This window comes from Ornithorhynchus anatinus, chromosome 6 (genome assembly GCF_004115215.2).
Source record: "Ornithorhynchus anatinus isolate Pmale09 chromosome 6, mOrnAna1.pri.v4, whole genome shotgun sequence".
In the NCBI taxonomy this organism is placed as follows: domain Eukaryota; kingdom Metazoa; phylum Chordata; class Mammalia; order Monotremata; family Ornithorhynchidae; genus Ornithorhynchus; species Ornithorhynchus anatinus.
In genome coordinates, this window is record NC_041733.1 from 43,888,158 (window position 1) to 44,003,098 (window position 114,941).

Genomic DNA, 114,941 nt, shown 5'->3' on the forward strand with positions numbered 1-114,941 from the left:
GACGGTAAGCTCGTCGTGGACAGGGAATATGTCCATCAACTCTGATACACTGCTAAATTGTACTGTGTGCTCTGCACACAGTAAGCGCTCAATAAGTATGACTGACTGAATGAATGGCGTAGCTCGGTAATAATGATCACAAGGGGATTTATGAAGCGCTGACTCTGTGCCGAGCCCTGTTCGAACCGCTGAGGTAGATACAGTGCAATCAGGTCGAACACGGTCCGAGTCTAAACAGGAAGGAGAACAAGTAGTTAATTCCCATTTTACAGCTGAGGCAGTGACTCACCCAAGGTCATGCGGCAGGTCCTCTGACTCCCAGGCCCGGGACCTTTCCATTGAGCCACACCACTTCCACCCTGCTCAAGAGTTTGCAAGGGTCAGGGCAGGAATTAACTGAACTTTCGGCGTTTGGGTCGTTTCATTCACTTGGAAGACCCATCCAGCAGCATGGGGAGGTCTTAGCTCACGCCAGGAGCCTTAGACTCTAAGTTCATTACGGACAGGGAACGTGTCTACTTATTCTGTTGCATTGGACTCCCCCAAGCGCTTAGGACAAGGCTCCGCACACAATAAATGTTCAATAAATACCACTGATCGATGGGGTTCCAGTTAGATCTGTTTCTCTACAAGGCCTTTCCCAGTGAAGGCGCAGGAACCACAGCTCTCCCAGCTGTGCCCCGACTGTAGCAAAGACAAACATCAATCAATCGATGGTATTTATTGAGCGTTCGCTATGTGCAGAGCGCTGTGCTAAGCGCTTGAGGGATTACAACAGAATTAGCAGATACATTCCCTGCACATAGCGAGCTTACAGTTTAGAGGGGGAGACCGACATAGATACGAATAAACGAGCAATTGATAATATCTAATTTAAAGATATGTACCTAAGTGCTGTGGGGATGGGGGTGGTGCGAATTTCAAATGAATTTCAAATTTCAAATCTTTTCCGGGATCACAGCTCCGAGTGCGTAGATGGCGCAGAAGGGAGACGGAGCCGGGGAAAAGAGGGTTTCATCGGGGAAGGTCTCTTGGAGGAGATGTGACCAGAATAGTAATAGTATGGTATTTATTAAGCACTTACTTTGTGCAGTGCACTGTACTAAGCGCTGGGAGATAATACACAGGTGGGAATTAGATATGGCCCCTGTCCTTCGGGAGGCTCAAAATCTAAAGCAACCACAATTTTAGACACTCAAGGAGGGGTCTTCAGCTTTTGGAATCACAGGGGGATGACAGTCCCTGGCAGTCTACAGGTGGGGAGTCTCCCAAGTCCCAGCTCCACTGCTTGCGTGCCAGGTGACCTCGGGCAAGTCGCTTGACTTCTCTGTGCCTCAGTTTCCTCATCTATACAATGGCGATTCCATACTTGTCCTCCCTCCCCCTCGTCTCGGAGCCCCAAGGGCAGGGGAGGCTGTGTCCGATCTGATCATCCTGTACCCAGGCCGGGGCTTTACAAGTGGCACAGTTGTTCACACACTCTGGCAACGCACTCATTCAACTGTATCTATTGAGCGCTTACTGTGTGCAGAACACTGTACTAAGCGTTCGACTCAGTCTCCTACTGGCCTGAGCTACAACAGAAGTCATCGGGAAGCAAATCCAAAACCTCTTATTCCCAGCCCGGACTTTAAAGTGATCGACCGGCTTCCGTTCGTTTAAAGAGGTCATCAAATTACCTCCAGAGAATATCTGAATCGGAAGAAAACCAGGCGGAGACTCCTCTGTATTCTAAGAGAGGCTTGATTTCTTTTCATCTGCCACGTCCCTTCTGCCAATTAATCAATAAGATTGAAAAGACTCATGGCTTCGGTATGACCCCCTTCTCCCCCGGTTGGGTTAAAAATAGCGATATTTCTGCTGAAATCGACATCTGAAATGCAGCTGACAGAGTAGAAATAGCTGCCCCTCCCACTCTCTCTCTGACCCAGATGAAGCTGCCATTAATATTTACTGAGCACCCGCTGTGGGCAGAGCGTGGTCCGGTGGATGGTGAGTTAGTAATAAAAATAGTGATCACTGTGACGTTTGTTAAGTGTTGTGTGCCAGGCACCGGGGAAGATACAGAAGATACAGAGAAGCGCATGGCGTGGTGGATAAGAAGTGGTGGTGGGAATCAGAAGGTCGTGGGTTCTAATCCTGGCTCCGCCACCTGTCTGCTGGGTGGCGTTGGGCAAGTCACTTCTCTTTGCCTCAGTTACCTCATCTGGAAAATGGGGATTAAGACCGTGAGCCCTATGCGGGTCAGGGACTGTGTGCAACCATTCATTCAACTGTATTTAATGAGCGCTTACTGTTTGCGGGGCACTGTATTAAGCGCTTGGAGAGTACAACACAACAATAAACCGGGACACTGCCTGCCCACAACAAGCCCACAACCAGATTTGCTGGTATCCGCCCCAGCGCTCAGTGCGGTGTCTGGCAGAGTAAGCACACTATAAATATCATTATTATTATTATTATTATTAATAATGATGGCACTTGTTAAGCGCTTACTAAGCACGAAGCACTGTTCTAAGCACTGGGCGGATACAAGGTGATCAGGTTGTCCCACGTGGGGCTCGCAGTCTTCATCCCCATTTTACAGGTGAGGTAACTGAGGCCCAGAGAAGTGAAGTGGCTTGCCCAAAGTCACACAGCCGACTAGTGGCGGAACCGGGATTTGAACCCATGACCTCTGACTCCCTAGCCCGGGCTCCTTCCACTGAGCCACGCTGCTTCTCTATTATTACAGTTAGATCAGGCACGATCCCTGCCCCACATGGGGCTCCCAGCCCACGGGTTCACTGAAGACACTGAGAAGCAAAGTGACTTGTCCAAGGTCACACGGCCGGCAAGAGACAGCTGGGGTTAGAACCCAAGGCTTTCCATTCCCAGCCCTGGGCCTGTGTGACTGTGGGCAAGTCACTTCACTTCTCTGTGCCTCAGTTACCTCATCTGGAAAATGGGGATTAAGACCGTGAGGCTCACGTGGGACAACCTGATGACCCTGTGTCTACCCCAGCGCTTAGAACTGTGCTCTGCACATAGTAAGCGCTTAACAAATACCAACCTTATCATCATCATTATTATTATACTGCTTCTCAGCAGCCCCCACCCAACAGGACCCATTCTTGCACCAGATAAAGGCATTGGTAGGAATGAGAGAGCCTCTGGGTTTTTCTTAGATGACTCACGATGGAGTGTAAGACTAAAAACAAAAGAAGGGCCCAGGTGAGTCAAATGGCCACCCGCGTGCTTCTTGTCTTTCGCCGGGGGAGGTCGGAACCGGTTTCGAAGAAGGACACGGGCCTCGACTTTCGACCATACGCGACCTTTATTTGCAAGAGGTGGGGTCATTTTTTTACGCAGCATGCCGCCATTTTTCTCTTCCAACCTCAACCTACTAAGTTTCCTTATAAATCTGTAGCAAAAGTGCACTTTTTAATAGGTTGTATTTATAGTATATATCTTTCAACAATTTCTCTCCCCGACCAGGTATCTCGTTGGCAGAAACGTTCCCGGCCCGGTATGCGCAATCCACATCGAGGGCACCCGATGGGATGTCCCTGGAACGCGAGCTTCGGGTGTTTTGGCTTTGTCTTTTCAGACTCAGTGTTCTCTTTGCTGCGGGCAGAAAGGAGGGATACACGGAGGCGATCGGTGCCACCTCACGGGCTCCGCAAGGGCGTGGGAGCCGAGGCAGGAGAGTTGCTACCGAGGGTCTCGTTCTCCGGGGGTGACTGATCTGTGGCGGGTGGGGAGAGAATGACCCTAACAGACTCTGGAAACAAACGTGTTGTGCATGATCGAGTCACAGGAAACAGTGGTCTGCGCTGTGTAATTTCTTTTTCTTTCATCCTTCAGACGGAAAAGGGGGCCGGTCTGAGGACGGAACCGTGGGTCTATTTCTGCTTGAGAAAACAGGAGAGGATCGACGGCATGTGGAACGGAAGAACGGGTCTGGGGGTTCAGCCTCCCTAAAGTACTGCAAGAGGAAGGAGGAGACGACCCACTGTCTTCATAAGGGCACTGGGATTCTAGGGATCCCCTGCAGACCGGAGAATTGCATAAGTTAACGTGTCTGCGGGGACGGGCACCAACGGGTAACGGGGCGGCCTGTGACGAGAACGAGAGGAGCCCGTTAGCTAATGAGGCGAGGCGAGCCAAGGGAAAAAAATGACTCCCTTCAAAACCCAGCTCTGAGCCACTGGCTCTAAGCGCCGGCCCACCGAGAGAAGAATCTGGATCGTTTCATAGAGGTTTTCGGGGAATTCCCTTCCTGTTCTTGGTTTGTTCTCAAACCAGCTCCATCCAGTCCTCAACAGACCAAACTACTTTCTTCCGCTCACCACTGGTGAGCCGGGCCCTTGGGAGTAGGGGTGGCTCCCCGAACACTTGCAGGACAGTGTAGGATGTCCAACTAGAATGTCACAGGGGGAAGGTTAGAAGGTTCTGCATTCTGCACTCGTATTTCTCCTCCTCCTCCTCCTCCTCCTCCTCCAAAGATGCTGGTTCCTCCCAAGACGTGGACGAAAACTATCTGGATCTATTTGAGAAAAAGACCCTCAGCTCATTTACCTTGGCAAACGGGGTGGTCTGGGTGTGATGATCGGGTCAAGCTTCCCGAGGGGCGTTTTGCGTGTCCCCGTGACCCAGCAGTGGACTCTCTACCCCCCTAGCCGATCGCCAGACGGGCATTTTTTAGAAACACATCCGTTGCTGCGCCCGACTGGATCTGCAGGCCGGTATCTCTGACTCACGCTTTTTGCTAAAAATAAAAATATCAGTACAATAGACTAAGTTGCATATGAAAAAAAATGTTACAACTTCCAGGAGGGAAAGGGACGTGACAATAAAAATGAATATCAAAAGAGTGGCGTTTTAGTGTTATTTAAGTCTGAGGAGATTCTGGAGAATTTATAATTCTGCACGGAATGATTTTGATCTTAAAAAAAAAATTACAGGCTTGACATTTCCAATGTGTCTTAGAATTATACTGCTTCTCATGCCTTAGTCACCAAAAATATCCAGCAACTGGCTGCTACTCATATCTTAAAATATGTCTTCGGCTGACAAAGAATATTGAAATCATTCTGCCAAAATACAGAAGAGCCAGGGGAAAAAAACCACAGAACGCCTTGGGAAGATCTCAGATGGTGAAGGAGATTGTTCCGGGCCGCTCAGAGAAACCTTTCCTTTTGGAATACGAAGCTGGGTTTCAAGTAGAAAGGGAGGAGGATTCCGGAGGGGAGCAGGTGGCGAACAAACAAACCGGGAAGAAGAGAGGAGCAGACACATTCATCTCGCTATGGCGGGTGTCAATCTGAGCTTGGCTGGAGAGGAAACCTCTTCCTCCTCCCGCCGGGTGGCCCGGGGAAGACCGTCCTTGGCCGACGGTTCTCAACGTCCTGACGGGATGCCACCTCGATCCCTCTTTCTTCTTCTTTTGTCGACGGTGTCTTAGGGGCCGGGAGGAGGGTGGGACGGAGAGAGTTAGACGAGGGCTTTGCTTTCCTTTTTAAATTAGAGTTAATCGGTTCCATTTCAGTCCCTTGACTGGTAAAAGAGGATATACCCGGATTCTGAGTTTTTGGAAATGTCTGATGTTAGTCCGTAAAACTCTTCGATCGCTTGGGCATCGATTTTCTGCAATCCAACAGAAGAGAGTTAGGGTCTCTGGAAGGCTGCCTCTCCCCCACCACACCGAACCGCCTCTCCTCGCCCGCTCAGAGGCCGGGGCGGCTGAAACTGTGGGCATCCCTCTGGACACCGCCCCTCTCCCCACTCGCATGAGGAAACGCTGGCAAACTCAGCCCTGGCCCAACGGTTGGATGGCCACCCAACCAGTGGTCCCTGGGAAATCTCCTCAGACTGGGAGCGCTCCGAGAAGGACAGGGACCGTGTCCGACCTGGTTATCGTGCATCTACCCCATTTCTTAGGACAGTGTCTGGCACATAGTAAGTGCTTAACAAATACCACTATCATCATCATCATCATCATCATCATCATCATCATCAAGTGCCGCTTTCACGGCGGCTCGGCGCCTGCCAATCGGTGCAGTTTCAATCCCCGAAAGGTGCTTGCTTGAGTGTTTTGAAACTGCAGAGCCCTTGCCCGGGATTCAGCGTGGTTTGGAGAGAGTCTTTCTCTTTTTCCGTTTGGATTTCAATTTCAGGCAGGAGGGGCGTACCTTCCTTCCTTACGTCTAATCGGGAGTGGGAATACGGAGATGACAGTGTGCATCGTGACTCCTCCTGGAGTGAAGGTTTCCTCCGGAGGGAAAGGAGCAAAAGGTGGTTGTGGAGAAGCTAAGGGGAACCGGGTGAAATTTCTTGGCTGACAGACAGAGGCTCGGTAGCCAAAGGGTAGATTCAGTGACTTTTGAGAAAATTACACGGGAGAGAAATCCAAGTTGGCCAATCTCTCAGAAACCTTAGGACTCAAGCTAAGACTTGGGAATCGACCTAAACCCATCCTCAGCACTTACGCATAGGAGTTTATCAATCAGTGACGGCATTTACTGAGCGATTACTGGGTGCAGAGCACTGAACTAAGCGCTTGGGAGAGTCCAATACAATACGGTTGGTAGACACGATCCCTGCCCGCTAGGAGTTTACTCGATTTGTACCTTCAGTTACTTATTATAAAGATCCTTAGGTCTGTCTTTCCCATTAGAGAGGAGAGGAAACACATGGGCAAGTCACTTAACTTCTCTGTGCCTCAGTTCCCTCATCTGTAAAATGGGGATTAAGACCGTGAGCCCCACCTGGGACAACCTGATTCCCCTATGTCTACCCCAGCGCTTAGAACAGTGCTCGGCAAATAGTAAGCGCTTAACAAATACCAACATTATTATTATTACATTATTTCTTTATTTTGTACTTTTCCAGGGCTTGATCCAGGACACTGGACTTAGTGGACCATCAGCAAGCACTTTCAGTTCCCGAGGTGCTCCCACTTGATACGAGGCGGGGGGAACCTTGATACGATGAGTTTACGGAGAAGGAGGGTGGCCTAGTGGAGAAAACAAGGGCCTGGGAGTCAGAAGGACCTGGGTTCTAATCCAGCTCTGCCACTTGTCTGCTCTGCCACCTTGGTCACTTTACTTCTCCGTACCTCAGTTACCTCATCTGCAAAATGGGGATTAAGCCCGTGAGTCCCATGTGAGACTAGGGCTGAGTCCAACCTCCCTAGCTTCTAAGCAGCGTGGCTCAGTGGAAAGAGCACGGGCTTTGGAGTCAGGGCTCATGAGTTCGAATCCCAGCTCTGCCACTTGTCGGCTGTGTGACTGTGGGCAAGTCACTTAACTTCTCTGTGCCTCAGTTCCCTCATCTGTAAAATGGGGATTAAGACTGTGAGCCCCACGTGGGACAACCTGATTCCCCCGTGTCTACCCCAGCGCTTAGAACAGTGCTCGGCACATAGTGAGCGCTTAACAAATACCAACGTTATTATTATTATTATTAGCTCAGCAATTAGTAAGCCCTTTACGGATTCCATTAAAAAAACCCCCCAAACTCCCCCTCTAGACTGGGCAGGGAATGTGTCTACCAACTCCATTATACCGCACCCTCCCAAGCGCTTGACACAGTGCTCCGCATCCAGTAAGGCACTGAAGGAATATCATCGAATGACTGATTAAATGCCCGAAACCTCACTTATAAGCCTCACAGGAAACCTCACAGCATCCCTGTGTTCGCCACCCGGCCTTCTGCCGGATTAGCGATTCCGGCGTTGACTGGAGTTCCAAAGGGAGAGATGGCTGATCCTCGGTTTCTGGGTGGAGGGAGCCTGCGGCACGAGGCTCTGTCGGAGTGAAAAGTGGCTTGCGCGGAGCCATTCACACGCTCTCGTCTCTGCCGGTCGGCTTCCTGCTGGGGCTCGGCGTGCAACGGGCAAGGCGGGGGCCGGGGAAACAGCCCACTGCCCGGGACGGTTCTGTTCGTACACCGCCAGGGAAAAAGCAGCACGGCCTAGGGCGTGGCCAGCAGCGTGGCACAGTGGATGGAGCACAGGCCTGGGAGTCGGAAGGTCACGGGTCCTAATCCCAGCTCCGCCACTTGCCTGCTGTGCGACCTTGGGCAAGTCACTTCGCTTCTCTGAGCCTCGCTCAGCTCGTCGGTAAAATGAGGATTGAGGCTGAGCGCCCCACGTGGGGCGAGGACTGTGTCCGACTTGATTTGCCTGCATCCACCCCAGCACTCAGTAGAGTGCCTGGCACAGAGTAAGCGCTTAACGAAGACCGCAGTTATTATCATCGTCGTCAGTGGGAAGTGTGCGGGCCTGGAAGTCGGACGGCCCGGGTTCTAATCCCGGCTCCGTCGCTTCCCTGCTGTTCGCTTCTGGCAAGTCACTTCACTTCTCGGTGCCTCACCTACCTCATCTATAAAATGGGAATTAAATCCTACTCCCCCCCGACTTAGACCGTGACTCCCATGCGGGCCAGTGACTGTCTGACCAGCATATCCTGTATCTCCCCCAGCGCTTAGTACAGTGCCTGGCACACAGTATGTGCTTAAGTCAATCAGTCGATCGCATTTATTGAGCTCGTACTCTATGCAAAGCACTTTGCTAAGCATCTGGGAGACTACGGAACAGTATAACAGATCCATTCTCTGCCCACAATGAGCTTACGGTCTACAGGGGAAGACAGACATTAAGAACATTAACTAACAAGCATCATTTTTAAGAAATGTAAAATTTAGGCCGCGGCATAGGCTGTGCTTTATCAACCGAACCCGGGCAGGCAGTTAGTGGCCTTTGTGGCTACTGCCAACTTGCCGTCCAAGTTAGCACCTCATTTTCAGGCTCTGCACACAGTAAGTGCTAAATGGATACCACTGATTAATGGGTGCTTCCATCAGAAACCTTCATCCGGGATGCAGCCCCAGCAGGCAGAGAACCCAGGTCTCCGAACTCCCAGGGAAATGAATGCTTTTTCCACTGGACCAGCCTCGCCACAAAATCGGCAGGGTCTCTCCCCTCAAGATTTGCCTGTATCCACCCCGGTGCTTGCTACAGTGCCTGGCACACAGTCAGTGCTTAACAAATACCGTCATCGTTATTATTATTCAGTGCCCCCTTAGGCCACCGTGGGGAGGTTCGGCCCCGGCCGGGGTGGGATCTTGGGGGAGGAGCCGAAAAAAAACCTAAATAATCCTCCCTCCAGTTTTCAGGGATCCTGCCCTGGCGGGAATGTCTCCCGGGCCGCCTCCAGCCCGTGTGGGATAACAGGTGTTCTCCGGCTCCACGCTGGACCCATCGCTCTCTGAGTCGACATACCCCATGAGGTTTCATTATACGACCGTGTCGGCTCTGAAAACATCTTCCGCTCTTTGATTGAAATGCCAGATGAACTCCCACTGCAATCAAGGCTCTTTCTCTCCCCGGCCAGAATTGTGACGCTCACCCAGGAGTGCCCCCGAAGGCTCACATAATCGCCCTCGCCAAGGTCTTTAGGAATATCTGTGGCCTGACCGCCCGGCCGGCCCTGCCTTGCCATCTGGGGCCCCGGAAAAAATCAGAGATGGCAAAGACCCCACTGAGGCAGCCGGAACGCTCTCTAAGTGGCTCAAGAAGCAGTGTGGCTTAGTGGATAGAGCACGGGTCTGGGAGTCAGGAGGTCCTGGGTTCTAATCCCGGATCCGCCGCGTTTCTGCTTTACGACCGTGGGCAAGTCACTTCACTTCTCTGGGCCTCAGTCACCTTCTCTGTAAAATGGGCATCATTGTTATTATTATGGCATTTGTTAAGCGCTTACTAGGTGCCAGGCATTGCTGACTGCTCCCCCCGTGTCCCGTCTCTGGCCTGGAACGCCCTCCCTCCTCATATCCAACAGGCAATGACTCTCCCCACCTCCAGAGCCTTATTGAAGGTACATCTCCTCCAAGAGTCCTTCCCTAACTAGGCCCTCATTTCTTCTTCTGCCACTCCCTTCTGCATTACCCTTGCATGTGAATTTGCACCCTTTATTCACCCCTCTCTCAGCTCTCCAGCACTTATATCCAGATCCATAATTCAGTTATTTATAGTACTGTTTCCCCCGCTAGACTGTAAACTCATCATGGGCAGGGAAAGTGTCTACCGGTTGTTATACTGAACTCTCCCAAGCGCTAGCAGCATGGTGTAGTGGGTAGAGCCTGGGCCTGTGAGTCAGAAGGTCATGAGTTCTAATCTGACTCCACCACCTCTCTGCTGTGTGACCTTGGGGAAGTCACTTCACTCCTCTGTACCGCAGTTACCTCACCTGTAAAATGGGGATTGAGACTTGAGTCCCACGTGGGACAGGGACGGTGTGCCACCCGATTTGCTCATATCCACCCCGGCGCTTAGAACAGTGACTGGCCCATAGAAAGCACTTTAAAAAATACCATTATTATTACTCCGCACGCAATAAACAGTCAATAAATATGACTGATTGACTGACAGAGGGAAGAGGGGACCATTCAGGATTCCTCTCTTGACGGGGTGGGGGAAGGTAACATCCTTGCATTCCTCATCCCCCGGGAGGGAGTGAAATCTTGCCTCCAGGAGCACTGCAGGAGCATCCGAGAGGCGGGAGGGACATACTGGGAAAGCTGTGGCCTTCTCACCCCGGACAGTTTGGCCCCAAGCAGCGAGAGATGCCCGGAGCTTGACCCCTTCAATGGTGACTGACCCCCACATTGCAGTTCTCACAATTCTGTTGGTTGAATTTCGATCTGCCTTCACCTTGGATCGGACTACATTCTCAGTATTCTCTGTGTCTGCCCTCCCCTGCTTAGACCGCCGGCTCCTGGTGAGGCAGGGACTGGATTTTGATGTATTTGAATGAAATCCCCCGTGTTTAGGACATCGTAAGAACTGGATCAATCTAAATCGTGAAAGCGGTTGGGTTGTCTGGACCCTGTGTTCATTCCTCTGCTGGCCTTTTGACTCTTTGAGACCATCACTGAGGTGGTATAAACACCATCTGGCCCTGCTTCTTGACAAGAACTTCAATCCTTGACCTACCTCATCATGGTCAAGCGGTCCGTACGGTGGGGAACCTGTGTGGTGTTGTCAGAAGGAAAGCGCGGAAGGTTCTTGCGCTGGACCATTTAATGATAATAATATTAAAAATAATAATAATTGCAGTATTGGTTAGGTGCTTAGCGTGGCTCAGTGGAAAGAGCCTGGGCTTCGGAGTCAGAGGTCACGGGTTCGACTCCCGGCTCTGCCACTTGTCAGCTGTGTGACTGTGGGCGAGTCACTTCACTTCTCTGTGCCTCAGTTACCTCTTCTGTAAAATGGGGATTAACTGGGAACCTCACGTTGGACAACCTGATTACCCTGTATCTACCCCAGCGCTTAGAACAGTGCTCTGCACAGAGTAAGCGCTTAACAAACACCAACATTATTATTATACCGTACTATTATTACACTGTACTAACCACTGGGGTAGACCCAAGCAAATCAGGTAGGACGCGGTCTCTGTCCCACATCGGGCTCAGAGTCTTTATCCCCATTTTACAGATGACGTAACCGAGGCCCCAAGAAGTGAAGTAACTCAACCAAGGCCACAACAGAAGAGAAGTGGCGGAGCCGGGATCAGAACCCATGACCTTCTGACTCCCAGGCCCGCGCTCTATCCACTGTGCCATTCTGCTTCTCCAATCTGTTCCCTCCCAGTGCTCTGAGTCACACCCTTCCAGACTCCTTCCAACCAGAGCCCAGATCTGCCGCGGCAAAAGCACGAAGCACTCGAGGCCGCCCCAGGCATCGTCCTCTTAATTAGCAGCTAAGTCTGGAGCCCGAAAAGTTTGGTTGGAGTGAGCGATGGTAAGGGAGAGGCCAGAAGGCAAGGGGAGAGCCTGACCCGAGAGGTACCGCCTTGACGACGTGGTCTGGCAGGTGAAGAGGAAATCTGCCTTCGATCCAGTCTCAACGCGGCCCGAGACTTCCAGTGTAAACGGTGAAATGCCAACCAGCGGCTGTTGCCCTGGCCACTTTCTTCTTCGCTTTCTCTCTGCCTCCGGGGACAGCTTTGAGTGAGGAATTCTGCCAAAGGGTGGGCTGCCATCTCTGAAAACGGCACTGTTGGGTTGGGCCCAAGGGCTCGGAGTGGATGGCATGATGCCGCTCTTCTTGTTAGAGCCGCCACCACTCTACCTCGCCTTGGAATCATGCCACTCTGACCCTGACTTGGTGGGAAAGGGTGCCAACATCCGGAGGAATAGGAAGAAACCAACAGCCTGTCCACGGATTAGCCACTTAAGGTGACCACAGATATTTCAACTGCCACCGCCGGCTGGCATTGGGGCTTTGTAAAGCCCCTCTCCAGGCCTACTGGTTCTTTCTAATTTTTTTTTTTTTTTTTTTAAAGTCCAGCTCTGGGTCGGCCCTCATAGGGATTGTCTCTATCTGTTGCCGAACTGTACTTCCCAAGCGCTTAGTTCAGTGCTCTGCCCACAGTAAGCGCTCAAACGTTCGGGATACGTGTGAAAAAAAATTAAAACAGAGAGCGGTCGGCGTGTGTTGCTTTCTCCTGGTGGGTTTCAGCTAACAGAATACACGTTGGCCATTTATATCGGAATTTAACAGAGCACGTGAGCTTTAGCAGGACACGTTCACGGAAGTGCTTCACGTTCCGGCTCAAGAAGGCTCTGGGCCAGTGGCCTGAAAGAAATCTTGCGACCGCTCACGCCCCTGGATTTATTCCCTCCCGGCTCTCACCTTGCGTGTACCGCCAGGCAAATCAGGCAGGACTTGGACAGACCCCGTGCCCTATCCCGGGGAAACGGCCCATACCGCCTTGCGGGGGCTCGAGCCACCTACCTCTACGATGTCGTCATCGAACAGCAACCAGAACCCATGGCTCTTGACGATGGTGATATAATGGCCCCGGTTTGGCCCGCTGTGGAGAAGATATGGCATATTAAACATCTCTCGTTTGAGTGCCGAACACTTACGTGAGTTCCGATTTGTGAGAGAACTGCTACTCTGGTTTTGGGGATTGCTTCAGTGTGAGATCATCCGGTCCAGCCCCCTGCTTCAAGGCAGGCCAGTGACCAAACCGGTCAGGACCGATGCGGGGCGAGGGGTGGGGGGGGGGGGTGGGGGGTCAGTCTTTTCTCAGAGACTTGTCCCGACAGAGATAACCCAACTTTCCTTGCTCATCTGCTCCGGTGCTGAACCGCCCTATCAACCCATCCAAGTTTTTTGTTCCCGCCATTCAAACCGTTTCTTAAATGTGAAGACACCTATTAAAAGCATTCCTCCTCCTTCTCCTCTCCAGGCAAAACCACCATCGCTCCTCTAGCCTCTCCTCAGAGGACCTATCTCTTTGACCGATTCCATCACTCTTCTGGGAACAATCCTCGAGTCCTTTAAAAATGACCAAAATGGACCCGGGATGCTAATAAGAATCCGACCGGCGCAGAGTAGAGCACTCATTACTTGGGGCAGTACTTGGCACACAGCAAGAAATACCACATTTTTAAAAATAATAATAATAATAATAATTAGTAGCAGTCGGGGGTACGTTCTGGTGCTGCATTTAGGACAGTGCTCTGCACACAGTAAGTGCTCGATAAATACGATCGAACGAATGCATTAAGTAGTAATGACAAGTAGCAATTGGGTAATTGCTACTGCTCCGTCGACAGGGACTGGGGACTCTTCTTAAGTTAAATTCCTACTGCAATCGTCCTACCGGGTCTATGAACTTGATTTACTATGGGCAAGTCACTTACGTTCTCCGTGCCTCAGTTACCTCATCTGGAAAATGGAGATTAAGCCTGTGAGCCTCACGTGGGACGACCTGATTACCCCGTATCTCCCCCAGCGCTTAGAACAGTGCTCTGCACGTAGTAAGCGCTTAACAAATCCCAACATTATTATTATTATTTGCGCGTGGATGGAGTCCTGCCGAGTGCTTTCGAAAAGTCCAGAACCAACCTACAACCACTTAAGGATAAACAGCTCCAGGAACTTATCGGCTCTTCATTTGGCCCGTTTGAAAATGAGATTCCACGACCTCGATACTAGTGGCCTTTCTGACACTGGGAAGACTCACAGCAGAGAGAGAGGCATGGGCAATCTTTTTATTTATTTATGGTATCCGTTGAGCGCTTACTATGTGCCAGGCGGTGTCCTAAGCACTGGGGTAGATACAAGTTGATCGAGGTGGACACTGTCCCTGGTCCACATAGGGCTCACATTTCACGGATGAGGTAACTGAGGCACAGAGAAGTGAAATGACTTGCCAAGGTCATACAGCAGACGCACTGCAGAGCCGGGATTAGAACCTGGGTCCTTCTGGCTCCCAGAACCTTACTCTTTCCACTAGGCCACGCTGCTTCCCGCGGTATCACAAGGGTCTGCTGTCAAAGGCCAAGCTCTTTGTGGGCAGGAACTGTGTCTTCAGACTGTTGAACCGTGCTCTCCCAAGTGCTCCGTACAGTGCTCCGCACTCGCTAAGTGCTCGATAAATACCACCGACGGATCGACTGATATCATGGCAGGGGAGAAGAGGAAAATCTCGGGGGGGGGGGGGACGGGGACACAGGAAACCAGAGGGCAGGACTCCAATCTACACGACATCTGAGCCCCCGCAAGAGGTTCCTTTCTCTTCCCAGCCCGTACGGCACCGCGAGATACGCAGCCGGTCGAGTCCTCCAGCCGGAAATCCCGTCCGCTCTCCGAAGGGCTGACTCTCTCCGGTCAATAAGCAACGAGCTTTTAATTGCTTTCACTCATTTGCCGATTAACAGAGACCTCAGCCTTTCCCTCCGGAGACGGTGCCGGCCGGAGACGGAGCGAGGGAGACGTTACCTGCCGCAGTGAACGACCACGGCCACGAGGTCATACATTCGGTCGGGGTTGGTGGCATCTCCGGACGTGTTAAAGAGCCGCAGCTCCAGAGGAAAAACCACGCGGTAGGAGAGTTTGGTATATCGGTGCAATTGGTCCATGTACTTGAACCTTTTTAAGTGCAGAGCTAGAATCATGGGCAACTTCTTCACTCTCATTCTAGGACACGGGAAGAGAAGAGAAAATCACATTAGGTGGGGCGGCGGGGGTGTTTATTTTCGTTTAAAACGGTATCTCTTAAGCGCTTCCTCGGTGCCAGGCACCGTACTAAGCGCTGGGGTAGATACGAGCTAATCGGGTCGGATACAGTCCATGCTCCACGTGAAGCTCACGGTCTTAATCCCCCTTTTAGAGATAAAGGAACGGAGGCACAGAGAAGTGAAATGCCTTGCCCAAGGTCACACAGCAGACGAGTGGCAGGGATGAGAACTCAAGTCCTCTGACTCCCAGGCCCTTGCTCTTTCCACTAGGCCACCCTGCTTCTCTTGGTTGGAAGGAGGCGGGAGGACGTTTTAGTTCAAATTCCTAGGTGAGCTCAACTCTCTTTTCCGTCCTGGGGTCGTCTCGCTAGGCTTTCAGGCTTTCGCGCAGAAATCTCAAAGAAAACCGATCTTTTGGGCAGAGAGGGTCACCAGAAGAGAACGCTTTCCAGCCCCTGAAGGGCACAAAGGTGTAAAACAGTGCACAAGACAAGGCGGGGCGGCGAAATGCAGTACTGTCTGATTCCACGAGACCTCCTCCCCTTCAGAGTCGAGGCGGAGGCAGACGGCGGAAGTGAGACCTGTCCGGAAGCCCGGCTGACCCCGCGCTACTGATCAGCTGGGCGACCCCCCTGAGGAGCCCAGTCTGGGAAGAGTTAATGTGCCTGGCCTAGAAAAACAGAAGGGAGCTGAGGGGGGGGGGCGGCGGACAGCCACTTCCCCTCAGAGCGGTGTGGCCTAATGGAGAGAGCACGGTCCTGGGAGTCAGAAGGACCTGGGTTTTAAGCCCAGCTCTGCCACTTGCCTGCTGGGTGAGCCTGGGCAAGTCACTTCACTTCTCCGGGCCTCATTTACCTCATCTGTAAAACGGAAATTAAGACCGTGAGCCCCATGTGGGACAGGGACTGCGTCCGAACCAATTTGCTTGTATCTATCTTAATACAGGGTCTGGCACGTAGTAAGCACGTACAAAATACGATTAAAATAAAACCCACCCCAGCCCTTAGTACGGGACCTGGCCCATAGTAAGCGCTTAACGAACACCACAATCACAGCCCTGTGCTCTGCCCAAAGTAAGCGCTTCAGATTCCCCATCCCTACTATGCCCTCCGACTACCGTGCTCTTGTTTGTCTCCCTCTAGACTGTAAGCCGTGAGGCCCACGTGGGACAACCTGGTCACCTTGTGCCCCCCCCAAGTGCACAGAACAGTGTTTGGCACACCGTAAGCGCTTAACGAATACCATGATTATTAGGAGAAGCAGCGTGGCTTAGTGGCAAGAGCACGGGCTGGGAAGTCAGGGGTCATGGGGTTCTAATCCCGACTCTGCCACTTATCAGCTGTGTGATTTGGGGCAAGTTCACTTCTCTGTGCCTCGGTTACCTCGTCTGGAAAATGCGGACGAAGACTGTGAGCCCCACGTGGGACAACCTGATCTCCTTGTATCGACCCCAGCGCTTAGAACCGTGCTTTGCACATAGTAAGCGCTTAACCAATACCATAATTATTTATTATTAAGCTCCCCGTGGGCAGGGAACATGTCTTTCAACCGTTGTGCTGTACTCTCCCAAGCGCTTAGTACAGCGCTCTGCACACAGTAAGCACTCAGTGACTACGACCAATGGGTTGCTTCTGCTGTCCATTTTACTTTGTGAGAGGTACGGTGTTGACCCTCTCGGTTTCCCTTACCTTCAAGACACTTTAACCAAACAATCAAAAACCAAACGTTCGGCCCTCGGCGAGATGGCATTTTACCTGCTTCACAGTGGATAATCTCAGCCAGCGTTTAAGAGTAACAGTTTCGTAACGGTCCTGACCCTTCCTGAAGAAGAAGCCTAAAAGTGTTTCTGCACGCCCAGCTTCTGGTCAGGTGGGCAGGAGTGGGGATTTCCACCGAAGGGCACTGAGCAAGGGCCAGAGATGAAGATACGCCCGGGAATCTTCAGGTTTCCGGCCCACTCGAGCCACCGCGCTGAGCCTTTTTGACGTCTGGGTGAGAAGGGGACCCTCCCTACGCTCGTCCGGGAGGGAGAAAGATGGATCCCTGCCTCGCGTCTCTCTCTCTCTCTCCCCTCCCATTCTCCCGGCAGACGGCACTGCCCCCTCTGAGCCCAAACTCACCTCTTCTGTGCTTCCTGTTTACTGCGACACTGCTCACAGTAGTATTTATATTCGCTGCATAGAGTTTCAGTGTTACTGAACCCCCTGTGGGAATCAGAGCGAGAGCAATACAAATCACCAACGAGGCTGGGGCCCAGAGGAAAAGGCCAAACCGCCGAGTCGGCGGCCGGCGGCCTCTCTGATCATGGTGAGATGGGCAATTTTCCCCTCCTGGCCCCTAGAGCTCCACCCTTGGGAGGGTGGGCACTGCTATCTGTTTATAATCGTCATCGTTAGGCACTCAGTAAGCTCCGTGGGAGTCAGTAAAGCCGAGGGAGTCAGCAGGAGACGTCACGCGGCGGACGGACTGGCCAGAGAGGGGCGGGCAGAGCCACCCAAACAGAGGTTCCGTTTGACGCAAAGGCCAGTTTGGCCTTGAGAAAAATGGCTAGGAGGCCGCGAGGCCGCAAATACCTTTCCCGAAGAATAGGGCTCATTAAATGATTAGTGAACGCCAATTACGCATTTACCGAACGGGCAGGTTTCCGGATAGCGTGGTCATTCTGGAGGCGGCCAATTTTGCCACGACCTGTAACCCAGGCTCTCGGGCGGAGAGGTATGTTGGGGGCATTCACCACAGCACAGCTCTAACTGGGTACGTGGGATGTTAGTGGGGGGCGGGAGGGGGAAGAGAGGAGAGGGAGGAAGAATCGCGAATGAGTTTTCCGTTACCTCAAGCAGTGTGTGATGGAAGTATTCTGTTCCACGTCGACAGAGAGATCCAGAAAGTCCTCGTCTTTGCTACTCACCTTGAGGGGCAAGACACACGCACGGAGAAAAAGGTTTTAACAATATAGTTTCACCTCAGATAGGTTTATAACCTCTTTTAGGTTCTGATAGACTTCGGTTTTCCTCTCAAGGAAGAGGCTTCAGAAATTCCAATCGATTAAAAAAAAAAAATAATATCTGGAGCGCCTGGTTTGCCGAACACCAGCAGTCAACCGATCAATCAATCAGTGGAGTTTACTGAGAGCTTACTGTACTGAGCGCTTGGGAGCTCAAATCACAAACCAGGAGAAAGGATGAATGGGAAAGAGACGTGGGGTCATCTAGGCCGGGCAACACTGTTCCTTGGCCGTTCATTCATTCAATCAATCGTATTTATTGAGCGCTTACTGTGTGCAGAGCACTGTACTGAACGGTTGGAAAGTACAGTTCAGCCATGAAGAGGGACAATCCCTGCCCACAACGGGCTGTTGGTTTGGCAGCCACAAAGAGGCGTCACGCACTATGGTTCTCAGTGAGTCTGCGTACGGCTTTAGCTTTCCTCGACTTAAAAAGGAAAAGCCGCAAACCGCGAGACCGTAAGCTCCCTGAGGACTGACCAACTCGACTGCCTTGTACTCTCCCTAGTGCTTAGTAAAGAAGCCCTCTGCACATATTTAACTCTCAACAAATACCACTGATTGACTGATTGAGAGGACTTTTCCCCTTAAAAACTCTCAAAAAAGCACTCTCAATTGTGAGCAAGGCAGACCCAGAACACAACCATAAGGTTAACATCTTTAGATCTCTTTAACATGTACGCAGGGGTTTGCAGGAATAAAAACATGCATCTAAAGCGGGCTTGCTTATTCGCTGACTCTAAGACGTACACCGAAAGCGGTTTCACCGGTTTGCTACGTACGGATTCACAGTTAAGACATCTGGTCTCATTGGTTAGTGTTCCCTGGAAGATTTCGTGGACCCAGGTCGATTCTGTCTTGTCACTCTCCTCGCACTCGATGCTCCCGTTCTGGAGTCTGCCGTTCTGTTTCTCTTGCTTTTTCTCTTCTTGCAATAGGTCGGCGATAGTGTTCAATAGGTAGTTTAGGAATTCGTGTGCGTCTTGCTGCATATAATTATCAAACAACTCTGAAAGTGAAACATGAGAATCGGCGTCAGGTGGCCGGTAGGGAACTAAGCGCTGCAGGAATTTCACCACACGGAAGGCTGTGCTTCTAGAGTAACTGGTTTTTTAGTTTCCTTGAACCGTAAAGGGGGAAAAAAATCCCTTCACCAGCCTGTAGATGGGGTGAACGGATGGCTGGAAAACCTGGAAGTTTTGGATTTTGTTCTTAGAGGTCGTAAATCCCGGAGTTCACTTTGACTTGGGAAAGCAATGAATGTTGAAGTCGGCATTCTATAATCTCTCAAAGCCTTTAATCGTGACAAAATCTGGACTCCCCCTGAAAAACTCCGAGAGTTTCTAATGACTGTGGGCGTTGAGCGCCTACTCTGTGCCAAGCATTGTACTAAAGCTTCGGGGGAGATAGAATAATAATGATTATGGCATTTGTTAAGCGCTTACTATCTAAGCGCTGGGGTGGATGCAAGGTGATCGGGTTGTCCCACGTGGGGCTCACGGCCTTAATCCCCGTTTTACAGAGGAGGTAACCGAGGCACAGAGAGGTTAGGGGACTTGCCCAAAGTCACACAGCCGGCAAGCGTCTGAACCGGGATTTGAACCCACGGCCTCTGACTCTCGAGCCCGGGCTCTTTCCGCTGAGCCACGCTGCTCCTCTGTAAGATCATCAGATCGGTCCAGTCCCTGTCCCACATGGGGCTCGCAGTCTAAGTAGGAGGGAAAATAGGTATTTAGGCCCCATTTTACAGATGGCAAAACCGAAGCACAGAGAGGTTAAAGGTGACTTGCCCAAGGCCACACAGCAGGCAAGTGGCAGAGGCAGAATTAGAACCCTGGTCCTCGGACTCCCTCGGGCCCGGGCTCTCTCTCCGCTGGACCATTCTGCTTCCCTAAAAGGGACATTTCAAGTGTTTTTCACGCAGCCACAGTATAGGAAAATAAACTCTTCGAGCAGCCTAGGCTTTTTGGCTATCGTGGGTCTGTCCGGTTCAGATTCCTGGAGCTACGGGGTTGATTACCATTTTCTTTCCTCAGTCGGGAGATAAACTTTTTGGGTGGTATGACACCCACTTTCTTCTTCTGAGTGGCAATGTTGTTGAAGAGGTCAGAGAGGCACGTGAGAAGGCTCTCCTTCTTCCGAGGCTGGACCTTGTACGCCAAAACTTTTTCCCGAAACGGACGACAAAAATAAAGTGCCTGTAGGACTGAATTGCAGTAGCAGGTATTCCCGAACTAGTTAAAATGCACGGTGAGAGAGAGAGAGAGAGAGAGAGAGAGAGAGAGAGAGAGAGAGGAAGGAAAAAATTAACTTTTGAACTAGAAAGGTCGTTGTTCATTTGCATAGAACAGAGCAGACTTATTCTGCATCTCTTGGCAGAGAAGATCACATTTCCCAAACACTTCCTCATTCATTTTCACCAGTCCTGGGAAAAGAATTGTATTGTATTCTCCCTAGTGCTTAGTACAGTGCTTTGCACCGGTAAGCGCTCAATAAATACAACTGAATGAAAGAATGAAAATGCAGATTCAGGGCTGCCAAGTGATATCTTGACGAGGTCCCGGTGGTCATCGGTTGCGTCTGGCCAAGGGGCAGGGAATGTGCCTGTTGTATTGTACTCTCCCAAGGGCTCAATATAGTGCTCTGCACACAGTAAGTGCTCAATAAATATGACTGACTGACTACGGTTTGCTGCATTTACCATCACTTCAGAGGTTTAAGTCATCTAACTTCTCTGTGCCTCAGTTCCCCCTCCTGCAAAACGGCAATTCAATATCTGGTCTCCTTCTTACTTAGACCCTGAGCCCCATGTGGGACCTAATTATCTCATACTGAACCCAATGCTTAGCACATAGTGAACGTTTAACAGATATCACAATTATTATTATTATTATTATCAGCACAGGGCCAGAGTGTTTCTTCCTGACGGCATAAAAATTCTAAACGTTTGAGAGGTCGCGGGAGTGAGCCTGTGTTCTCGGCCGGAGCACCAGGGTCTCCTCCTGCGTACTGCTGCGGGAATTCTTTGCCGCGTTGTCCCAAGACGCTGACACCGGATGGGAGCCTGGCCCTCGGAAATGACTCTGAAGACTCTGTGTTCACATAGCGTCCCTCCGAACGCACTCTCGACCTCTCTCCGAAAAACAAGCCCCACACCTAAAGGGGCAGTTGCCTCACACCCGTCCTAGCCGGACGTCGGGGGTCTCGAGGAGACGCTATCCGGAGCCGAGACTTTTCCCAGACTGTTCCGTGGGGGAAGAAAAAGAATTTGATTGTTGCTAAATCCAAGACTTTGCACAAATTAAGCGGGAGACTTGATCTTTCCCGTTGACTTCCTTTCCACTGTTTGTACTAAAGCCTTCAACCTACTCTTCATGATTGATTTATTTAATTCTATTACTGAGGACACAGGACAACGCTGTTTTTAAGTCTGTTATTATTTGAGTGCTGACCCACGAAAATACATCCCCTTTTCTTCCTTCCACTCTGTAATTCATTTTAATGTCTGTTTTCCCCACTAGGTTGCAAACTCCTTGAGGGCAGGGATCGTGCTAACTCTATCGTACCGCTACCGAGCGCTTCATCGATCAATGGTATTTAATGGAGCGAATACTGTGTGCCGTGCACTGTACTAAGCGCTCGGGAGAGGACATGACGACAAAGTTGGTAGACTTGTTCTCTGCCCACAACGAGCTTATTAGTCTGCCAAAGGGAGGTGTTTGATAAACACTGTCGGTAGGTGAGCCTTGTGTAGGTCAGGCACTATGTCCCATATGGCTGACCTTCACCTAGCCCAGTGCTTGGCACATAGTAAGCACTTAAAAGTACCACGATCGTTATTATTATTACTACTATTATTATCGTTATAGAACTGTTTTGTTGGATACTCTCCAGCATTCTGTGATTTTTTTTTCTAGAAACAGAATGACTGTGAAAATAAATCAGTGGTGGAATGATCACTGCTTAAAATGGTGCTCAGAGGCGGTTATAAGAATTGGCTATAATTATTCTAACAATTGCAGGTTAACAGACGATTTGCTGATGGCAAGAGCGAATATGAAATTCATTTCGAGGCTTAAAAAGTCAACTCCCTCATCCTAAAATCAATTTGAGTATTGTGCACACTGAAACTAGAATTCCTCATTCACTTTTACACCGGTTGGCTACCGTCAACGGTAGTAAAAACCAGGCCACTCGAACAATCCTCCTTTGCCACCTTACATCTGGGACCGGAAGGTGTATGTGGCGTGAGAAACGCCGGTCCTTTTAAATGGAAAACTGTATTCAGGGGAACATTTAAAAATGTCAAAGCATTTTGAAAAAAATGTGGGAAATCTTTGGGAAAGCTGCCCTCTCTCACCAAAAGATCAGTGAATCAGAGTTTGCGTCCACATAATGCCTTTCATATATGCACTTTAGAAACAGCCCCCAGGTTCTTATGGCTGTCACGGCCTTCCGGTACTCTCTGCATCTGACAGGAGGGAAACCGGAATCCAGGTCAAGGACTTACCTGAAATGATATGACAAAGCCACAGACCAAACTGGAATTGAACCCGATCACGCTTCAGACTCAAGCAAACCGCCCACTCAAACCTCTCTGCTCACTTCTCTTCTCCAACTCAGTAGGTCACTGATTAAATCTAGGGCGAGTGTGGAGGCATTTTTCCCTACAAAATCAAGTGGCCTGTTCAAAAGATGATTAGGTCTGAGCAAAGAGTTCCAATTTATTTTACACTCCCTTTGCCACTGAAAAGATGACAGGTTGCCTTTGATAATTTGTAGGTGTTTGGAAGCTAAACTCCCTGAGAAAAATTGGCCTGTGAACAGCGGAGACTGCAACGGATTTTTACGTCCTCAATTACTTGGTATCTAATGGGCTTACCCGAAACTTTGCTAAACTCGGCTGTGGACCTTTTAAACACTGCCCATCGAGCATTCCAAATACAGGACTGAGGCACGGTTAGAGCTTATCGGAGTTTGGGAGGAATTTCAAATGAGAAGAGGGCGCTATCGATTCCGGATTCAATAAGGCAAACGTACAAACCGGAAACTTCACTTTTTCCTTCTTTGGGAAAACTGTGGATTCATACCCAGATGCCACAGCACGAGCGCCTTCTTAAAAGCCACCGTTAACAGAGAGATGAAGGTTAAGAAGGTTCCGGTCAGTGTCAAATTCTTCCCTCCCTGGGGTTTAATCAGCATCCTGGATAACGCTATCCAAAACGAAACCCAGCTCTAACGGTTTTCTACATCAAGCGATGGTATCTATTGAGCGCTTTCTCTGTGCAGGGCACTGTACTGAGCGCTTAGGAGAGGTCGGTGCAACAGACTAGGCAGGCGGGTTCCCGGCCCACCACGAGCTTCCGATCTACACCCAGGTCTCTCTCGCTTTTCCCTGAAGTTCGATCTGAGCAAAGGCAATCAATCAATCAGTGGTACTTACTGAGGGCCTACAGGAGGCAGAACGCAGTACTGAGGGTTGGAGAGAGTCCAACGGAGGTAGAAGTCATGATCCCTGCCCTCAGTGAGCTTACAGTCTAGCAGGGGAGACAAACGTAAAACAGTCGGGTTGGAGGAGGAGGATTGGAAGGATGGATGTGCGGATGAATAAGGCAGAGACGGGGATGGATTAAGGCCCAGTGACCAAGTTCAGGTACATCTCTTCCTTGGGCTCCTTGTAGAAGGCAGTCAGTCAATCGTATTTACTGAGCGCTTACTGTGTGCAGAAAACTGTACTAAGCGCTTGGGAGAGTACAATACGAAAATATAGAGACGCAGCGTAGCTTGGTCGATAGAGCACGGGCCTGCGAGTCAGAGCGACCTGGGTTCTAATCCCAGCTCTGCCACGTGTCTGCTGTGTGACCTCGGGCGAGTAGCTTAACCTCTCTGGGCCTCAATGATCTCATCTGTAAAATGGGGATTAAGAGTGTGAGCCCCACGTGGAACAAGGACTGTGTCCAACCTGACTGACACGTACCTACCCCAGTGCTTAGGACAGTGCTTGGCACATAGTAAGCGCTGAACAAGTACCACAGTATAACAGACACATTCCCTGCTCCCAACGAGCTTATGGTCTAGAGGGGCGAGAGCAATAATAATTAATAATAACTGCGCTATCTGTTCACCGCTTAGCATGGCGTAGTGGACAGAGCACAGGCCTGAGGGTCAGAAGGTCATGGGTTCTCATCCCGGTTCCGCCACCTGTCTGCTGTGTGACCTTGGACAGGTCACTTCGCTGCTCTGTGCCTCAGTTACCTCATCTGGAAAATGGGGATTATGACTGTGAGCCCCATCTGGGGCAGGGACTGTGTCCAACCCGATTTGCCTGGATCCACCCAAGCGCTTAGTACAGTGCCTAGCACATAGGAAATGCTTAACGAATACCACAATTATTACTACTGATAATAAATACCACTGCTATTACCCAGAAGCCGTGCCTCCATCATCCGCAGTTGCTGAGCAGAACTGCCGCCTGCCAGGTGGGCTGGCATTGTTTGGTGGAGGCTTGACTTGCCCGAACCCAAGAGGGCCCTCAGCAGCCGAACGGGGCCCGGGGCAGGCATGATCTGAAAATTGGGGCTGGCAGGCTGGCTGGGGGCTCACACAGACTTGACTCCGCATCAGTCAGTCAGTCAATCAATCCTTCAAACATACCCCATCCTAAAAAAAAACCTCCCTTGACCCCCACAGCCCCCTCCAGTTACCGCCCCATCTCCCTCCTACCTTGCCTCTCCAAACTCCTCGAGTGAGTCGTCTCCACTCGCTGCCTCCAATTCCACTCCTCCAACTCCTTCCTGGACCCCCTCTAATCTGGCTTCCGCTCCCCGCGCTCCACCGAAACCGCCCTCTCGAAGGTCACCAATGATCTCCTTCTCGCCAAATCCAACGGCTCCTACTCCATCCTAATCCTCCTCGACCTCTCAGCTGCCTCTGACACTGGGGACCATCCCCTTCTCCTCAACACGTTATCCAACCTTGGCTTCACCGACTCCATCCTCTCCTGGTTCTCCTCTTATCTCTCTGGCCGTTCATTCTCAGTCTCCTTCACGGGCTCCTCCTCCCCTTCCCATCCACTGATTGTAGGGGTTCCTCAAGGGTCGGGTTCTTGGTCGCCTTCTATTCTCCATCTACACTCACGCTCTTGAACTCATTCGCTCCCCCGGCTTCAACTACCATCTCTAGGTGGACGACACCCAAATCTCCATCTCCTCCCCGGTTCTCTCTCCATATCTCCAGGCTCCCATGTCCTCCCGCCTTCAGGACACCTCTACTTGGATGTCCTCCCGCCACTTCAAATTTAACATGTCCCAGTCAGAGCTCCTTATTTTCCCTCCCAAACCCCGTCCTCTCCCAATTTCCCTTCACTGTAGATGGCACAACCATCCTTTCCATCCCACAAGCCCGCAACCTTGGTGTCATCCTTTACTCCGCTCTCTCATACCGCCCACATATTCAACCCGTCACCAAATCCTGTCGGTCTCACCTTCCCGACGTCACCAAGATCCGCCCTCTCCTCTCCGTCCAAACCGCTACCCCGTTAGTACAGTTCTCTCATCCTATCCCGACCGGATGACTTCATCAGCCTCCTTTCTGACCTCCCAACCTCCCGTCTCTCCCCGCTTCGGTCCACACAACTCCACTGCCCCACAGCACTTATGTATATACGCTTATATCTGCAATTCTACTTATTTATAGCGATGCCTTTTTACTTGTATTGATGTCTGCCTCCCCCATTCTAGACCGTGAGCCCGTTGTAGGCAGGGATTGTCTCCCTTTATTTGCTGAATTGTACTTTCCAAGCGCTTAGTACAGTGCTCTGCACACAGTAAGCACTCAATAAATACAACTGAATGAATGAATGAATCAACCAACCATACTTACTGAGCTTTCGTTGTGTGTGGAGCGCTGTACTAAACGTTTGGGAGAGTATAATATAACAGACACATTCCTTGCCCACAGTGCGCTTACAGACTAGAGGAGGAGACAGATATTAATAGAAAGAAATAAATTACAGATATGGACAAAAGTGGTGTGGGGCTCGGAGGGGGGATGAATAGAAGGAGCAAGTCAGGGCCACGCAGAAGGGAGCCGAAGAGACGGAAAAGAGGGTTTAATCAGGGAAGGCCTCTTGGAGGAGATGTGCCCTCAATTAAGCTTTGAAGGGGGGAGAGTAACCGTCTGTCGGATATGAGGAGGGAGGGCACTCCAGGCCAGAGGCAGCAACGTAGGCATCAGCGCAGCACAAGGTCTTGATGTCTGTTGGTGGCTAGCTGGGAAATCTGCAAGTTTCATTCATTCATTCATTCATTCAATAGTATTTATTGAATTTGATTGGGACATGTGAAATTGAATAGTATTTATTTGAAGTTTCCTCCAAAGGCCTAGCAGAGCCAGGCTTGTGCCCTGTCTGCCTGAGGGTGACTCGGCCGTGCTCCTCCTGAACCCACAGCTGGACCCTCCGCGCTCTCCGAAAGACAAAAACGATAGTCATTTTGACATCTGTTAAGCGCTGAGGTAGACGCGCGTTCACCAGGTTGGACACCTGTCCCACATGGAGCTCATCCGCCGGAGGAGGGAGAAAAGGTCTTGAATCCCCATGAAAATGAGGCCCAGAGGAGTTATGTGACTTGCCCGAGGTTCATAGTTTGATCATAGTTTGATCCTCATTTCAAAACCCCTCCATGCCTGAGCCTGGGCAGAAAGAACCTGGGCTCCGAAGGGGAGACCTGAAAGGTCCCCAAAAGAAATACTGAGTGTCTGGCTCTCTGCCTGCATCCCTGAAAACCCTAGGTGGCTCAAACAGTGCAGCTGAGTGATATAAATTCCAGCAGCAGGTCCCCCGGCCAAGCCTGAGTGGAATGTTTCCCACCTCTACGTATGTTTCGTCTCTGGACTGTACGCTTGTGCTGGGTGGGGGGGGGGGGGGGGGGGCGTGTCTACCAACTCAATATTGTACGCTCCCAAGTGCTTAGTACAGTGGTCTACCCAAAGTAAACGCTCAGTAAATATGATCGACTGATTTATTGATTGATTGTTGCCTGGACAGAAAGTTGGGTCTGCTAGAAATGGGATTGTTCCCACCCTCGGGTCAGAAGAGAAAAACAAAGCCCGCCCCATTAGAAAGCACAAAATCCACAGGTGATCCTCACCTAGTCAATCAATTGAGAGGTTACTGTGTACTAAGCACCTGGGAGAGTACCATAGCACTGGGAGAGGTGTTCCTAGGGTGAAGGGACTCTCAATCTAGTGAAATGACAACAACATTAATAATAGAGTAACTGAGAAGCAACGTGGCCTGGTGGATAGAGCATGGGCCTGGAAGTGAGAAGGACCTGGGTTCTAATTCTGGCTCAGCCACTTGTTTGTTGTGTGATTCTGGGCAAATTACTTCACTTCTCTGAATCTCAGTTACCTCATCGGGGATTACAGACTGTGAGCCCCATGTGGGACTGAGACTCTATCCAACTTGATTCCCTTGTACCTTCCGCAGCGCTCAGAACAGTGCCTGGCACAGAGTAAACGCTTAGCAAATACCACAAAAATAATAATGGTAATATTAATAATTGTAAGGACTTACTACGTGCCAAGCACTGAAATAAACCCTGAAGTAGGCATCGGATATCGAATAATCAGATAATCAGTCCCTGTCCCACAGAGGCCTCACAATCTAAGAGGTTCAGTCACCTCTCCCAAATATCCAGAAGGGGAAACTCAGGGCTTGGATAACCCACAAACCGGATGACCGGGTCCTCGAACAACTGAGGATTTACTTTATCCTGCCAGAAGTAAATGGATGTTGCTCCCATCCTCTGGCTCCCATCCCGACCTCACGTCTCTGAATCTAAATCCAGATGTCTCTTCGGGGATACTCCTTTCCATGGTTCATCCTCCGTCTTCCACCTCTATCTCCCAGAACTACCTATTCCCGTGCTTCCTCCGAGCCATCCCGTTGAGGTAGCGAGCGGCCCTTCGCTCAAGATGTGGAGTTCCAGGCCTGAAGCTAGATCGCGTCCCAGTGCGTTTCCGCCTTCTGGGAGTTAAGAAGGATCGATCAGTAGCATGGCTTAGTGGACAGAACACGGGCCTGGGAGTCAGAAGGACCTGGGGTCTAAGCGCGACTCCGCCATTTGTCGGCTGTGTGATCTCGGGCAAGTCACTTCACTTCTCTGTGCCTCAGTTACCTCATCTCTAAAATGGGGATTAAGACTGTGAGCCCCATATGGGGTAGGAACTGCGTCCATCCGATTAACCTGTAACTACCCCAGCACTCAGAACAGCGGTCGGCACATAGTCGGTGCTTAACAAGAACCATAATTATTATTATTACTGACCACCTACTGTGTGCCAAGCACTGGACTTGGGAGAGGACAAATGAGTTTAAAGATACGATCTCTGCTTTCGTGGAACTTACGCTTCGGTGGGGAAGAGCGACAGTGAAAATTACAGAGATCGGGAAGATGAAAATGGAAAGTTAGACATGTGCATAAGAAAGTGCTTAACTGGTAGGGTATAGAGTTGATCTGAACAGAAGTGTTACGGTTGCAAATCCTCAAGGGTCGAGGAGGTAGTTGGGAGAACAAAAACCGATTGAGGAAAACCTCCCGGAAGAGTTGGATTTCAGAAGGGCTTTGAAGATGAGGAGAGCCAGAGTCCGGCAGATTCGAAGGGGGAGGGGGCTTCCTGGTGGGTGGTGGGGTACAAGCGGGGGGCAGAAGTGAGAGAGAGGACCAGGAACAGTGAACAGCCTCGCTTGAGAGAAACAAAGAGTGCAAGCTGGGGTGCAGTGGGAGGAGAGAGTGGATAGGTAAGAAGGAAATATTGATTGACTGGGGATTAATCCCCAGTAGAAAGGATGCTCTGACTAAAGCAATGTAATACATCACTGACTCTCTACACCCTCTGAACTCTCAGATGGAAGAGTCAGGAAGAGTTTCCAAGGAGAGTATTCCAAACTGGATTCTTTGGCAGGAATTGAGATCCCCAAAGCCGTTGCAATAGGAAACGGATGGATCCACTCCGCAGATATACCATTTCGGTCCTTGTAAGTGTTGCAAGTGGGTGGAAAAAGGGTCTGGCTATTTTTAGTAACCCATAGTCTTTTCTCCCTGCTATTCACTGCTCCGCTATTTATAGGCCGATAGGACATGCCTTCCATTTTTCCCATTACTGCTGTAAACCTCAGAAGCTCAAAAACAACTAACATAACACTTGAGGAAGATGATTCAGTAGTCTTACATTGTTTGGTGTCTGAGAACACAATATTCTATGGAAAAAATAAAAATCAATTAAGTCTAATTCAGTTCTCGACGTGCTGCTCGGGGCAAACAATGTTTGAGTAATCACGTTAGGCCCCTGGAAATTGAATAAGTGTGCTTCATCCCAGAAGTCCATTTTCCCAATCCACTGCCAAAAATCTGCTTCATCAGCTTACAGGACGGAGAGAGATGGGAGGCGCGGGTGGCCGGGGGGCGTGGAGGGGAAGGGGTGCCACTTCCTACGGGTTCTGTGGCTCAAGCACATCTCCCCACCCCGCCGTGGGCTAAAGGCTGCTAACGATGAGCCTCGGCCGCACTGGCAGAAACCAGAGGATGCAGGACATAAATTAAACCTTAACCTGCATCTCCCCAGGGCTTAGAACAGTGCTTGAATATAAGCACTAAGCACAGGAAGCATTTAAATACAGTAATAAGGATATTAAAATCCAAGTCTCCGTTTGTTGTCTTCTGTAGATTCAATGACAAAGTGAGAGACGTCATCCATTTGGTACAAATGAGGGATAAGCAGCCTCTCAAGCTTTGGGAAAGGGGACTACATCTCAGAGACTAAACAGGAGTCCTGTCTAAAAGGCAGCAAAGGCTAATTATTTTTATGTTCCAAGGGGCCCATTTTCTCCACATCCTGGATTCCCCAGGAAGATAAAGTTCTGTGGACCTATTTCAAACTTCTGAAAAGGATTCTATGGTCTCACACCCAACACCGAGATCTGATTTATTTTTTAAATGGCATTTGTTAGGCTCTTATTTATGCCAAGCACTGTACTAAGCGTTGGGGTAGATACAAGATAATCAGGTTGGACATGGCCCCTGTCCCAAATGGAGCTCAAAGACTAAGTTAAGAGTGAGTAGAATTCTACAACCATTTTACCCCACTTGGACTCCACACCCAACTATCTTCTCCGGACACACATCGATGGCTTCACAAATCGATGCCCTCGACACCACCCTCCCCCGCTGACCTCAACTCCCTGGCTCTTCTGTCCCTCCACCATTAAGCTCTGCTCCTCCTCCCCTCCCTCTGCTCTACCCCCCTCCCTGTCCCACGGCACTTGTGTATATATGTAAATATTATTCTATTTATTTTTATTAATGATGGGTATAGATCTGTAATTCTATTTATTTATATTGATGTTATCGATGCCTGTCTACTTGTTTCGTTGTCTGCCTCCCCGCTTCTAGACGTGAGCCCGTTGTCGGGTAAGGACTGTCTCTGTTGCCGAACTGTACTTTCCAAGCGCTTAGTACAGTGCTCTGCACACAGTAAGCGCTCAATAAATACGACTGAATGAATGAATATCAACCCACAATCCTGGATCACCTCCACAGTACGCTTCGTCCCCTCCTGGGCCTGAGCTGTGGGGCGCTAAAGGCGGAAATCCAGACATCTCTCTTACCTTGCTCACCTTAAATTCATTCTCATCTGCTTCAATTAAGCCTTCTCCCCTGGCTGATAACAGTAAGTCTCCTTCCAAATTCACTTCCACACCCAGCCCCCACCAGCTCTTCCACATATTTAGCTCCCTTCTCCAACCTCCTGTTTCCTCAATCCCATAATTCTTTCCCCTAATGACATGGCCACATACTTCAACAAAATCGAAACCGTCGGGCATGATCTCCCCAAAATCTCCTCTCCTTTCCAATCTCCCCCGCCCTCCACCCTCTTCAATTCTCCCTATATTCCCTGGAGAACCTCAAGATGAGATCTCTCGCCTCCTCTCTAAATCTACCCCCTCCACCTCTGCTTCTGATCCCATCCCTTCGTAACTTTTTAAAGCACTCTCCCCCTCCCTTCTCCCCTTCTTGACTGCCACCTTCAACTGGTCACTTTCCAACAGCTTCTTGCCCACTGCCTTCAAACGTGCCTTTTTTGAAAAAAGCACTCCCTTGACCCCATGGCTTCCTCCAACTATCGTTCCATCTCCCTCCTACCATTTCTCTCTAAACTTCTTGAGAAAGTCTACACCTACTGTGTCCGCTTCCTCACCTCCGATTCTCTCCTATATCCCCTCCAATCTGGCTTCCGCCCCCTTCGATACAAGACACCGCTCTCTCTAAAACAACCAATGACTTTCTTCTCACCAAATCTAATGGCCTCTAGTCTATCCTTATCCTTCTAGACCGCTCAGCTGCCCTCAACACTAGACCACCCCTTCTCCTTGAAGCTTCACCCCAACTTGGCTTCCCTGACACTTCCCTTTCCTGGTTCTCCTCCCATCTCTCTGACCACTCCGCAGTTTCTTTTGCTGGCTCCTCCTCTGCCTCCCACCCTCTGACAGCGGAGGTCCCTCAAGGCTCAGTTCTAGGTTCCCTTTAATTCTCCCCCGGATAACTAATTTGCTCCCTTGGCTTCAAATACCACATCTATGCAGATGATCCCCAAATCTACATCTCCAGCCCTGAACTCTCTTCTTACTTGCAATCTCACATTTCCTCCTGCCTTCAGAACTTCTCCACCTGGATGTCCCAAACTAAACTTGTCCAAAACAGAACACCTTATCTTCCCATCCGAACCTTGTCCTCCCCTTGTCTTTCCCCTCACTGTAGACAATACCAAATCCAGATCCTCCAAATCTCACAAGCCCATAACCTTGGCATTGTCCTAGACTGATCCTCTCTCATTCCATCCGCACGTTCAATCTGTCACCAAATCCTGCCAGTTCAACCTTCATAACATCACTAAAATCCTCCCTTTCCTCTCCATCCAAATGGCTACTACACGGATCCAAGCACTTAGCCTATCCCCATCTTGACTTCTGCATCTGCCTCCTCGCTGACCTTCCTGCTTCCTGCCTCTCCCCACTCCAGTCCTCACTTCACTCTGACGCGCCGATCATTTTTCCAAAAAAGTTCAGTTCGTGTCTCCTGACTCATCCAGAACCTCCGGTGGCTCCCATCCACCTCTGCATCTCGTCTACCTCGCTGTCGACCCCTCGCGCGCATCCCGTCTCTGGCCTGGAACGCCCTCCCTCCTCAGATCAGACATTTGCTCTCCCCTCCTTCATAGCTTTATTGAAGGCCCATCTCCTCCAAGAAGCCTTCCCCAACTAAGCCCTCCTCTCCTCTTCTCCCACTCCCTTCTACGTCGCCCTGACTAGCTCCCATTTTCTTCCTCCCTCCCAGCCCCACGGCACTTATGCATATATCTGTACTTATTTATTTATATTAATGTCTGTCTCCCCCTCTAGACTGTGAGCCGGTTGTGGACAGGGAATGCGTCTGTTTATCGTTATAGCGTACTCTCCCAAGAGCTTAGTACAGTGCTTTGCACACAATAAGCGCTCAAAAAATACTACTGAAAGAAAAGGAAGCATCAAATGGAAACTCCTCGCCGTCGGCTTCAAAGTACCCAGTCAGCTTGCCCCGTCGTGCCTCATCTCACTGCTCTCCTACTAAAGCCCAGCCCAAACACTCTGTTCCTTTAGTGCCAGCCTACTCACTGTGCCCTGAGCTCGTCTATCTCACCGCTGCCCCTTTCCCACCCCCTCCCCCTAGCCTGGAACTCCCTCTCCCTCCATATCCGCCGGACCAACCTCTCCCCACCTTCAAGGCGTTACTGAGGTCACACCTCCTCCGGGAAGTCTTCCCCAATTAAGCCCGATTTTCCCCAGTTTGCTTCCGGTTTGCGTCGTCTTATGCACTTAGATCTGTAACTTTGGGCATTTGACATCTGCCCCCACCTCCAAACCCAGAGAATTTATGTACTTAACTCTAAGTTGTTAGAAACTACGTATTTATTTATGCCTCCCCCTCTAGACTGTAAACTCTTTAAGGGCAGGGAACACGTCTGCTACTTCTGTTGTACCGTACTCTTCCAAACGCTTAGTATCCTGTTCTGCACATAGTAAACACTCAAATACCATTGATTGATGGATTAGATTGACTCTCCATTTCACAAATGAGGAAACTGAGGCCCAGGGAAGTTAAGTGACTTGCCCAAGGTCATATTTCATTAGGTTGAAATGCAAACACTGTGGATAATTAGAGGCTTGCAGTGGTGTGAAAAGATGTCAGATGAACCTGGACATATGCTCTAGGGTGACGTATTTGGAAGACTCCCATCATCTGGAATTTTCCCTTAAATAAATCACAGTCGTCATGGCTGTTTTAGATTACACTGTAATACAACCGACATAACTCCAAGAGGTAATTCTCAATTAATCAGGGGCTGATGATTCACTATGTCTTTTCTCCTTCCTCTTGATGCCATTTCCCTGCTCATCTGAACCTCAGCCAGAGTATGGGCAGGAGAAAGAAACGGGGGTGAATTTAACAATGCTGTCGCCTGCTAACAGATCCTGTACGGGGAAACCGAAAGCCAGAGTGAGGTTCTTTGATTACATGGCTAGACCGATGATCCTTTCTCTCCCCCTTATACCACAGACCATTAGAAACCAACTCTCCCGCCATTTTCCGGGTGCAGACTGACATGCAGCAGAGTGAGACTGGAAGACCGGGAGAGAGAACGAATTGCCTGCCACTTTAGAGTGCAAAGTCACTGTGGGCAGGGAAAGTGCCTACCAGCTCTGTTATATTATACTCTCCCGAGCGCACAGTGGAAAGTGCTCAATATATACCAATGATGGATCAAACACTCCTGCTGCCGGGGAGCTCTGGTTAACTACAAAGGTGACCAGTGAGTTGAAACAATAGATGCCCTCAGAACTTCCACATTCCTGAGGGATTTGAGGCAATTACGGGATTTCTGAAACGGCGGACTGGGGGAGAGGACCATCCAACGTGTCCGCCGCTAAGTTCTTACAGAGAGCTGCGGGTCATCGTGTACATCGTGACGCTCTAATCGCCATCCAAGTGACCGCCTTCTCCACATCAAGATGTGCAATCAGTGGTATTTACTGAGCGTATTCTGTGTGCAGGGCATTGTCCTATAACAGAATTGGTGGGCACGTTCCCTGCAGGCGGTGAATATCTGTGAACACCACGACATCGCAAGGAGCTTACCGTCTGGAGGGCCTTACAGAGAGAACAGAGACGAAGGCTTCTGAATAAAATGAAGATTGGTACATAGGGTGGACGTGTTCCAGGAAGCTGAATTTAAATCGGTTCCTACTTTCAAGTGCCCCCCCCCCCGCTCCAAACCCATGCACAGACAGAGTTCTGATGAAAGAATCTTGTCATTTTCTCGTAAGTAGAGTTGAAATAGAAAGTAGCATTAAAAAAAAAACCCCAAAGAAAATACACTCACATTGACCAAGCCAAAGTAATGTTCATTCACAGGAAACTGTTCTGGACCAATCTCTTTTTCCAAAGCAGAAGCATTGGCGCCCTGAGGAGGTAAAAGATATTTTTCCGTTAGGAACAACTTCATTTTATTTTTAATAAAACAAGATTCAATAAAAAAGCCCACTGGACAGTGACATTATAAAATCAGTCGCTCCCCCGATGGTATAAAAAACACGAGAGCCGAGAATGGAGCTGGGCATAATTACCCCAATTCCCCATTCTCGGCTTTTTAAATAACAGTCCGCGTACTCAGTTGCGATTTCCGACCTCAGAAAATTACTCTTGAGAGGCACAGATGTTTTCCTTTAACAAACACTATCTACAGCTGGCTTTGGAGTCCACTGGATGGCATTTGAGAAGGCCAACCGACTTCGCAACAGCAACTTCTAATGTGGATTAATGAACTGCCAAATAGAGAGGAAAAAAACCCCGATTCAAGGTGATTACGATACTATTACCCAATATGATATCGTCATTAATTATGACAAGTGCAACGTAGTTGAATTATTGATGATTAATCCCTTCGAGTCTGTGCATAAGCTGGGGTAGGTTTTCTACAAGTAGAGAAGCAGCATGGCCTAATGGATAGGGCGTGGGCCTGGGTTCTAATCCCAGCTCCACCCCAGGTCACAGTCTTAATCTCCATTTTACAGATGGGGTAACTGAGGCCCAGAGAAGTTAAGTGACTTGCCCAAAGTCACACAGCTGACGGGATTAGAACCCATGACCTCTGACTCCCAAGCCCGGGCTCTTTCCACTGAGCCACGCTGCTTCTCTGGTAAGTGCTTAATCGAGTGCCCTAATTATTATTATCATTAATTTTTCACCTTATTGGTGAAGCGATCCCTCCTCGCTACATTCCCATTGGCAACAACAGTTCCGAGTCTACAAAGCCCCTGAGGTCTCCCCAACTGTCCTCCGGCAAATCTGGAAAAGGGCCAGCCACTCTGGCATGGAGAGAGAGACCTTTAATGTGGAAAGAATATTTTGATTATCGCTTGAGAAACAGAACTCAATATGCCTAAGGAATAGAAAGAAAAACAGCGACCTTTGTTTTCTTACAATTTCCACGGACCAAGTTAGCGACCGTAAAATCCCACAGAATGGAATCGCATAAAAGAAATCAGAGCCGATGTATAATGACAGAAGTTCAGGAATGTGCAGTACTTCCATATCTCTGTATTTTTAAGAGAGTTCGTAATTTCAGAGTCAGAATTAGCCCAACTCTGAAATAGGGTGTTCAAACAACGTTGTAGCAGGGGGTCAGTCGATCAACCGATGGTATTTATTGAGCAGAACTCAGTGCAGAGCACAGAACTACGTTCTTGTATAATGGGATAAATTTGATAGGCGTTTCTCTTGCCCTCGGGATCACAGTTTCTTTATTCATACGCCAATCGACGGTTTAAATTGAGACGCTTGAGCTTAAGAACCTTTGGTAATACGAACTCCCAAATCACGAACTTCAAACAACCAAATCTGGCAAGGCATTAATTTGATACAATGACCTGTGTGTGCCAAAATGAACTGACCCACACTCCACTTGCCTAAGAGAGAATTAGAAATCGCTTCATTTAAAGGGTTAGGGAGAAATCCATAATTCGGCCCTAGTTCTGAATTTCTTACGGGGACGAATACCACTTTACTTGAGGCTTAAAGGTGCTGGGAATTTTTTAACGACTGGATCCAAAGAGTAAGAGCAGACGCGATGTAAACAGAAGGGGCTGTCGATCATACGCCTGCCTTCTTGACCATACCTTGACCTTCTTGAAGTCAGCGGGAGGGGTGTATTGTAATATGAAGAACGATTTATATATATATACATTTATAGACACACCTCGACAGCACCCAAATATGCACCGACTCATTCACATTTCGTTGTCTTGACATCATTAGGTGATAACAATGTACAAGGGTGAATCGCTGCTTCACGGACGGGGAAGGTATCAATCCTGAGGACGTCATATCAGGAAGAGGAAAAAGCCAAAGGGCTGGGTGAGATGTTTTTGAAACTTGGGGAGGCACTGTTTTACCTTGAATCGGTTCCGTCGCTTGCCAGACTTCCATTTCCGCCGGCCTATTTATAGTGCTAACGGCACTTTTAAGGGTTGTGAATCACAGAAATAACAGTGCTTTTCTGAGTCATAACTTTGCAATGTTTTGGGGACCTGAGGATCTCATTACGTCTTCTATACCAGCTTGATCCTCAAAGTGGAAAACCTACACGCTGCCCCCAAAACCCATCTTTTTATATAATTCATATATATATATATATACTTAGATATATATATATATATATATGTACATCTGTATACACACACATAGACATAACCCCACTGATATATATCTACATATATATATATATATATACATGACATTCTTATCATGCGTCTATAGCCCCAAATAAGCAAAGTTCAGTTAGTCAAGAAGCAGAAAACCAACTAAGACCAAACTGATGGCGGTCACAGCTTGGCCCCCTGACATTTCGTAGATTCCCCCGGCAAAACTCCAGTTGGAAGAAATAGTGAGCAGAGCCAGAAAGAGATTCGGAAGGAAGAAAATACGGTCCTGATAAGCTGCCATCTTCTAACACACGAAACCCATAGGCCTCTTTTTCAATGCGTTTTCCTGGAGAATGAAAGGAAGCTCAGGCGGAATTGCTCTCCCTGGTCCTGGCCTCCTGTCAACTCTCGCTCCTCCACCTGGAGAGGTGATTTCTCGGTGAGAATACAGGCCTGGCCCCCGTCTTGCCAGCGAAGGGTCAGGTGGCTAGGGTGAAACTACAGCAGAGGAGCAGGGCGGCCTAGTGGGAAGAGCAAGGCCCAGGGAGTCAGAGGACCTGCGTACTAATCCTGGTTTGGCTATCTGCCTCCTGTGTGACCTTGGGCAAGTGACTTAACCTCTCTGGGCCGCAGTTTCTTCACCTGCAAAATGGGAATTAAAAACCTGCTTCCCCTCTCCTTTACACTGGGAGCCCCATGTGGGACAGGGACTGTGCCCGATCCGATTACACTGTACTTATCCTAGTGCTTAACACAATGCTAGGCACCTCACAGCAGGTTTTAAAAATAGCATAATCATTATTATCCTACTGGAGGATAAATTAGGCATCATTCCAGCCCCTAGGGATCCCACGATATAAGAATGTTGGCACGGTGCGGGGGCAACAATAATAATAATATTGGCATTTGTTAAGCGCTTACTATGTGCCAGGCACTGTACCAAGCGCTGGGGTGGATACAAGCAAATCAGGTTGGACACAGTCCCTGTCCCACGTGGAGCTCACGGTCTCGATCCCCAATTTTAACTGAGGCCCAGAGAAGTGAAATGACACGCCCAAGGTCACACAGCAGACAAGGGTAGAGATAAGGGATATGAAAGGAGAGAGCAAAGTGATAAAAACATGAAAATAACACGCAGAAACAAGGAGAGAGAAGGGAGCCATTTTCAGGCTTTTCAGTGCTGCCGCAGACTGGTCCAGGAGTCCAATGGATACAACTATTATTTTGGTTTTTTAGGGTATTTGTTAAGTGCTTACTATATGTCAAACACTGTTCTAAGGGCTGGGGAAGAATACAAGATAATCAGTTTGGACACAGTCCACGTCCCCCATGGGGCTCACAGTCTTAATCCACATTTTGCAGATGAGGGAACTGAGGCACAGGGGAAGTGAACTGACTTGCCTGAAGTCACAGAGCAGACCAGAAATGGAGTCGGGATTAGAACCCAGGTCCTTCCGAGTCCCAGACCCGGGCTCTATCACTAGGTCACGCTGCTTCTCTGCACATTCTCAACTTCTGAGCATTCCAAACACTTGCTCAGGGTGGGCGTGCAAACTTTGTGGGCCCTTCTGTCCTGTTCCGGGCCACGTGTCATCGGAGAACATTCTATGAAACGTCAAGCCACTCAGTCTCAGTCTCTTTCATGGTCTCTTCCTCTGCCTCCCATCCCCTAACTGTGCAAGTTCCTCAAGGCTCCGTTCTGGGTCCCCTTCTCTTCTCCATCTACGCTCATTCCCTTGGAGAACTCATTCGCTCCCATGGCTTCAACTACCGTCTCTGTGCGGACGATTCCCAACTCTATATGTCTAACCCTTATCTCCTTCTCTGCGGTCTCGCATTTCCTCCTGCTGCGAGGACACCTCTACCTGGATGTCCCGCTGCCAGCTCCAACGTAACACGTCCCTCATCTTCCCACCCAAGCCCTGTCCTCTCCATGACTTTCCCATCACTCCAGACAGCGCCGCCATCCCGTCTCACAAGCCCGAACCTCGGCGCCGTCCTCGACCCATCTCTCGCATTCAACCAGTCACCGAATCCTGTCCGTTCAACCTTTACGACGTCGCTAAAATCCGGCCTTTCCTCTCCATCTAAACCGCTCCCGGCATTTAACCTAATTCCGACTTGATTAGTGAATTTGCCTCTTGCTCCAGTACATACTTCACTCTGCTGCCCAGATCGTTGTTTTTTCACAAAAATGTTCAGTCCATGTCTCCCCGCTCCTCAAGAACCTCCAGTGGTTGCCCAATCCACCTCCGCAACGGACAGAAACTCCTCCCCATCGGCTTTAAGGCACTCGATCGCCTTGGCCCCTGCTACCTTACCATGTTGCTTTTCTACTACAACCCAGCTTGCACACTTCGCTCCTCTAACGCCAACCTCTTCACTGTACCTCTATCTTGTCTATCTCGTCACCCACCTCTCGCCCCCGTCCTATCTCTGGCCTTGAACAGCTCCCCCATTCACATCCGACCTTGAAATCACATCACTCTCTCCACCTTGAAATCTTTCCTGAAGGCAAATCTCCTCCAAGAGGCCTTCCTTGACTAAGCCCTCCTTTCCTCTTTATGTCTGTCTCCCCCTCTAGACTGAAAGCTCATTGTGAGCAGGGAACCTTTCCACCAACTCTGTTCAACTGCGCTCTCAAGCGCTTCGTAAGGTGTTCTGCCCGCAGTGAGAGCTTAATGAATACACTCGATTGATTGAATCATCTGACAGTGACCTCTCCAAAATGTGTGGGAAAAACCACGCGTTACAAAACTACTGGGTGTCTCGGTGAAGAATCGTCACATGCTAATCACCAGGTCTGTCTCCAAACAGAAAGGCTGACCTCAAACGAAAATCTGACTGTGCGCTGGAAAGTCCCCGCAGAGGTTGGGGACCGAGAAGCCGGCGGCTCGGAGGCCCGTTCAGTTTGAGGGCCCCGGTGCGGCTGTCCTTCCCACAGGGGTGGTCCACACCCATGACTTTCGGGGTTGAACTCACTCATCTCAGGTCTCTGACAAGACCTGAGGGAGTTTCTAACTGGGGCTGAAAAGACCCCATTTGTCCTGGGAAGCCCGGTCCCTCCCACTCCCCGCCCCCTCTAAAAAGTTGGCAATGCCGGCTCCGGGGTCGTCTGCTGTCCCACGCTTGAGACCACCACAGACCACTGCTCTCCCCATCTTCGAAGCCCTACTAAAATCTCACCTCCTCTCGGAAGCTTTCCCTGCCTTACCGCTCATCCCCCCACCCAGTCTGCCCTCCCTTCTGCGTCGCCAAAGCACTTGGGTCTGTACCCCTTGAGCATTCCGATACCCGCCCCACCCTAACAATAATAACCATGGTATCGGCTGAGCGCTTACTATGTGCCAGGCCCTGTACTAAGGCGCTGGGGTGGAATCAAGGAAATCGGGTTGGACGCAGTCCCCATCCCACGTGGGGAACACAGTCTCGATCTCCATTTCACAGATGAGGTAACTGAGGCCCGGAGAAGTGAAGTGACTTGCCCTAGGTCACACAGAAGATGACATTCGGACTCCCACACCCGCGCCCTCTCCACTATAACCCACCGCACTAATGTCCATATCCTTTCACCAGCAATTTTACTTTAGTGTCCGTCTCCCCCACTTGACTGTGCTCCCTGAGAGCGTGGATAGTGTCGTCTGCCTTTATTGTGCTTTCCCAAGCGCAGACTACAGTGCTCTACAGAGTCAGGCGCTTGTGATTGATTGTTCGATTTTAAACGAACTTGAGAAATCTATGGACAAAAAAACCCCAGCTGCCTTTCTAGAGCAGAAGGCGATTCCTAGGCGTACTGTCATTTGACCAGACTGTCAGATCTACTACGACAGACCGATTCAGGAGATGTGATAGGTACTGACAAGGCCCAGCCACGCTGAAAAGGAACTCCTGCCCTGACTAAATCGTCTTCAAGGGGTCCCAAGAGACCACTAAATTCTTACTCCAACGCCTCCCCACTATGGCCGGCCCCCTTTAGCATCTCACTATCCATGCTCTTTAGCCCAATGTAGTAGTAATTTGTTAAATGCTTATTTTGTGCCAGGCACTGTACTAAGCTATGGGATGGATACAAGTAAATCGGGTTGGACACAGTCCCTCTCCCACATGGGGTTCCCAGTCTTAATCCCCGTTTTACAGATTACGTAATTGAGGCACAGAGAAGCGAAGTGACTTGCCCGAGCTCACAAAGCAGACAAAATGGTGGAGCCAGGATTAGAACCCGGGTCCTTCCGACTCCCAGGCCCGTGCTCTATCCACTGGGCCACTCTGTGTGCTCCGCACATAGTAAGCGCTCAGTAAATATGACTGATTGACTGACGGATAAAAAGAAAGGCCAATGAATTTGAGCAGAGAGCAGGCCACGACATACAAACTGCTCCTGCAACTCCAGTCTGCTTTGAAGTCCGACCGGCTGATGGAAGGGAAAGTAAATGTCTCCTCCCTGGCTTCCTAATGAATGGGGTGAATTGTCAAGATGGCACCTGGAAAGACTCCTGAATCACTTGCGAATCGAAAGAGAGTCCAAATCTCTTCACACTTCCAGCAGTGTGCTGTGTGATCTTGGGCAGGTCACTTAACTTATCGGTGCCTCAGTTTCCTCACCTGTAAAACGGGGATTCAATAGCTGTTCCGACTCCCACTTAGACCGTGAGCCCCACTGTGGGCCAGGGACCGTGTCCAGTCTGATTCTCTCGTATGTACCCCAGTGCTTAATAGAGTGCTCGACGCATAGAAAGTGCTTAACAAATATTGTTATTGTTACGGCTGCTGGGGAGATTGAGCGAAGAAAAGTGTTAACCCCGATATTTCAGCTATTTGGGAATCCTCATTTTGAGTCCAGGTGGTGAGATGCTACTAGCAAGATGGCCTCTTTTTCCCCATCATACCAATAAGGACAACTAACAACCGCGATGGTAAATTTCAGAATATGACAGGTGTATTTACAATAAAAAAGTTCAGAGACAGCAAGAGAAACCAGGCCTAGTTCAGTTAGTTGGGTAAAATGCCAAAGGAGGATGAAGTGTAGTGTGATGTGAAGTTACAAATAAGAACCTTAATATATACGTCAGGAAAGATGGGAACAAGGATGCTTTTTCTCCCCCGGGATATCCAAAGGCTAGATCTATCTCATCAAAGCTCATTTCCCACTCCACAGCCAAAAACACTCATCGGCAACTTACATTATTGTAAGCTTGTCGTGGGCAGGGGATGCGTCTGCTAATTCTATTGAATTGTACTCTCCCAAGTGAGAGTACAGTGCCCTGCACATGGTATGTGCTCAATGACTGACTGATGACTGGGGATGGGTTGGACTCCCCAAATCCTCATCTATTCCTTTTCAAGACCTCAGGTCTAAGACGCATTTTCCGACAGAACGTAACGGAGGACCGAGGATGAGTCTTGGTCCCGAAACGCAGGAATTCCTGCCCGATGGAAAGTACGTGCGGGATCTCATTTATGGCCAAAGGGATCGCCCCCTTCGTACCAGTGGGAGGTTGTCTTGGGAGCTCACCTCCTCCAGGAGGCCTTCCCAGACCGAGCCCCTCTTTTCCTCTACTCTTCCTCCCCTCCCCACTGCCCCGACTCCCTCCCTCTGCCCTGCCCCACAGCACTTGTGTATATATGTACAAATTTATCATTCTATTTTATTAATGATGTGTATATACCCATAATTCTACTTATTTACATTGATGCCAGTGATGCCTGTCTGTGTTGTTTTGTTATCTATCTCCCCGCCTCTAGACCGTGAGCCCTTTGTTGGGTAGGGACTGTCTCTATCTGTCGCCGCATTGTACTTTCCAAGCCCTTAGTACAGTGCTCTGCACTCAGTAAGCGCTCAATAAATATGACTGAAGGAATGAATGAGTGAACGATTCATGTCATTTGTCCTTGGGCCAAACTTCGAAGATCACGGGTCGCTTCATGCTTTAATCTCGCTATAGTAAAAGTGGCATTTCAGCAGTCAGCTGGTCAGTTCGCACGGGTATTTTGTCCAGGGATAGGAATTTGCCATCAGGAGTGAAACAGCAGACCGGCAACCCCGAGCAAACCCAGGAGTCCGCGGTTCCTGGGAGAACTGGAGCCTGACCGCCTCCGTGCATCATCTAAAGGGGGCTACGAAAAGCTCAACCCCAAGACGTTTAGGCAGAGGCTGCAGGAGTCTTGTGACAGAAGGTTTGGTTCCATTTCCGGTGAGCTGGTGGGAATTTCAAAAAGCGGCATGATCAATTTCAAGTTTCCAAGGCAAGATGAAATCCTTAATTTAGATGCATTCGATAAGATTTCAACTGCTTCAGTTACACTGTGTTCGGCACCGAAAAGAAATGTTTATTCTTTTCCGCTGTATCGATTCAGGGTCCTTTATCCAGTCTCCAAAAAACACATTATTTTTTAAGGGATCAGTGGCCTATAAGAGTCCGAGCTCTATTCCTGGAACGGTCTCCTTCCAGAAATGAGATGAAATAATAATAATAGTAAAAAATTACGGCATTTGTTAAGCACTTACTATGTACCCTACTAAGTGCTGGAGTGGATATAAGCAGATCGGGTTGGACAAAGTCCCTGGCCCACGTGGGGCTCACAGCCCCAATCCCCATTTTACAGATGAGGTAACTGAGGCACAGAGAAGTAAAGTGACTCGCCCAAGATCACACAACAGCAGCAAGAGGTGGAGTCGGTATCGGAAACCCTGACCTTCTGACTCTCAGCTCCGTGCTCTATCCGGAACATTATTATTAGATGGGAAGGAGTCGGAGTCATCAATCAATCATGTACACTGAGCACCTACTGTGTGCAGACCGCTCTACTGTGCGCTCGGGAGAGTATAATGACAATATTAACAGATTTGGCAGACCACTAAATTACAGTACAGAGGGGAAACAGATATTAATATAAATATATGAAATATGGATGTGTACATGAATACTGTGGGGCTGGGGGGAGAGGTGAACCAAGGGAGCAAATCAGGGGGATGCCGAAGGGAGTGGGAGAAGGGGAAAGGAGGGCTTAGTCGGGGAAGGTCTCTTGGAGGAGGTGTGCCTTCAATACGGCTTTGAAGGTGAGGAGATTATGTCTTGGATATGAACAGGGAGGGCATTCTAAGTAAGAGGAGGGAAGTGAGCGAGAGGTCGGCAGCAAGATAGACGAGACTGAGGTAGAGTGAGAAGGCTGTCATCAGAGGAGTGAAGTGGGCGGGCTGGGTTGTAGTAGGAAAGCAACGAGGTACGGTAGGGGGCAAGGTGATCGAGTGCTTTAAAGTCGACGGGAAGGAGCTTGTTTGATGTGGAGGAGGATGGGCAACCACTGGAGGTTCTTGAAGAGTGGAATGTTTTTGTAGAAAGATGATCCAGGCAGCAGACTGAGGTATGGACTGGAGTAGGGAGAGACAGGAGGCAGGGAGGTCAGCAAGGAGACTGACATAGTAATCAAGGTGGGATAGGGTAAGTGCTTGGATTAGCACTGTGGATGGAAAGGAAAGGGCAAATTTTAGCGACGCGAAGGTTGAACCAACAGGATTTAGTGATGGACTAGCAGCGTGGCTAGTGGAAAGAGCACGGACTTTGGAGTCAGGGCTCATGAGTTCAAATCCCAGCTCCGCCACTTGTCGGCTGTGTGACTGTGGGCAAGTCACTTAACTTCTCTGTGCCTCAGTTCCCTCATCTGTAAAATGGGGATTAAGACTGTGAGCCCCACGTGGGACAACCTGATTCCCCTATGTCTACCCCAGCGCTTAGAACAGTGCTCGGCACATAGTAAGCGCTTAACAAATACCAACACTATTAACATTATTATGGACTGAATATGGGGGTTGAATGAGAGAGCTGAGTCAAGGTTAACGCCAAAGTTACAGGCTTGTGAGATAGGAAGGATGGCGGTGCTGTCTTCAGTGATGGGAAAATCAGGGGAAGGACAGGGTTTGGGTGGGAAGATAAGGAGCTCTGTTTTGGACATGTTACGTTTGAGGTGTCGGCGGGACATCCAAATAGAGGTGTCTTGAAGGCAGGAGGAAATGCGAGCCTGCGAAGAGGGAGAGAGGTCAGGGCTGGAGATGGAGATCTGGGAATCATCTTCACAGAGGTGACAGGTGAAACCACGGGAGCAAATGAGCCCTCCAAGGGAATGGGTGTAGATGGAGATTAGAAGGGGATCCAGAACTGAACCTTGAGGGACCCCCACGGTTAGCGGGTAGGAGGCAGAGGGGAAGCCCGTGAAAAAGACTGAGGTTGAGCGGCCAGAGAGAGAGGAGGAGAACAAAGAGGGGACAGTGTCAGCGAAGCCGAGGTTGGATAATGTTCCCAGGAGAAGGGGGAGGTCGACGGGGTCAAACGCAGCTGAGAGGTCGAGGAGGATTAGGATGAAGTAGAGGCCGTTGGCTTTGGCCAGAAGGAGATCACCGGTGACCTCTGAGAGGGCGGTTCCTGTGGAGAGGAGGGGACGGAAACCTGACCGGAAGAGGGTCGCGAGAATTTGAGGAGAGGAGTTTGAGACAGCTGGGTACAGACAACTCGCTCAGGAAATTTGGAGAGGGACGGAAGGAGGGAGACGCGGCGATAACTGGAGGGAGCCGTGGGGTCCAGGGAGGGTTTTTTTAGGATGGGGAGACATGGGAGTGTTTGAAAGCAGTGGAGAAAAAGCCACTGGAGAGCGAACCGTTGGAGATGGTCATCAGGGAGGGAAGAAGAGAGGGGGCGAGTGCCCTGATAAGATGTGAAGAGATGGGGTGGGATGTGCGGGGGGGGGGGGGAGGGGGGGAGGAGTTAGATTCTAATCCCAGCTCTGCCACTTGTCTGTTACAGGACTTGGGCAAGTCACTTCACGTCTCTGTGCCTCAGATACCTCACCTGTAAAATGGGGATTAAGATTAGGAGCCCCAGCTGGGACAGGAATCGTGTCCAACATAGTCCAGTGCCTGGCACATTGTAGGTATTTAACAAATACCATTAAGAAAAGAGCATACGATGTCAGCAGTGTCATCTTTGAATGAAACCACCCCTAATCCGGGGGTAGGCAAAATCAGGTCCACGCGTTGTGTTCATCTGACACTGCCGACCATTTCCTTCTCAACACGTTATCCAACCTTGGCTTCACGGACTCCGTCCCCTCCTCGTTCTCCTCTTATCTCTCTGGCCGGTCATTCTCGGTCTCCTTCGCGGGCTCCTCCTCCCCCTCCCATCCACTAACTGTAGGGGCTCCTCAAGGGTCAGTTCTTGTCCCCCTTCTGTTCTCCATCTAGACTCACTCCCTTGGTGACCTCATTCGCTCTCACGGCTTCAACTATCACCTCTGTGCTGATGACACCCAAATCTACATCTCCTCCCCTGTTCTCTCTCCCTCCCTCCAGGCTCGAATCTCCTTCTGCCTTCAGGACGTCTCCACCTGGATGTCCGCCCCCCTAAAACTCAACATGTCTAAGACTGAGCTCCTTATCTTCCCTCCCAAGCCCTGTCCTCTTCCTTGACTTCCCTATCACTGTGGATGGTACGACCATCCTTCCCGTCTCACAGGCCCGCAACCTTGGTGTCATCCTTGACTGTGCTCTCTCATTCACCCCACACATCCAATCCATCACCAAAACCTGCCGGTCTCACCTTCGCAACATCGTCCAGATCCTCTCCATCCAAACTGCTACCTTGCTGGTACAGTTTCTCATAATATCCCGACTGGATTATTGCATGAGCCTCCTTTCTGATCTCCCCTCCTCCTGTCTCTCCCCGCTCCGGTCTATACTTCACTCCGCTGACCGGATCATCTCTCAACAGAAACGCTCTGGGCACGTCACTCCCCTCCTCAAAAACTTCCAGCGGTTGCCTATCGACCTTCACATGAAGCAAAAACTCCTCACTATTGGCTTCAAAACTCTCCATCACCTTGCCCCCTCCTACCTCTCCTCCCTTCTCTCTTTCCACCGCCCACCCCGCACGCTCCGCTCCTCTGCCGCTCACCTCCTCACCGTCCCCCGTTCACGTCTATCCCGCCGTCGACCCCCGGCCCACGTCCTCCCGCTGTCCCGGAACGCCCTCCCTCCTCACCTCCGCCAAACTAACTCTCTCCCCCTCTACAAAGCCCTACTGAGAGCTCACCTCCTCCAGGTGGCCTTCCCAGACTGAGAGACCCCTTTCCCTGTGCCCCTCCTCCCCTCCCCATTCCCCCTACTCCCTCCATCCCCTCCACCCCCCATCCCCTCCCCACAGCGGTTGCGTATATTTGTATTTATTACTCTGTTTTATTAACGATGTGCATATATCTATGATTCTATTTATCTATTTTGATGGTATTGATGCCTGTCTACTCGTTTTGTTTTGTTGTCTGGCTCCCCCTTCTAGACTCCGAGCCCGTTGTTGGGTAGGGACTGTCTCTATCTGTTGCCGAACTGTACTGTCCAAGTGCTTAGTACTGTGCTCTGCACAGAGTAAGCGCTCAGTAAATACAACCGAATGAATGCTTCATAAAGGTGGCACTTCCTGTCCCCATACCCTCTCAACAGCCTATTGTTCTTGTCTGTCCGTCTCCCCCGATTAGACCGTAAGCCCGTCAAAGGGCAGGGACCGTCTCTGTTACCGATCTGTACATTCCAAGCGCTCAGTACAGTGCTCTGCACATAGTAAGCGCTCAATAAATACCACTGAATGAATGAGTGAATCCCCAAGACACACCAGACAAGGTTTGCTACGTGCAGTTTACAGAAGGAGTAGAGTAATTACACCAGATTTTCCACAAAACCAAGAAAAGCCCCACGGCAGATAAACCACCCTAAAGATTTGAGAAGAGAATTCCGGAAGATGTTTTTCTGTTGCCGTTGTCGCTAAATGGGAGCTGGGGTTTAGCAGAGGAACCTGATCTGTTACAGAAACCCACCTCTCCTGGCTTCGCTTCCCCAAGCCCAGTCGCCAGTGGAAACGGCTGCCTTCCCCACAGCCACACCACAAACTGTGCAGAAGAATCTGAAGGGTTTTAGCAAGAAAACCGTTTACGAACCAAAAGGCTGACGCTATTCTACATTCTGTGCAGGGGGAGAGTAACTGCTACTCACAAGTACTGTAAAACCAAACGAATTCAAATTACGGGGGATTTGGTATTTATAATTATAAGAATCATTATTATGACGATGTTTATTAAGCACTTACTATGAGCCAGGCACCGTCCACCGTACCCTGGGGTGGGTATAAGCAAATTGGGTTGGACACGGTCCCTGTTCCACCTGGGGCTCACAGTCTCAATCCCCATTTTACAGATGAGGTAACTGAAGCACGGGGAAGTGAGGTGACTTGCTCAAGGTCACACGGGGGGCAAGTGGCAGAGAGTTCTTACCTCGTACAGAGAACCGTACTGAGCTCTTGGGAGAGTACAATACAACCTCTAAACCGTAAACTCATTGTGGGAAGGGAAGTGTCTGTTTATTGTTATACTGTATTCTCCCAAGTGCTTACTAGAGAGCTTTGCACGTAGCAGGCGATCAATAAATACGACTGGAAGAATGAATGAGTTGGCAGAGAAACTCCCTGCCCACAAGCTTACAGTCTAATAATAATAATGATTACGGTATTTGTTACGCGCTTATTACGTGCCGAGCACCGTTCTAAGCGCTGGGGTAGATACAGGGTAATCGGATTGTCCCACGTGGGGCTCCCGTTTTTTAATCCCCATTTTTACAGATGAGGTAAACCGAGGCCCAGAGAAGTGAAGCCACCTGCCCAAGGTCACACAGCAGACGAGTGGCGGAGCCGGGATTAGAACCCACGACCTCGGACTCCCAAGCCCGGGCTCTTGCCACTAGGCCACGCTGCTTCTCTAGAGGCCCGATGTCTAAACCCTAGCTTTAGCCAGTAGTTTTCGCTTCACTCTCCACCACTATACTGATGGCCCCAAACTTTCTCCTCGGAACTGAGAGCTCCCCTCCTCCAGGAGGCCTTCCCAGACTGAGCCCCCCTTTCCTTCTGCTCCCCCTCCCTTCCCCCCCACCCTCTGCTCCTCCCCCTTCCCCTCTCCTCGGCACCGTGCTCATTTGTTTATATTACTTATTAACCTATTTATTTTCTTAATGAGGTGCACACCCCCTTGATTCTATTTATCTTGATGATGTCTTGGTTTTTTTTTTGTTCTCTTTTGCTTTGCTGTCTCCCCCCCACCGTTCGGACGGTGAGCCGGTCGTTGGGCAAGGATTGTCTCTGTCCGTTGCCGAACTGTCCACTCCAAGCGCTTAGTCCAGTGCTCTGCACATAGTAAGCGCTCGGTAGATACTACTGAATGAATGAATGAACTGCTAAGGAAGCAACGACCGGCCAGCTTGGAATTTCATCTCTTTTTCCTTCCCCTCCACGATAATGAGCGGTAAAGTAAGCAAAAGGGAGGCAGTGGGTGGGGGTGGCTGCGGGAAGGGAGGGCGGTTTGGACTTGGCTATGGCTCAAATGGGAAAGGGCACTGAAGATTGGCCGCATATCCCGACTCTGCCCCTTGTCAGCTGTGTGACTGTGGGCAAGTCACTTCACTTCTCTGGGCCTCAGTTCCCTCATCTGTAAAATGGGGATGAAGACTGTAACCCTCAGGTGGCTCATTCCTCTGTATCTACCCCAGCGCTTAGAACAGTGCTCTGCACGTAGTAAGCGCTTAACAAATACCAACATTATTATTATTATGGAAGGATCTGCAGCGGCAACTCAAAGACCGGTCTCATGATTTTCCAGGCCTCCGGATCACCCAAGGTGGAAAGAGAGAGAAAAGAGAATGAGACATTCTTTTCTGAGGTTGCTTCCTCAGGGCGAAATCAGGCATGCGGCTCTTGAGTATACTCCCCAAATTATCGACGTTTTGATACAAATTCACTGCAACCAGCCCAGGGTTTGCAAGTTTGACCCATCTGGTTTAGATCATCAGAAATTACTGAAAGATTTTTCCCAGAGGCCGGGCTTGGGAGCCAGAGGACGTGGGTTCTAATCCTGGCTCTGCCACTTGTCTGCTGGGTGGCCTCGGGCAAGCCACTTAACTTCTCTGTGCCTCAGTTACCTCATCTGTAAGATGGGGGCTAAAACTGTCAGTCCTACCCTGTATCTACCCCAGGGCTCAGAAAAGTGCTTGGCACACGGTGAGCGCTTAACAAATACCAACATTATTATAATTATAAACTCAGTTGGAGTAAATCAGAGAGAAGACTACTGGTTGAGTGATTCTTCCGTATCCTTCTAAAAAGCCATCTCTCCAAGGGGCTGGGAAGGGGAGAGAAGAGGAGAGGTGGAAGAGTGAGGAGGGAGGGCTCTAGATTGTAAACCTACCTACAGGTTTACTCCACTGGACTGGACTCCACTGGACTGGACTCTCCCAAGGGCTTAATACAGGGCTCTGCACACAACGAGCGCTCCATAAATGCCCTCGATAAACACCGGTGATCGACTCATCAGGGGCCGGGCTTAACGCGAGGGAAATCTCACAGGAAATCTGCTATTTTTCTGGCAGGTGAGAAGAGGTGCCATTAGCGAGCTTGCCTCTGATCACCTTGCGGGTGAAGGCACCCGGACTTTTTTAATCAAAATCATGCGCCCCAGAGCCCTATTCTGAAGGCATCCCACTCCCACTCCTGGCTACGAATCTGGAAGGGATTGAGGTGATGAAACGGAGCTCCAGTATCATCCTGAGCTGGCTCTAAAAGAAACCATCCCTCAGACCCAGGTGAAGAAAAACTTTTGGGAAAGGGGAGAAAATCCCAGAGACCATAAAAATACCCGGAAGCTAACTAAGAATTTTTCTCACCGTTTCAATAAGAAGCAGAATGGCGTAGTGGATGGAGCACGGGCCTGGGAGTCGGAAGGTCACGGGTCCTCATCCCAGCTCCACCACTCGTCTGCTGTGTGACCTTGGGAAAGTCACTTCACTTCTCTGGGGCTCAGTTACCTCATCTGTAAAACGGGGTTCGAGACCGTGAGCCCCACGTGGGACAGGCACAACGTCCAACCTGATTTGCTTGTATCCGCCCCAGTGCTTAGTACAGTGCCTGGCACAAAGTAAGTGCTGAACAAATATCATTATTATTATTATTATTATTGTCCTTCACTGACTCAGCTGGCTTTAAAGGAAACCATCCCTCAAACCCAGGCGACGAAAAGCATTTGGTAAAGGGAAAAAAAATCCCCAAGAATATAAAGCAGGCTGGAAGCTAACTAAGAATTTTTCCGCCGTTTCCATAAGGAATTTACAGATGTCGGGTGAGCCTGAATCATGACCCAACTTGGGACTGTGATGCCCCACAAATCCTACACTCAAAATAATTCTCATTTTCTCTCTGCCAATAGCATCCTCCCGTGTTTTAGCTCATCTCCAGTAGGTCACTGCAGTTGCTGTAAATAATGGATAAAGCAACTCCACCCTCTCTCCAACTGCTACTCCCCACCATCCCTTTCAACAGAAGGCGACTTACACGGACAAGATAACTCTTAGCCCGCGTGGAAAGACATGATATAAGCGCCTTCGCTCATGAAATATTCAAGTTTCATCCTATTCTGGTCTCCGCAGTAAACCCAAAACCATTAAACACACCCCTCGACGGTTGTAAATCTTCATCTTCTAATAGCCACAAGAGTCTGCAGAAACTTGCATTTTCCACCGTGTAAAAAACAACCCGGATTCGACCCTAAGTTGTCTGAACTGGGTCACGTCAGAATGGGGGCTAAAAGGACGGCTTGTTTGTCCTCTCCATACGGAGAAAAAAACACAAAACCATACGCAGTTGAAGACAACCGAAGTGACTCAAAGCAATCTGACCAGCTGGGCAGCTGGCTGTGGCCCAGCAAGAATAGGATTTAGTAATACAGGAAGAGGCCCCGAGAGTTTCTCTACACGAATGAATCCGATCAAATGAGGGCGGGTGAAACCGGGAAGGCGAGGGAGAAGGGTGAAGCTGTCCATGAAAGCAGGCCGGCTTCACGCAGCAGTTAAATTTCGGGAGATATTCCGCCAATGGGCCGCTTATTATCTTGCTTTGGTTGCTTTGGAAGACGGGAAGCAGTGTGGTCTGGTGGACAGAGCATGGGCCCGGGAGTCAGAAGGACCCGGGTTCGAATACGGGCTCCGCCACTTGTCCGCTGTGAGACCTTGGGCAAGGCACCATTTGCTTGTATCCACCCCAGTGCCTGGCACACAGTAAGCGCTTGACCAATAGCATAAAAAAAAATAAAAAAAGCAGAGAAGCAGTGTGCCCTAGTGGATAGAGCACGGGCCCGGGAGTCAGGAAGACCTGAGTCCTAATCCCGGCTCCGCCGCTTGTCGGTTCTGTGACCTTGGGCGAGTCACTTCAATTCTCTGGGCCTCAGTTATCTCGTTTGTAAAATGGGGATTAATAATAATAATGATATTGGTATTTGTTAAGTGCTTACCATGGGCAGAGCACTAAGCGCTGGGGTAGATACAGGGTCATCAGGTTGTCCCACGTGAGGCTCACAGTCTTCATCCCCATTTGACGGATGAGGTAACCGAGGCCCAGAGAGGTGAAGTGACTTGCCCACAGTCACACAGCTGACGAGTGGCGGAGCCGGCATTCGAACCCATGACCTCTGACTCCCAAGCCCGGGCTCCTTCCACCGAGCCACGCTGCTCCGTGATTAAAACTGTGGACACGGACTGGATCCAACCTGAATAGCGTGTATCTAGCCAGTCCTTAACACAGTGCCAGGCACACAATATGTGCTGAAAAAATACCGTTTAAAAAAAAAATAAAAGAATATGATGACATCTTATTTGGAAGGGACCACGGGCCAGTTCACAAGTTGTAGAGCAGGGAGCAGGGCTGCCTAGTGGACGGAGCACGTGCCTGGGGGACAGAGGGACTCCGCCACTTGTCTGCTGTGTGACCCTGGGCAAGTCCCTTCACTTCTCTGTGTGTCAGTTACCTCATCTGCAACATGGGGATTGAGACTTGTGAGTCCCATGTGGGACAGGGACTATGTCCAACCTCATTTGCTTGTATCCACCCCAGCGCCTAGTACAGTGCCTGGCATTGAGTAAGCTCTTAACAAACACCATAATTATTATTACTGGGTAATGATGTAGGCGCTGCCTATGATTTGCCCAAAATAAGCAATCTTAATTTAGGATAACTATGGACTTTTCACATATCGGTTCCTGGGTGCCCTGTCTTGTAAAATTGGCATGCCTGAACTATTTCAGAAAGGAAAACAGACAGAAGAAGAAAAAAATGTTCGTATAAATGGGGCCATGAAACATCACGGCTAGGAAGCAGCCCTGAGCGCTGGCTTTAAGGCACTCAGTCGGTTCCCTCCCCACTCTCCCACTACACCCCAGATCACACTCTTCATTCCTCTCAAGCCAATCTATTCACTGGGCCATCTTGCTGATGTTTCTCCTGTCACTGGCCTCTTGCTCAAGCCTTCCCTTCTGTCCAGAACTCCGTCCCTCTTCACATCCGCCCCGCCTCCGCACCTTCGGAGCCCTTCCCGGAGACCTTCCCTGATTAATTTCTCATCTCTCTCCCTCGGATCCCTCCCAAGCAGCCTCTCTGCACTGCCGCACCACCCTAAGCAGCTGGGGGGTTCACCCCCAACGATAATCTCCAATTTATTTATGTACTTATCTTCATACTCCATGACTTCCTCCTACCTGAAACTGATTTTCTTGCCTACCTCTTCCATTAGACTGTAAACTCCTTGAAGGCAGGGCTGCTCGGGCAAATACTTAGAACAGGGCAGACAAATGAACGATTGCTTAGTTATCCTTACAATAAATCTACTGTCCGGAAAATGGTGTAATTCAACAGAGAAGCTGATGGCATCCAAATCTATCGCACAGACCAGCTTTTTTTTTTTTCCTTTAAATCAGCTCTGAGGACCTAAAAAACTGCGTACAGACCTGGAAAAAAATATCACAAGCTGCAGCAAAGTAGAATAATAATGAGCGCTTAGTACAGTGCTCTGCACACAGTAAGTGCTCAATAAATACAACTGAATGAATTAATAATAACTGCCATTTGTTAAGCGCTTATGAGGTGCCAGGCACCGTTCTAAACGCTGGGGTAGATAAAGGATAACTGGGTTGGACATAGTCCCTGCCCCATCTAATAATAACGCTGGTATTCGTTAAGCGCTTACTATGTGCAGAGCACTGTTCTAAGTGCTGGGGTAGATACAGGGTCATCGGGTTGTCCCACATGAGGCTCACAGTCTTCATCCCCATTTTGCAGATGAGGGAACTGAGGCACAGAGAAGTTAAGTGACTTGCCCACAGTCACATATAAGGCTAGCGGTCTCAAAACCATTTTTCAGATGAGGTAACCGAGGCCCAGAGAAGTTAAGTGATTTGATCACACGGCAGGCAAGTGGAGGAGATGGGATCAGAACCCAGGTCCTTCTGTTTCCCGGTCCCCGGCTCTAGCCACTGGCCCACACCGCTTCTCTATGCCGCGGCCCTCTCATCATCAGTGGTGTTGACTGAGTGCTTTCTGTATGCAGAGAGTACAACACAACAGAGTTCGGAGACGTGTTCTCGGCCCACAGTGACCCATCGATACCAACCCTTCCACTTCTCAACCCACCACCCCATCTCAGGGACCCAGTGAGCGGCTTAGGGTTTGAACGCACACCACTCAGCTGCAGATCCAAATTCTTATGGCAACCCACCCGAAAGGTTCGGGAAAGACTTCGCGGTGAGCAAGAATGACTCCATTTTGTAGCACAGAAACCATTTTACAAGTGACCGTCCTCTCACCCCGCGAACAACAACACAGAAGGAGGGACCCGAGGAGAAAGAGGGCCTTGAGGAGGTGACGAACCGGCTTGCCGTCGGGCAGAAGAAAGACTGCCGGAGGTACAGGAGATGAGCTATCCTGCAAGATCACCCACGGGGTAGGTGCGGGGGGCGGAGGGGTAACCGTACCCCCTGGCTTTACCCGGTAATGGGCTTGAGACAGAAGCCACACCGTGACCCCCCGAAACAACCGACTTGAGTGGATAAAAGGGGGAAGAACCAGACCTTGGGGTGGGCGCTATCATCTAAGATGGGGCCGCCCATAACAAGCTTCCAGTCTAAATCCTAGTAGGATCTGCTCCGCCCCTAACAGAAATACCCCTTTCTGAGAACTTGGGCTTTCCTGTGTACGGTTTTGGATGCAGTGAGGGGGCACAGGGTTAAGATTGACGTGTCTCTGCAAATCCAGCAGCGAACAAACAGATCCTTCCCACAGACCTCTCATGTAGACTCGGCAGGTTTCAGCAGAAACGCGATGACATGAGCCTCTCGTTCCTGGAAACCATTCCAAGCCTAGTCAGATCGGACGGTGTGACTGATTTCTCAGCAGCCTGGGCAATAAACACATTATTGCGCATTAACTCACGCCGTCTCTAATGCCTTGGACCTGCCTGCTGGGTTTTTCACCCGGTTCGACGGTCAAGTCTCGGAACTGGGGGTGAAACATTCACCGAGGGACGGCAAGGAGTTACGATAGGATTTGGCAGGCTCGTGCCCAGATCCTGCCTGCCTGACTCGGCTCCGGCGGGTTCCCAGGGAGGTGACGGATGTCACCGTCCCTCTCGTAGAGCGGCCCAGGGCGGTGGAAGGAACCCGCCAGAGGAGTAGGGTAAGTTAATACCCACAGCCCTTTGGACCCCGCTTTCCATTTTACCAAAGTTATTCTGGGAAAAACTGACCACTTGGCGAGTCAGACGCGCCCGCTAGAAGAGCTCGGTTCAAACTGAGCGCTGAAAGGCGGTTTTTTCCCCTCGTCCCCCTCATCACGTGGCAGATACTTGGCAAAAAAAACAACAACAACAAAAATCAAATGAGGCGGGGAGTGGGGTTGGAGAGTGTTTTGACTAATGAGGCCCCAAAGCATTCAGCTGAGGCTCCGTCTTACGAACGCACGGTGAGATGAGGTGAAGGACACGTTCTCTAGCATTCCGTCAAGTAGCGTTTTGGAAAATACACCCTCATAGGCGGGCTCCAAAATCCTTTCGTGAAGTGTGGTTTCCCGTCAGGTTTAGTGGGGGGGAAAGGCGGGGTTCATTCTGTGGATTCTTTTCCGTTTAACAGAGGACTCCTCAAGAACTCCCCCGCTCCCGGCCCTCCGCGGTCGACAAGACGACAAATCGAACAGAACGTCCGAAGCTCAGTTTCAGATCCCAAACATCACGGGGAACTGGAGGGCTCCACACCTCCAGCTGGTGATTGCCGAATGCACGGTACTGCTTACATCGCTTCGGTTGAAATGAGAATTATGAAGTAGACGAGAGCAACCACCGCGTTGCTGCCGATGGCGATGTTGCTGATCTGGAGGGGCGCGATTTAAATTTGACTGTTTCTACTTCAACTTGAAGGATGGGGGAATACAGGCGTTGAGGATGAAGTTACGTGTCCTATCCTACTCCCCAGGGAAGGACTTTTGGGTCGAAACCGCCCTTTGTCATTCACGACGACGCTAAAAGGACCCGAGATCTGGAATCAGTCCATCGGTGGTATTCGTCATCATCACCGATGGTATTTATTGAGCGCTCGCCGTGCAGAGCCCCGTACTAGGTGCTTGGGAAAGCACAATACGACAGAGTCGGTCGACCCGTTCCTTGCCCAAAGTGAGCTTACAGTCTATAGTCTGGAAAAGCTAGAGACAGGGATTTCTGGGGAGGAGGAATTCCTGGTCTAGTGGATCGGGCCCGGGCCTGGGAGTCGGAAGGACCTGGGTTCTATTCCTGCCTCCGCCACCGGACTGCTGTGTGACCTTGGGCAAGTCACTTAACCTCTCTGAGAGGGTAGAATGGAAGAATCAGTCAATCGTCTTTTTGGAGTTCTATGTGCAGAGCACTGTTCCACGCACTGGGGAGAGCACAGCGTGGCTCAGTGGAAAGAGCCCGGGCTTGGGAGTCAGAGGTCATGGGTTCGAATCCCGGCTCCGCCACTTGTCAGCTGTGTGACTGTGGGCGAGTCACTTAACTTCTCTGGGCCACAGTTACCTCATCTGTAAAATGGGGATGAAGACTGTGAGCCTCACGTGGGACAATCTGATGACCCTGCATCTACCCCAGCTCTTAGAACAGTGCTCTGCACATAGTAAGCGCTTAACAAATACCAACATTATTAATATAACCGAGGTGGTAGATATATCCCCTCCCCACAGCGGGTTCACGATCTCGAGGAGGAGCTCACAGGCGAAGTCTTAGAAGGAACCCCTCTAAAGTTCATTCATTCAATCGCATTTAAGCGCTTACTCTGTGCAGAGCACTTTACCAGGCGCTTGGGAAAATACGGCAACAAACGGTGACATTCCCTGCCCACAGAGAACTCACAGGCCAAAAGTATCCGGGGGCTGACGCCGCCAGTTTTATTTGGATTTTTCATTGAGTCGGCCCTCTCCATTCAGTTGCATCTAGGGAGAACCAGGCAGTTGGTTTTCCACACTTAAATGGCGTGGGTGAAAAGCTAATCAAAGAAAGAGCTATATCCTGTTATGAACAGCAGCGTCCCGGGACAGACGCTTCTTGTGTGGAAATAAAGAGCATTGTTGTGGAGGTGTTAATATTTACCGAATGCCCACAACCTATCATTTGCCTCCGTTCAGGGGATGAACGCAACACTAACGCTGCCTTGGCATCTCAGAGTGGCACGCTACACAAAGACTCTTCAGGATGAACGCCTCTAAAACAAAAATGTCATGAACTTTTCCACAGGCCCTCGGGACCTGCTAATTAATTGAACAGCCACTTAAACTCTCTAACGCAGAGGAAAGGTCTAAAAAGTTCCTTTAAGTCGGCTTCTTCCGCGTCATTATAAAGAGATTTTAATGGATATCATAGCTGCACAAATGTTACTGGCATCAGAGCGCCACAAGCCTAAGTTGATCACAGTCGTTTTCCTCCCTTTGTCTTTTCTACTTTTGATTCCCAATTTTTTTTTATACTTTTCTACTTTTAATTACCAATTTTTTCACTTTTTTTTTTAGCAAGCAGGCAAGCGCTCACCAGAAACGTTTAGGGTGGGCAGAGGCCTTCTGTGACCTTTTCTTTCCTTTGGAAGCCGACTTCTTCCTCTAGTTCCACCCCGCCGAAAAAAAGGGTGAGGAAAGTGAATTTGGAGCATAAAAACCACCACAGTGGGCACCAACCCACCAAAATCTTCCCCCTGAGCTCCTGCCTGCTTTACTTTCTAGGTCCTCGTCCTCTGATTTTACTTCTTCAGGGTGAGCCCAAGAGGACAGAAAAACAGCAACTGCCCTTTCGAGACATCTGCGGCCTCACAAGTCCCTTCCTTTCTCGAGGCACAAACGTTCAGTGTTCAAAATGACACCTGAGAAGCATCCTTATGGACCAGGATAGTGGGGCCCTTTAAGGCGCGGTCTTCGAGATGAGAGATTTCTTGTTCTAAAGGCACGTTCAGCGTGGAGCCTGAATGGCATCTGGACTGGAGATCTTGCCAATATCCACTCAGGATGCCCTGCCTTGGTCGGAACGCAAAGCGTCCGAGGTAAATCTTAGCTCCCCTGCACCGCCCTTCCGCGTCGCCCTTGCCCTCCGATCTGTATCCTTTAAAATAATAATAATAATGTTGGTATCTGTTAAGCGCTTACTACGTGCAGAGCACTGTTCTAAGCGCTGGGGTAGATACAGGATCATCAGGTTGTCCCACGTGAGGCTCGCGATCTTCATCCCCATTTTATAGATGAGGTCACTGAGGCCCAGAGAAGTTAAGTGACTTGCCCACGGTCACACAGCTGACAAGTGGCAGAGCCGAGCTTCGAACCCATGACCTCTGACTCCCAAACCCGGGCTCTTTCCACTGAGCCACGCTTATTCACGTAACCCTCGGCCCTAACGCACTTTCTCCGTAATTTATTTGAGAGCCTGTCTCCCGACTGTTATACTCTACTCACCCAGGTGCTTAGTACAGTCCTCTGCACACGGTAACTGCTCAGACTCTTCTATGTCGCACTCTCCTAAGTGCTTACTACATTGTTCTGAACACGGTAAATGCTCAATAAATACGATTCTCCGGAAGAGCCGGCGTGAACCAAAGAAATCTAAAGCACATGCTATTCTTGCTTTATGTATACATACATACACACACACGTTTACATGGAATGAGGGGCCTCCTTTTATAGGAAGGTTAAAAAGTTTCCCGGAAAAAAAAAATGTCTTTAAGGGAAGATGGCAGCTGCCACGTGGAGATCACATATTAATTTACATGGAATTTTTAGAAAAAGATCCGGCAAGGCTCAAAGGACCTCTGGATCCTCCTCGAATAGCAAGTGACCAGAGATGATGCTTGCTAGCCAGCAAGTTTGTTTCCTCAAGATCATACTGTCATTTTTCCAGAAGTCACTTCCCTGAAGTTTCACAGGGTGGGTAAATTAGTCTGTGGGTGTAATTTAAGTAGCTCCTCACCGTAAATTCTGAGGGGCCATAAAGACATTAGTTCTGGATGCTTTGGCAGGAACAGGATAGAGGGAACTGCAATTCTAAGAGCTGGCAAAAAAACAACCACTGGGGCTACTGCATTTTTTTTTTTTAAAAAAAAAAAGGTCATTTCTTAGAATTTGGTGAACAGAGACTTCTCAGAGCACTAGGCTATCAGTTTTACTCAGAATGTCTCTGCGACTGGTAATATCAAACTTTCCCTCTCTCCTCACTGCCAATAGGGCTGACAGAAACCTTTGGTGTGAAAACCCCGATCTTGGGACCTTGAGGAAAATTAAAAAATGAAAGGTTAGATTCCTGTCTTTGGACAGCCATTAATCGATCGATCGATGGTATTTATTGAGCTCTTGCTGTACGCAGAGCACTGTAGGCGAGTACAATAGAGTTGGTAGATAAGATCCCTGCCTACGAGGGGCTTACAGACTACCGGAGCAGCTTTGAGCTTAATAGGGGAAACAAGCCGACAGGAACTCCTTAATACTCACTAGGTTCCAACAGGGAGAGAATGGATTACAAGAGATGAACACGAGAGAATAAACGTTAAATTCACGGTAGGATGAGAAAAAGAGGAAAACCCATCAGAGAACGCTTCCCGGAGGAGGGAGATTTTTAGGCAGGCTTTGACGGACGGGAGGGCTGCGCCTTGGCGAAGCTAAAGAGGAAGGGGGTTCCCGGTTGGGGGAAAGGCATGAAAAAATCGATGCGTCGGCGGAGAGGAAAGTTAGATTTTAACCTCACCGATGACGCCTCCCGGTCTTCCTGCTAGCAACTCACCGTCACACCACAACCTGTATCAACACCGAGGAAACTCAGCCTGCAGCTTGGACTTTCTAATCATGATCTTTCTCTGAGCTGAAAACCCCAAACTGACGTTCCTATTATTCATGCGCAGGCAGCGTGGCTCAGTGGAAGGAGCCGGGCTTGGGAGCCAGAGGTCCTGGGTTCTAATCCCGGCTCTGCCACTTGCCAGCTGTTGGACTTTGGGCAAGTCACAACCTCTCTGTGCCTCAGTTACCTCATCTGTCAAATGGGGATTAAGACTGTGAGCCCCACGTGGGACAAGCTTACATCTGCCCCAGCGCTTAGAATAGTGCCTGGCACATAGTAAGTGCTTAACAAATATCACCGTCATGATCAATCACAAAGGAGTAGGATGTTTAAAGGCAGTCATGTAGGAATTTGGATCGTATTTCAGTCGTCCATTTCTGACAACCACTTTTCTCTCCATCGCTGTTCGACCCCATCCCAAACATATCTTAATGCTGAGGGACTGTTGTAAAAGAAAATGATCATCTTCACCATAAGTGATGATTTTGAAAATTAAGCAACAAGTACCCGATCCTACCCGTACCAGCATCCTGGGCCAAGTTCACCAGTAATAATAACTGTGGCATTTGTTAAGCGATACTATGTGTCGCTCACTGTACTAAGCGCTGGGGTGGATACAAGCAAATCGGGTTGGACACGGTCTCCTGTCCCATGTGGGCTCACAGTCCCAATCCCCATTTTACAGATGAGGCGCACACAGTAAGCTCTGCACATAGTAAGCACTCAATAAATCACTCTGCTGCCTGGATTATCTTTCCACATAAATGCTCTGGGTAAGTCACTCCCCTCCTCAAAAACCTCCAGTGGTTGCCTATCCACCTTCACATGAAGCAAAAACTCCTCACTCTCGGCTTCAAAGCTCTCCATCCCCTCGCCCCCTCCTACCTCACCTCCCTTCTCGCCTTCTCCAGCCCAGCCCGTACACTCCGCTCCTCTGCCGCTAACCTCCTCACCGGGCCTCGTTCTCGCCGTCCCACCGTCGAGTCCCGGCCCACGTCCTACCGCTGTCCTGGAACGCCCTCCCTCCTCACCCTCGCCAAACTAACTCTCTTCCCCACCTTCAAATCCCTACTGAGAGCTCACCACCTCCAAGAGGCCTTCCCAGACTGAGCCCACTTTTTCCTCTGCTCCTCCTCCCCTCCCCATCGCCCCAATTCTCTCTGCTCTACTCCCTTCCCATCTCCACAGCACTTGTGCATATTTGTACATATTTAATATTCTGTTTATTTTTATTAATGATGTGTATATATCTATAATCCTATTTATATTGATGCCATTGATGCCTGTCTACTTGCTTTGTTGTCTGTCTCCCCCCTTCTAGACAGTGAGGCCATTGCTGGGTAGGGATGGTCTCCATCTGTGGCCAAACTGTACTTTCCAAGCGCTTAGTACAGTGCTCTGCACACAGTAAGTGTTCAATGGATGAAGGAATAAATACAACTGAATGAATGAAAGTGGCGGAGCCGGGATTAGAACCCAGGTCCTTCTGACTCCGAGGCCTGGTCTCTATCCACTTAGGCGCCGCTGTTTCACTGATCTAAAACTTCTGAACTGGCACGTGGCTCCTTCCAAATGAGATGCCAGGGTTTTTCTTTTTTTTTTTTTTAAATTGGAATTTGTTAAGTGCTTTTTCTGTGCCCAGCACTGTACTAAGGTAGATAAGGATGTTAGGCTGGACACTGTCCGTATCCCACAATCTTAATTCCCATTTTATAGATGAGGTAACTGAGGCCCAGTCAAGTGAAATAATTTGCCCAAGGTAACACAGGTTACACACGTTACAGTCCCCTAGACTAAGTTCGTGATGGGCAGGGAATGTGCCGTTTCTCTTATACTGAGTTCTGTACTCGGTAAGTGCTTAATAAATATGATTGACTGATTAATACATACGACTGACTGACTGAAAGCAGTCAAGTGACAGAGTCAGTGTTCTGTCCACTAGGACATGCGGCTTCTCTGCTTTTTTTTTTTTTTCCCTTTAATGGCAATTTGTCGAGCGCTTACTATGTGCCAGACTGGGGTGGAGACAAGCAAATCAGTTGGACACAGTCCCTGCCCCACAAGGGGCTCAGAGTCTTTAAGAGAAGCAACGTAGTGGAGTGGATAGAGCAAGGGCCTGAGAGCCAGTAGGACCTGGGTTCTAATCCCAGCTCCACCACTTGTCTGCTCTGTGACCTCGGGCAAGTCACTTCACTTCTCTGGACCTCGATTACCTCATCTGTAAAAAGGAAATTAAGACTGGGGACGGGGAATGCGTCCAACCTAATAAACTTGTATCTACCCCAGCCCTTAGAACGGTGCTTGGCGCATCATAATCGCGTAACAAATACCGTCATTAATCCCCATTTTACAGATGAGGTGACTGAGGCACAGCGAAGTTAAGTGACTTGCCCAAGGTCACAGAGCAAACAAGGGGTGTCCTTCTGACTCCCACGCCCGTGCTCCGTCCACTAAGCCACAGTGCTCCTCTGCTTGGCACACAATAAGCGCTTAGCAAATCCCGAAGTTATTATCGTTAGAACATTGGTTGAGGAGAGTCGTTAAGGTCACCTTAGCTGTCCAAAGTCAGGTTTTCATGGCTAAATCGTGCCCAAGAGGGTCAAAGTGGAGAAATACGGGGAAAATGTGGGAAGACGGATGTTCTACTCCTGACCACGAAGATGACCGTCACTGCCCATCATCGTCCAGAAAGGCAAACGTCTCAAACTTTCTCCAGGCATCCTATCCTGTTCTGCCTCCGGGGGTGAAACTATTTCTTGCTTTCTTTTCATTTAAATTTCCAAACGGAGTCATGTAATAAAAAATAATTACGGCATCCGTTAAGCGCTTACTGTGCCAAGCACTGGTCTAGGCACTGGGGTGAATACAAGACAAATGGGTTGGACATAGTCCCCGTTGCACACGAGTCTTAATCGCCATTTTACAGATGAGGGAACTGAGGCACAGAGGAGGCAGAATCCTAGGCTGGACGGAGCACTGATCTGACTCCACAACATCCTTAGGTCCTTCTGCCGTCTTCAGCTCGCGCTAAGCGCTCAGTAAGTTACCCCCCGACTGATTTTCAGCATTCGCCGTAACGTCGAAGCCACACGTGAAGTAGTTTGAGCATCTGCGGGTAGCTTGCCTGGGGATTTCTGCCTGAGCCTGCCGGTGGCCTAAGAATGTCCCGGAATCCAAGGGAATATTTTCAGTTCCGAAAAACGACAGGCGGCGTTTGGTAGAGTCTGGGATGGGATACGCCCTGGGAGTCGGAAGGTCATGGGTTCTAATCCCAGCTCCACCACTGTGTGCTGTGTGGCCCTGAGCAAGTCACTTCACTCGTCTGTGCCTCAGTTCCCTCATCTGTAAAATGGCGATTAAAACTAATTTGGAACAGGGACTATGTCCAACCCAATTATCTTGTATTCACCCCAGTGCCTAGAACAGCGTTTGGCATAGTAAGCGCTTAACAAATACCGTAATTATTTTCATTACATGGCACTGTTTGGAAATTCCAATGAAAAGAAAGCAAGAAATAGTTTCACCCCAGGGCCCAGAGAGTGGAAACCCAGTCGAGGAGAGAAGGAGAATGAAATACGCTCCCGTAATATGCTCCTCGGAGGAGGGATCGTGTAATCCAACTCAGTTATACTGTACTCTCCCAAGCGCTCGGTACGGAGCCCTGCACTCAGTGAGCGCTCACTAAACGCCACCGACGGACCGGCCCGCTAGCCCACAGCGATGCTCAAGAATATCCACCCGAGCCGCCGCCGAAGCCCTCGGTGGCGGCTTACTTAGGGAAGGCAAGGTTATCCAACGCAAAACGCAGCCCGCACCTTAAAGCCTAGGCACCGCGGTAACGTCTTCCCACCGCTGCAAATGAGCCAGGAAGGAAGGAGATTACCACAAGGCCTCGACGTTCGCTGCGCGGTTTGCCTGCCATTTGAACGGCATTCTCAGAGCACGTGGCTTGCCCACTGCCCCGGTTGATTGCCACCTCCAACCGCCCCCCCACCGAATGAACTTCCTGCAGGGGTCCGTTTCACCCCTCTGGGATAAAAACGATTAGAGGGCAAGCCCGGACGTCCTAAAATACATGCTTTCCAAGGCCGGCACCGTCATATTAGTAGCCCGACGGCAGGTGTTGCGAACCCCGGAACAGAACGGCTCCGGGAATGCTAACGGTGCCTGTATCAAAGAAGATGAATAAACGGCTGCGGGAAAAGCGGCTCACGCTCCATCGCCTTGCGGCTACTGCGCTAACGGAGGAAAGCCAACCCCATCCTGAAGTCGCACCCGCTGCTGTTTCTGCCTTTTGCTCCGGGTCGATTTTTACCACCGTGTCGGGAATACAAAAAAAATGCCGGATGAGAGAGAAAGGAGCAGGTGCCCGATAAGTGAGCTCTCGCCGCGGTGTCTGTTTTAAGTGCCCGGTGCTCTCCGGGGAACCTCTACAGTTCTGGGTCCCTTAGTTTTTGTGACTTGACTTGCGCTCGCCCACCGTTTACAACAGCGCGATCTGATCGTCGTCATCATAACGATACTAATAATTATGGTACTTAAGCGCTTACTAAGTGCCAGGCACTGTTCTAAGCGCAAGGGTAGATAGGAGTTAATCCGGTTGGACACAGTCCCCGCCCCACATGGGGCTCACGGTCTCAATCCCCATTTTCCAACTGAGGCCCGGAGAAGCGAAGTGACTTGCCCAAGGTGGACACGCGGAGGGGCGGGATTAGAACCCGTGACTTTCTGACTCCCGGTCCCGTGCTCTTTCCACTAGGCCGTACTGCTTCTCTAATCATCATCATCATCGCTCTCTTCCTGCCGACACTGAATAAGGGTGGTCTCCGCACACGTCAACTGTAGCGGAGCAGCGGGAACCAAGGAGCACAAGTTAGAGGATTTGTTCAGTCGCACGAGCACCTAGCGACAGAATCCGAAGTGGCCCTCGGCGGCCCTAATTCCTCTTTCCTCCCTCCTTCCTGCTTAAAACATCCCCCCCGTCCCAACAACTTCTGACCTACCCCTTCCTTTCTAAGCGTCAAGTAACTCTGAAAGTCTCTGAGTAGCATCCTACTGGTCGAACTCATTTCGCCACTACCTTTAGCCCATCTTGCAAATACGTCGTCGTAAAGATCGGGTTCCACCTCTGTTTTCCCCCCTTTCTCCTCCAACCGGCCTTCCCGGCTGCTTGTACGTCGTTCGAACGCCGGGCTAAGAATAGCCAGATCCCGCCCCGGCGAGTGCACCCGTCCCCGATGGATTAAAGACAGCCCAGGACACGTAAACGGATGTCAAACGGTAAACGGCGGGCTAACGGGAGAGACGCAGGACTGACAACTGTGATTTTTTGGAGGTCGATCTTATGGAGGCCGAGTTAGACGCCGTCTGGGTTTATCAGTCTCTAGGTTTCAAAGTACAGTCTAATCGGTTCCCTTATAGCTCCGGAAATTTCAAATCTCGGTCCTGGGCTGCTTTCTGCGATAATAATGATGACAGTAATTATCACTATCATCATACTTGTCGCTTACTAGGTGCCGAGCACTTTTCTAAGCTCAGAGGTAGATACAGGTTAATCAGGTTGGACACCATCCCTGTCCCACTTTTAATCCCCATTTTATGGAGGAGGTAACCGAGGCAGAGGGAAGTGAAGTGACCTGCCCGAGGTCACGGAGCGGACAGGCGTCGGAGCTGGGATCAGGGCCCAGGTCTCTCCGACTTCCAGGCCCGTGCTCTAGCCACTAGGCCACGCTCGGCTTCTTTTCCCCGGGGCAATTACACAGAGATCTGTTGGGAAGTGGCCTTACTCCAGAGGCCGAACAACAACATTCGTTAATTCGGAAATGAGGCTGTGGAGAACTCGGACACGAGCCGAAAGGTCCCCGGGCTGTGACTTTTGCGGTACAGGGAACTGGAAGCCTGGGTCTCCGATTTCTGGTATTTCCCCGAGCGAGTGGCGGCACTTTCAGTACATGGAGGGAAAAGTAAACTGACCCTCCGCGTGTGACGGAAAGAGAAACGGTTGGGCGCCCCAGAACTGACCAAAGAAAAGTGGGGAGGGGAGCTACGGGTCACTGGAGTCCTACTCGGACCGGTTCCACGGCTGATTTTGGCCTCTTGTAGGAGAGGGTGGCCGAGGGCGGCACTGACCAGGAGTCCCGGTCGTCCAGAAACAACTAGACCAGCGGGCCACGATGGGCAAGCACAGTCTCGCTGCACCGGGCCCGGGTCGAGCTCCTCCGCACAACTGTCGGCTTCACATTCATCCCAAACCTGTGGCTGGGCCAACGATCGGTGACCCCTCAGGATATCCCCGGGTGCCTGGCTGTTGGAGGTATTTTTTGACAACTAACTCCTCCCACCCTAATCCCCACACACCCACACCACCCCCCTCTCTCTCCTGCCCCCGCTTCGCCGAGATCAGCTAGGTGATCTTGAGCGCTGCCTTCTGCAACCCAATTAGGGCCAGGCCTCCCACAATTTCAGGTGCCCCAAGCAATCCTTCAGTTCATCTTGGGCTGTATCGGTAGGGATGGTCTCTGTCCGTGGCCCGACTGTACCTTCCAAGCGCTTAGTACGGTGCTCTGCCCAGAGTAAGCGCTCAATAAATACGACCGCATGAATGTATGAGCCAAACGTTCTCTGTTTTGGTCTTCGGAACCTGGGGGACCACACTGGTTTCTTCTTCCGTACCCTCCTTGGCACCTAGTGGTGCTCGCAAGGTAACGGGTGCTCCAGCAATTAATCAATACTGGGATTAAGGGGCTTGAGGGGAAATTCCAGCTGGCTGCGGATGCTATCACGTACTTTTTCAAAAATGATTTTATTTTTAATACAGACACATGATCAAGTAGAAACACCAGTAGAGGCAGTGTGGCTCAGTGGAAAGAGCCCGGGCTTGGGAGTCGGAGGTCGTGGGTTCTAATCCCGCCTCCGCCACTTGTCAGCTCTGCGACTTTGGGCCAGTCGCTTCACTTCTCTGGGCCTCAGCTTCCCCATCTGTAAAACGGGGATGAAGCCTGGGACCCCTCCCCACAGGGGACAACCTGATCACCCTGTATCCCCCGCCGGAGTTTAGAACAGTGCTTGGCGCACAGTAAACGCCTAACAAACACCATCAATATTATTATTGAGCTTTCACAGCCGCACTAAGTTGAACCCACTCAAACTGTGAGCCCCATGACAGGCGGGGACTCTGTTCAGCTTAGATCGAATCTACCCCAGAGCTTAGTACAGTGCTTGGCACATACTAAACGCTTTACAAATGCTAACATTATTATCATTTCCAGAAGGGAAACTGAGCTGTGAGCCATCTCCTGGAAGCCCTTTTCCATCTCTGCCTGGCCTTGTTGGACACCTTTAATTTTCTCATCGATATCAAAGTGGACATTTGTGGTTCCAAGGGTGGAAGGGATGAACGAACAAGCAGCCTAAATCCTGAAGCGGGGGGAGTCACTCTAGAAAGGGAAGAGAGAGGAGCTAGTGAGGGGTCACTCTCATTCATTCATTCAATCGTATTTACTGAGCGCTTATTCTGTGCAGAGCACTGTACTAAGCGCTTGGAATGGACAATTCGGCAACAGATAGAGACCATCCCTGCCCAGTGACTCTCAGGAGAGAGGAGTGAGTATGATGACCACTCTCAGGGGAGAGGAGAGAGGAACGAGTGTGGGGCTCGTTCTCAGGAAAGGAACGAGTGTGGGGATCACTCTCAGGAAAGGAGTGAGTGTGGGGTTCCCTCTCGGGAAAGAGAAGGCGAGTGTGGGCATCACTCTCAGGAGAGAAGAGATGAGGATCACTCTCAGGAGACAGGAGAGGGAGGTGCCGGTGTCGGGATCATTTTCAGGAGACGAGAAAAGCAAGTTTGGGGATCGCTCTCAGACAGAAGAGACAGAAGAGGAGCGAGTGCGAGGATCCCTCGAAGGAGAGGGGCAATACGGGGTTCCCTCTCGGGAAACAGGAGGCGAATGTGGGGATCACTCTCGGGAGACATGAGATGAGCCGAGTGTGAGGATCACTCTCAGGAGACAGGAGAGGGAGGTGCCGGTGTAGGGATCACTGCGCTCTCACCCACCCCACACGTCCAATCCGTCACCAACACCTGCCGGTCTCACCTTCGCAGTATCGCCAAGATCCACCCTTTCCTCTCCGTCCAAACGGCTACCGTGCCGGTACAAGCTCTCATAATATCCCGACTGGATTACGGTGTCGGCCTCCTCTCGGATCACCCTTCCTCCCGTCTCCCCCCACTCCAGTCTATTCTCCATTCCGCTGCCCGGATCATCTTCCTATAGAAACGCTCTGGGCGTGTCACTCCCCTCCTCGAAAATCTCCAGGGGTTGCCTGTCGACCTCCGCACGAAACAAAAACTCCTCTCTCTCGGCTTCAGAGCTCTCCATCACCTCGCCCCCTCCTACCTCTCCTCCCTTCTTTCTACTCCCGCCCCGCACGCTCCGCTCCTCTGCCGCTCACCTCCTCACCGTCCCCCGTTCGCGCCCGTCCCGCCGTCGACCCCCGGCCCACGTCCTCCCGCCGTCCCGGAACGCCCTCCCTCCTCACCTCCGCCAAACTGACTCTCTTCCCCTCTTCAAAGCCCTACTGAGAGCTCACCTCCTCCAAGAGGCCTTCCCAGACTGAGCCCCCTTTTCCCTCTGCTCCTCCTCCCCTCCCCATCCCCCCTTCTCCCGCCCTCTGCTCTTCCCCCTTCCCCTCCCTTCAGCACTGTGCAGATTTGTATGTATTATTAATCTATTTTGTTAATGATGTGTTTATATCTACGGCTCCATCTATCTCGATGACATCTACGCCAGACTGCTGGTTTCGTTTTGTTCTCTTTCGCTCTGCTGTCCGTCCCTCCCGTTTAGACTGTGAGCCCGTCGTCAGGGACTGTCTACCTGTGGCCGAATTGTCCATTCCAAGCGCTTAGTCCAGTGCTCCGCGCACAAAGAGCGCTCAATAAAAACGATCGAACGACCGAATTTTCAGGAGGGAAGAACGAGTGTGGGGAGAGAGGGGAGCGAGTGAGGGGATCGCGCTCAGCAGAAAGGAGAGGAGGGCTAGTGGGCCAATCGTACAATCGTATTTATTGAGCGCTTACTACGTGAAGAGCACTGGACCAAGCGCTTTCTCAAGGATCTGATTCTCAGGAATCGGTCCAGTCGCTTGACCTCTCTGGGCCTCAGTGTCCTCGTCTGTCAAATGGGGATGAAGACCGGGAGCCCCACGTGGGGCCACCTGATGACCTTGTATCTCCCCCAGCGCTCAGAACGGTGCTTGGCAACATAGGAGGCGCTTAACCGATAGCCCTCGCCGCTGGGAGCCCGCTGTGGGCGGGGGTTAATAATGCTAATAATAATGGTGGTGGTATTTGTTAAGCGCTATGTGCCAAGCAGTGGCAAGAGTCAGGGGTCGTGGGTTCGGATCCCGACTCTGCCCCTCGTCAGCTGGGTGACCGTGGGCAAGTCGCTTCACTTCTGGGCCTCTGTTCCCTCATCTGTGAAATGGGGATGAAGACCGGGAGCCTCACGGGGGACCACCTCAATCCCCTGCGTCTCCCCCAGCGCTCAGAACGGCGCTCTGTGAGAAGCGGCGCGGCCCGGTGGAAAGAGCCCGGGCTTTGGACTCAGAGGTCACGGGTTCGAATCCCCGCTCCGCCCCTTGTCAGCTGGCTGACTGTGGGCAAGTCAGGGATGCAGCGGCATCAGCTCAGTGGCAAGAGCCCGGGCTCTGGAGTCGGAGGTCATGGTCCCGGCGCGGCCACTTGTCAGCTGGGTGACTTTGGGCAAGTCACTTAACTTCTCGGTGCCTCAGTGACCTCATCTGGAAAATGGGGATGAAGACCGTGAGCCCCACGTGGGACCCCCCGATTCCCCTGGGTCTCCCCCAGCGCTTACAACAGCGCTGGGCACCTAGTAAGCGCTTAACAAATACCAACATTATTATCAGTATTAAGTCACTTCACTTCTCCGGGCCTCGGTTCCCTCATCCGGAAAATGGGGATGAAGACCGTGAGCCCCACGTGGGACCACCCGATGACCCTGTATCTCCCCCGGCGCTACAAACGCCAACATTCTTCTTAACGAACGCCAGCACCGTCGGGAGCGCTGGGAGGGGGATACGGGGCCATCGGCTTTCGAGCCCCATTTTACAGAGGAGCCGAGGCCCAGAGAGGCGGGATTCGAACCCACGCCCCCGGACTCCCGGGCCCCGGCTTCCCCCAGCGCGGCGCACAGAGGGGGAGGGACGGTGGACGACGGCGCCGCGGGGGGGGGGGGGAGGAGAGCGGGCCGCACTCACCATGGTACAGATGGAGGCGAGTTTCCGGACCGTCAGCAGCAGGTCCATCGGCGCCGACGCCCCGCGGCGCCTCCGCTCGCCCGCCCGCCCGCCTGCCGCCCGCCTGCCGCCGCCGCCGCCGCCGCCGCGGCCGCCGCCATGTTGGAGCCCAACCCCCGCCCCGCCCTGCCCCGCCCCGCCGCAGGGGGCGCCACCCGCCAACCCGCCCGCCCGCGCGCGCGCCGGCGCCCGCCCCAAAGGCCTCCGCCGGAAACTGGCGCCCCGCACCTCCGGGTCCGCCCCCTCGCTCCGCCCCCTCCCTCTCCCTCCTCCAGCGGGTGGGGAGCCGTTAGGCGCTTCCTATGTGCCGAGCCCCCTTCTAAGCGCTGGGGGACAGAGGGTGGGGGGTCAAAGGGTGGTCCCACCTGAGGCTCACGGCTCATCCCCATTTTAATGATAATAATGACGTTGGGATCCGTTGGGCGCTTCCTATGTGCAGAGCACTCTGCTAAGCGCTGGGGGACAGAGGGGGTCATCGGGTGGTCCCACGGTTCATCCCCATTTTAATGATAATAATGACGTTGGGATCCGTTAAGCGCTTACTATGTGCAGAACACTCTTCTAAGCGCTGGGGGACAGAGGGGGTCAAAGGGTGGTCCCACCGGAGGCTCACGGTTCATCCCCATTTTAATAACAGCATTGGTATTGAGCGCTTCCTATGTGCAGGGCACCGTTCGAAGCGATACAGGGTCATCGGGTGGTCCCTCGGGAGGCTCACGGTTCGCGATAATAATGTTAATAATGTTGGTATCTGTTAAGCGCTTACTCTGTGCAGAGCGCTGTTCTAAGCGCCGGGGTAGACCCAGGGGAATCGGGTTGTCCCACGTGGGGCTCACAGTCTCCATCCCCATTTTACAGACGAGGGAACTGAGGCCCGGAGAAGTGAAGTCACTTGCCCCCAGTCACACAGCTGACAAGTGGCCGAGGCGGGATTCGAACCCACGACCCCCGACTCCAAAGCCCGGGCTCTGTCCACTGAGCCACGCTGCTTCTCCGTCCATCCCCATTTTAATGATAATAATAATGTTGGTATTCGTTAAGCGCTTACTCTGTGCAGAGCTCCGTTCTAAGCGCTGGGGGAGAGACGGGGTCATGGGGTTGTCCCACCTGAGGCTCACGGTTCATCCCCATTTTAATGATAACGATAATGTTGGAATTTGTTAAGCGCTTACTATGTGCTGTTCTAAGCGCCGGGGGAGATAAAGGGTCATCAGGTGGTCCCACGGGAGGCTCAAGGGTAATCCCCATTTGACAGACGAGGGGACTGAGGCCCAGAGAAGTGAAGTGACTGGCCCACAGTCTCCCAGCTGACAAGTGGGAGGGGCGGGATTCGAACCCGCGACCTCCGACTCGCCAGCCCGGGTTCTTTCCACTGGGCCACGCCTCTCCTTACCTCCGCCCTTGGCCCCGCCCCCTTCCCCTTTGGCCCCGCCCCTTCGCCGCTAGTCCCGCTCCTTCACCTCTGGCCCCACCCCTTCACACCAGGCCCCTCCCCTTTGCATAAGGCCCCGCCCCTTTACAAAAGCCCCCTCCCCCGTCGTTTTATACGTGGCCCACCTCACCCCAGGCCCCGCCCCTTCACCCCAGGCCCCGCCCCCTCCACTCCTGCCCCCGCCCCGTCACCGCAGGCCACCCCCTTTCACCCAATGCCCCGCCCCTTCATCCCAGGCCACGCCCCTCTACGCCTGCCCCGCCCCGTCACCCCAGGCCCCGCCCCTTCACCCCAGGCCCCGCCCCTTCACCCCAGGCCACCCCCTTCACCCAATGCCCCGCCCCTTCACCCCAGGCCACGCCCCTTCTCCCAATGCCCCGCCCCTCCACTCCTGCCCCGTGCCCTTCACCCCAGGCCCCGCCCCCTTCACCCAATGCCCCGCCCCCTTCACCCCAGGCCCCGCCCCTCCACCCCAGGCCCCGCCCCTCCACTCCTGCCCCCGGCCCTTCACCCCAGGCTCCGCCCCTTCACCCAATGCCCCGCCCCCACCCCGGCCCCGCCCCTTCACCCCAGGCCCCGCCCCCCAGCCCCGGCCCCCGCCTCTCTCCTCCTTCCTTCCCTCCCTCCCTCCCTCCTTCCCTCCCTCCCTCCTTCCCTCCCTCCCTCCTTCCCTCCCTCCCTCCCTCCTTCCCTCCCTCCTTCAGCCTTACTTCTTAGCCATGCTGAGGCTGTCGGTGTTTGTTCAGCGCTTCCTCTGGGCCGAGCCCTGGGCTGAGCGCCGGGGCGGGGGCGGGGTCCCCAGGCGGCCCCCTTTCCCCGCCGTGGGGCTCCCGGCCTTCCTCCACATTTGACACACGAGGGAAGCGGGGCCCAGAGAGGCCCGGCGAGCGGCCCGAAGTCACACAGCGGCCGAGCGGCCGAGCTGGGAGCGCTCACTGTGGGCGGAGCACTCTACCGACCGCTCGGCAAGTGCGAGTCGGCAACAGCTGGAGCCCATCCCTACCCGGCAGTGGACTCGCGGTCTAGAAGGGGGGGAGACAGACGACAAAACAAGTAGGCGGGCATCACTGCCATCAGTATAGATAAAGAGAATTCTAGCTATGTACGCGTCATTAAAATAAAAAATCAATAGAATAATAATAACGTCGGTATTTGTTAAGCGCTCACTAGGTGCCGAACGCTGTTCTAGCGCTGGGGAGATACAGGGTCATCAGATCGTCCCTCGGGAGGCTCACGGTCTTCATCCCCATTTTCCAGATGAGGTCACTGAGGCCCAGAGTAGTGAAGTGACTCGCCCCCAGTCGCACACAGCTGCCAAGTGGCGGAGCCGGGAGTCGAACCCGTGACCTCTGACTCCCCAGCCCGGGCTCTTTCCACTGAGCTACGCTGCTTCGGCATCCGGTCGGCTTTTACTTTGTGCCAAGCGCTGCTCTGAGCGCTGGGGGGAGGGGGGGGGGGGCTACAAGGTGATGAGGTTGTCCCACGTGGGCCTCCCAGTCTTGAACCCCATTTTCCAGATGAGGTCACTGAGGCTCAGAGAAGCAAAGTGACTTGCCCAGAGGCACACAGCAGACGAGTGGCGGAGCCGGGATTAGAACCCGCGACCTCTGACTCCCAAGCCCGGGCTCTTGCCACTGAGCTCCGCTATGTATTCCTTCGATAGTATTTATTGAGCGCTTACTCTGTGCAGAGCACTGTACTAAGCGCTTGGAATGGACAATTCGGCAACAGAGAGAGACCATCCCTGCCCGATGCCGGGCTCACATACGTACACACAAGTGCGGTGGTGCGGGGAAGCGGGGTAGAGCAGAGGGAGGGAGTTGGGGCGATGGGGAGGGGGAACAGAGGAAAGGGGGGGGGGGGGTCAGTCTAGGAAGGCCTCCTGGAGGAGGTGAGCTCGTGACTCTGCCCTCTGACTCGGCCCTGGCCCCCTCTCTGCGCTCCTTCCCTTTATTCGTTCCTTCAATCGTGTTTATCGAATGAGACCAAGACTAAGCCCCCCTTTTCCTCGGCTTCCCCCCCCCCATCGCCCCGACTCACTCCTTTGCTCTAATAATAATCACAATAATGGCATTTCTTAAGCTCTTACCATGTGCGAAGCTCTGTTCTAAAGTGCTGGGCTCTATCCCCCTCCCCGCCCCACGGCACTTGTGTACATGTGTGATAATGATAGCATTTGTTAAGCGCTTACTATGTGCAAAACACTGTTCTAAGCGCTGGGGGATGCAAGGTGATCAGGCTGTCCCACATGGGGCTCACAGTCTTCCTCCCCATTTTCCAGACTGAGGCAAAGAGAAGTGAAGTGACTTGCCCAAAGTCACCCACCTGACAAGTGGCTGAGCCGGGATTTGAACCCGTGATCTCTGACTCCCCGGCCCCGGCTCTTTCCACTGAGTCGCGTACAGATCTATAATTCGTTCATTTTCATTAATGCCTGTTTACTCGTTCTGATGTGCATATATCTACAATTCTATTTATTTATACTGATGCCTGTTTACTTGTTTTGATGTCTGTCTCCCCCCCTTCTAGACTGTAAGCCCATTGTGGGCGGGAACTGTCTCTCTTTATTGCTGAATTGTGCTTTCCAAGCGCTTAGTACTGTGCAGAGCACACAGGAAGCGCTCAATAGATACGATCGAATGAATGAATTGAGTGCTTAGGGTGGGCAAAGCACTGTACTAAGCGCTCGGGTGAGTGATAATGATAATAGTCATGGTATTTGTTAAGCGTCTACTATGCGCCAGGCTGGGGTGGATGCAAGCCCGTAGGGTTGGACAGCCGTCCCTGGCCCAGGTGGGGCTCACAGCCTCAATCCCCATTTTGTAGAAGTGGTAACCGAGGCCCAGAGAAGCGAAGTGACTTGCTCAAGGTCACACAACAGACAAGCGGCCGAGGCGGGATTAGAACCCGGGACCTTCTGGCTCCCAGGCCCGTGCTCTATCCACTACACCATGGGTTTTTTGGTCATCCTCCCCTGCCTCTCCTCCTCGGCCCCTTTCCCTTCCCCTCGGGCTCTCCCCTCTCCTCTCTTTGCGCCCTTCTCTCCAACCCTTCTTCTTCTGACTTCTCATCCCCGTGTCCTTTTCACTTGCTGTCGTCTCTGTTCCTTCCCTCCCCTGTCCTCCTAATCATATCGCAGAGCAGCACGGCCTCCTGGTACCTCACTTCTCTGGGCCTCAGTACCCTCATCTGTAAAATGGGGATCGAGACTGTGAGCCCCACGTGGGACAGGGACTGGGTCCAACCCCATTTGCTTATATCCACCCCAGCGCTTAGCAGGGTGCGTGGCGCATAGTAAGCGCCTTTTGGACCGTGAGCCCTGTGTTGGGCAGACACTGTCTCTATCCGTTGCCGAATTGTACATTCCAAGCACTTAATACAGTGCTCCGCACACAATAAATGCTCAATAAATACGATTGAATGAATGAACGAAGACCATTATTATTATTAATATTATTGCTAGAGGAAGTGGGTTCTAATTCCAACTCTGCCACTTGTCTGCTGGGTGACCTTCTCTGTTAAATGCCATATCGTACAGATATGATAATTATTAATTATTGTTGTATTGCCCCTCCCCCCCCCCACATTTTTCTTCCTTCTTTCTTTCTTTCCCCATCTTTCCCTGCCTTACTTCCCTTTCCTTCCAATCCCCCCCTCCTTCCGATCCCATCCCTCTTTTCTCCACCTTATTTTTATCTTATATTTTATCTTATTTTTATGGTATTTGTTATGCGCTTCCTATGTGCCAGGCACCGTTCTAAGCGCTGGGATAGATACGTGCTAATCACTTTGGATACACTCCATGGCCACATGAGGCTTATCATCTTAATGGCCATTTTACAGAGGAGGTAACCGAGGTACAGAGAAGTTAAGTGACTCGCCCAAGGTCACACAGCAGACGAGCGGCGGAGGTGGGATTAAAAGGCAGCTCCTTCTGACTTTCAGGTCCATATGCCCTATCCGCTAGGCCACGCTGCTCCTCCTCCTCTTTCCCTTTTGCTCCCTCCCTTTTTCCTGCTCTCCCTTGCTGCTTCTCCCTTTTTCCTGGTTGGGAAGAAGCCGGTGGGGCTGAGAGGCAGGGCATTCATTCATTCATTCAATCGTATTTACTGAGCGCTTATTCTGTGCAGGGCACTGTACTAAGCGCTTGGAATGTACAATTCGGCAACAGATAGAGACAATCCCTGCCCAATGACGGGCTCACAGTCTAAACGGGGGAGACAGACGGCAGAGCAAAGCAGAACAAAACAAAACAACATCAACAAGACAAATAGAATCAAGGAGATAGACACCTCATTAACAAAATAAATAGGGTATTAAATAGCATATACGAATGAGCACAGCGTTGAGGGGAGGGGAAGGGGGAAGAGCCGGGGGGGGGGGGGCTCAGTGTGGGAAGGCCTCCAGGAGGAGGTGAGCTCTCAGTAGGGCTTTGAAGAGAGGAAGAGGGTTAGTTTGGCGGAGGTGAGGAGGGAGGGCGTTCCGGGACGGCGGGAGGACGTGGGCCGGGGGTCGACGGGGGGACGGGCGCTAACGGGGGGACGGTGAGGAGGTGAGCGGCAGAGGGGCGGAGCGGACGGGATGGGCTGTAGAAAGAGAGAAGGGAGGTGAGGTAGGAGGGGGCAAGATGATGGAGAGCTGTGAAGCCAGGCAGAAAGAGCAGAACAGACGGAGCTGGGCAAAATAGCCCTAGCAGGGAAGGATTAGGCAGAGCCAGGGAGTTTTGGGGCAGGCCAAGGGGCTGCCCTTAGGACAAAGTGGCTATTTCCTAAAATCCAAGTGTTTGGCCCCTAAACTCTAATTGGCATGCCACTGAGGGGAAGCCCCTAAACCACAATCAGCATGTCACGGGAGGGGAAGCGCCGAAATCTCCCGCCAGCCACCCCAAGCTACCGGGTTTAGCTATTGTCATTCATTCAATCCGTAATATTTACTGAACTACTGTGTAGTTCACAGCAGTCTACTAAACAATCTCCCCCTCACCTCCTCAGCTCCCTTCCGTATCTACTCTCTCATGCTTCTCAATAGTCTCTCAAGAGAACTCCTGCCTGTTTTCAGAATCCCTCCCCTTCCTTCTGCACCTCCGTTTCACCTTCTAAAAACCCTCGAACCTACTCTTCTTCCCTCCCTGGCTACCATCTTTTTTTTCTATGGTCTTTATTAAGTGCTTACTAAGTGCCGGGCACTCTTCTAAGCACTGGGGCAGATACGGAGTAATAGGGTTGGACGCAGTCCGCGTCCCCAGTGGGGCTCCCTGTCTTAATCCACATTTTACAGATGAGGTAACTGAGGCACAGAGAACTCAAGAGACTGGCCCAGGGTCACACAGCAGATGTGTGCCTGTTTCCTTGTATCGAGGTCTGTCTCCCCCCCGCCCCAGAATTTGAGCTCACTGTGAGCAGGGATTGTCTCTCTTTACTGCTCTACTTGTATTTTCCCAGGCGCTTAGTACAGTGCTCTGCACACAGTAAGTGCTCAATAAATGTCACTGAATGAATGAAAATGAAGGAGCCAGGGATTAGAACCCAGGTTCTTCTGACTAATAATAATAATGACAGTAATAATAATTGTCAGATTTGTTAAGCACTTACGTGCCAGGCTCTGGGATGAAGCTCTTAGGATGGATACAATCAAATGGGGTTGCCCAAAGGCCGAGCGAGATCCACTAGGCCACGCTGCTTTCACTCTATGATTGTTCCTCCCCCTCAGCCTTCAAACACGGCCCCGTCAGTCCGACTGTTCGGAAACCTTCTCCGACTCGCTCCGCGCTGGCCAACTGTCACCGTTTCCCACTTCCCATTCCTGTCCAAGTGCCTCGAAAGGGTTGTATACGTCTTCTGCCTCCGCTTCCTCTCCTTCCACACCTTCCTTTACCCTCTTCCGACCGGTTTTTGTCCCCTTCGTTCCACACTGAGTTCCCTTTCTCACCAGTAACCTCCTTCTTGGCAACTCTAGTAGAATCTACTCCGTCCTAATCCTCCGTACCTCTTGGCTGCCATGAAGTCTGTGGACCACTCCCTTCTGGTGGAAAAGCTCTCTAACCCTGTTTTTTCCAGGCAGTTCTCTCCTGCTTCTCCTTTTCCGTCTCCTTTTAATCCTTCTCAGTGTCTTTCCACCTCTCCCCCTCCGTCCCGATTCCCTATAATATCATCATAATGGCATTTATTGGTGCTTACTAAATGCCAAGCACTGTTCTGAGCACTAGGGTAGATACAAGTTAATCAGCTCGGACAGAGTCCCCGCCCTCCCTCGGGCGGGTGGGGGGGGGGGGTGGGGGCTCGCAGTCTAAATAGGAGGGAGAATAGGTATTTTCTCCCCATTTTACAGTTGAGGAAACTGGGGCACAGAGAAGAGAAGTGACTGGCCCGAGGTTACACAGCAAGCAATTGGCAGAGCCAGTAGTAGGACCCAGGTCCTCTGAGTCCCGGGCCTGTGTAATAATAATAATAATAACAATGATTAGGATGGTGTTTGTTAAGCACTTACTATACGCCAAGCACTGTTCTAAGCTCTGGGGTAGATACAAGGAAATCACGAGGGGCTCACAGTCTTAATCCTCATTTTACAGATGAGGTCACTGAGGCACAGAGAAGTCAAGTGGCTTGCCCAAGGCCACACAGCAGACTGGTGGGGGAGCCAGGATTAGAACCCACATCTTCTGATTCTCAAGCCCGCGCTCTTTCCACTATGCCACGCTGCTTCTCTGTTATATTGATTATTGTATCAGCGTCCTCGCTGACCTCCCTTCCTCCTGTGTCTCCCCTCTCCTGTGCGTATTCTGCTCTGCTGCCCGGATCATTTTCCTTCAGAACCATTCAGACCACGTCTCCCCACTCCTCAAGAACTTCCAGTGGTCGCCCATCCACCTCCTCATCCAACAGAAACCCCTCACCACTGGCTTTAATGCAGTCACTCTCCTTGCAATTTATTTTAAAGTCTGTCTTCCCGTTGTGGGCTGTGACATCCTTGTGGCCAAGGAGCGTGTCTACCAACTCTGTTACGTTGTGCTTTCCCAAGCGTTTAGTAGAGTGCTCTGCACGCAGTAGTAGCTCATTAAATACCATTGACTGATTGAAGGATTGATTGATCTTTCCCGCTTTATCACATATACTAACTCTAGAGTATTCTCTCCAACTGTCGGTCGGTCAGTCATTCGTATTTACTGAGCGCTTCCTGGGTGCAGAGCACTGCACTAAGCACTTGGGAGAGTACAGCGGAACAATAGACGGTCACGTTTCCTGCCCACAGTGAGGTTACAGACTAGCACAAACCTCTGTAACTCTTTAGCAACATTTCCTTTCCACTTTTTTTCATGGAATCTGTTAGGCACTTCCTATGTGCTAGGCACTGTACTAAGCCCTGAGGTAGATAGATACAAGGTAATCGGCTTGGACCCAGTCCGTTGACCACAAGGGGCTCGCAGTCTTAATCCCCATTTTACAGATGAGGTAACTGAGGCATAGAGAAGTTAAATGACTTGCCCAAGGTCTTGCAGCCGGCAAGTGGCTGAACCGGGATTAGAACCCAGGCCCTTCTGACTCCCAGGCCACTATCCACTAGGCCACGTGACGCCAGAGTCCTCACATTCAACCTCTCGGCTGAAACCAACGTGAATCATTCGCCCTTGTGTCCTGCTCACCCTCTCGCCCGCCCACCAACCCCCCATCCCTTGTTGACTCTGTTACTTGAGCCTGGAATTCCCTCCCGCCCCTAATCAGCCAAAGCCCTCCTAAAAGCCCACCTCCTCCAAGCCTTCCCTGATCCACTGAGGACACAATAGCCACTTCCAAAAAGCAACCAACTTTAGCTCTTTAGTTCTTACTCTCCACTCCACAGTTATTTCCACGTGCATATTTATTTATCTCCTCAATTACTCATTCAGCATTTCACGCTGACATACTTGACCAGCTGTTACCCGTTGTATCCTTGTACTTCCACCAACTCCTTTATTAGTAAATAATTCTGTCTTTTTCTTCCTATAGACTGTAAAACTCCTCAAGGTTAGGGGAAGGGTATCTCGCTCGTATTGGATTCTCCCAGATGCTCTCTAGGGTGTTTTCTACCACTCTGTGCATGATTTCCACCATGTCCACACATATCATATACTATAGGGATATGTTGTTTGCCCCCAAACAGGAGGATAGTCAGTCAGTCATATTTATAGAGCATTCACTGTCTGCAGAGCACTGTTCCAGCACTTGGGAGAGTTTGATTTAACGAGATACAGACAAAAAATCCCCGTCCTCCACGACCTTACGGCCTCCAGTCACACAATCAGGTCGCTGACCTCTGGAAGCGGATGTTTTAAGGGGCCGGGAGACAAATCGATACTTGGACTCATGTTAACTCTCAGAGGGCAGAGGTCTCCTTGTGGGTGTATTAAGGCACCGGGGACAGCTTTTCACTCTGAGTATGGAGCCAGGGATTTGGGGGCGGGCCGGGGCCTGGAAGGGGGCAGGCTTCAAGAGCAAAGAGGCCCCAAACCACAAGTTGGGGACTATTTATCACCAAATGGAAACTCTTGCAGGGTCAGAGAGAAGGGGGTGGTCATCGCCAGAGTGTTTGCGTGATGAATATTAAACAACGATATGGGCGAGAGACATGCGGAACTCTGACCATACCTCTCCCGTTCAAATTATGCTATTTTTTAAGTGCTCGCTATGTGTCAAGTGTTGGGGGGATCAGAATGGAGACCATCCCTGTCCCACATGGAGCTAACAGTCTAATGGAGGAGGGGAAACAGGGCATCTGATCCCCTTCACTGAGGCAGAGAGAAGTGACTTTCCCAAGGTCACACCGCAGGCAAGTGGAAGAGCCGGGATTAGAACCCCGGTCGTCTGACTCCCGGGCCCGTGCTCTTTCCGCTAGGCCACGCTTAAGCCCAAAGAGACACTCCGTGATGCCCTTCTCCCTTTTCAACCCTTTCCCTCAATCCTCTTGTACCGTCTTTTGCCGTCGAGTCGTCGCCGACCCACCGCGACTCCATGGACGCTTCTCTCCCAGAACGCCCCGCCTCCCTCTGCAATCATTCGGCAGCGTAGCCATAGAGTTTTCTTGGTAGAAAATACAGAAGCGGTTCACCACCGTCTCCTTCCACGCAGTCAGCATGGGTCCCCGCCCTCGACTCTCTCCCAAGCCGCTGCCGACCGGCACGGGTTAATTTTGTTCCGGTACTAAAATAATTATTTGATTTACAATTGTGACCTAATTGTGACCTAATATATGTCTGTCCCCTCTACCAATCCGTAAGCCCCCGTAAATCCGGGACCACGGCCCGTTGTCTGATACATTCTTTAATTACTTAGTTATAATGCCTTGCCCGCTGAGGGTTCTCAGTGAATAGCTGTTAACTGACTTACTGAGAAACCTAATTTGGTTGCCCGAATGGTTTGGATGTTTCATTTCTTCTCTTGATGGTATCGTTAGGGGATTTTTTTCACTGCGCACAAGAGTTAGAACCTTTCCGATTATCAGTGTGGCTCGGTGGGAAGAACCCAAAACCGGACAGCGGGAGACTTGAGTTCTGATCCGAGCTCTGTTACTCGCCTGCTGCGTGTCTTTGAGCAAGCCCCTTGACTTCTCTGTACTTCTGTTTCCTCCTCTGTCAAATGGGGATTCCCTACCTGTTCTCCCTCCCCGGATTCAGCGCTTAGTACAGTCCCTGGCACGTAGTTAAGCGCTTAACAAGTACCATAATTATTATTATTATTATTATTATTATACCGTGAGGTTGCAGAGACCATGTCTCCTCTGATTATCTTATATCTCCCCAGTTTTTAGTATGGTGCTTGGCACATAATAGTCGCTCCAAAAAATACCTCAATTATTATCATCCCCCAAAGCAGGGACCATAACTTCTACAATTCAATCAAATTCCCCTAAGGTTGCAATACAGCAACCTGCCCGCGGTGAGCTTTTTCGTGCTACTTAATTGTGGCATTCGTCGAGTGCTTACTGTGTGCCCAACACCGTGCTAAGCATTGGGGAAGACACGAGCTATATTGCTGTAAAGATGATATTGACCTCAAAGTATTTTCCTGCTGCGTTCAGATCAGCAGACTCCGAGGAAGTCTTCCCCTGACCGCTGTTTCTCTTAAACCCTGTGGTTATTTTTAGGGGAATTCAGTCCAGATGGCTCTGATTCCTTTGTATTTAACTCATCACAGTGTGATTATACGACGCTCTTTCATGTCCAAGAGCCTCGAACACTCTTTTCGAAAGTCCTGCTTCTTGAAAAAGCCACAGGAAATGGCTTTTCCCTGGGAGTAAACAGACACAGCTACAGAATAGGGTCGGGTTTTGGCCGGGAACTCTGACTCTGCAGAGCTCAGTGATGTCCGAGCCTGGAGAAATGCTTGTTTGATTCCCACGTGTGACCCCTTGGCTTAGGGTAGAAGGGGTCCAGGAAATGCCTGGTCAAGGGGTTGTGTTTGCAAATACAAATTCTGAAGATAGAAGAAGCAAAACAGAGGCAGTTTCTCCTCTTCGGGACGGTCGGGTTTTGCCTGGTCCCGCGTGCTGCTGGGGAGATGGGCTTCTTTCACAGGCCGGGTCTTGGCCTAACGGAGAAAGGCCAGCCTGCGACCGAAAGGAGATGGTCTCTGAGGCCCTGCTAGTCACTGTTGTCGGCTCACGGGGTGTGGAGCTGAGAAAGTAGGGAGACTCAGATTAGGTCTATCTTACCCCACAGAATTTAGAGCAAGAACTAAAAATATCATCCCCGGTCGCTGGTGAATTATAGTTTTTCTAGTATGCTGAGAACAAGAAATATTTCATCCCCGAAGGAGACAGAGGTTAAAGGAAATGGGAGAAAGAGAGAGGGCGAACCAGCAATCCATCAGCGATATTTAGAGAGCGCTTATCACAGATAGGGCACTGTTCCAAGTCTTGGGACGGTACGATCCGATAAAGTCAGTACACGTGGTCTCTGCCCTAAAGTAGCTTACAGTCTGATGCGGGGAGACAGACAATAAAATGAATTACAGCTAGCGGAAGCAGCGGAGTATAAGGATACGTACAGTAATAATAATCATTGTGGCATTTGTTAACCGCTTACTACGTGCCAGGCACAATACTAATCGCTCGGGTGGATGCAAGCGAATTGGGTTGGACACAGTCCCTATCCCATGTGGGCTCACGGTCGCAATCCCCGTTTTACAGAGGAGGTAACCGAGGCTCAGAGAAGTGAAGTGACTGGCTTAAGGTCACACAGAAGATAAGTGGAAGAATTAAGATTAGATCTTCTGACTCCCAGGGCCATGCTCTAACCACTACGTCATGCCGCTTCTCTCTCTCTCTCTCTCTCTATCTCATTGATATATATATATATGCATATAAATCTCACTGATATATATGTGTATATATATAGATATATGTATATATCTATATATATATATGTGTGTGTGTGTGTGTGTGTATATATATCAGTGCTTTGGAGCTAGGATTGGGGTAATGAAATGTTCAAAGGGATATAGACCCGTGGGACCAGGCACTGAAGAAGGGGCAGGGAGTCGACTGGGGAGAGGAAAGGTTAGTCAGGGAAGGCCTCCCGGAAGAGATATTATTTTAGTAGGGCTTTGAAGGTGAGGTGTGTTGGATTTGAAGTGGTAGGGAGTTAAAGGCCAGTGGAAGGATGTGAGCAGACGGTCAGTGGAAAGAGAGACTAGATCAAGGCACGGTAAGTTAGTGCCAGAGGAGCATTATGATATACACTCTAGGGTGTAAACTGAAAATAATAATAATAATAATTATGTTGGTATTTGTTAAGCGCTTACTATGTGCAGAGCACTGTTCTAAGCGCTGGGGTAGACACAGGGGAATCAGGATGTCCCACGTGGGGCTCCCAGTCTTCATCCCCATTTTACAGATGAGGGAACTGAGGCACAGAGAAGTTAAGTGACTTGCCTACAGTCACACAGCTGACAAGTGGCAGATCCGGGATTCGAACTCATGACCTCTGACTCCAAAGCCCGTGCTCTTTCCACTGAACCACGCTGCTTCTCTGAAAACTCACCGTGGGCAGCGAATGTTATATTGTTATAATAATGATGGTATTTGTTATGTGCCCAGCACTGTTCTAAGCACTGAGGTAGATACAATGTAATTAGGTGGTCCCAGGTGGGGCTCACAGTCTTAATCCCTATTTTACCCTGTTTTATACTAAATTCTCTCTAAGAGCTGTGTTCTCTGCGTACAGTAAGAGCTCAATAAATATGATTAATTGAAATACGACTGACTGAAGTGTGCAGGCTGGGTTGTAGTGGGAAATCAGGGAAGGAAGATAGGAGGGGGAGAGCTGATTCACTGCCTCAAAGCCGCTGGTAAAGAGTTTCTGTTGATGTGGAGATGGATGGGCGACCACTTGAGGGTTTTGAGGAGTGGGGAGGCGTGGACTGAACAATAGTTTTTGAAAAATGATCCAGAAAGGAGAGCGGAGAGTGGATTGGAGTGGGGAGAGTCAGGAGACGGGGAGGTCAGTGAGGAGGCTGATGCATCAGTCAAGGATGGATATGATAAGCGCTTGGATCGACATGTAAGCAGTTTGGATGGAGACGAAGGGTTGGATCCAGAGCTGTTGTAGAGAGGAAGAGAGAGAAAGAACTCTTTAGTACTAAGCACTTAAGTACTCCCTCCTCTCTCCCCCTCAGCACTTATGTCCCTAATTGAATACTCAGTTGTTTCCTCTACCTATAATTTCTTTAAGTGTCAGTCTCCCCTGCTAGACTGTAAGCTCCTTAAAGGCAGGGATTGTTTCTATTTATTACCCTCTCTCAAGGGCTTAGAACAGTGCTCTACACCACAGCATGGACCTGGGTTCTAATACCGGCTCATCCACTCGTCTGCTGTGTGAGCTTGAGCAAGTCATCTGACTTCTCTGTGCCTCAGTTGCCTCATCTATAAAATGAGGATTAAGACTGTGAGCCCTGTGTGGGACTAATTATCTTGTATCTATTCCAGGGCTTAGTACAGTGCCTGGCACATAGTGAGCACTTAACAAATGCCATAAAAAAGTAGGGGCTCCCCAAATAGCACTGATTGATTTAAAGAGTGAGAAGGAGAGAAAGAGGAGGAGAGGGATAAAGAGAGGGCAAAGGGGGGAAGAGAATGAGAGACAGGGACAAAGAATGAGAGAGAAGGAGAAAGGGAGAAGGAAAGAGGAAATGGGAGAGAGAAGGTGAAAGGGAGATAGAGATAGAAACAGAGAGAGATGTATTTTCTCTGGGCGCCTTTAAAAAGATGAGTTCACGCGTCTGAATTGGTTTAGGGCAGTATAATGATATTGTTTAGAGACCCCGATAACTTCTTAAAATTCCATCCAACTGTAGGATTTTATGATTCTGGAAAAAGCAGAATGGATTCTTCTTTTTCTATGAACAAACCTGTGTTGACGGCAGCTGCCCCGGGAATTATCCTAAAAAAGATTTTAGAAAGAGGTTGATGGAGGTTTTGCCCACAGATATTTCCACACACCCAGTAGCCCAATTACCAATCACAGATCCAAAGTATCTGTCTGGCTCCCAGCCCTATCCCTGCAGAGGTTTAAAGGATAGCTGGGTGGGGAAGAAGAAAAGAGAGGGGAGCATGAAAAATCTTTGAGGCTTTGCCCTGATGCCTTGCAGGGCTTCTGCTGCCTGGAAGAAACAAGTATTTAGGTTTTAAAGAAACACTTATACCTGGACACAGATAAGGGTGCCGATGCCTTTGTCCTGTAACTTAGTTCGGGGCATAGCCGACGCACTCTTAAATTGTGAACCCCCGTAAGGGATGGGGCCCTGACTAATCCCCACTTGTGCATTTTCTCCCAGTGCTTAGTACAGTGCTCCGCACACCGTAAGCACTTACTAAAGCAGCATGGCTCAGTGGCAGGAACATGGGCTCGAGAGTTAGAGGTCATGGGTTCTAATCCCGGCTCTGCCGCTTGTCAGCTGAGTGACTTTGGGCAAGTCACTTTACTTCTCTGTGCCTCAGTTACCTCATCTGGAAAATGGGAATGAAGACTGTGAGCCCCACGTGGGACAACCTGACTACCTTGTATCTACCTCGGGGCTTAGAACAGTGCTCGGCACGTATTAAGCGCTTAACAATACCATTATTAATAATAAACAAGCACTATAACTACAACTATTTCAGTGAGCCTCTGAAAGGAAACGGGCTAAGAACCCTGCAGCTAAAGAGAAGCGTTCTTCTGATCCTCCGTGCCCTCTTCCTTAACCCCTAAACTCACCAGAACCTGGGAGATGGGCTTCGAGGAGCCGAGAAATGACGGCGGTACGATCGACCAATCGATCGATCGATTGTATTTATTGCGTGCGGAGCACCGTACTAAGCACTTGGGAAAGTGCAGATTAACAAAGTTGTAGACACGTTCCCTGCCCGCAGGGAGCTTGCAGTCTAGTCGGGGAGACAGACATTAATATGAATGAATGAACTACGGCTATGTACGTAAGTGCTGGGAGACTGAGGGTGGGGTGAATAAAGATTGAAAATCCAAGTGCAAGAACGATGCAGAAGGGAGTGGGAGAAGAGGAAACGACGGCTTTGTCGGAAGGCCTCTTGGAGCAGATGTGCTTTTAATAATAATGATGGTGTTTATTAAGGTCTTACTTTGTGCCAAGCCCTGTTCTAAGCATTGGGGTAGATACAAGGTCATGAGGTCGTCCCACGTGGGGTTCGCAGTCTTGATCCCCATTTTCCAGATGAGGTCACTGAGGCACAGAGAAGTGAAGTGACTTGCCCAAAGACACACAGCTGATAAGTGGAAGAGCCGGAATTAGAACCCAAGACCTATGACCCCCGAGCCCCCGCTCTTGCCACTGAGCCACGCTGCTTCCGTGAGGGGAGAGTGATTCACCGTCAGATATGAAGAGGGAGGGAGTCCCGGGTCAGAGGCAGGACGCGGGGGAGAAGTCGGCGGCGAAATAGATGAGAGTGAGGTGCAGCGAGTAGGTTGGCAGCAGAGGAGTGAAGTGTGCAGGCTGCGTTACAGTAAGAAATCAGAAAGGGACGCTGGGAGGGGTTAAGGCGTTTAAATGCCTTAAAGCCGATGACGATATTCTGCCTGAGATGGAAGTGGACGGATAATCACTGGAGATTCTCGAGGAGGGGCGAAACCCAGAGGCAAGCCTGCAATCCGGCCCCGTGGATATTCGAGAACTTCTTCTTAAGCTAGAGTTGAATCATTCATTCACTCATTCATTTATGGAGCGCTTACTATGTGCAGAGCACTGTACTAAGCGCTTGGGAGGTACAGTTCGGCAACAGATCGAGACGATCCCTGCCCAGTGACGGGCTCGCAGTCTAAACGTGACCAGGCCCAGCATACTTTTGTCACTGCTTCAGCCACCGCGCTGTTGGGTCAGAGTGGGCCTCCATAGCTAGTCTGCCCCCCTCTTGGAGCGGTGATGATAGGAAGAGCCAAGGAGCAAGATATCGACGCCATATTTTGCCCTCTTGGGGCAGTTTTCGGCTCCACCGCGCCCACCCGGTGCCGCTGTCGTGCTTTACGTCCGCATGGAACCCGAAGCCCTTTCACAGTCTAGCCCAGGGAGAGACAAAGATCACTGCCAAATGGTGACTATCAATCTCTTCACCTCCTTCTACAGTCAGTCAATCAATGGTATTTATTGAACGCTTTCTGTCTGCAGAGTACTGTACTGAGCACTTGGGTGGGTATAAACTGGTAGACGCATTTCCCGCCCACGACAAGCTCTTTCCTCCTCTCTCTCCTCCTCCTCTTTTTCCCTTCTCCCTTCTCTATCCTCCTTAATCTCCTCCTTTCTCCTTTTTTCTCCCTCCTCCGTCTCAAACTCTGCTCCTAGATTCCCACCTCAAGTTTGCAGTGTGGGACTAAGCCTTCTTTTCCTCTTCTCCTACTCCCTCAGTTTCACCCAGACTCGCTCCCTTTATTCATTTCCCCCTCCCAGCTCCACAACACTTATGTACGTGTCCGTAATGTATTTATTCATATTAATGTCTGTCTCCGTCTCTAGACTGTAAGCTCCCTGCGGGCAAGGAATGTATCTGTATTCAGTCGTACGGTGCTCGATAAATATGATTGAGTGAAAGAATGAATGAAAGGGACCCCTGCCCCTGGATACAGCCTAAAACCAGATCTAATCGGTACCTTCACTGACCAGTAGACAAACGATTCAAGAATGTTTTTATCAAGTTGCAGTTGATACGAAAATGGGCAGGCCAGAGGATCGAACCCGGGAGAGGGTGGTATTGAATTTAAGGTAGTCGTAATGATGTCCTGATTCAGTGGTTCACAGCTAAGCGGCTCCACCCCTTAGGACTCTAATAGTATCAGATCTGACTTTTGGGGGGGTTCCCACTTTCTTTTGGACCTGCATTATGTTTAATAATAAAAATTATAATTATGGTATTTGTTAAGCGCTTACTATGTGCAAACACATAGTAAGCGCTTAACAAATACCACCACTATTATTATTATTATTATGTGCCGAGCGCTGTCCTAAGCGCTGGAGTAGATACGAGGTGATCAGGTTGGACACAGTCCCTGTCCCGCATGAGGGTCACACTCTTAGTCCCCATTTTGCAGATGAGATAATTGAGGCCCAGGGAAGTGAACTGACTTGCCCAAGATCACGCAGCAGACAAGTAGCGGGGCAGGGATTAGAATCCACGAGCTCTGACTCCAAAGCCCGTGCTGATGCCGCAAGGCCATGCTGCTTCCCACTGTGGTATTTGTTAAGTGCTTTACTGTGTGTCAGGCACTGTACTAACTGCTGGGGTGGGTACAAGCCAATTGGGTTAGACACAGTCCCTGTCCCACCTGGGGCTCACAGTCTCAATCCCCGTTTTACAGATGAGGTAACCGAGGCAAAGAGGAGTGAAATGACTCGCCCAGGGTCACACAATAGACAAGTGGCGGAGCCAGGATTAGAACCCATGACCTTCTGACTCCCAGGCCCGTGATCCATGATCCACTTCACCATGTTGCATGCCACCCTGCACCCCGGAGAACTCAAAGCCCGAACACCGGGGCTGATGCCTCCCCTCCTCTCCTCTTCTGGGTAAATTCTGCTAGTGACCGAGGAAGGCAGGAGGCGAGGCAAGGCCAATCTAGAGCAAGAGGGATTCTTAGAAAGACTCACGTGGTCTCTTCCAGCAGTGTGGGTTTATGGGCTACGTTATTTCTCGCTCCCAGAAAAGCTTCGGGATTATAAAACTCCGGATTTAAAGCACTTTCGCTTCAGGTTTATAGTTTGTGGCCTCGTAATAATCTGATTATAGCCGCCGCCTCCCCCACCCCGTGCCCAGTGGTCTTGGCAAGGTTTTTCTCCTGGCTGGGCCTCTCCGATGACTTGGGAAACATTTGGTGTTTGTTAAAACGTTCTGCCCCGAGCTCTCTTTTTGGTTCATTTTTAAAACTCACGGGTAATTGGAAGGAAATTCTCCGCATGTGGTTCTGATTCATTTATACTTAACTCATCAAAATATTTATAAAGTGCTATTTGTTGCGCCAAAATCCCCTTGGGCCTTTTAAAAAGGCTTTTTGAGTTCTCTTTCCCCTTTGGTAAAACAACAGGCTGGGGGGTCAAGCCAGGGTCCATCCATTCTTGGGGTTCCAACCCGCTGGAGTCTTTTAATGGGGTTCCCAGTGCTGAAACAAGTCACCAACACAGATTGTAAACTGGGAAGCAGTGGGGCCTCGGAAAAAGAGCATAGGCCCAGAAGTCAGGGGACCTGGGTTCTAACGCCAGCTCTGCTACTTGCCTGATGTGTGATCTTGGGCAAGTCACTTAATTTCTCGCTGCCTCAGTTTCCTTGCCTGCTAAATGGGGACTCCGGGCCCGGGAGTCAGAAGGTCGCGGGTTCTAATCCCAGCAGCGCCACTTGTCCGCTGTGTAACCTCGGGCAAGTCCGAGAACAGCGCTTGGCACACAGTAAGCGCTTAAGAAATATCGTCGTTATTGAGTCACTTCACTTCTCTGTGCCTCAGTTACCTCATCTCTAAAATGGGGATCGGGATGGTGAACCCCATGTAGCAAAGGGACTGTGTACAACCTGATTTCCTTGTATCCACCCCAGCGCTTAGTATAGTACTTGGCACTTAGTAAGCGCTTAACAAATGCCACAATTATTATTATTATCAATAATTCTGTTGCATCATACTTTCCCATGTGTTTAGTGCAGTGCTCTGCACACCGTCAGCACTCAGTAAATGCCACTGAGCAATCAATTGATCATTATTGTTATCATCGTTATTATTACCTTGCCCATTTGCCCTTTTCTCCAATTCCACTCTAGCTTGAGAGCCTCATTTCTCCGGAGTAAGCGTCCCCACCATCCCACATTCTTCACTTTCTTGTCTCCAGTTATTGCACACACACTTTTCCCCCTGCATAGAATCTCTCCGCTTAATTCCACCACGTCCACCCCCTTCCCCTCCAGCGAAAGCCTCCTCTGGGGAGCTTTCCCTGATTAACCCCCACCTGCCATCTGTTTGCCCCTACAGAACGTATCTCTTTATCGTTGTATTGTACTCTCCCAACCGCCTGGTTCGTTGCTCTGCACACAGTAAGCGCTCAATAAATACAATCGACGGACTGACCGAAGCAGTTATTGGTATTTATTTTACTGTCCTGATTGTCCCCTGTGTTTATTAATCATTCCTACTTCCACTCCCTTAGCCTTTGAATAGGCATCAGTCTAAATAGACTACTCACTCACTCAATCGTATTTATTGAGAGCTTACTGTGTGCAGAGCCCTGTACTAAGCGCTTGGAAAGTACAATTCGGCAAAAGAGACGGTCTTTCCTATTAGACTCTAAGCTCCCTCAGGGCAGGAGTCAGATCTTGTATTTCTTCCCTCAACCGTAACGTAGAGCATTCAGTTGCTGCTGCTGCAGCTGGTGGTGCTTTGTGAGCACTGTGAAGTTTCCAGAGGACTCCACAAACACAAGATGGTCGAAACAAACCCTTCCCACCCAGTTGGGGGGGAGGGGCGGGGGGTGTGCTACAGAAATTAAAGGACTCCTGCACTTGACCCTGGGGTGTTGTGTAAAATCTATCAATGCAAAGTGAACCTGATTTTACTAGATATCTAGTCCCATTCAAGTCATAAAAACAGAGAATGTTGCTTTCCATAAATATGGAGTCACTTCATGCACACACACACACACATAGGTGGACACATCACACAAATACACAACCCCCCCCCCCCCCCCACACTTCTCTTCTGGCCCAGTTGAAAGCAAAGAAGGGGAAAACTCCAGCCCAGAGCCAGGAAGAAGCTTCCCATAGCAAGGTGTGAAGTAATGCTGATGATCGCATAGCTAAAATCCACCCTTTCCTCCATTCACCCATCAATCAATCAACCAGTGGTCTGTATTGAGCACTTACTATGTGCAGAACACTGTACTAAGCTCTTGAGAGAAAAATAGTAATAATAATGATAATAATGATGGGATTTGTTAAGTGCTTACTATGTGCCAGGCACCGTACTGAGTGCTGGGGTGGATACAAACAAATCGAGTTGAACACAGTCCTTATCCCATGTGGAGCTCACAGTCTCAATCCCCGTTTTACAGATGAGGTAACAGTGACACAAAGAAGTGAAGTGACTTGTCCTAGATCACAAAGCAGAGAAGTGGCAGAGCGGGAATGAGAACCCATGACCTTCTGACTTCCGGGCCCTTGCCGTATCCACTACGCAGCCTACATCGAGCCCACAGTCTAGAAGGGGAGAAAGACATTAATATGAATAAGTGTTTATAATATATAATCTAGAGATACGTATGGACTCGAAGGTGGAGCAAATATCAAATGCTCAAAGGTCACAGATCCGAGGGCGTGGACTGCACAGAAAGCAAAGAGAGCCGGGGAAAAGAAGGCTTAGTCGGGGAAGGTCTCTTGAAGGAAGTGTGACCTCAATAATATTTTGAAGATGGGGAGAGTGGTGGTTTGGCATCTATGGAAGGGAAGGGAGTTCCAGGTTAGGGGGAGGATGTGGGAAAGGGACTGGCATCAAGATAGAGGCGATCAGGGCGTGGTGAATAAGCTGGTCCTAGAGGAGCAGTGTGTGCAGGCTGCAGTGTAGAAGGAGATCAGTGAAGTGAGGAAGGATAGAGTGAGCTGACAGTGCTTTAAAGCCAGTGGTAAGGAGTTTCTGTTTGATGCGGAGGCGGATGGGCAGCCATTAGAGGTTCTCGAGAAGTGGGGAGATACGGACCGAGTATTTCTTTAGTAAAACGATCCTGGCAGCAGACTGAAGTACGGCCTGGAGTGGGGAGAGACAGGAAGCAGGGAGTTGGCGAGGAGGCAGATGCAGAAGTCAAGGCGGGCTAGGAATGCCTGGATCGGTGTGGTAGCAATTTGGCTGGAGAGGAAAGAGTGGCTTTTTACAATATGGTGAAGGTAGAACAGACAGGATGAGAGAGATGAGTCAAGGACAACATCGAGATTAAGGACCTGTAAGATCGGGAGGACAGTGGTAATATCTACAGTGATAGGAAAGACGTGGGAGGACAGGGTTTGGGTGGGAAGATAAGGAGGTCTGCTCAAGACGTGTTTAATTTGAGACGCCTGCAGTCCATCCAAGTGGAAAGGTCCCGAAGGCAGGAGGAATTGAGAGATTGCAGGGAAGGAGAGAAGTCAGGGCTGGAGATGTAGATCTGGGGACCGTCCACATAGAGATAGAAGCTGAAGCGATGGGAGCGAATGAGTTCTCCAAAGGAGTGAGTAAGATGGAGATTAGAAAGGGACTTAGAAATGAGCCTTGAGGGACACCCATTCTACTGAGTGGCGATTTAGATACAAGCTAACCAGGTAGGACACGGTCTCTGTCCCACCTGAGACCGACAGAAGGCAGTTTGGGGCTGGAGACCAAATGGGGTAAGTTGGCCGTAGAATATTGGAGGGGGTCAAAAGACCGGAGGTCTCCGTGGGGGAAAGGGACTAATTTTGTAGGGGCGGGTGTATGGGAAAGAGAGCAGGTGAGGAGGTTGTGGTCTGATAAAAGAATTTCAAAATTGGAGAGAGAGTAGAGATTGCACAGCGACTAGAGATTATAAGGCAAGTGTGTGCCCAAGTTAGTGAGTGTTATGAGGTGGGGTGGAGCAAGAGGTCACTTTAGTAGAGGAGTGAGAGGAGGTAGACAGAGGAAGGATCATCAGGGATATCCCTGGGGATATCGAAGTCCCCAAGGATCAATGTGGCCTGCTACCAGGCTGATCATTTTTCTAAAAAAAAGGTCAATGGATCCGTCATATTAATCGAGTGCTTACTTTGTACTAAGCACTTGGGAGAGTACAGTAGAACAGAGTTGGTGGATACATTCCCTGCCCATAATGAGTTTACAACCTACAGTCTCCATTCTTTCATTCGATCGTATTTATTGAGCGCTTACTGTGTGCAGGGCAGTCCATGTCTCCCCACTCCTCAAGAACCTCCAGGGGTCGTCCATCCACCGCTGCATCAGCTCCGAACCGTCGGCGCTCCATCAGCTCTCCCCGTCCTATCTTACTTCACTGATCTCCTACTATCCACTAGCCTGCAAGCTTCGCTCCTCCTCCAAAGCCAACCTACTCGCTGTACCTCAGGGCCATCTCTCTCATCTCCCAACCCTTGCCCGCGTCCTCCAACTAGCCTGGAACTCCCTCCCGCTTCAAGTGTCACAGCCCATCGCTCTCCCCACCTTCAAAGCCTCATTAAAATCCCATCACCTCCAAGAGGCCTTCCCCGACTGAGGCCTCATTTCCCCTACTCCCCCTCTTCTGTGTCGCCCCAGAAGAGATTATCTGTGGGGATAATCACCCCACTCCAGCCCCTCAGCCCTGACGTACATATCAATAATTTGTTTAAATACCTGTCTCCCCCTTTAGACTTTAAGATCCTTGTAGGCAGAGAACCTAACCCCCACCTCTGTTGTATTGTATGCTCCCAAACGCTTCGTGCTGTGCTCAACGAGTACCGTTGATTGATTGGTCGCCAGGAACTCCACACATCAGGCGATGCTGAAATAAAGATGAGAAATAAAGAAAGAAAAGGAGAGTAGAAGAAAGAGGAGGGGAGAGGAAGAAAGGACAAGGGGAGGAGAGGCAAGGAAAGGAAATTAATGAAAAAGGAAGGGCAGAAAGAATAATAATAATAATAATAATGTTGGTATCTGTTAAGCACTTACTATGTGTAGAGCACTGTTCTAAGCACTGGGGTAGATACAGGGTGATCAGGTGGTCCCTCATGGGGCTCACAGGCTTCATCCCCATTTTACAGATGGGGTAACTGAGGCCCAGAGAAGTTAAGTGACTTGCCCAAAGTCACACAGCTGATAAGTGGTGGAGCCGGGAATAGAACCCATGACCTCTGACTCCCAAGCCCGTGCTCTTTCCACTGAGCCATGCTGCTTCTCTGAAGAAGAAAGGATAGACTGAAGGATGGAAGGATGGGGGGAAGGAAGGAAGGAAGGAAGGAAGGAAGGAAGGAAGGAAGGAAGGAAGGAAGGAAGGAAGGAAGGAAGGAAGGAAGGAAGGAAGGAAGGAAGGAAGGAAGGAAGGAAGGAAGGAGAGAAAGAGTAGCAGAAGAAGTGGGACTTTTAGTGGTCATAGTAAACAATATTATTTATTAAGCACTTACTGTGTGCAGAACACAAACAAAGGAGGAAATTAGACACTGTCCTTAAGGAAGAAACAGCTGCTTTTTCTAAATAAAAAACAACCAATTTAGGGAACACATAAGACAGGAATATTAACACTGGAGGAGAAGTTCACACTCTCTCAGATGCTCGCCTTCTCCCCATTTTCCCATTTCCATAGATGCCGCCACCATCGTCCCTGTTTCACAAGCCCACAACCTGGGCATTATCCTCAACTCATCTCTCTTATTAAACCCATATATCCAATCCGTCACCAAATCCTGTCAGCTCGTAACAACTCAAGAAGCCACCGTTTCCTCCCCAGCCAAACTGCTCCCATGTTGGTCTAAGCAGTTGCCACATTCCCGTCTTGACTACTGCATCAGGCTCCTTGCCGGCCTCCCCGCCTCCTGCCTCTGTGGACCCCTTGCCCATATCGTCTCCCCGACCTGGAATTCCCTCCCTCATCATTCTACCAGATCACCACTCTCCCTGTCATTTTTTTAAAAAATGGTATTTATTAAGCAATTAAAATACGAAGGCGCTGTAATAATAATAATAATAATGTTGGTATTTGTTAAGCGCTTACTATGTGCCGAGCACCGTTCTAAGCGCTGGGGTAGACATAGGGGAATCAGGTTGTCCCACGTGGGGCTCACAGTCTTCATCCCCATTTTACAGATGAGGGAACTGAGGCCCAGAGAAGTTAAGTGACTCGCCCACAGTCACACAGCCGACAAGTGGCAGAGCCGGGATTCGAACTCATGAGCCCTGACTCCAAAGCCCATGCTCTTTCCACTGAGCCACGCTGCTTCTCTGTACTAAGCGCTGAGGTCGATTCAAGTTAATCCGATTGGGACTCTCAGTCTTAATCCCCATTTCATAGAGGCAACTGAGGCACAGAGAGGTTAAGCGACTTGCCCGAGCTCACACAGCAGACAAGTTCAGCTCCTGCTGACTTTCTGATTCGTGCTCTATCCACTGGGTCGTGCCGCTTTTCATCTTCCAAGCCCTTCTAAAATCGTATCTCTTCCGAGAAGCCTTCCCTGACTAACTCCTCATTTCCCCACCCTACTCTCCCTCCCTTCTGCACCACCTATGCACTCGGGTCGGTACCCTTTAAGCACACTGATCCTCACCGCGCGACGCTTATGTTCGTATCCCGCGACTCCGCCGTTTCCCCCATCTGTCCTTCATTTCGATGCCCGGCTCCCTCACTGGATTGTTTTCCTTGAGAGCAGGAATCCTGCCTACCAACTCTATCGTACTACCGCTCAACGTAATGCTCTGCGTATAGAAAGTGCTCGATAAATTGATTATTGAAAGTGCCCTCGATTGCGTATTTCTGAACCGCTCTGCGCGCCGTGAGTCTGTCTCCCCTTCTAGAGGGTCAGGTCATTAAGGGCACGGAACGTGTCGGCCGATTCTGTTGTACCGTAGTCTCCCAAGTGTTTGGCACAGTGCTCTGCGCCCATAATCGTTCAATAAACACCAATGATTGATCGACTGATTGAGGCATTAAAGAATTCCTGCCAGGAAGAACCTATCTAAAACAAGAGCTTCATGTAGCAGTATCACATGGCTCTAACCCCTGCCAACTTGTCTGCTGTGTGAGCTCGGGCAAGTCGCTTAACCTCTCTGTGCCTCAGTTACCTCTACGAAATGGGGATTAAGACTGAGAACCCTGTGTGTATCCAACCTGATTAGCTTGTATCGACCTCAGCGTTTAGTACAGTCGCTCCCTGAGTCGTTCTCTGCATAGGGACAGGGGTCTGATTCCCTGTTACCCGGTTGGGACAAATCCCTGCACTTGTGGTCTGGGGTGTCCAGGAGCAGGCAGGAGGGAGTCAGGGGAGACCCCAGGAGATGCGTGGGAGACCCGCGAAGCCAGGGGAGACCCCGAGTGCCGAGGGAGCCAGGGGAGCCGGGGGAGCTAGGGGAGTAGGGGGATCCAGGGGAGATGCAGGGATCCAGGAGCAACTCCAAGAGGCAGGGAGCAGCGTGGCCAAGTGGACAGAGTCCGGGTCTGGGAGTCAGAAGGACCTGGGTTCTAACCTCGGGTCCGCCACCTGACTTCTGCGGGACCTTGGGTAAGTCAATTCGTCTCTCGGTGTCTCAGTTGTCTCATCTGCAAATTGGGGATCACAACTGTGAGCCCTCTGCGGGACAGGGACCGCGTCCAACCCGATCACCTTGTATCTGCCCCAGTGCGTAGTACAGCGCTCCGTACATAGTAAGCGCTTAACAAGTACCATTAAAAAAGGGAAGGCAGAGAAAGCAGGTGAGACCCCCCCCCCCCCAGGAGCCAGGGGAGCTGAGGGAATCCAGGGGAGACCCCAGGATCTGAGTGAGCTCGGAGGAAGCCCAGTAGCCAGAAGAGACCCCAGGAGGCAGGAAAGCCAGAGAAACTAGGGGAGACCCTGGGAGCTGAGGGAGCCAGGGGAGCAGGAGGAGCCAGAGGAGACCTCAGGAACTGAAGGAGCCGGGGGAACAGGGGAAGCCGGGCCAGATCCCAGGGGTTGAGGGAGCCAGGGGAGCAGGGGGAACCGGGGGAGGCCTCGGGAACTGAAGGAGACAGGGGAGCAGGGGGAGCCAGAGGAGACCCGAGAAGCTGAGGAAGTCAGGGGATCAAGGGGAGCCAGGGAAATCCCTGCAGCTAAGGGAACCGGAGGAGATCCCAGGAGCTGAGGGAGACAGGGAAGAGGGGGAGCTAAGGGAGCGAGGGGATCCAGGGGAGACCCCGGCAGCTGAGGGAGCCAGGGAAAGAGGGGAATCCAGGAGAGACCCCGGGAGCTGAGGGAGCCAGGGGAAGAGGGGGATGCAGGGGAGACCCCGGGGGCTGAGGGAGCCAGGGGAAGAGGGGGATGCAGGGGAGACCCCGGGGGCTGAGGGAGCCAGGGGAAGAGGGGGATGCAGGGGAGACCCCGAGGGCTGAGGGAGCCAGGGGAGCAAGGGGATCCAGGAGAGAGCCCGGGAGCGGAGGGAGCCAGGAGTGCGGGGGGAGCCAGGGGAGGCTCAGGAGCCCCCCCGGGAGCAGGGGGAGGCCGGGGAGAGGCCGGGCCGGCGGAGACGAGGTCGGTCCCCACGGTCGGGGCGGGAGGAATGTCTCGGTCGGCTCCTGATTGGGCCGGGCCGGGCGGAGTCAGCTTTCCCCGGCGCCCATCCCACCGGCCGGCCGGCCCGCCCAGCCTCCAGCCTCCGGCCTCCGCTCTCCGGCCTCCGGCCTCGGAGCTCCGACGGGGGACGGGGACGGGGACGGGGGTCCCCGCGGCCGGGGGCAGGGGCGCGGCTCCGATGCCCGGGAGGGGGCCGGGGCCGGGGTCCGGCCCCGCCGGCGGGCAGGTGGTTCCGCTATGTCCCAGTTGTCGTCCAGCTTCCTGCTGCTGCCCATCCCCGAGAGCCCGGGCTCCGACTCGCCCGCCAACAAGATCGTGAAGATCGTCGTCCTCGGAGGCAGCAGCGTGGGCAAGACGGGTGAGCCCCCCCCCACCCCCCCCCCTCCTCCTCTTCCCCTCCTCGCCCCCCGTCCCCGTCCCCTTTCCCCCTCGGCCTTCCCTGGCCCTCTTGCCCCTTCCTCCTTTCCTCCCCTTCTCTCCCCGTCTCCTTCCTCCTCTCTTCTTCGCTGCCCCCTTCCATCTTCCCTCTCCTCTCCCCTTTCCCCATTCCTCCTTTCCTCCTGTTTTTCCCCCTTCCCTCTCCGCTTCCCCCTCCCCTTTCGCCTTCCTTCTATCCTCTCCCTTTCCCCCTCTTTCCTCTTTCCTTCCTCTTTTCCCTCTTCCCGCTCATCCTTCCCCTCCCTCTTTCCCCATCCTCCTTTCCTCCTCTTTCTCCCCTTCCCTCTCTTCTTCCCACTCCCCCTTTCTCCTTCCTCCTTTCCTCTCCCTTTCCCCCCTTGGTCTTTCCTCCCCCTTTTCCCTTCCCTCTCCCTTCCACTCCCCTTTCTCCGTCCTTTTTCCTTCTCTTTTCCCCCTTTCGCTTTCCTTCTTTCCTCCTCTTTTCCCCTTCCCTCTCCTCTTCCCCTTCCCCTTTCTCCTTCTTCCTTTCCTCCCCCTTTCTCCTTCCCCCTTTCCTCCCCTTTTCCCCTTCCCTCTCCCCTTCCTCCTTCCTCTTTCCTTCCCTTTTCCCCCTTTAGCTTTCCTCCTCTTTTCCCCTTCCCTCTCTTCTTCCCACTCCCCCTTTCTCCTTCCTCCTTTCCTCCTCTTTTCCCCTTCCCGCTCTGCTTCCCTTCCCCTTTTCCCTGTCTTCTTTCCTTCCCTTTCCCCCTTTCCTTTTCCTCCTTTTCCCCTTCCCTTTCCTATTCCCCCTCCCTCTTTCTCCTTCCTCCTTTCCTCCCCCCTTCCCCCCTACCTCTTCTCTCTTCTCTTTACCCCACCTCTCCCCTTTTCCTATCCCTCTCCCCAAATCCCAGTGAAGCTACCGTTCACCTCTCTGAGGCTGGGTCTATTTCTGGAAGGGGAGCTGGGGATGGGGGGCTTGGGGGGAGGAGGGGTGCATGGTGGGTTGTCGACCCCCCCCCCCCCCCGCCCCAAGGAAGGGAGAGTAGGGGCCCGGATCCAGCCTGTTGGCAGGGGAAGCTGGAGGCCGCGAGACCTTCCTGGAGAAGACGGTGCCCATCTCGAAGGCCCGTGTCCGGCTCCGATGCCCACATCGTACAAACGGATTCGAAGTGCGGGCCGCAGGTGGGGAGATGGGCACCGTGGAGGAAGTCGGGCGGCGGAACGAGGGGCCGCTGGCTCCAGGCCCAGTTGGAAGAAGGGGAGCCCGGAGAACCCCCTGGGCCCAGGAGCACCTGGGAGGCCTCGTCAGGGGCAGGCCAGGGTCGTCCTGGCGGAGTCTGCCTCTGGGGCACCCTGGCCCGGCGTGCCAGTCGCCCCAAACCCCTTGATCTTGGAGGCCCCCCAAAGGCAGAGCTGTGGGGAACCTATGGAAGGGGGTTGGAGGCCTCCGCTGCAGCTCGGACCCAAGAGTGGAAGGCTCCTCCCCTCCCTGGCTCCCCCCTTCTCCCAGCCCTTCCTGGGGTCCCTCTCCTCAAAAAAACTCGAGGCCCACCTCCCGCCAGGGTCCTGACCCCGGAAAGTCACCCCTTTGCCTTGTCTTGCAGCCCTGGTGGTACGCTTTCTCACCAAGCGGTTTATCGGGGACTACGAAGCCAACACGGGTGAGTGCGGCCCCCGCCCCGCACCCTGCAGGCTGACTTTCCCTCTGGGGGGAGAAGCTTCCCCCTCCCCTCTCGTGCTCCTGTTATTTATTTCCTTTCACTCCCACCCTGCCTCCCACCGGATGAGGGGAGGGGGATGAGGGTGGGGGGTGGGATGGAAAGGTCGCCTCTCGGGTGTGCCGGGGGGAGGGAAGAGAGGGGGAGTGAAAGGTTGCCTGTGCCGGAGGCTGAAGTTTGCAGAACAGCCGGCGGACACGGACAAGGCCAGTGGCTTTCTCAACATCCAAGACCGCTGCCCCTTTTTACGGTATCCTTTAAGAGCTCACTACGTGCCCGGCATCGTTCTAAGCGCTGGGGTAGATGCAAACTAATCAGGTTGGATACAGTCCCTGTCCCACACGGGACTCACAGTCTCAATCCCCATTTTACATAGGAGCTAACGGAGGCACCGAGAAGTGAAGTGACTTGCCCAAAGTCACACAGCAGACGAGTGGCAGAGGCAAGACTTGAACGCAGGTCCTCGTGACTCCCGGGCCTGTACTCTACCCGTTAGGCCACGCAGCTCCTCAGCCGCAGCCTGGCCCCGGGGCCAGCAGTCGGAGATCCAGGGCGGGAATTTCAATCGTACTTTTCGAGCACGTGCTGTGCGCAGAGCACTGTACCAAATGCTTGGGAGAGTACAATACAACAGAGTTGCTAGACGTCCGAGGACAAGGGTGACGCAGAAAGGATTGGGAAAAGAGGAAATGAGGGCTTAGGGGTTTAGCCCTCTCCTTTGGGATCCAGAACAAATGATGGACCGTCCACATCCGGCCCCCCTCCCCTCTGGGTCATCCAAGCCTTTCCAGGACAACAGCCCCAACTCGAGAAACAGCGTGGCCTAGTCAGAGAGCCCGGATTCTAATCCTGGCTCCGCCGCTTGCCTGCTGTGAGACGTGGGTGAAGTCGCTTAACGTCTCCGGGCCTCGATATGCTCATCTGTAAAACAGCAGTTAACTATCGCTGCTCAGTCTCTCGAGGAATGGGAGCTCCTCGTTTTGGGTGGATTGTGAATATAATGTCTCTACCCTAGAGCTAACACGTAGGAAGTGCTTAAAAAATACCATCGTCTGTATTATCCTTAGCGGATGGAAACCCTGGGCCCGTGCTGCCGCTGGCTTGCTGTGTGTCCACGCTTCAGTCACTCACCTCTCTGGGCCTCAGCCGCTCTGTCCGTCAAATGGGGAAAAGCCCACCCAGGCCTCCTTGCGTCCCAGCGTGAAGTTAGCTGAGATGTCGGCCGGGGAAAGGGCTCTGGGCTCCCAGGAGGAGAGGCACCTACTAAAGCGGTGTAAACAGAGCTCCCTCTCCAGACCTAATCCGGCTCGGCCTCGAGCACTTAGCGTAGAAGGCTTATGGGTTCAAACAAACACTTCAGCTTTCTTGGAAGCACTTACTCTCCCCAGACTGGGAGGGCTGGTGAGAGTCTCTCCCTCTCCCTTCCGGACCCCAGACTGGCCGTTGCTCTCATTTGCTTTTCCCTTCCCTTTCCTCATCTCCCTCTCTGGTCTGTCCGCCCCCGCCCCGTCTCTATGAGATGCAGGTGAAACCACCCCGCCCCCGTTCCAGGAAACTCCCAGCTCTTACGGCTCCAAGAGTTGGAAGAGAAAAACATGCTCGAGACGGGTAAAGGAGAATCATTCCTTTGTGTGGCTCCTCCCTGCCTCGAATTCAAAACCCTTTCGCCCTTATCATTGTCCTTTACCTTCACCTGTTCCTCCCCCACAAAAGATTATTGTTCCCGTTTTTCAGATGAATCCACTGAGGCCCAGATGTGTCCAAAGCTACACAGTGCAAGAGCGGCACAGGCAGGCCTAGGACCCAAGTCTTCGCTGAGAAGCAGCGTGGCTTAAGGGATAGAGCACGGGCCTGGGAATCGGTGCGTGACCTTGAGCAAGTCACTTCACTTCTCCGGGTCTCAGTTTCCTCATCCGTAAAATGGGGATTAGGACTGTGGGCCCCACGTGGGACAAGGATTGCGTCCAACCCAAGTACCTCGTATCAGCCCTTAGTACAGCGCTTGACACATAGTAAGCGCTTAACACCACATTTGTTATTATTATTATTATAATTATTGTTCACGCTCCAGCCTCGATGACAAGCAGATGTTTCTGCTAATCAGTCAGTCATACAGTAGTATTTACTGAGTCCTTATTCTGTGCAGAGCACTGTATTAAATGCTCAGGAGAGTACAGTAGAATCAATAGACAAGATCCCTGCCCTCAAGTAGTCTGCGATCAAATGGGGGAGGCAGAAACTAAAATAAATTACAGAGATGAGGAATAAGGAAAAAGAGATAAGGAGAGCAGTCCAAGCTTAAGTAACGGGGCACGTAAGGTTTGTTCATAAGGGCGCCGCCGCCTGTCTGCTGTGTGACCTTGGGCGAGTCACTTCACTTTTCTGGGCCTCATCTGAAAAATGGGGATGAAGACTGTGAGCCCCATATGGGACATGGACTGTGTCCAACCTGATTAGCTTATGTAATAATGACAGTAATTACAGTATCTGTCTACCGCCGCGTTTAGTAGAGTGCCTGGCACACAATAAGTGCTTAACAAGTACTATTTTTTTTTAAAAAAAAAAAAGGCTGGAGGAGGTGATCGGTACTAAAGTGGTACGGTGACTCAGGAGTGCTGAAATGGCAACTGGTGTGGGGGGGGGGGGGCGGAAATTGGAAATTAATCCGGGAAGGCCTCCTGGAGGAGATGAGGCTTTGAAGATGTGGGGAGCCTTGGAGAAAGAGAGCCAGGCAGAGGGGAGAGCTTGAGGAAGAGGTCGGAATTGAGAATAAGACCCAGCGAGTGATCTAGGGAAAGAGCCCAGTTCTGAGAGTCAGAGGTCCTGGGTTCTAATCCCGGCTCAGCCACTTTGCTGTGTGACCTTGGGTAAGTCACTTCACTTCCCTGTGCCTCGGATTCCTCAAAAGTAAAATGGGGATCTGATACTAGTTCTGCCTTCTCCTTAGACTGTGAGCCCCATGTGGAACAGAGATCACGTCCTGCTTGATTATCGGAATCTATCCCAGCCTTTAGTATAGTGCTTGGCACATAGTAAGTGCTTACCGAATACCATAAGAATGATTAGTTAGTACATTTGTTCGAGCGGGACTGTAGAGGGAAAAGTGGGTGGCTAAGTAGGAGACAAAGAGATGATGAAGTATGTTAAAGTGTCTCCAGAAACAGAGTGACTTCGTGGAAAGAGCACGGGCCTGGGAGTCAGACGTCGTGGATTCTAATTCCGAATCCGCCACTTGTCCGCTGTGTGACTTTGGACCACTCCTCTGTGCCTCAGTTACCTCATCTGGAAAGTGGGGATTAAGAAGAAAGTGGGGATTAAGACTGTGAGCCCCAACGTGGGACAACCTGATTTGCTTGTATCTACACCAGCGCTTAGAACAGTGCTTGGCACGTAGTAAGCATTTAACAAATACCATCAGTATTATTATTATAACTAGAGGTCAGGAATTCCTGCTTGATGCATGAAAGGATGGGGAACTCAGGGAGGTAAAAGACGTGTGAGTCCCGTGTGCAACATGGACTGTATCTAACCTGATTACCTTGCACCATCGTCATCATCAATGGTATTTATTCTGCGCTTACTGTGTGCGGAGCACTGTTCTAAAGGCTTGGGGGAGTACAGTACGAAGCAGCCGGCGCACACGGGCCCTGCCCTCAAAGAGCTGACATTCCAGCACATGCACATTCCTGTGCATATACATACATGCGTGCATGTATCCAAGCATATGCACATACATATGTGCACACAGATGTGCATGTGAACTGAGAAGCGGCAAGGCGCAGTGGATAGAGTTCGGGTCTGGGAGTCAGAAGGTCATGGATTCCAATCCCGGCTCCGCCCCTTGTCTGCTGTGCGACCTAGAGTAAGTCATTTCACTTCTCGGTGCCTCAGTTACCTCATCCGTAAAATGGGGATTGAGGCTGGAAGCCCTACGTGGGACAGGGACTGCGTTCAACTCCATTGGCTTACACCCACCCCAGCGCTTAGTACAGTGCCCGGCACATAGTAGGCACTTGACAAATACCGTAATTATTACTATTAAGTACAGACACATCCTAGACGCCCACTTGTTCTACCCAGGCCCCGGGGGTCAGAGGGCCGATGAGGGCCCTCACTCCGGACCATTTTCAGGAACTCCCGCTCTCTGTCACTCCTTGGCGGGATGTGGCAGGAATATGGGGTTTCTGGGCTGAATAGGGGGGTGATGCCAAGTCTGGGCTTGGCAGTTCCTACTTCTTTCCAAAGTTCACGGGCATAACACCGCGGTCTTCAGGTGGGGCAGCTTAACCAGTCACAGACTCATGAGAGGCTGTATTGTTGTATTGCACTTTCCCAAACGCTTAGTACAGTACAGTAAGCGCTCAATAAATACGAATGAATGAATAAAGGAGGGACGGGGTCTGGATTTGATCTGACTGAATCCGCCTCAGTGCTTGACGCATGGTAAATGCCTAAAAAATACCACAGTTATTATGAGTATCATATTCATTGATTCGTTCATTCAATTTACTGAGCGCTTACTATGTGCAGAGCACTGTACTAAGCGCTTGGAATGTACAAATCGGTAACAGATAGAGACAGTCCCTGCCCTCCGACGGGCTTACGGTCTAATCGGGGGAGACGGGCAGACAAGAACAATTGTAGTTATTTGGTGCGTCTGTGTGTGTGTGGCAGGGGGACGGCGGGGGGAGGGGGGGGGGAGGGAACGCAAACCCAGCGCTTAGAACAGTGCCCGGCACCTAGTAAGCGCTTAACCAATACCATTTTAAGAAAAAGCAAGCTTACAGCCTAGGGGACCCACCACACCGCTTCACCTAGGGTTACCAGTCCTCGCTCTGCGATTCCGATCGTGCCTTTGGGTTCGCTGTGCCTCCGGGTTCCGAGCCGCCGGGTCAAGGTTGCTATCTTGTCTTCTGCCGAATCTACCTCCTAACTGCTTCTCCTTCCCCAGGTGCGCTGTATTCCCGAAAGTTCACCATAGATGGGGAGCAGATCTCCTTACAGGTCCAGGACACCCCCTTTGTTTCCCTAGAGGTGAGTGGCCAAATCAGGAGCGCTTGCTCTGCGCCTCTGGGGTGCAGAGGGTGGATCGGGGCGGTCCGGGTCCCTGGGAGAGAACGGACATGGTCCACACCCTCTGGGAATCTCCAGACGGGGAATATAGGAAGCCAGACCTGGTCCTTCCCGGTTCTTCCCCAAGAAATCCAAAGGAAGAAAGTGGGATAAACAGTCTTGCCCCTGGGGACCCGCGGGTTTGGTACGGTCCTCGGCAGCAGGGACGTTCTACTAGTACTGTAATCATAATTAATAACAGTTACGGTACTCCTTAAGCACTTATTATAGGCCGAGCACTGTTCTAAGCACTGGGGTAGATACAAGTTAATCAGGTTGAACGCAGTCCCTGTCCCATGTGGGGCTCACAGTCTCAATCCCCATTTTACAGATGAGGGAAGTGAGGCCCAGAGAAGAAAAGTGACTTGCCCAAGTTCACTCAGTAGACGAGCGGAAGAGCCGGGATTAGAACCCAGGTCCTTCTGATTCCCGGGCCCGTGCTCTAGCCATTAAGTCATGTTACTTCTCTTCTGAGCCATGCCGCTTCTGATTTGCTAGGGGAGTCAAAACCGACACTCGGGAAATCCACCCTAATATGGCACGCAGATGATCGATCCTTGTCAGTGACTAATGCATTGGTGCCTGGCAGCAAGTTGAAGAATGGGTGGGATTCACTCTGCAAAGGGAGGAGGAGGAGGAGGAGGAGAAAAAAAGGAGGAGGAGGAGGAAGAGGAGAAGGAGGAGGAGGAGGAGGAGGAGGAGGAGGAGGAGGAGGAGGAGGAGGAGTAAGAAGAGGAGGAAGAGGAGGAAGAGGAGAAGGAGGAGGAAGAAGAGGAGGAGGAAAAGAAGGAAGAAGAGGAGGAAGAAGAAGAGGAAGAGAATGAGGAGGAAGAGGAGGAGGAGGAGGAGAAGAAGCAGTGTGGCTTAATGGAAAGAGCACGGGCTTGGGAGTCGGAGGTCATGGGTTCTAATCCTGACTCCACCACTTGTCTGTTGTGACCTTGGGCAAGCCACTTCACTTCTCTGTGCCTCAGTTAGTTCATCTGTAAAATGGGGGTTAAGACTGTGAGCCCCACATGGGACAACCTGATTACCTTGTATCTACCCCAGTGCTTAGAACAGTGCTTGGCGCAGAGTAAGCACTTAACAAATGCCATTATTAGTATTATTACTTCGCTTCCCTGTGCCTCAGTTTCCTCATCTGGAAAACGGGGATTAAGACTGTGAGCCCTATCTGGGACACTGACTGTGTTCAACCAGATTAGCTTGTACCTACCCCAGCGCTTAGAACAGTGCCTGGAACGTAGTAAGCGCTTAACATATACCATTAAAACCCCCCCAGAAAACAAAGGAAGAGGAGGAGGAAGAAAAGGAAGAAGTGTTGGGCTGTGAATTAGAGGATCAGAATAGTAGAACAGAGGTGAGAGGTCACGCCGTGTGAAACTGTGACCCCAGAGCTATCTGGGGTGGGCGGCATGTCCATCTGCCTTCCTCCGTCTACCGGGACCCGCAGCTCGAGAAGTGAGTGCAGAATCAGCAGTAATATTAATTATGGGATTTGTTAGGCGCTTACTATGTGCCAAGCACTGTTCTGAGCACAACAGAGGGAGTAAGTCATCGGCTCGAGGAGGAGCTGGGAGGGGGACGGGGAGAAAGTGTCCCCCATTTCCAAGGGGCGGCGCCTGCTGTCCAGAGAGGTTCAGGACCTGCCTAGGGAATCCCAGCCCCCCCCGAGATCTCCCCAAGTCCACAGTGCCTGGGGCTGGCGGCACACCTGGCTCTCAACTCTCAGGCGAACCCACACAGCAGAACCATCGATCGTCTCCTCTCGTCCGTATCCTCTCTTTGGCTTCCTTTCTCACGGCCAGCGTGTCCCCCGATGGCTCCTTGCTTTTCTCTTCTGCCTACTTTCTCAGCTCCAGTGGTCCAGGGTTTAGGGTCACCTCTTAACCACTCTCACTTCCCCCCCGATGGCGGGGGGGATTGGCAAAACTATCCCCCCTCCGATCCCACCCTGTTCCCAAGCCGGACTTCTCTCCAAGCCTCCAATGTGGGACCCCGCACAGCAGTTTCCAGGAGGGGAGATGCCCTGGGGGAGAGGGTTGGGGGGAGGGGAGGGATGGGAATGTGTTTATCTTTCTTCTAGCTCCAGACTTTTCCCGAGAATGAATCACTGCTGCTCAGGCCAGCTCCCACAGAGGACCAGGGCTGCTGGGGGTTGGCGGGGGGAGGGAGAGAAGGAAGCCCCAGTTTCTCAGGCCCCTAGAGCCGCCGCAAACGTTAATGTTTGAAAGGAAACAGAAGTAACGGGGGGGAGGGAGGCGTAGAGCCGGCAGGGTACGCCGAGCCACTGGGTCCACCAGAGCAAATCCCTCGCGAGGCCCTCCAGCAGGGAAAGAGAAAGAGGAGCTCGTGGGGGAAAGAAAACAAAATGAATTTGGCAGGACTCTCCATTTTCTCCAGAGAGGATTCCGCCTGGGATTGGGGAGGGATCGCTCCAGCTCGCGCGCAGCCGTTCCTAGTATCAGAGCTGGGAGCATCCCATTAAGAAACGCATCCGGGAGGAGATTTCCCGGACGGAAATGCCTAAGCCCCTGTTCCCACTTTGGCCAGGGTGGACCGGCGAGAAGAGATGGGTCCGAACTGTCCTCCTCTGATTGTCTATTATCCACAAGTTCAGTGCTTGGCAATAACAGACACCACTATTGTTATTATTCAATGATCCAGTTTTTTTAGTGGATAATACCCATTTTCAGCTGGCCCATCCCCCGTCCAGGTCCTCCATGGCACTCACCTCTTTATCAATTAATCGTTCAATCAATCAGTGCTGCTTATTGAGCGCTTACTGTGTGCAGAGCACTGTACCGAGGGCTTAGGAGAGGGCAGTACAACAGAGTTGGCAGACACGTTCCCCGCCCACAGCGAGCTTACAGTCTAGAGCTGGGGGACGGACAAAAATGTAAACGAACATGGGATTTATATTTTCAGTAATCGGAGGCTCCTGCCACTGAGTTCCGTGACCTGGAAGCCACGCTCATGTTCGCACGAGCTGGGAAGGGAACAATAGGGCAAAGTTCACTGTGGGCAGGAAATGGGGCGGTTATATTGCTATATTGTACTCTCCCACAGTGGTCTGCACACAGTAAGCGCTCAATAAATACGACTGACCCAACGACTGCCTGGCGTTACGCTGAGCTTGCTCCCAAGTAGCCTGGGGCATTTTGCTTTAGCACAAACCGAAGGGGTGGTTAAGCAGAATTTCAATAACTGGAGAGGCACGTGCCCTCTGCTGAAAGGCTGGTGGTGGTTTAACCAGGCTGGTGAGGAAAGAAGGGAGACTTGGGACACCTCTTTGAATCACTAACCGACCCCTGGGGCGGGGTGGGAGGGGCCAGCAGGAGGGACCCCCAGATCAATCAATCACTCACTCAGTGGCATTTATTGTGTGCAGAACATTGCACTAAGCATTTGGGAGAGTACCATGCAATAGAGTTGGCAGGGATGGCAAACACTTGGCTCCTTTAATGCCAACCTACTCCCTGTACCTTGAGCTCATCTATCTCACTGATGACCTCTTGCCCGCGATCTGCCCTCCCTTGTCATAGTTGACAGATGTTTATTCTCCTCACTTTCAAAGCCTTACTGAAGGCCCATCTCCTCCAAGAGGCCTTCCCTGACTAAGCCCTCATTTCCTCTTCTCCCACTCCCTTTTTTCATGGTATTTGTTCAGCGCTTACTATATCCCAGGCATTTTACTAAGAGCTGGGATAGATAAAGGACACCGTCTCAACGCACATGGGGTTCACAGTCTTAATCTCTTTATAATAGACAAGGGGACTGAGGCACAGAGCAGTGAAATGACTGACTCGAGGTCACGCAGCAGATGCGGTAGAACCGGAATTAGAACCCAGGTCCTTCTGACTCCCAGGCCCATCCTCTACCAACTAGGCCACACTGCTTCGTGGATAATAATCTGGGTGGTGAAAATCTCTTGTTAGAATTTCAGGAGCCTTCTCCCAGGAGGCTTTCACTCTGGTTTTCAAGCTTTCAAAATCTTCCAACCATGGGCATCCTTTATTTTTTTCCCCAAGGAGCTGGAATTTGATTGATCGATTGACATGACCCTCGGCGTTCTTTTTCTGGGATTTGGACTCTTACCCTGTCTTTTTTGTCCATCTCTGTCTCTGTCTCTCTCTTTCTCTCTGTCTTCGTCCATCTCTGTCACTAAGAACAACATCAGACCACGAACAAGGCCAGTACAAGGTCAAACCAATCAATTGTTCATCCACCCAGCCACCCAACAGCGACCCCGGGTAATTTTGTGCACAGACTACTGGTTGAAGAGTAAAATAAGTGCAAGGGTGAGAAGGAACTAACACAGGGCAAAGAATGGATAGATAGATAATCTATTCGACGGGTTGGTGGGATGACAAGACTGAGAGTAGGGATGAATTGGGATTTGTCCCTTAGAAGAGATGCCTTTCCAGAAGAGTGTTGGAGGAGTGGAAGGAAGTGGTAGGGCGGATTTGAAAAGGGAGGGAGTCCCAGGCAGGGGGAAGGATGGGAGTGAAGGGTCAGAGAGCAATTTGACGATCTCCTTTGGAGGAGTGGGAAGGGCTAGCTGGGGTGTAGCAGAAGATAATGGATAGATAAGAATTGGGAAGACTTGGAAGTCAATGGTTGGGAGCTTCTGCTTGACACCGAGGGTAGAGGTAAACACTGGAAATTCCTGAGGAATGGACAGGCAGGTGCAGAATGACATTTTAGAACGATGATCTGCGGCAGGGGAACGTATATGTTCTGAAGGCGGGGGAGGCTGGAGGCAGGGAGACCCATGAGGACGCTGAGGCAGAGAACTAGCTGGGTGGTAAACAGATCTTGGACCAGCCTAGGTGCCCTAAAAGTGAAGAAGGGAGGGGGGGAATGCTGGGGAGAGAAAACACTTCAAGGAGTCAAGAGGATCCTAACGCTGTGAGCTTCTGAGAGAGGGAGGAGGGAGTGTGGTCGATAATGATGAGAAAGTGAGGAGGAGGACAGAGACGAGGAGGAGGAAGAGAGGAGGACGAGAAAGAGAGTGAGCCCGTCACTGGGCAGGGACTGTCTCTATCTGTTGCCGAATTGCACATTCCAAGTGCTTAGTCCAGTGCTCTGCACGTAGTAAGTGCTCAATAAATACTACTGCATGAATGAAAGAGAACGTTATGAGTAGGGGTGGAGTCTGAGAGCAGATGGTGAGAAAAGATTATGAGCTGTTGTACTTTCCCAAATGCTTAGTACAGTGCTCTATACACAGTAAGTGCTCAATAAATACGACTGAATGAACGACTGAAGACTGGGAAGATTGCAGGAAGGAAGACAGGGCAGTTCACTGGGCCACCAAGTGCCACTGAGGCAGGGAACTAGGGTTCTAGTCCCGGCTCAGCCTCCAGCCTGCCGTGTGACCGTGGGGAACTCACTGAACCTCTCTGTACCTCCATTTCATCGTCTATAAACCGGAGATTCACTTCCTGTTCTCCCTCCCCCTTGGGGAGTGAGCTCCAGGCGGGACAGGGACTGGATCTGACTTGATCACCTCGTGTTCAGCCCAGTGCTTCGCACGGGGTTTGGTGCCTAGTAAGTGCTTAGTAAATCCCACAGTTATTATTATTAGAACATCGACCTGAGGGGTGAGAGAGCATTACGGAGGGAGATGCAGCTTGAGGAGGAGTTTGCTCTGGTGAGGTTGGCCACAGGGTCCTCGAGCGGGATGAGGGGCGGGGGTTTGGAGCAGGATGCCCCATTTCAGGGTTCGGCCTAGTAGGGAAGTCTCCCCTCAAGGTCAACCTCGACCCTAAGAGCCTCCTCTCCCACCTCTCACAGGACAACAGCGAAGGCATCTCCTGCCAGGAGCAGATCAACCGCTCCATCTACTGGGCCGACGGCTTCGTCTTCGTCTATTCCATCACCGACTACGAGAGCTACCGCGTCATCCGACCCCTTCACCAGCACATCCGCAAGATACACCCCAACGCCAACATGCCCCTGCTGCTGGTGGCCAACAAGGGCGACCTGTTGCGGGCCCGGCAGGTGCCGGCCGGGGAGGGGCTGCGGCTGGCCGGGGAGCTGGGCGGCAGCTACGCCGAGGTGTCGGCCCGGGAGGGTTCCGACGGGGTCCACGCCGCCTTCCGGCAGCTGTGCCAGGAGGTGGGCCGGCTGGCGGGCGGCTGCCCGGGGGAGAAGCGGCGGGGGCTGCATCTGGCCCGCCCCAAGTCGCCCAACATGCAGGACCTGAAGCGACGTCTGAAGCAGGCCCTGTCCTCCCGGGCCAGGGCCCCCACGGCCCTGTGACCCCGGGCGCCATCCGATTTCTGCCGACGGATGCGCGGAGGCCCCGCTTCCGAGACTCCGGGTGGAGCCCGCCCACCCATTCCCATCAGATTCCCTCCCGGGACTATGTTGGACCAGTCTCCGGGCATGCCAGCCACCCGCGGCTCCCTGGGAAGTCGGCGTCTGGTAGAGGGGACCCGAGGATGGACGGCCAATCCCAACCCAAACCTGTCGGTGCCCCCTCCTCCTCCATGGAGAGCCGTGGATCCTCAGCTCTGTGCGTACCCGCCCGGGACTACTGTGCCCGGGGCCTTAATGAACCCCGCCATTCGACCGTGGATGCCCGTTGAGCTCCACAGCTGGTACCCCACCCCTCCACCGGCTAGGGCGGGGACAAAGCTGAGCACTTGCGGGCAACAGGGACCGGACGGCATTTGCACGGGGCAGCAATAAAACTCAGCACGTGGCGGGCAAGGAACAGGGCTGAGCCTTCGTGAGAGGGAAGGAATCAGGCCTGACGTGTGGGAACAGGACAAGACTGAGCTCGTGCGGGAACGAGGACGAGGTTGAACACGTGCAGGGACAGGGACAAGACTGAGCGTGTTCAGGGGCAAGGGCAGGGCACCGGGGCAAAACTAAGCCCATGCCGGAACAAGGACAAGACTAAGCGTGTGCAGGGACAGGGCCGAGACAGAGCACGGGTAGTGACAGGAACGTGACCAAGCAGGTGCGGAGGCAGCTACCTTCTTGACCAGACAACGGCGCTGGTCACGTGTTCCCACGACACACTCGGTGACCAGGTCCGGAGAGAACCGCTTCTCCGGCCCTGGCTTTGAGCCCATCGTTGTGGAAGGTCAAACTCCCAGGCAGCTCTCTAACAGAGAGGGAGTGAGGCATGACTTCCTGCTCCGGTATCCAGGGCACTGAGGCCCGGACTGAGAGACCTGTGAGTCTCTTTGTTTCCCTCCCGGACCTTTTCGGCCTTCCCGCTGGGTCGTCTGGTTAATCTCCTCCATGCCGTGAGGGCCCGTCTCCTTTTCTTCCTGTAAGATCCAGACCCCGAAAGCCGGGGCCTGTGGGCTGCAGGCCTGTTCACGTCTGGGTTACCTCAAGCTTCTCCTCCGGGCCTCCTTGTTAGCAGCCGGGAGTCTGTCCTGATCATCCAAACCCACGGGTCTCTCCACCGTCACCTGATCTGGCAGCTTTCCGGACTACTCCCGGCCACCGAGGGCCTTGCTGGAATTTAACTGTCTTTTAACGTCTCCCACGTTCCCGGGCAGTGGGAGCAGGAGGCGGCTCCGAGGTGAATCCCTGGAGGCTCCAAAGGGAAATAAACTATAAGCAGGTGGGCCACCCAACCCCTGGTCTCCCAGCTCCCTCTGAGGCAGCCGACAGCTTCTCTGGAAACTGATTGTTCCCGGCTCAGCGGGTCAGCGGAGGGAGCCTTCTCAGATGGATGATTTTCATCTCAACGGTGTCTCTGAAGGTGGTCCCCAAAGCCACGGGCCCGCCCTATCCCGCAACAAATCCACCCCTCCAGAAATAAAATCCAGTCTCTTCTTCTCCGGGTGTGCGTGTGGGCTTTTCTCTGTGCCACCAGGATTCCACCGAGCTCCCCGGGCCAGTCTCGTTCCCCACTAGGATCAGAGTCGTGGGTTGGAGACACAGAGCCGGGAGATTTGGGGGACCCCATCTCCCTCCTCAGGCTCCCCCTCCCCTGGGCGGGTGTGCCACGGTTTTTTTTTTGAGGATCTAAAGTGGGTGGTCAGCTAGACCCTGCCATTTTGGAACTGTTCTAACTAGATGGAGTCTCTGGGCAGGACTGGTCGGGGCGGGGAGGGACAGAGAGAGGGGAAAATACAGTCTCTGCCTCCTAAGGAGTGTAGTCTGTCAGGACAACACATGTGTATACGCACACGCACCGAGGGGAGGGCAGAAGGAGGGGAAAAGGTCCAGGGGAGCAGGTCTGAGGTGAAGGAAGAGATGGGGGTTGTTGAAGTGTTTCTCCCCCATCTCATCCTCCCTCTTCTCATCTCCGCAGCCCCAGACAGCGGGGATCCCTGGCGGAATCGAGCGGCGGGAGAGCCGTCGACAACTGTGTGACCTTCAATAGGTCTCTTAACTTCTCTGGGCCTCAGTCTCCTCATCTTTAAAAAGAGGATGAAACGCCTTATAGGGATGTTGGGAAGACAGAAGGAATCTTGGGTGGGAAAGCATTTTTAGAAACATGCAAAAAGCTCTGCAGAAAAACAAGGGATCGAAACCACAGTAACGCAGCGAATGACAGGGACCACCTGGTTTCCAGAAGCCAACAGCAGCTCAGGGGGCCTCGAGAGCCCCTGCATCTAGTGTCGCGGTCCCCGGCCTTGCCCGGCCGGTCCAGTTAAAGGGAGGACCCAGTTCCAGCCCTCCAGGGGGTGGGGACACCAAAGGAGACCCTCATCCCCCAAACTGTGGAAGGGTGCCTCAGTAGGAAAGTGGGTGACCATGTTGTCTTTCTAAAGGGAGAGAGTAGCCCTGCAAAAAATCCTGTTGCCATTCATACATTCAGTGGTATTTACTAAGCGCTTGGGAAAGCCCAGTTCAACAATAAAGAGTGACGATTCCTGCCCACAGTGAGCTCACCGTCTAGGTCAGGAGGAGGCCCGGCCCAGAGCCAGGCCTGATTACAGAATCCAGTGCTTTGGAGGTCTCACGTCCCCCCGGGGCCGGTGGCTAGCTGAACCAAGCTGGGGATGTTGGCTAGTCTGGCCAGCTCCCTGGCCAGAGACGTGGGCCGAATGGAGTGGCGAAAGAATCCTCTGAGGCTGGAGTTTTTCTGTTTGTCTGTTTGCTTTAAATGGTATTTGTTAAGAGCTAACCATGTACCAGCCACTGTTCTAAGCGCTGGGGTAAATACAAAGTTGGACAGAGTCTATGTCCCACATGGGGCTCACATTCCCCCATTTTACAGATAAGGTAAATGAGGTATAGAGAAGAGAAGTGACTTGTCCAAGGTCACACAGCAGATCAGTGGTGGAATACTCAGTCCTTCTGACTCCCAGGTGTGGGCTCTATCCACCAGGCCACACTTCTTCCATGAACATCCTACCTCTTGCCGGGCAACGCTCACTCGGAGGCTCCCACGGGATCAGGGCCGCCAGCCAGCCAGACCCCAGAAAGCATAATGATAATAACATTTGTATTTGTCAAGTGCTCACTCTGTGCCCGGCACTGTAATAAGCACTGGGGCGCATAGATGCGAATAGGGTTGGAACCAGACCCTGTCCCACACAGTCTTAAACCCCATTTTACACATGAGGTAACTGAGGCCCAGAGAAGTGACGTGACTTGCTCAAAGTCACACGGCAGACAAGAGGCGGAGTCAGGATTAGAACCCAGGTCCTTCTGACTCCCAGGCTCTATCCACTAGACCACAAGGGCTGGAGGCAGGGGAGAGGCAGAGGGCTGGTGCCGCCGTTCAGAATGTCTTGGGAGTGATTTGCCCCCGGGGCCCCTCACATCCTCTGAGCGAATCTTAGCCATCGACACCAAGTCAGGGCTGGCCTGAGGCGGCCAAAACCTAGAGGCCAGAAATGACTCTCTTCTCTAAACCGTAAGCTCCTTATAGGCGGGGAGCATGTCTGCTAATTCCAATTTATTGTACTCTCCCAAGCACTTAGTACAGTGTTCTGCACATAGTAACTGCTCAATAGATACCATTGATTAATTGACCGATGGAATGATTCTCTTATCCGAGGATGGAGGCGGGGAGCTGATCAGGTGGGGAGAACGTTGTGCCGTTTGGACACTGGGGTCTCTGGGGTGATGCCCCCCCCCCCCCAGCCAGTTTCCCCCCTGCCCTCCTCCATCCCAGACCCCTCTGTGGGGTCAAGGGAATAACGCTAGTGATTTTAGGCTTGGGCTTCTCCAAACCAAAAAGAAATAAGGCAGTGGGTCAAAAACTATTATTATTATTATTATTAACAGTAATAATAATAATTA

General features: G+C 51.3%; 2 protein-coding genes across 2 annotated transcripts; one reads left to right on the forward strand and one right to left on the reverse strand.

The window, feature by feature from the left end:
- Nucleotides 1-3,297: 3,297 nt before the first annotated feature.
- LOC100076243 (ubiquitin carboxyl-terminal hydrolase 12-like) lies at nt 3,298-70,407 on the reverse strand. The gene is made up of 9 exons (XM_029067497.2): nt 70,317-70,407; nt 34,499-34,579; nt 20,040-20,253; nt 18,802-19,028; nt 17,847-17,923; nt 17,136-17,219; nt 14,777-14,974; nt 12,779-12,857; nt 3,298-5,628 (listed from the first exon to the last, which is right to left on the reverse strand). The coding sequence occupies exons 1-9, from the start codon at nt 70,362-70,364 to the stop codon at nt 5,527-5,529; spliced, it is 1,110 nt and encodes a 369-aa protein (XP_028923330.1). The 5' UTR covers nt 70,365-70,407; the 3' UTR covers nt 3,298-5,526.
- A 27,255-nt stretch (nt 70,408-97,662) lies between these two features.
- LOC100682184 (ras-like protein family member 11A-like) lies at nt 97,663-112,520 on the forward strand. Its single transcript, XM_029067509.2, has 5 exons — nt 97,663-97,858; nt 99,486-99,542; nt 104,551-104,633; nt 108,881-108,964; nt 110,511-112,520. Exons 1-5 carry the CDS (start codon nt 97,738-97,740, stop codon nt 110,976-110,978), a joined length of 813 nt encoding a protein of 270 aa, XP_028923342.1. The 5' UTR covers nt 97,663-97,737; the 3' UTR covers nt 110,979-112,520.
- Nucleotides 112,521-114,941: the final 2,421 nt, after the last annotated feature.

What these genes read in the sequence shown, in the direction of transcription:
- LOC100076243 (XM_029067497.2), bottom strand. Translation starts at nt 70,364, where the DNA reads ATGGACCTGCTGCTGACGGTCCGGAAACTCGCCTCCATCTGTACCATG. An exon ending in GATGTCTTAACTGTGAATCC is followed by an intron (nt 17,924 to 18,801) that starts GTACGTAGCAAA and finishes TTGCCCCTCAAG; the next exon opens with GTGAGTAGCAAAGACGAGGA. An exon ending in TCCATCACACACTGCTTGAG is followed by an intron (nt 17,220 to 17,846) that starts GTAACGGAAAAC and finishes TGATTCCCACAG; the next exon opens with GGGGTTCAGTAACACTGAAA.
- LOC100682184 (XM_029067509.2), top strand. Translation starts at nt 97,738, where the DNA reads ATGTCCCAGTTGTCGTCCAGCTTCCTGCTGCTGCCCATCCCCGAGAGC. An exon ending in GGACTACGAAGCCAACACGG is followed by an intron (nt 99,543 to 104,550) that starts GTGAGTGCGGCC and finishes CTCCTTCCCCAG; the next exon opens with GTGCGCTGTATTCCCGAAAG. An exon ending in CCACCCAACAGCGACCCCGG is followed by an intron (nt 108,965 to 110,510) that starts GTAATTTTGTGC and finishes CACCTCTCACAG; the next exon opens with GACAACAGCGAAGGCATCTC.